General features: G+C 40.7%; 1 protein-coding gene and 1 long non-coding RNA gene across 5 annotated transcripts; one reads left to right on the top strand and one right to left on the bottom strand.

Moving 5' to 3' along the window:
- Window positions 1-17052: 17052 nt before the first annotated feature.
- Window positions 17053-108698, bottom strand: ATF1 (activating transcription factor 1). 4 transcript variants are annotated; one of them, XM_082741318.1, is made up of 7 exons: window positions 108382-108698; window positions 100617-100715; window positions 48285-48385; window positions 31237-31367; window positions 27636-27818; window positions 27391-27550; window positions 17053-18576 (listed from the first exon to the last, which is right to left on the bottom strand). In XM_082741318.1, exons 2-7 carry the CDS (start codon window positions 100707-100709, stop codon window positions 18432-18434), a joined length of 813 nt encoding a protein of 270 aa, XP_082597444.1. In that variant the 5' UTR covers window positions 100710-100715; window positions 108382-108698; the 3' UTR covers window positions 17053-18431. The 4 variants fall into 4 exon arrangements, with proteins under 4 accessions (XP_082597444.1, XP_082597445.1, XP_082597446.1 ...); XM_082741319.1 differs by lacking the exon at window positions 108382-108698 and adding an exon at window positions 108009-108262; XM_082741320.1 differs by lacking the exon at window positions 100617-100715 and having other exon boundaries at window positions 108382-108671.
- Window positions 105285-109475, top strand: LOC309869745. The gene is made up of 2 exons (XR_014314344.1): window positions 105285-107343; window positions 107460-109475. It is a non-coding gene; the product is annotated as an uncharacterized lncRNA (long non-coding RNA).
- Window positions 109476-114717: the final 5242 nt, after the last annotated feature.

Below are 114717 nucleotides of genomic sequence, written 5' to 3'. Positions count from 1 at the left end.
TTCTTCCTTAGGGGTAAGGGCATTTATTGCTCAGTGTAATGGAAGAGAAATTTTTCAGTGTGCAGCCGAGGCCGGGGAAGAGGGAGGAAAGAAGCAGGCAGTGCAACAATGTGGCAGAAAACCAGGCCTGAGCTAAAAGAGACATCTATGAGAGTTCCACGGGGTTAGGTTGACATTAGCAACAGTGATATCTAATGTCTGGGGTTTTGTTTTGGTTTTTTAAGATTTTATTTATTTGACAGAGATCACAAGTAGGCAGAGAGTCAGGGAGGAAGCAGGTTCCCTGCTGAGCAGAGAGCCCGATGTGGGGCTCCATCCCAGGACCCTGAGATCATGACCTGGGCTGAAGGCAGAGGCTTAACCCACAGAGCCACCCAGGTGCCCCTAATGTTTGGTTTTAAATAGTGTTATTGTTGCTATCTTGAGCTGTGCTGAAGGTTGCTTGTGTTAACGCCACACCTTCAGTAACAAGGGAACAGTGTGGGCTGTAGTAGTCTAGGTGGTTGGTCACATGATGGGGAATTAAAGTAGGGGTCAGGAACAGGACAGCTGCCTTGCTCATATTATCTCCCTAAGGTCGTCCTGGTTGGCAGCACTAAATCAAAGGTGGCTATTAGTTGGGGCTTACAGGTGGTAACACATGGGAGAGGGAACAGATCAGGACAGGGCTGCATGGGAATCAGTGGTTGAGGGGTAGGTGATATTGAAGGAAACAAGGTGCAGCTTGGACTGACCCATGAAAGATTTCCTGTTCCCCAGATATTTCAGTGGAAGGTGATACTTGAAAGGGAAGAAACACAGTTGAGGTGTGTTTCTCTGCGGGGGGGATGTGATCAGATCGAGTATGGATGTGAAAAGTCAAATGACAAGTCTTGCTGTGACAGATAACAGAGACTTAACCAATTTCTTTGACATATTCTGATCAAAGACAGGTGCATGTAGCCAAATCATGAAAAGACATTGGAAAATCAGTGGACCAGGAACTGCAGAGGTCCTGTGCCTGGATTTCCTCTGCATTTTCTAGATCTTCACTCTTCTCTCCTGTACTGTCACCTCCCTTCTTTGTGGGGTCACCCCTATCAGCAGACAAATGTCTGGAGGGGCAGACAGCCTTCCAGATTACCTCCAATTAGCACTCTTCTGGTATTCACACCCTCATTAAACTGCCGTTCCCCACTGCCATTAGTGTTAGCTGGACTTAGTGACATGTTTCTAGCAAATGGAAAATGGCAGAAGTGATGGGCTATCGCTTCCAAGATTAGGTTACAAAAAGACTGTGACTTATTCTTGATGGTCTCCCTACCTCTCTCAGTCGGAGGGAAGCTGGCTGCCTTGTTCTGATTTGCTCTGTGGAGCAGCCTGTAGCAGTAGCCAGTGAGGGTTCTTCTTACTGCCCAAGAAGAACCCAATCACTTAGCACACTGCATGAGTGGGATGGGAAGCAGGTTCCCCCTGGGTCAAACCTTCAGATGAAACCACAGTTGTGGCTAACACCATAATTTCAACCTCATGAGAGACCTTAAGCCAGAGGCACCCCACTAAAGATTCTCTCTCCCACAGAAACTGTAAGCTAAGTTCCTAACTCATTTTATGAGGCTAGCATTACCCTAAGCCAAAACCAGACAAAGATATTATAAGAAAACTATAGACCAATGTTTTTCATGAACAAATGCAGACATTCTCAATATATTAGCAAATAAAATCCAACAGTGTATAAAAAGAATTGTACACCATGACCAAGTGCCATTTATCCCAGGTATGCAAGGCTGGTTCAACATTTTATTTTTGAGAGAAAAAGAGGGAAGGAGGGAAGATGGGGGAGGGGCAGAAGGAGGAGAGAGATTCTTTGTTTTTTTCTCTTTTTAATTTGTCAGAGAGAGTGAGTACAGGCAGAGAGAGAAGCAAGCTCCCTGCTGAGCAGGAAGCCCGATACAGGATACAGGACTCAATTGCAACACCCTGGGATCATGACCGGAGCCGGAGGCACACATTTAACCAACTGAGCCACCCAGGCGCCCAAGGAAGAGAGAATCTTCAGCAGACTCCATGCTGGGGTTTGGGACCTGGAATTGGCTGAGGGTGTGGGGGGCCGGTGTCAGGGCTGACTGGGTCTGGAGTTGTACTCCACTTGGGGCACATCTGAGTTAGTCCTAGAAATCTTTTTAATACACATATTTTATTATGCAGACTTTAAATATTAACAACAATGTGCATATCCAATACCCACCACCTCATTCACTACTTTGGTTTTACTGAATGTTTAAACCATGTCAAAGAATACAGTACAGTGTGTGCACAGTTTGTTTATTTTTGGTGGACAGCAAAGCGAGGTCTAGTGAGCGACAGCAAAGTGATAGTACAAAGCTCCCAAGGAGGGAAGAAACACTAGGGGGTTGCCCCAGCGCATCTGCAGTTTAAAGAATGACAATAGAATAATACTCACTTAAAAAAAACATTGATGGGGCACCTGGGTGGCTCAGTGGGTTAAAGCCTCTGCCTTCAGCTCAGGTCATGATCCCAGGGTCCTGGGATCCAGCCCCGCATCGGGCTCTCTGCTCAGTGGGGAGCCTGCTTTTTCCTCTCTCTCTCTGCCTGCCTCTCTGCCTACTTGTGATCTGTCACATAAATAAATGAAAATCTTTAAAAAAAAAAAAAAAGAAAGAAAGAAAAAAGGAAAAAACATTGATGTTACTCTTGAAATCCCCTGTATACCCCTCCCTGATTCTCTCCCTTTCTCTTTCCTTCAGAAGTAACCAGTATTCTAAATTTTGTATTCATTATTCCACTGATTCTTTTTTTTTAAGATTTTTTCTTTATTTATCTGACAGAGATCACAAGTAGGCAGAGAGGCAGGCAGAGAGAGAGGAGGAAGCAGGCTACCTGCAGAGCAGAAAGCCTGATGTGGGGCTCGATCCCAGGACCCTGGGATCATGACCTAAGCCGAAGGCAGAGGCCTAACCCACTGAGCCACCCAGGTGCCCCTCCACTGATTCTTTTTATAACCCTGAGAGTATAGTATGGTAGCCACTAGCCACAGGTGAATTAAGTTTATTTATTTACATATATTTATTTGAGAGAGAGAGAGAGGGCGTGCAAGCAGGGCAACAGCAGGCAGAGGGGGAAGCAGGCTCCCCACTGAGCAGGGAGCCTAATGCGGGGCCCAGTCCCAGAAACCTGAGGCCATGACCCAAGCCAAAGGCAGATGCTCAGCCAACTGAGCCACCGAGGTGCCCCGACAATTTAGTTTAAATATAAATAAAATAAATATTCAGTTCCTCAGTCATGTTAGCCATATCTCAAGTGCTTCATAGCCACATATGTCTGGTGGTTACCATACTGGACAACAAAGTTATAGAATATTTGTATCATTTCAGAGAGTCCCATTGGATAGCTCTGCTCTGTGCAATATATTGTCTAATTTTGCATGTTTCTGAACTTTATAGAAGTCGAATCATATGGTGAGCTTTCTCTTGCAGCTAGCTCTGTTTCATTCAGTATTAGGTTCTTGATGTTCATCCATGTGGTTATTTATAGCTGTAATTAATTTACTTTACCATGTACATACTGAGAATAGGACACAATGTATTTATCTATTTTGGAATCTATTGGTGATGGACATTTGAGTTATTTGCAGATTTTTGCTATTATATCTAATACTGTGGTACCTGTGAGCATGGGTTTCTCTGGAAGGTATACCAAGTTGAGGTTGCTGGGTCACAGAGAAATACCATAACCTTCTCTAAATAATATCAAACTATTTTCCAAAATGTTATAAAACCTACTCTCCAACTAGCAATGTATAAATGTTCCCATTGTTCAGATTATCACCAACTCTAACTTTTTACAAATCTTGTGGGTATGAATTGAGAATTCATGGTTTCAATTTGCACTTTTCCTGATTTTGAATGAGTTTGAGTATTGGAATATTTTTTCATATACTTATGGGACATTCATTGATTATTGCACAGTAAGTGTCTGTTCAGGTCTTTTATTTCTTTATCTTTGTCTTAACTGATTTCATTAACCAGTAGCCCCTGATCTTTCTACTGTCTCCATGGTTTGCCTTTTCCAGAATGTGATGTGATTGGACTCATACAGTAGGTACCCTTTTCAGATGGGCTTCTCTCACTTAGAAATATGCATTTAACGTTCCTTCATGTCTTTTCATGACTTGATAGCTCATTCCTTTTCAGTGCTGAATAATATTTCATCATCCGGATGCACCATGGTTTACCCATTCACCTTCTAAAGGACATCTTGTTTGCTTCCAGGCAATTTGGTAATTCATGATTTAGCAATTATCCACGCTTTTAAAAAAAATAGGCTCCACACCCAGTGCAGAGCCCAATGCAGGGCTCAGTCTCACAGCTCTGAGATCATGACCTGAGCTAAGATCAAGAGTTGGATGCTTAACCCACTGAGCCATCCAAGTGCCCACGTAATTTGGCAATTATGAATAAAGCTACTGTAAACATCCATATGCAGGTTTTTGTGTGAACATAAGTTTTTAGGTCCTTTGGATATATACTAAGGAGTGCAATTGCTGGATCATATGGTAAGAGTTTGGTTAATTTTGTAAGAAACTGCCAAACTGTCTTCCACAGTGGTTGGACTGAATTGTATTCCCACCCACAGTGAATGGTATTGCTCCCCATCCTTGTTAGCATTTGGTGTTATCAGTATTCTGGATTTGGACCTGTCTTTTTCTTTTCCTTTTTCTTTTTCCTTTCCTTTTTTTTTTTTTTTTTTTTTTTTAAGAGGGAGCAGGGGAAGAGAATCTTAAGCAGGCTCCGTGCTCAGCACAGACCCTGATGCAGGGCTCGATCTCATGACTCTGAGATCCTGACCCAAGCTGAAATCAAGAGTCAGATGCTTAACCAACTGAGCCTTCCAGGCAACCCAGGATTTGGGCCATTCTAATAGGTGTCCAGTAGTATCTTGTTTTAACTTGCATTTCTCTGATGACATAGTATATGAAACATCTTTTCGTATGTTTATCTGCCATCTGTAGATCTGCTTTGATCAGATTAAAGTCCATTAAATTCTTTGGCTTTAAAAAAAATTTTTTTTATTATTTTTTTACTATCAAGTTTTAAGCGTTCTTTGTATTTGGGTAACATTCCTTTATCAGATACGTCTCTTGCAAATACAGCTGACCCCAAAACACTGTGGGGGTTATGAGTGCTAATCCCCGCACCCAGTAAAAAGTCTGCATATAAATTTTGACTCCCCCCCAAATTTACTAACAGACTGCTATTGACCAGAAGCCTTACTGTTAACATAAACAATTGATTAATACATATTTTGTATGTTATATATTTTATATGCTATATTCTTACAGTAAAGTGAGCTATAAAAAAGAAAAATGTTATTAAGAAAATCATGAAGAGGGGCACTTGGGTGGTTCAGTGGGTTCAAGCCTTGGGCTCAGGTCATGATCTCAGGGTCCTGGGATGGAGCCCCACATCAGGCTCCCTGCTCAGTGGACAGCCTGCTTCTACCTCTCTGCCCCGGCCCCCCTCCCCACTCCTGCACTCTTCCTCCCTCATAAATAAAAACTAAAAAAAAAATTGTGAAAAGAAGGCGATACACTTTAAGAAAAAAAGCAAACTTATAAAAGAGTAAGAAAACGAACATTATTAATTTTAAATATGCTTGTGTAAGGATCGGCCCTCCATCTCCACGCAAGGTTTGCACGTGCTGAGCCCCAGGTTGGATGTTGAGACGACGACGACGACGACGACGACGGTGACAGGGAAGCGCCTGCGAGTCCTTGCCCTATGGTTTTTTGCCCATGAAGACCGCACACGACTGACGAGCTTATTACCTGTATTTACCTCTCGCTGCGTGCAAGTGGGTCATCCTAACGCTCTTCATCCTCGTGTCTTCGTGTGGCGCAGGCTCAGGAGCCCGGGGCGGCCTCGGGTGACGGCAGCGAACAGGCGGACGAGGGGGCAGGGCAGGCGAGAGGCAGGCGAGAGGCAGGCGCGCCGCTGGTGACATTTGCCGGAAATACCTGGCAGTTTCTGCCTGGTTTGCTTTTGCATCTCTCTGAAAAGGTTTCCACGCGCTGCCGATCCTTCTCCCGCCGTCTGCTTCTAGTTTCGGGCCGGTCTCTTGGAAGGGCCCCCCGGCGTAACCGGTAGCGCAAGCAGAGTGACTCAGGGGAGCCCTTCTGTCAGGTTCTCAGGCTTCCGGTTGCTTCCCCGCGCGCGGCCGCTGCTCTGGCTTCTCACTGACGGCCGGGGCCGAAGCACTCGCCTCCGTCAAGTCCTCTGCTGTTAATTCCTCCGGCGTGGTGTCTGTTAGCCCCTGAACTACTCCAAAATTCGTCTCCTGATACCCTTCCCCACCTACCTTTCTTGCCAGATCCATAGGCTCCATGATTTGATCGGCTCTGTCGTCCGTAAATCCAGGGTCCGACATCTGGACACAGTTCTCCCCAGCAGGAATCGGTTGTTTCGGGCTTCGTGGCTTTCATGACTTTGTCTGTGACAATGATGGCCTCTTCCAAGGCGTGATCCTTCTAGATCTTTCATCATGTTCTGTCAGGGTTCTCTTCCATAGTGCTGACCATCCTTTCCCTCGAGTACCACAGTAATGACACTTCAAGTTTCTTCTCCCCTGATCCACAGGCTGAAACAGAGACATTGTGTTTTAGGGGCAAGTAGACCACTTGGGCATTGAACTCATGGGGTTCTGGGTGGTCAGCGGCATTGTCTGTTATCGAAAGAGCTTTAAAAGGCAGTCTCTCACTGGCACAGTACTCCCTGACTTTAGGGACACAATCAAGAAAATCCAGTTCTTGTCCACGCCTTTTTGTTGTACAACCAAGATGGCAGCGGTGTGCTTTTCCCTTTAAGCCTGGGGTTTATTGCTTTATAGATAAGGGTGGTCCAGATCGCAGATCTGACTACATTTGCATGAGAATGTAAAGCTAGCCTCTTCTTCCTGCCTTGAATCCTGGTGCTTGCTTCTCTTCCTTACCAATAAATACCCTTTGTGACATTTCCCCCCCAAGAATAGGGCACTTTAAGCTGCATAAAAAACCTGTTCAGACAGCTATCCTTTCTCCTCAGTAATTTAAGATTTTATTTTATTTGACAGAGAGAGAGAAATCACAAGTAGGCTAAGAAGCAGGCAGGGGGAAGGGGGGTTGGGGAGTGTTAAGCAGGCTCCCTGCCAAGCAGAGAGCCAGATGCTGGGTTTGATCCCAGGACCCTGGGATCATGACCTGAGCCAAAGGCAGAGGCTTTAACCCACTGAGCCGCCCAGGCGCCCCTGGGTGTGCCTTTCTTACAGCAGTCCTGCAACAAGATGGAAAGGTATCTCACAAAAAGTGCAAGGTTTTCTGTGCCTGCCACTGTAGCACAGCGATGTCTTCATGAAATTCAGTGCTCCTTACACTGGTTCATTTATATTGAAAAGGGGCATCACAGCCACAGACCTCAACGTCTGCTACCTACCAAGCAATTAAACGTTTTCTTGTCATGTCATGACTTTTCTCTGCTTCTTGGGAGCACTGCCAGCGTCACTCGTGGCATTTGTACAGATCCCATGGTGTCCTGCAAATGGCTTAGAGTATTGCCCTAAATACGGCGAAAAAGACCAAGAACCAGGAGAGATCACTTTTACTCTGATACGCAGTTTACAGAAAAGATGAGCTGCTCATGGGGTGATGGTGATCAGCATCACGTGCTGGCTTAGGTTGATCCTTGCCACATTCGCGCTCACTGCAATAGCAACAGGAGGTGGCTACGAAATTAACAGTAGTGCCAGATATAAGGGATATATAGATATACAGCTGTTAACCTGCAGTCAGGATTTAATGTTGCATCTTTGTTTACATTTCTTGGCTGAATGGCACAAGGACAGCCTGTGTGTACATTGTGCCCTATTTGCAGTATGTACATGGTAAAGTAAATTAATTACAGCTATAAACACGTGGATGAACATCAAGAACCTAATACTGAATGAAACAGAGCTAGCTACAAGAGAAAGCTTACCGTATGATTCGACTTCTATAAAGTTCAGAAACATGCAAAATTAGACAATATATTGCACAGAGCAGAGCTATCCAATGGGACTCTCTGAAATGATACAAATATTCTATAACTTTGTTGTCCAGCATGGTAACCACCAGACATATGTGGCTATGAAGCACTTGAGATATGGCTAACATGACTGAGGAACTGAATATTTATTTTATTTATATTTAAACTAAATTGTCGGGGCACCTCGGTGGCTCAGTTGGCTGAGCATCTGCCTTTGGCTTGGGTCATGGCCTCAGGTTTCTGGGACTGGGCCCCGCATTAGGCTCCCTGCTCAGTGGGGAGCCTGCTTCCCCCTCTGCCTGCTGTTCCCCCTGCTTGCACTCTCTCTCTCTCTCTCTCTCTCTCAAATAAATATATGTAAATAAATAAACTTAATTGTCACCTGTGGCTAGTGGCTACCATACAATACTCTCAGGGTTATAAAAAGAATCAGTGGGGCGCCTGGGTGGCTCAGTGGGTTAAGCCACTGCCTTCGGCTTGGGTCATGATCTCATGGTCCTGGGATCGAGTCCCGCATTGGGCTCTCTGCTCAGCAGGGGCCTGCTTCCCTTCCTCTCTGCCTACTTGTGATCTCTGTCAAATAAATAAATAAAATTCTAAAAAAAAAAAAAAGAATCAGTGGAATAATGAATACAAAATTTAGAATCCTGGTTACTTCTGAAGGAAAGAGAAAGGGAGAGAATCAGGGAGGGGTATACAGGGGATTTCAAGAGTAACATCAATGTTTTTTCCTTTTTTTTTTTTTTTAAGATTTTTATTTATTTATGTGACAGATCACAAGTAGGCAGAGAGGCAGGCAGAGAGAGAGGGGAGGAAGCAGGTTCCCTGTGGAGCAGAGAGCCCAATTCGGGGCTTGATCCCAGGACCCTGGGATCATGACCTGAGCCGAAGGCAGAGGCTTTAACCCACTGAGCCACCCAGGCATCCCTGAGCCACTTTTTCTTAAGTGAGTATTATTCTATTGTCATTCTTTAAACTGCACATACAGTGGGGCAACCCCCTAGTGTTTCTTCCCTCCTTGGGAGCTTTGTACTATCACTTTGCGGTCGCTCACTAGACCTCGCTTTGCTGTCCACCAAAAATAAACTGTGCACACACTGTACTGTATTCTTTGACACGGTTCAAACATTCAGTAAAACCAAAGTAGTGAATGAGGTGGTGGGTATTGGATATGCACATTGTTGTTAATATTTAAAGTCTGCATAATAAAATGTGTATTAAAAAGATTTCTAGGACTAATTCAGATGTGCCCCAAGTGGAGTACAACTCCAGACCCAGTCAGCCCTGACACCGGCCCCCCACACCCCCAGCCAATCCCAGGTCCCAAACCCCAGCATGGAGTCTGCTGAAGATTCTCTCTTCCTTGGGCGCCTGGGTGGCTCAGTTGGTTAAATGTGTGCCTCCGGCTCAGGTCATGATCCCAGGGTGTTGCAATTGAGTCCTGTATCCTGTATCGGGCTTCCTGCTCAGCAGGGAGCTTGCTTCTCTCTCTGCCTGTACTCACTCTCTCTGACAAATTAAAAAGAGAAAAAAACAAAGAATCTCTCTCCTCCTTCTGCCCCTCCCCCATCTTCCCTCCTTCCCTCTTTTTCTCTCAAAAATAAAATGTTGAACCAGCCTTGCATACCTGGGATAAATGGCACTTGGTCATGGTGTACAATTCTTTTTATACACTGTTGGATTTTATTTGCTAATATATTGAGAATGTCTGCATTTGTCCATGAAAAACATTGGTCCATAGTTTTCTTATAATATCTTTGTCTGGTTTTGGTTTTAGGGTAATGTGAGTTAGGAAATATTTCTTCTGTTTATATTTTCGGAAAGAGTTTGTGGAGAATTGGTGTAATTTAATTAGTGTAACTATCATTCCTTAAGTGTTTGGTAGAATTTACCAGTGAATCCATTTGGATCTAGTGCTCTTTACTTTGGAAGGTTATTCATTATTGATTTCAATTTCTTTAATAAGTATAGATCTATTCAGATTGTCTATTTCTGTTCATGTGAGTTTAGATTGTGTCTTATTTTATCTGGTTGTCCCATCTGTTGGCAGAGTTGTTCAGACAACTCTTTATTCTTTTAGTGTCTGTAGGATCAGTAATGATGTTCCTTCTTCCAATTTTAATATCAATTTTTGTCTACTTTTTTTCTTAACCTATTTAGAGGCTTATCAATTGTATTGATCTTTTCAGGGAACTAGCTTTCTGTTTTGTTGCTTTTTCTCCATTGATTTCCTGTTTTCAATTTCATAGATTTCTGTTCTAATTTTATTATTTTTCTCTTATGCTCACTTCTAACTGAATCTAATAATGTTTCCCTGTGTTTCGGGGTTTTTTTGGTGACTTGTTTAGGGTGTACTTCTTGTGATCCACTTAAGAAATCCTTCCCTAAGTTGAGGTCTTAAAGGTAGTCATTACATTACCTTCTAAAGGTTTTTATAATAGGTTTTGTCTCTCATATTTAAATCTTCCATTCACCCAGAATTGCTTTTTGTGTATGGTATTTGGTAGGAATCCAATTTCCATTTTTCCTATGTGAACAACCAGTACTTCCAGCACCATTATTAGTTTCTAAACTTTTGATATGGAAAAATAACATAAAGATAGAAGAATAAACTCCATGACAATTATCATTTCATGGCCAATCTTGATACATTTATATCCCTATCTATTTTCCCCCACCACCAAAATTATTTTGAAGTGAATTACAAAAGTTAAGTAGTTTTAAAATAAGGTATTTTAAAACATAATTGCAGGGCCTCCTGGATGGCCCAGGGGGTTAAGCCTCTGCCTTCAGCTCAGGTCATGATCTCAGGGTCCTGGGATTGAGCCCCAGATAGGGCTATCTGTTCAGTGGGGAGCCTGCTTCCTTCTCTCCTGCTCTTCCTTCTCTCTCTGCCTCTCTGTCTACTTGTTCTCTCTCTCTGTCAAATAAATAAATAAATAATCTTTAAAAAAACATAATTGCAACACCATTATCATACTTAAAATAATTATAATTCTTTAATAGCAACTCATTAAATAAATACAGCACTACCCAGATACCCACAAAAGACATTACAAGAACACAATAGTGCAGACCAATATCTCTCATGAACAGAACACAAAAATCTTCAATAAACATTAGTGGATCAAGTCTAGAATTAATAAAAAAGATTATACATCATGACCAAGTGGTAGTTCTCCTGAGAATGCAAGACTGGTTCAATATTAGCAAATCAGTTAATAAAACCTATCATGTACACAAACTAATAAAAGCTACATGATGATATCAGTGGGTGTAGAAAAAGCATTTGATAAAATTCAACATCTGTCCTTGATAAAAAAAAAAATACATACATATATCATGCACTAGGAACAGAATGAAACTCCCATAACCTGAGAAGTGGCTTCTATAGACAGAACAAAACAAAAATCCTACAGCTAATATCATACTTAATGTTAAAACTGAGTGGTTTTCCTCCTTAAGACTGACAGAAATTAAGAATGAAGTAAGTCCATTCTTATCAATCTTATTTAACATTGTGCTACAAATCTTAGAAAGTAAAATAAAGCAGGATAAATTAAAAGCATACAGGTTTTTTTTTTTAAATATTATTTATTTATTTATTTATTTGACAGACAGAGATCACAAGTAGATGGAGAGGCAGGCAGAGAGAGAGGGAAGCAGGCCCCTTGCTGAGCAGAGAGCCCGATGCGGGACTCGATCCCAGGACCCTGAGATCATGACCCGAGCCAAAGGCAGCAGCTTAACCCACTGAGCCACCCAGGCGCCCCCAGGTTTTAAAGATAAAATTTTGTCTATTCACAGATGGCATTATGGACATTAAACTCCCCTGCCCCACTCCCAGGGCTATAAATAGCTGTAAGAAAAAAAGTAATAATTAGGTATAAATTTGAGAAAATATATGCATGGTCCCTACGCCAGAAAGAAAAAGAACAAGAGAAAAAAATCTGAGGAAAAATATTTATAAAAAGATCTGGGACGCCTGGGTGGCTCATTTGGTTAAGCGGCTGCCTTTGGCTCAGGTCATGATCCCAGTGTCCTGGGATCGAGTCCCACATCGGGCTCCTTGCTCGGCAGGGAGCCTGCTTCTCCCTCTGCCTCTCCAGGCCTCTCTGCCTGTGCTTGCTCGCTCTCTCTCTTCCTCTATCCCTGACAAATAAATAAATAAAATCTTAAAAAATAAATTTTTTTAAAGATCTGAATAAAGGAGATATGTTGTGTTTATGGATTAGGAGCCTAAGTATTGTTAAGATGTCAGTGTTTCTCCAGTTGATCTATAAGTAGGTTTAATGCAACCCAATAAAAATCTAGCAGGCATACACACACACACATACACACACACACACACACACACAGAGGCAGGTTGTAGTATTTATTTATTTTAAAGGTTTTATTTATTTGACAGGCAGAGATCACAAGTAGGCAGAGAGGCAGGGAGAGAGAGAGGAGGAAGCAGGCTCCCCGCCAAGCAGAGAGCCCAACTCAGGGCTCGATCCCAGGGCCGTGGGACCATGACCCAAGCCGAAGGCAGAGGCTTTAACCCACTGAGCCACCCAGGCACCCCAAGTTGTAGTATTTATATAGAAAGGCAAGGGAACTAGAACAGCTGAAACAATTTTAATGGGGAAAAAAACCCCAAAAACAAAATACAAGACTTAATAAGAATTCATACTACTTGATTTCAAGACTCACTATAAAGCTACAGTAATCAAGACTGTGGTTTTGGGTGAGAGGATAGACACATCTAGATCAATGGAACATGGTAATATGAAGTCCTTTGAAGAATTTGTTGAGACTTACTGCCCAATATCTGGTTATTTTTATAAACACTCTTACGTGTTTGAAAAGAATGACTTCTGGCTTGTACTCTACGTTGAATTTCACTGATTTTAAGATATATATTTTCATGTTTAAACATCTCTGATATCAGTATGCATCTGGCCATCAATGGCCTGTCACACTTCTATGAGCGGTGGTTTTCACTTCTTCCTGGTACTTAAGAGGCGCGCCTGTGACTGTCGGTTAAGTCTCCAACTCTTGATCTCAGCTCGGGTCTTGATCTCCGGGTCTTTCTTACTTGTACTTAAAATAATAGTATGCCTGACAATCAATGCTGATTTACAGCTGATGAAGTTCAGTATATTAGGTCAAGTTTTTTACTTGTTCAAATCAATGTCTTTACTGATTGTTTTCCTGGTTTTTGCATTGATCATGAGAGATGTTATAAACCTACTAAGATTGTTCCTTTTTCTTTCTCATTGTATTTCTGCATTTTGCTTCACATCCTGACCCTGTATTATTATGAGCATTTAAGTTTAGATGTTTTATCTTCCAGATGAATTGAATCTTATTTTAGAGTGATGGTCTTGTCCCCAAGTAATGTTTTCTTTAAAGTCTATTTTGTTGGGGTGCCTGGGTGGTGCAGTTGGTTAAGCTTCCTACTCTTGGTTTTGGCTCAAGTCATGATCTCAGGGTTGGGAGATGGAGCCCTGTGTTGGGCTCCAGGCGCTCAGCCTGGAGTATAAGATTCTCTCTCCCTCTCCTTCTGTCTCTCCCACTTGGCTCACTCTCTCTCAAATATTTTTAAAAAGTCTATTTTGCTCAATATAAACATAGCTATACCAGTGCTTTCCTTTGTCTAGTATTTGGTATAAATTTTTCTGTTTTTCCTTTTAACCCTTCTGTATTGTTAACTCATAGAAATTGCATTTGATTACTTATGAAGATAATGAGTAGTGGGCCAAGAAGTAATGTGGTCTTCTCATTTTCCTTTTTGAAATTCATTGCTCTAAGTCCATTTTTGTTTAGTTATTTTGTAAACTTAACCTAGGTGTTATCTGCAGAATGCTTCAGGAATTAAGAAACATTTAGAGGGGAAGGAAGCATTTTTTTCCAGCTGTGATATTAAATATCTAATTATTGTCGGTAGAAAATGAAAAGCTTTGATGTTCATTTATTTTCCCCAAAACAAAGTACTGTGGCCATAGATAAAATCCCAAGTCTTATACGGTCTTCTTGACCTTTTATTTAGAGAATGGCACATTATTAAGATACCATTTATGGACTTATGAAAAAGATAATTATCAAATCTGTTATTTATGGATTCATGTAGTTAATATAAAAACACGAATTTGGGGGCATCTGGCTGGCTCAGTGGGTAGACAATGTGACTCTTATCTTGGGGTTTTAAGTCCCAACCCCATGCTGGGTATAGAGATTACTTAAGAAAAAAATATTTTAAAAAAAGGGCTGGACCCACACTAAACTCAAAGTAGTGGTCTCCTTTAGGAAGAGAAATTGGACTAGGGATTGGAAAGTGGTCAGAAATAAAGATAACAGAATGTTAACATTTGTTATTCTGAATGATGGGTATATAAGGATTTGATATGTTAAACTTGTGAAAGTTTGTAAAACTTTCCTGATTTTAAAATGAAGGCTGCCATCTAGTGGACACATTTAAATAGAACTTTAAAAATCTTTGCTAATGGGTCAATACAATGAACAAAGCTTTTCAGACACTTCAACACAGATCAGAATGTACATAATGAAGGTTAAGACCACAGACTTTTGGAGTTGATCACACCTAGCTCTGAAGCCTAGTTTTGTTATTTACTGTGTGATTTGGGCGAAGTATCAAACTTCTCTATGCCTTCGGGAATTAAAACCCCAGACCTTTTTTCCTTTAAACATTATGGTGCAGCCCTATGACCCAGATAAGCACTGCTCTGGACTGTGGGGATATGGGAAAGCACAAGAGAGCCTCCCCCGTAGGGTCTAGTAAGGAGGAGAGACTACTATTTTACTTTTTAAATGGAATTAGTGCCCTTTACTTTATCTTTCAAGTTAAGCCCCTACCAAAAAATAAATTTCAAGCTCTAAACCCAACATGGGGCTTGAACTCACAACCCTGAGATCAAGAGCTGCATACTCTACTGACTGAGCCAGCCAGGCACCTCAAAACTACTAGGATTGAATAGTTAGATACTAGCTTTAAGTCCCAGATCCCTGGTTACTAAAGACTCAATCTCTAATGCCTAATGTTTGCTATAAAGAAACTTACACTAGGGGATAGAATTAACAGAATGTGTCTCTTTAAAAAAAAGAAAAAAAAGTTTAACTGGCCTAAACCTCCTCCAAATAACTGTCCTTGGAAAGATTCTTGCCAAACTTCCTAGCACAGGCTTCTGAACTCTACAACCTGAATACAAGCATTCCTTTACTTTGTTTTACAGTAAAAACAAGCAGTATTTATTAAAAATAAAAACCTACTTTGTATAACAAAGTAATATAACTAATTAGATTTTCATATACTTTGACATTATTCTCTGTTTTACTCTAATCTGTGACTTTCCTTTAAATCAAGCCTAGTCCAATTACATTGATTTTATATCATTTTTACAGCATCTTTTCTGAAATTTGAACTGCCATTACAACTATATAATTATAAGCCATAAATACTTATTTTTCTGTCATTCCTATGTCCGTGTGTTTTCATTGGAGAAAAACACATTTAACCAATAACTTCAATAACTGAATGAACAGGTATACAGCTGACTCTTGAGCAACACAGGTTTGAATTGTGCAGGTCCATTTAAACATGATTTTTTTTTTCAATACAGTACTAGAAATGTATTTTCCTTGTGATTTTAATATTTTCTTTTCTCTAGCTTTCTTTTGAGAACAGTTTATAATACATGGAACATACAAAATATGTGTTAATTGACTGTTACGGGTAAAGCTTCTGGTCAACAGCAGGTTCGTAGGAGTTTTGGGGGAGTTAAAAGTTGTGCGTGGATTTCTGACTGCATGGGAGTCCATGCCCCTGACCCCTGTGTTGTTCAAGGGTTAACTGTAGTAAGATTTCCAAAGCTCTAATACATGCCACTCAAGCTCTGCACAATAAAATTAAAAGCGACAACTTATATATACAAGCTTTGTTCATGGGCAGTAATTATTTCCATCAACATATAAATAAACTGATAATAAATTTATGTAGAACAGTAAATTGAACTAAGGAAATAATATGTCTATTGAACTTCTGGAGCCTAATTTAGGTTTAGACTATAATCACTTTCAAAATTTCATAAACCCCTCATTGGATTCAAGTTAGAAAAACATCTTGAGAGATAATTTGGTACGTATTTATGGAATCATTGGTATGCTTGCTCATGCCCATTACACACTGCTAGCCTAGGTAACTTGATTTAGTGAGAGCAAGGCCCTACACCTGAAGTCTGCAGACAGTGTTAAGTTTATAAATATTTATGATGTCCAGCTGTTAAGGCATTAAGAACTAAATAATCCCTGGGACAGCCAAGCATTACATCTACCCTATATTATCTTTTAAAATTCTCTTGATATAACACATTGAGCCTGGACCTCCTCTTGGCTTTATACCAAATAGTGATATAAGTAATCCCACGGGTGATCAAACTTTTTTTTACAAACTGCTGCCAAATCAACAGAGTCCCAATTTCTTAAAATACTGTTAATAAAATTTTTCATTTAAGATTGCACAAATTTGGGGGCGCCTGGGTGGCTCAGTTGGTTGAGCGGCTGCCTTTGGCTCGGGTCATGATCCCAGCATCCTGGGATGGAGTCCCACCATCAGGCTACTTGCTCGGCGGGGAGCCTGCTTCTCCTTCTGCTTCTGCCTGCCACTCTGCCTGTGCTCGCCCTCTCTCTCTCTCTGACAAATAAATCTTAAAAAAAAAAAATTGCACAAATTTGTCAATTAAGGTTTCTACATAATAGGCTCGTTAACCATGTCCTAATAAACACTTGCAGAACAAAAAATTTAGTCACTGTTAGAATTGGTTCTGACTGAATCAAATATATAAAGATATCCTCTCTTAAAACAAGTTGTATGGACCAGAATTTTAAATTTATTCTCATTTTAAAACTAAAAAGGTACTATAGTTAGTGTAATTAACAGAATGGCTATCAGGAAGCTTGTTGTTTACATATCAAGCAATGTATTTTACATTCAGCAAACTTAATTTTATCAAATATCCTTTAATTTCACAGACAACAATATGATACATATTGTGTAAGAAGCGCACAATAGTTTTGCATTACAATTTCAAAGTGTATACAAACTGGAATAACAGAGGTTAAACACTGGTGTACTGATGGACATTCTTGAGCTTTGGATAAAACTGCATACAAAACTTGCAATTCAAATATTAGCCAATCTGGAAACTTTTCATTATATAAAAATGATACTTTGAGATGCAAAATATTTTTTTTTTACTAAACAAACTATATAAACATTTAAAATAATCATTAAAAACTCAACTTTAGAATTTATAAAGATTAGCTATAAAAATATATTGGCAGTCACTTTTCTTAGAAATGTACCATTCACTACATTACAAAATAGACTCTAACATAAAATTGCCTTAATAATTATACTATTTTAGAATCTGATAAACCTTACATTAAATTGGTTATAAAATCCTCTTGGAAAACTTTGGTATGCATCTTCAGAAGGTTTTTTAAAAATACTCTAATATCATCTTAAGGGCCTGTAAACATTCCATTCTATTAAAGCACAACAGAATAAGTAATGTATATTCAACTGCATACTGAATACAGAATCAAAAAACAATTTATTATATATTTGTAGAAAATCTCCATTCCCAGAGTAACCAAAAAAAACCAAGCTATTTAAAAGTATCAAACTTTTAAACAGAAGTTCACTTTCCAATCTGATAAAAAAAAAAAAGTTACAAAATCACCACATTCCATTCATGTACCTTAGATGCCTTTTAGGACAAAGCCTCAAAAATAGTTCACCCAAGCAACTCTCAAAACCCCTCTCAAGTCCAAAAAACAAACTTTAAAAAACCCATTTAAAAGATTGGACAATAGAACAAGTATACATAATCAGAAAACATAATTTATATATTTAGTTATCTATTAGCTTTTCTATTTGTAATTTAGAATTTATTGGCAGAAATAAAACAGATACACGCACACACAATTGAAAAGAAATTTAAGAAACAATAAGAAAGGCAAACCTACAGGGTAAACTGATTTATTTTAAAAAACCAGTTTACCAGATTTCATCTTATCTGCCATTTCTGGATTCTTGGTATTTAGAAGATTCAAACTGGTGAAGTTCATTTCCTGCTTATTGAGTAGGTTTGAGTAGGTTTAATTTTTAGTTTCCAGTTGTGCCAGTAACTTCCTTGAGGTCATTTTCCATTTTATCTTCCGTCACCACATCTCTTGCATAAGATATTTATCTTTGAGTTGCAAAAGCCTAAATAAAAAGCTTCATTTTTGACCTTTTAATTTATAAACTCCACTAAAAAGAAAAGAAATCCATCTAATTTTTAGGCAAGTCTGCAAAAATATTTTCTTTCTTAATCAAACACTTTTATGGGAATAAAGATCCTTCAAAGTTTTTAACTCTTCTATTAGAGTTTTGTTTTGATTTTCCAAGACCGCGACTCGATTTTCCAGGCATTTCACATATTCTTTCTTCTTTCTGCGACATTCTCGAGCAGCTTCTCTAAATATAAGCATTAAAAACCAATGTTAGAAAAGAAGTTCACATTCTTTAACTGGTAAATGCACCTCGGTAGTCCTCCCTGGTCATCTACAGACACCGAAATACACTGATCTTAGGTGCAGAATTCATTCCGTTTGGCCAAGGCATGTACCTGTATAACCCACACACTTATCAAGACAGAACATCTATGTTGTCCCAGAAAACTCCCACAGGCCCATTTCTGGTCAGTCCTCTCCCCAAACAACTACTGTTTTGAATTTTATCACCCCAGATGAAGCTTTTCCTATTCTACAGCCTCCTACAGAATATAGTCTTGTTGTCTGGTCCTTTTTTTTTTTTTTTTTTTTAAAAGATTTTTTTTTTAAGATTTTATTTATTTATTTGACAGAGAGAGATTACAAGTAGGCAGAGAGGCAGGCAGAGAGAGAGAGGAGAAAGCAGGCTCCCCGCTGAGCAGAGAGCCCGATGCGGGACTCGATCCCAGGACCCTGGGATCATGACCTGAGCCGAAGGCAGCGGCTTAACCCACTGAGCCACCCAGGCGCCCCACCTTTTTTTTTTTTTAAATAAAGATTTTATTTATTTGTCGGAGCGAGCACTCACAAGGAGGGGAGCTGCAGGCAGGCAGAGAAGCAGGCTCCCCACTGAGCAGGGAGCCCGATGCGGGGCTCAATTCCCAGGACCCTGGAATCATGACCTGAGGGGAAGGCAGACGCTTAACCAGCTGAGCCACCCAGGTGTCCCTGGTGTCCTTCACTCATATTTTTGAGGCTCATCGATATTGCTGCACAGTGGTTTTTACCTTACTGTTGCTGGTGTATTCCACTGTGCGACCATCACCACAGTTTATCGATTATTTGGGCTATTTCTAGTTTTTTTTTTTTTTTTTAATTTTATTTATTTATTTGACAGAGAGAGATCACAAGTAGGTAGAGAAGCAGGTAGAGAGAGAGGAGGAAGCAGGCTCCCTGCTGAGCAGAGAGCCCGGTGTGGGGCTCGATCCCAGGACCCTGGGATCATGACCTGAGCCGAAGGCAGAGGCTTTAACCCACTGAGCCACCCAGGCGCCCCAGGGCTATTTCTAGTTTTAAGCTGCTATGCTTATGTCTGTCTCTTTGTGAATAGATGTCCCATTTTTCCTGGATAAATACCAAGGAGCAAAATTTATGGGTCCTCCAGTTAGCTTTTACACAGTTTCTTTAATTTTTATTTGGTTTTTTTTTTTTTTTAAGATTTTATTTATTTATTTGACAGAGAGAAATCACAAGCAGATGGAGAGGCAGGCAGAGAGAGAGTGAGAGGGAAGCAGGCTCCCCACTGAGCAGAGAGCCGGACGCGGGACTCGATCCCAGGACCCTGAGATCATGACCTGAGCAGAAGGCAGCGGCTTAACCCACTGAGCCACCCAGGCGCCCCTTTATTTGGGTTTTAATTACAAACAGTGCTTTACACTCAGCTTTGTACATGTCCTCTTAGAATATTTTTTAAAAAAATATTTTATTTATTTGAGACAGAGAGCACGTGCAGGGGAATGGGGAAGAAGCAGACTCCCTGCTCAGCAGGGAGCCTGACACGGGGCTCCATCCCAGGACTCTGGAATCATGACCTGAGCTGAAGGTAGACGCTTAACTGACTGAGCCACCAGGCCCCCCTAGAATATTACATACATGTAGTATTAAAAAAGTATTTTGACTATTTTCTATACTATATAATGCAGGTATTATTTGAAACTTGCTTTTTTACACATACAGTTTTAATGATACTTCTATGTTGGTAGAGATCTCTACCATGTCAGTATTTCATTGTTAATTCATTTTCATTTCCCTAATTAGTACTAGTGAGACTGAACATTTTTTGGATTACTTATGTAACCTGCGTATTCATACCCTTTTTTCCATTCATACTTTGTTTTACGATGAGAAATTACAAACAACCTAACACTCTCTCTGTGCATTATACATATTAATCCTTTATCTTTTTTAGAAAGGATTTATGGGGCGCCTGGGTGGCTCAGTGGTTAGAGCCTCCGCCTTCGGCTTGGGTCCTCCCGGGGTCCTGGGATCGAGCCCCACATCGGGTTCTCTGCTTAGTGGGGAGCCTGCTCTCTCTGCTGACTTGTGATCTTTGTCATGTAAATAAAATCTTTAAAATAATAATAATAAATAGATAGATAGATAAATAAATAAATGGGATTTATTTGTTTGAGAGAGTGAGACCATGCCTGCCCATGTGCCTGCACATGTGGGGAGGGGGCAGAGGGAGAGAGGGTCTTAAGCAGACTCAGAACTGAGTGCAGAGCTCAACCTCAGGCTTGATCTCGCACCTTGTGATCAGGTCCCAGGCTGAAACCAAGAGTCAGACGCTTAACCAACTGCCCAGGCACCCCCCCTGTTATCTGTTCTTCTAATCTGCCCCTTGATTTCTCCCATTTTTAAGTCTTAAACCATAAATGTTTCTTTTTTAGTCTTTTTCTTGGCTTAGATTAAAATTCCATACATTGTATCTTCTTCTCTTAATTTTGAAGATTCTATAGCTTAATTTTTTCACAATGAAATCTTTAATCCATCTGGAATGACTTTTGTATGTGATAGAAGACAGGAGTCCAGTTTACTTTTCTTTCAGATGTGGAGCTTTGTCAGCTAACATTTATTAAACTATCCTTTAGAAGTGTTGTACTTGGGACACCTGGGTGGCTCAGTTGGTTAAGCAGCTGCCTTCGGCTCAGGTCATGATCCCAGCGTCCTGGGATCGAGTCCCACATAGGGCTCCTTGCTCAGCAGGGAGCCTGCTTCTCCCTCTGCCTCTGCCTGCCATTCTGTCTGCCTGTGCTCGCTCTCTCCCCCACTCTCTCTCTGATAAATAAATAAAATCTTAAAAAAAAAAAAAAAAAAAAAAAAAGAAGTGTTGTACTTAACTAACACAAAAAGCTCTACCCTGTTTGCTAATATTACTGTCTGTCCCTTTGTTTATGTAAATTTGTGGTTTGTGGGGGTTTTTTGGTTTTGTTTTGTTTTTTTTCCACCCAGGTGCCCCACTTAAACCAAGTTTTGATTATGGTGGCTTTAGAAAGTATGTTTCAATGCCTAACAGGACAAGTAACCTCTTTCTTTTCTCTTTTTTTTAAAGATTTTATTTCACAGATAGAGATCACAAGTAGGCAAAGGCGTGGGCAGAGAGAGAGGGGAAAGCAGGCTCTCTGCCGAGCAGAGAGCCCAATGTGGGGCTCGATCCCAGGACCCTGGGACCATGACCTGAGCCGAAGGCAGAGGCTTTAACCCACTGAGACACCCAGGCGCCCCAATGTTCTTGACCATTCTTTTTTTTTTCCCCAAAGATTTTATTTATTTGACACAGAGTACAGGAGTGGCAGGCAGAAGGAGAAGCAGGCTCCTCACTGAGCAGAAAGCCCAATGTGGGGCTTGATCCTAGGACCCTGGGATCATGACCTGAGCTGAAGGCAGATGCTTAACTGACTGAGCCACCCAGGCACCCCCGTTCTTGACCTTTCTTGCATACTTTTTTCTTCATGTAAACTTTCATCTTATTTTGTCCAATTCCATGGAGATCTACAGATTCTAATTTGAATCACAATAAAATTATATGTGAATTTTGGAAGAACTGATATTTTATATTAATAGTCCTCATCGAAGAACACTGATATTTTCTCTATGTTCCAACGGTTTTAGCTCTAAATACATTTTAAAAAATGTGGATCCTATGCCTTTCCTATTGAATTTACTAAGTATTTTATGATTTGTCACTAATGTGAATATTACTTCCCATTATATTTTAAGATGTTAATTCACAAAAAAACTTAGTAATTTCCTTATAATCCCTGTGGTTTTACAATTTATTATGGATTGGTATACATACAAAAGACTGTATGTGTTGTAAGTTATAGAGCATAATGACAAAATGATTATGTAAACCCAACACCAAACTTAACCAAGAGAAAATATGATCTATACTGTTGAACCCGCTGTGCTTATTTTCTAAACTTATTTTAGGAAACTTAATTTAGAAAACTGCTTATTTTCTAAAACTACAACTTGTTTTCTCTCAACTTTATCTTTCTAATATTTATTCATGTTAAAGTGATCGTTCACTCAGTCAATACAAATGAACACTATCCCACTGTATAAACATAACCACAGTTTAGGCAGCCCTTCTGTTACTGATGAGTATTTTGGTGGTTTCCTGATTTTTGCTGTGTGAACTTTTTTTTTTTTTTAAGATTTTATTTATTTATTTGTCAGGGATAGAGGGGGAGCGAGTGAGCGAGCACAGGCAGACAGAGAGGCAGGCAGAGACAGAGGGAAAAACAGGCTCCCTGCCGAGCAAGGAGCCCGATGTGGGACTCGATCCCAGGACACTGGGATCATGACCTGAGCCGAAGGCAGCTGCTTAACCAACCAAGCCACCCAGGCGTCCCCTGTGAACATTCTTATGCACACTTCCCACAACAGTTTCTCACAGTCACATGTGCAGAGTAAAACAGCTAAATCACAGAGCATATCCAGGTCAACCACACAAGGTAAAGCCAATTAATTTCAAAGTGGCCATACTAATTCTCACTCCATAAGCAGTCTCCGAGTTCCACTGTTCCAATACCTTGCCAATTTCTGGTTAGACTTTAAGATTTTTGTCAGTTGGGTGGGGATAAATGATATTTAAGTACATAGTACTAATTTGCGCTTCTTTGCTGATAAGGGCAAGCAATCTTTCATATGATTAACCACTGTGTTTTCTGAGAAAGGCCTATTCATCTTCTACTGGGTTGTACTTACTAATTTAGAAGATATTTTTATTTTTTCAAAGAAAATCTTTTTGGGGGTTAGATCTGCTACATGTATCCTCTATAACGTTGAAGCTTATATTTTCACCCCATCTTCTAATGAACAGATATTATCAATGAAGATTCACTTATCTTTTATGTTAATGATGTTTGGGTATGGGAGGGGGTCTGAGGTGTTTTAGGCATCTTTCCCTATTCCTGAAACCATTAAAATTATATATTCTCACTGAAAATTTTCAAAATGTCACCTTTCATATTTGCATTGTTAATCCATTTGCAGTGATTTTTGTGTATGGTGTGAGAAAGAAATCCAGTATTTTTTCATGTATCAATAATTATCCTAGTACCACTTACTGAGGAGTCCCTCCTTCCCCTGATAATCTGTCCTGTCATATCAGGGCTTCGTGTGTCCATGTACCTATTTTTGAGCTATTTCTTTGGTCATTTTGTTTTTCTCAATGCCAGTATCACATTGTTTCAATTACCACAGCTTTAAATAAAACTTGGTATCTCCTCACCTTATTCTTGCCTGGAAATATTTTGGCTGTTCTTGGCCCTCTACTGTTCTACAAATTTTAGTATCTCTTGTGAAGTTCTTCAAACAACTTGTCTGGGTTTTGAGTGCAACTGCATTGCATCTATGGATCAACTGGGGGAAAAACAGTCATCTTCATAATACTGAGTTTCCACATCTATGGACACAGTCTTTACTTCTACATTTATTTAAATCTTCCTTAATGTGTTTCAGAAACACTATACAGTGTTTTTCATAAACATCCTGGACATCTTCTGTTAGATTTATTCTCGGGAATTTTATTTGTTGGTAACATAAATAATATAATATAATATTTTATTTTATAATATAATTTTATTTTATTTTATAATATAATTATTTAGTAATTATTTATCAAGCCATTGCTGATGTAAAGAAATATGGTTTTTGAAAATGGGCTTTACATCTAGCAATCTTACACATTCATTACTTCTAATAATTTTTTTTCTAAGTCCATTTTAAAAAATAGGCAATTAGGGTGGCTCAGTGGGTTAAGCCTCTGCCTTCGGCTCAGGTCATGATCCCAGGGTCCTGGGATTGAGCCCCACATCGGGCTCTCTGCTCTGCAGGGAGCCTGCTTCCTCCTCTCTCTCTGCTTGCCTCTCTGCCTACTTGTGATCTCTGTCAGATTAAAAAAAAAAAAAAAAAATCTTAAAAAAAAAATAGGCAATTATATAAAAAAGAGGTTTCATTTCTTTCATTTAAATCTTTGTAGCTCCCCCCACCAATCCTTTTACGGTTTTACTAAACTGTCAAAGATTTCCAAGACAATGCTGAAGAGAATCATTTCTTCTTCTTCTTGTGGATGACTGTCCTCGATATTCTAAGCAGATGAATATGTATTTGCTACTAAATAAGTTTTATCTTTCCCAATTTTTATCATTTTTATAGCCTCTCAATTTTTGATGATTTTCAATGACATCCCTTTTTTCCGCTTCAAATATAATAGATAACTGAATACTTTATATAACTCATTCTTCTGTCTCTCTTTCTGCTGACTCTAGCTCCTGAAAGGTAGGTAGTGTGTGGTATCTAAGTCTTTGGACTCTGAAACTTGGAGCATGTGTTCATGAAATCCTACCTCTACCACTTATTAAGTAGTCTAACCTTGGGCAAATAAAGTAACCTAAGCCTCCGCTTCCTCATCTCAAAAAACACTGAAGTAATACACACACCTCAAGGATTTCTGTGAAAATTACATAAAGGTGTTGGCACATATAATGATGGAGGCCTAATTAATTCCTTGGGTAGTCTGTGGTTTTTCAACTTGTATTTGTTGGAACTCAATGTGCGGGAATTTGTTAAAGCCTGTGTTGAGAATGCCTTTTTCCAAAACGTTGGGGGCACTATGGACCCATCTTTAAATGACAGCTGACTCTTGAACAACACAGATTTCAACTATGTGAGGCTATTTATATGCAAATTTTTCCAATAAATATAGAACCCAAAATGTATTTTCCTTGTGTTTTAATAACACTTTTTCTCTAGCTTATTTTAAGAATACAGCATATAATACATACAACATATAAAATACGTGTTGACTATTTCAGTAAGGATTCTGGTCAACAGGAGGCTAAGCTTTGGGGGAGTCAAAAGTTATATATGAATTTTCAACTGTGAGGGGTCAGTGCCCCAATCCCTATGTTGTTCAAGGGTCAATTTTAGAACCCCTGTGTTTGGTAGAACACTTCTTGGGTGCTGACTTCATGAAGAAGAACCTCTGATCCAGTGTCCTAGCCTACACAGACCACAGGCTTTATCCCTGGTCCCCTCTGAGTACCAAAGCTGTAGCAATCACAAAGATTTGAATTTATCACAGAATTTACAGAGGCTACTTCAGTACTTATTAACCTCATGGTCTTGTGCTTCTGGTTCACTCCTAACCTCAACAGATATTTTACTTTCGTGTAGGCTCATTCAATCATTTAAAAGGGTGATTTTTATGTTTCACCAAGCTTTTAAAAATATTACATAACCTAGGTCATATTGTCAGAAAGAGAATTCTCATTCTAATAATTTTTTAAAAGTCTTTTGGGTTTCCTAGGTACACAATCATATCAACAAAAAAAACCCCACAATTTCTTCTAATATTTACATAACTTACTTCAGTTCCTTGTCTTAGGGCATTTGTTGGAACCTCCAAAAACAAAGTCCCTGCTATGTCAACAAGTTCATTTATGATGATGCCTTAGTTTTTAGTAAAGAAACTTTTATCCTGAAGTAATTAAATGTGTCTCTCCAGTCCTTTTATGATCATTTTTATTGCTTTAGAAAATCATCCTTTTATTCTAGCTGTCTTAACTGGTGAGGAGCTGAAAACAGAATCCTACTGTAATTTTTCTTTTCTTTTCTTTATTTTTTTTTAAGATTTATTTATTTGACAGAGATCACAAGTAGGCAGAGAGGCAGTCAGAGAGAGAGGGGGAAGCGGGCTCCCTGCTGAGCAGAGAGCCTGACGTGGGGCTTTGGGCTTTAACCCACTGAGCCACCCAGGCGCCCCCTTACTGTAATTTTTAAAAAACTGTTTTATTCCTGGGTATTTACCCTTTTTGGTTCCTAATATAGTTAGTTTACTGGTATTCTTTTTCTCCCCCCCACCTTGTACTCACTGCAGAAGGCTACCCATTATCCCCTTTTCTCAAAGAACTGGTGGTTTTTCACGGGTGATGTACATATAGCTCATAAAGCTATGTTTAAAATACATTTAAAATGAGCGGTGCCTGCAGGGCTCAGTCATTAAGAATCTGCCTTCAGCTCAGGTAACGATCCCAGAATCCTGGGATCGAGCCCCGCATCCCGCATGCACCCCAGTGTGTACCCCGTGTCTACCTCCCTGCTCAGCAGGGAGCCTGCTTCTCCCTCTCCTCCCTGCTCATGCTCTCTTGCTATCTCTCTCTCAAATAAATAAAAAACCTTAAAAATAAAATATGTTTAAAAAGAAAGTAAATATTTCTGGAGGTTAAATCACTTCTATATATTCATGGGTGAATTTCATTTTTTAGGAACATTTCTGTGTTCATCAGTTTTTGTAGGAATTCTTCCCTCTTCTTGCTGTCAATGGCAAGCAGTGAATTATTACTTTCATTTAAGTTCTGTCAGCCCAATAAGAACAAAGTTATTGTTTGAAAAGTTTGCTTAACAGTACTATTTAAAAAAACAATATATTAAATAAGGAGACAGCAATGGGACATACCAATCCACTGGAAATAAACTAGACATACTAGACATAAAACTCAGTTAAAAAAAAAAAAGCTGATACAAATCTCTCTTTTTTAAGTAAGCTCTATGTCCAACGTGGGGCTCAAACTCACAACCCCAAGATTAAGAGTCAGGTGATCCACCGACTGAGCCAGTCAGGCACCCCACACCTCTCTCATTTTTAATACACACTTGCATTTAACCCATGGTTATGTTTTGAGATTTACAGAAACATTACCTATTCTGGCAGTACAATTTTACCACCTACCTGTTTTTCATCAATCTTATTTCTCTTTTCAGCTGGGGGTCATCGGTCTTGGTTGTCTGAGACGTAAGAGTCACAGGAGACGTCATCACCACAGTCTGCGGCAGCGAAGTGGCTGAAGGCGTGGTACGGATCTGGTACGTCTGCATATCTCCCGTCGCAGCTGTGCGGTCAGAAGAATGAATGAATGCCTAGGTGTCTTTGAAAGAGTGTCGGGAAGTTCTCCACAGACACTTAAGCATACTTACTTTGTACAACTACCTGGTTGCTGGGCACAAGTATCTGCTGTCCATCAGAGGTCTGTGCATACTGGAGAATTGTTGTACCTTGCTGAGTACTGCCTGAATTTGTCATGGTTAATGTCTGAAGTCCCTGTACTCCATCTGTGCCTGGACTGGCCAGCTGTAAGGCTCCATTTGGGGCAATGGCAACTTTAACCAAAGAGAGAACATAGCTATTGTAAGGCTAGACAACACACTAATTTGCAAAGGATTGGTGAAAAAACACCCAAACACCACTACTTATTAAAACGGGTTTGCATGCAGTTCCACTTGCTACCTGTTGATTACTCTGAGTGAACTATATGTAAAGGAAATAAAATGGCATTTCTCCATAACATGTTATAGTTCAGATGCACTAATCTTAAATTTAGTCTCAAACTATACAATATAACTGATTAGTCAAAACACATCTTGGTCTCCATGAAGCCCTGCACACTAATTCCCACTGTGGTCACAGCAGTTGTGGCGCATTAGGAGAGGGTACCAATGGCTAACTTTCAAAGGAAAAATAAGTAGAAGGAAACATTAACATAGCTTGTGATTTTTATTCAAATAAGCTCAAAAATATTTTTGAATAGATTAAACTGTGCCTATGGAAAAATTTTAAATAGCATTAAAGTTACACAATGAAAACAAAAATCTTCATACTGTTTCTGAGCTCTGCTGTCCTGTGTAACCACTGTTTAAAAAGTACTGTTATTTACATAAGTGATATTTTAAAAATGTAATCTATTCAAGTCACTTCCTAGTGAACCAGGAGGGTGGTCATGAGAAAGCCCATATACAGACCACATTTCTATGTGCCCCCCAGGCATTTTTCAATAAATTTTACTTATGTTAATGCTTTCCTCTCAAACCTTAAATGAAATACCAAAAGGTTTGACCGAATAGAAAACATTTCAGCATTATACAATTCCACACAATAAATCCCCTTTAGAGGGTGCCTGGGTGGCTCAGCTGGTTAAGTGTCTGCTTTCAGCTCAGGTCATGATCCCAGGGTCTTGGGACAGAGTCCTGCATAGAGCTCTCTGCTCAGCGGGGAGCTTGCTTCTCCCCGGCCTGCTGCTCCCCTGCTTTGCTCGCTTTCTGACAAACAAATAAAATCTTTAAAAAAAAAAAATCCCTTTTAGAATTTAATGCCTCATCTCTGTACCCCTTTATCAGACTATTACTGGATTTTTTCTTTTACACTTTGGCTATCAGAAAGCCAAAGCACACTTGTCTGTATTTGTGCGTTTTAGGTGAAACTAATTTCTTTCAGGAGTTTTTAAGTATCCCTCACCCACAGGCACACAACCAATACTCCCATATACTTTAATTTATATGACTAGAAGTAATGGCAGTGTTTAGATACAGAGGTTTAAATTTATATTAGCAATTATTTGCAATCTCCACTTCTGTAACACACATTATAAATAAAAAATAAAACCCCAATTCTCTATTTATTCCACTGACCACCCCATACCCTCTTCCAGAGGTAACCATTATTTTTGGTATACATCCTTCCTAATCTTTTCCTAGGTTCACATAGACTGATGTATTAATACATACCAAAATATGTGTATCCATACACATACACGTATAGACCTACATCTTGTGATGTTAAGTATATGCAGACCTACATCTTGTGATGTTAAGTATATGCAATGATACAGAACTGTAACATTTTTTGTAACATATCTTCCTATTTTTTAAAAAGATTTATTTCAGAGACAGCACGCATGAGTGGGGGGAGGGGCAAAGGGACAGCGAGAAGCAGACTCCCCACAAGCACAAAGCCCAACGTGGCCCGATCCCAGGACCCCAAGACCATGACCTGAGTGGAAGGCAGATGCTTAACTGACTGAGCCCCCCCAAGGCGTCCCCTTCCTGTTTTTGTTTAACCTATGTATTTACCTGGTTGAGTTTACTCTAAATCTGCACTGATACAGTAGCCATCAATGACTTAAATTAACTAAAAAAACAAGATAAAAAAATTCAGTTCCTCAGTCTCACCAGCAACATTTCAAGTGCTCAGTAGTTACACTAGCTTAGCGGCTACTGTACTGGCCAGTGCAGATACAGAACACGTTCATCAAGGAAGTTCTATTGGATCATGCTGTCTTAAATACTAGTTGGTATTGTACTTATTTCAATCATATATACAATATTAGCCTAAGTTTCTATATAGTTTTCATAATTTCTAATTTTAATTGTTTTAGAATAAGTCATATTAACATTATAATTTTGCTAATATGCTGCTTTAAGAAAAATTTTTTTGAAAACCATAATGCATGTATACAGTTAAAAAAAAAAAGTTTTATTTAAAATTGAACTTCTGTTTGAAAGTAAACTTCTCAACCGCCTCTGATCTTGCTCCCAGGTATCCTTCCTTGCAACCACTGTTCTCAGTTTCTTATGTGTCCTTACTGCGGTCTTCTTTTAATATAATCTTTAAGTATTTATTCATAACAAACATCACTGAAAGCCTACTGTGCCCCAGGCGTTCTATGCCTGGTGTTCACAGTTGTGAACAAGACAAAATTCTTGCCCCTCAAGAATTTATCCTTAAGAATAGATCATAAATGAGCTAATAATTCTATATAATCTAGGATTAAAAGTCTAATATATACTTTTTTTTATTTTTATATTTTAAAAATGCTATAAAAATGCTAAGAAAGCTAACCAAAAAGTGTGTGTTAAAAAGAGTGGTCTCTGAGGAAGTGACACTTAAGTGGAGCAGGGGTGAGGATGCAAGTCCTGTGAGGCTCTGAGAGAAGAATGTGCCAGGCAGTGGGGAGGACAAGCCTGAACAGCCTGAGGCAGAAACAAGCTGCATGTGCTGGAGAAACAGCAAGAAAGTCTGTGGCGCCAGATGCCATCCAATGGCAGATGAGAGCGGAGCTGGGTAAGTAAGGCCAGGTCCTGGATATAACCTCCCCCTACAGAACTTATCCGAGGTGTGATGGAGGATCTGGAGCAAAAGTGTTGTGATCTAAGTGACATTTTAAATAAATGGCTTTGGCTGCAGTATGGGAAACAGTGAGAGCAAGAATGGAAGCAAATGACCACCACAGTACTGAGACCAGGGTATAAAGCAAAGGGGGTGGCAGTGACTGGAGAGGTGAGAGGGGGTCAGATGGGACACAGATTTTGAGGCAAGAGTCAACTAGACTTGAAGAACAGGAGTTAGGAATGGAAGGAGACATCATCCACAAATGAACAGAACAAAGAATTCGGTGGGCGTGACAAAATTATATCTTGACTGTGGCAGTGGTTAGACAACTCCATGAATTTGTCAAAAATCCAAAGTAAGCGTATCACTTATAAGCTATGTGACTGTAGGGACATTATCTAACCTCTCTAAGGCTCTATCAGTTTCCTCATAATTGAGTAACTGCCTATCTGACGAACTGTTGTAAGAAGCAAACGTGATCATGCAGAAAAAGTACTTCGCATTATTTTTGGCTCAAAATGCTATTCTTAAGTTATCCTCACTATTAAAGCATGACTGTCTTTCTATATACCACTTCTTTATCGAAGTTAGTTTTTGTGTGCCCATCATGTAAAAATTCATTCCTATACGTACTGTACTGTCCACTGCTAGTTTGATAGATGGGAGTTGGAACAGACATAGAAGTGACAGCAGAAACTCCAGGGTTTTCTCCGTCTCCTTTTCTGCCCCGTGTATCTTCAGAAGATAGATCTTTCAAAATTTTTCTGTGAAAAATAAAACTCTATTAATTGGTAATGAGGACAGCTTTACAAAAACAAATTGCTACAACCTTTTCAGTCTCAGGTTAGAAGTTTTCTCATCTACTAGACATCTGAACTGTTGTGTCAAGGAACCGTTTTAGTTTAGCACAGACTACTGTATGATGTGTACTGCAGGCTCGTTACGCCTTATCTATTGGCTACCTGAAAAGAGACACTGAATAAATACCCCTTACAGAGGTAGGAAAGGTCTCTTTCCCCTACAAAACAGAAGACTCCATTGTAAGGTATTACATTAACTAACAAGAATAGTATTCATTTTCTAAATAGTGACCTTCATTTAAAAAGACCAAATTAAAAAAAAAATTTTTCAACCTTCAACTCTATAGTGAGAAGCCCACAGTTCTAAGAAACAACAAGAAAATTTAAAATGCTACTATAAAAAAGCACACAGTATTAGTGATAAGTGAAATTATTTATGAATGATTTTTTAAAAAGTAATCTCTATATCCAATGTGGGGCTCGAATTCACAACCCCAAGATCACGAGTTGCGTGCTCCACTGACTAAGCCGGCCACATGCCCCAATAAAATTGTTCATATCAACAAGAAGTAAATATAATTCCACCGATATCCTCAGACTCGGTAAAATGAGACTTAAGCAGGAATACAAGGATGGAGAAGGATTCCTTTCTGAATCTGAAAGGAAAGATCTTCAAAACACAACTGGGAGTGCAGGGACAAATAAGAATTATTTGTTTCTAAGGGAAAAAAGAAAAAAGAGAAGAGAAAAAAATCTTTCCTTAAGAATTCTATGTTCATTGTAGAAAAATCAGAAAACTGAAATACTTGTATGGAAGCAACAAAAAATAGTCACAAAAGGGGAAAAAAGCCCTTAGCACTAAAAAGGATCTTCCATTTATGTATGCCAACTCTCCAGCCTATGCAGGAATTCCCTAACATTCCTAACAGCCTCTATTTCCAGGAATAAGGCACCCACAACTTCCAAACAGCAAACCATTCAATTACTTATCCCTTTCTTACTTAGATCCAAAGCTGATTCCACCCAGTAAATGAAGCTAAGAAACTAAGCTTAACCCTAACTATATATCCATGCCCTAACTCTGCAGTATTTGACAATTGCTACAGTTCTTTCTTTGAGGCCAAATAATTTTAGTTCCTTCAGCTCTTCTATAACATGCTGAAAATTGGTTCTCCAATGCGGTCTCCTTACCAATCTTCCCAATAAGAGCTAATACAACCAAAGAGTATATCAACAGATGTCCACACGGAGAATAAGAGAAGTGGCAGTCCTACAGGACTCCGTGTTAGGCATCTGTAAAATGAGCATGCTGGCTCCTAAACCTGCTTACGTATCAGAATCCTCTGGAGAGGTTTACTGAATCCACATTCCCATCTGGTGTCCCTAAGGGCTGAGGGGGTGGGTCAGGACAGAGCTCCAGAATCCCTTTCACAGATGCCCACATGGCATTCTGCAGCCAGCCTTACCAGAGACTGTGGAATACTGTGCCAGTTTCTTTTCACTTTTAAGTTATGAAACATTTTGAGCATAAAGAAAAGTACAGAAATTAAAACACCTATGTACCATATACCAAGAATCGACAGATGGTAATCTATCCTGCCACCTTGATGAACTCGTTAACTACCTCTACTACAGTGGATTCTTTAACATTTTCTTCTATATATGTAATCATGTCATCTCATCCTTTCCAATCTGGATGCCTTTTATTTCATTCTCTTGCCTAACTGCCTGAATACAATGTTAAACAGAAGTCACGAGAGCAGATGTCCACAGCATTGTTGGGTTTATGACCCTAGGAAGAAAACTTTCAGTCTTCCACGATAACATATGCCGTTGGTTACAGGCTTTTGCAGAGGGGCTTTATTAGGCTAAAGCGCTCCCTTCTATTTGTTTGATGAGCATTTTTATCATTAAAGGGTACTCAATTTGTCAAATTTTGGGGGGTGTCTATTGAGATGACCATATATTCTTCATTCTTATTCTATAAATATCTATAACACTAATTGATTTTCAGGTATTGAGCCAATCTTGCATTCCTGGCATAAAATCCTACTTGATAATCATGTATAATGCCTTTTACATATTGTTGGATTTGGTCTGCTTAGCTCGTATTTTGCTAGGGATCTCTGTGTTTATATTCATGAGGAATATGGGTTTATAATTTTATAAAATCTTTGAATTGGTTAAATTCATGTCTTAATATAAATATTGGTATCACCTGATCTACCTATTATTTGCTTTCTGTTTTTTAAAAAGTCTTCTGGGGATGCCTAGCACTCTCGACTTTCAGGGTTGTGAGTTCAAGCCCCACGTTGGGCACAGAGCTTACTTAAAAATAAGTCTTCTGTATTCTTCTGGGTTATCTGAAGATTTTTCAGAAGTCCATTTTAATTAATCATATTTGACTAAATCTCCTAATATTTAGTAATTGCTCTAAGCAGTTATAATATAGATACCTTGTCTACTTAGAAAAATCTTGTCAAGATTTTTTATTTATTTGCCAGAGGGTACGAGCACAAGCCGGGGGAGGGGTGGCAGGCAGAGGGAGAAGCATGCTCCCCTCGGAGCAAGGAGCCCAGTGAGGGGTTCATCCCAGGACCCTGGGATCATGACCTGAGCTGAAGGCAGATGCTTAACCACCTGAGCCACCCAGGCGCCCCCGTAGTTGTCTTGTATGTTACATCTGCATACACTGAAAGCCACAAGACAATGCCATCTTTTCTTGTCAACCAAACACAGTTTAAAGAATTCAATAGAAGGAGAACAGTTCATTATACTTGCCCAGGTCGTGCTGTTGCTGTTTCTTCATTCCTAACCTTCCAGATTTCTGTCTTCAGAGCTTTCTTAGCAGTTATGTTAGAGCAGGTCTGCTGTCAGTGATTGCTCTAGGTTTTCTTTCACTCAAGAATAATGACCTCACCTACCATTTCTGACAGATATTTTCACTAGATACAGAATTCTGGATCCATTTTTTTTCTTTCAACACTTTAGAAATGTATTTCACTTTCTTCTAGCCTCCTTGGTTTTGATGAGAAATCTCTAATGAATCACAATGTTCCCTTTTAAGTAATGTGTCATTTTTCTCTGGCTGCTCACGAAAGTGTGCTTCATCTTTACTTTTCAGCAGTTTGATCATGACCTGTCTGGGTAGGGGTTTCTTTGTGTTTATCTATGGCTTAGCATTTGTGGAGCCTTTTTAAAAAAAAGATTTATTTGAGAGAGAGAATGAATGAGCACCAGGGAAGTGAGGGAGAGGGAGTCTCAAGTAGACTTCATGCTAGGCCTAACACAGGGCTCAATCCCACGACCCTGAGATCATGAACCAAAACTGAGTCTTGACACTTAACCGACTGTGCCACCCAGGTATCCCTGCTAAGCTTTTTCAATCTGTGGGTTTCATCAAATATGGGAACGTTCTGGCTATTGTTTTCTTTAAAGATTTTTTTCTGCAACACACTCTTCCTTCTCCTATGACCCATAAATGTTAGAACTTTTGGTATTGCCTCACAAATTCCTGGGACTTAGTGAATTTCTGTAATCTTTATTGAAATTAGTGAGCTTGTCTAATCTCTTTTGTTTAGACTGGATTGTCTCCAAAGAACTATCTTTGAAACTGGCTACCTCCTTATCCTTAGTCTCCTATAGAATTCATCCAGTGAAGTTTTATTTGTTACTACATTTCTCGGCTCTAAAATTTCTATCTGGTTCTCTTTATATCTTGTACTTTTTTGTTAGGAGTTACTATCTTTCCATTCATTTCAGGAGAATTCACGCTTCTTAGAATGTTTTAATAATAGCTCCTTTGAAGTTCTTGTCACATAATTCCAATATCTATGGCATCTGCTGACAGTCTTCATAAGCAGTTGGGATTTTTCCACGTTCTCTTGTATGCCAAGTTATTGGGGACATTTTCAATATTATATGATATGGTTCCTGTTTAAACTCTCTGGAGAATATCTGATATTCTTGTTTCAGCAGGCTCAACCTAGTTGGATCAAACTAGTTGTGTCCAGGTCACAAATTCCGACAAGCATTCAGTGGACTGTGATTCCAACATTAGTTCAGTTTTCTAAGCCTTTTTTTGCAGTGTTATTCAGATCTGGTCCCTATGTGCACCATGAATTACTGGTCAGTCTGGGACATGAGCCATTATCTGTCCTATGTATAGTTCAGTTGCCCAAATGCTAGGGATGCCCATTTCACTTATCTGCTGAAAATTTATGAATGGGTGCTGAATTTTATCACTTTCCCTGCATTTACTGAGTTGACTCTCACCAATGGTAGTTTATTTCCTTGTATGTTTGATGATTTTTCACTGTGAATTCGTATCCGGTTGATCCTAATCTAGAGTAATCCAGAAAGCTTAATTTGGGGAAGCTTCCTTTCAGAGGCCTACTGCAGGGATCCCAGCATAAAACAGAAATCTCAGGGGTGCCTTGGTGGCTCAGTGGGTTGGGGCTTCTGCTTTCGGCTTGGGTCATGAACTCAGGGTCCTGGGATCGAGTCCTGCATCAGGCTCTCTGCTCGGTGGAGAGCCTGCTTCCTCCTCTCTCTCTGCCTGCCTCTCTGCTACTTGTAATCTTTGTCAAATAAATAAATAAAAATAAAATCTTAAAACAAAACAGAAATCTCAGATTCAGGGTTCCTTCCTGCAGGAGACCCAAAGTAATGGGTGTACCTTGGTTTTCATGCTTGCTTCTGCTTCCCACTCTGGTTTTGGCTCATGTACCTGTATTGTTAAAAAGAAAACCAGGGGCCCAAAATGGCATCACTTAGGCCGAGTCCCCAACCCAGGACTTAATACCTAATCTAACTGCAGTTTCAACTTCCCTCAGAAATGTGGTGTTAACTAGTTAGCCAGAAGTTTTCAAATCAGTGCCAGTGAGTACTACATACGCCAAATGAAGGAAGGGTAGTCTGCATCATAACCCATGCTCCAGGCCACCTGGGTGGCTCAGTCCATTAGGCCTCTGCCTTTGGCTTAAGTCATGATCCAAAGTCCTGGGATCAGACCCTGAAATGGGACCATGCTCACTGGGGAGCATGCCTCTCCCTTTTCCTCTACTGTGCTATCAAATAAATAAAATCTTAAGGGAAAAACAAACAAACAAAAACCCAGGTTCTTCCCACAAAGAGAAAGAGACCTTGCCTGGGACAGTCCATTTCATTTGCTAAAAATTTCTTGGAAGAAGAGTGCCCCACTCTTCTTCCCATAAAAGCCTTCCATTTTGTAAAGCTCCTCAAAGCTCCCCTCTACTTGCAATGAATTATTCATGAATTATTTATTGAAGTCCATCAGACCTTCAAATTTACGCGGCTGAATTCTGTTTAATAGATTTGGTGGTGTCAGGATCAAAAGCGAACTTCTGGCAGCATCTGGGGACAACAAAAAAAAAACAGGTGTGGAGCCCCACAAACCCTTCAGAGTTCACGGTCTTTCTCACTGTATCTGAGGACCCTTGGTAAGTCCCTTTCAGTTTTAGCTCTGTTCTTTTTGTATCCAGCTGCCAATCTGAATTTCTAGTAAAGTGTTAGCGGGTCAGGCTAGACCAATGAGGTTCTAAGGGAGTACCAGTCCTTAACCCCTGATTCAGCCCACACTTCCACCTTGGAATCCTTCCCTAGTTCCAGTCCATAGGCTGGCTTAGTTCACACTGGGAATTGCTGTTAGTACACAAAGAATTCTCTTGGCTGTGGCCATTCCACAGTGACTTGTTTTACGTAAATAAAGGTTAGCTAGTGGGGATTTCAGAAAATGGAAAGCCCCAAGAATTGGTGGGCACTGGTCAAAGCATTCAAGAGCTGTTAGAGCACTTGCCATCTAACTCAAAGACTCCCAGTGTTCGTATAAGCTGGTCAAAGAATAGGTTAGACTGACGGTAGTTCACCCACCGACCTCACAAAAACTTGCACGCAATGAGGTACACTGTAAAGCAACCTGTGAATCTCAACCCCACGCAAGTCCCTCTTAGGTATCAGTTTGGGGAAAAGGTCTAGTTAAAACAGATGGGGTCCTTTCTCTCTACAGAGCTGAGTGTGCTGCCTTACAGCACACCTGCTTATTTTACGTCTAAGCACTATAGTCCCAAAGTTACAGCTGCTACCTAGGAGGCTTAAATTTTTTTTTTTTTTTTCACTAAAACAACATGGAATTACTATGACAGTTATGAGGAAGGTTGAATTAAACAAGATCATCCATCCATTTAAGAACCTTTGCACTTGAAAGTTTAATTGGTAAGAAGCCGCCTCCGAAAGATTTCAAAATTCCAAAATAGTCTCATTTAATGAGATTCATGATTCAAGATTCATGGCAAAAAGGTATCTAAACCAAGACTGTAAGACTGATGTAAATCCTACTGTTCCCGTCTGTCCTTTGGTTACTCCTCTTAGTGAGCTTCTGTTTGAACTGCCTTTCCATTCTCCTGAAGAGATTGAGACCTTTGGAAATAAGACCACTTGGGGCTACTGGTGAGTCTCTTAGTCCTTGCGCTAAGGCTGAACTGAAAGCCATAGGTGAAGATTTTCTTAAAACTCAGGAGGACCCTCAAGAGTTTTTTTTAAATAAAGAGATTATCTCCTGAGACCAACTGAAAGAGGGGAAATAAAACTTAATCTTGTCCTTCTGTTTCCAAATCCAGACCCGGTGGAAAATGATCCTTTGTTTTTCTTGTTACCTCCTAAGAACATGGCTTAGCTTTCTGCCTGTCTGGGACATGAGACTGAGTGTTCTTTCTTTGGCTATCTTTGGGAGTGACTCTAGATCTTCCTAAGATAAGGTCTTTTACTCTCCCATTGTAGAGGCATTTGGGTCCATAAGGTTACCAGAAATATTTACTCTTTTCCAAGCTGACACCTGATGAGATATTTGAAAGGATTTAGTAACTCTATAATCAGAAATGTGGCCAAATTGGAAGCTGATATGGAAAAGCTTTTTTTTTTTTCCTTTAAATTTTATTTATTTTATTTATTTGTCAGAGAGAGAGAGAAAACACGGGTGAGTGAGTACAAGCTGGGGAGCCGCAGGCAGAGGGAGAAAGCAGGCTCCCTGGTAAGTAAGGACCTAATACAGAACTCAATCCCAGGACCCTGGGATTATCATCATGACCTGAGTCCAAGGCAGATGCTTAACCTACTGAGCCACCCAGGCATCCCTGAGTGGAATTTTTTTTTTTTTTTTTAAAGGCCTTATCCCCTAAGCTTACCCAGAGGGAAAGAAGACATTTCCCTAAATGGGATGGGGAGGTCAGTCCTTTGGTGTCCTTCAATCGCCAATCCAATTCTTTTGAGGAATTAGAAAGAGCTGTCCTTATTCTAAGAATGTAGTCTTTACAGGATCAGAGATGTCATTCCAAGAACAATTCAAAGACCAAAGTCCCAAACCTATTTATCTCAAAAGGCTTACAAACGTAAAAATTCTGGTGTGGGGAAACAGAAGTTCTTGTATTTTTCTCCTGTATCTTTAAAATGTAAGTATCTGGCGCACCTGGTGGCTCAGTGGCTTAAAGGCTCTGCTTTTGGCTCAGGTCATGATCCCAGGGTCTTGGGACTGAGCCCTGAATGGGGCTGCTCTCTGCTCAGCGGGGAGCCTGCTTCTCCCCTCCCCTCTCTCTGCCTACCTCTCTGCCAGCTTGTGATTTCTGTCTGTCAAATAAATAAAATCTTTAAAATGTAAATATCTGCTCTTGGTTGGCTCCTTTGGTAAAGCAATTCTTTTTTTTTTTTTTTTTAAGATTTTTTATTTATTTATTTGACAGACAGAGATCACAAGTAGGCAGAGAGGCAGGCAGAGAGAGAGAGAGGAGGAAGCAGGCTCCCCGCTGAGCAGAGAGCCGGATGCGGGGCTCAATCCCAGGACCCTGGGATCATGACCTGAGCTGAAGGCAGAGGCTTTAACCCACTGAGCCACCCAGATGCCCCCGGTAAAGCAATTCTTGATGCTGGGGTTATAAATTCAAGCCCCACACTGGGTATAGAGATTACTTAAAAACAAAACAAAATAAAAACATAAAAATGTTCAGTGCTAAATCTGGTCTTCTCTAGAAACTCGTATCTAGTCCACTCTTTAAAATACAAATTTAGGGGTGCCTGGGTGGCTCAACTGTCTTGATCCCAGGGTTCTGGGATCAAGTCCCACATCAGGCTCCTGCTCCACGGGAAGCCTGCTTCTCCCTCTTCCATTCCCCCTGCTTGTGTTCCCTCTCTCACTGTGTCTTTCTCTGTCAAATAAATAAAATCTTTAAAAATAAAATAAAATACAAATTTAATGGAGGTAATTCTTATTTGACAGAGAAAGTGAGAAAAGATACCGACAGGAAGCATGAGCAAGACGAGCGAACATGGGGTATGGGGTGGGTGTGGGGGAGAAGCAGGCTCCCTGCTGAACAGGGAACCCAATGCGGGGCTTGATTCCAGGACCTCGGGATCATGACCTGAACCAAAAGCAGATGCTTAATGGACTGAGCCACCCCGGCTCCCCTTAATGGAGGTAATTCTTATCAAGAAAAAAAAACAGAAGGGGGAAAGGCTGTGTGGACAGACAGGTCATTAGAATCATCCACATTAATTAGGAAACTTACTCTGTGTAGGTCCCTGATAGCTCTTATTGTGTCAAGAAAAAAATAATAGCTTAGGATAATGGCTGGCTTTGTCTAATGTTTAATGAAATTTTTGTAGATAATCTATACATAATTATAAAGACAAATTAAATAGATGTATGCAAGATAAAAATTTATAATTGAACTTTTCAGTAATATTAGGTCAATTTAAATAGTTTTCCCCATTTATTGGGGTGGAGTTAATCTTAAACTTTCAAAGTTTTACTGAATTAGACTAAATGAGTTAAACCTAAACTCAGTAAATATCTGAATCATTCCAAGTAAGACAAAATACAGCAACATTAATCAAGGTTTATCTACTTCTGGCTTATTACAGAGAGACTAAAAGATACTTGGATATGATAATGCTACACTGGAAAGATTTTAAAGATATGCTTTTGAAAATTCTGAAATGTATTAAATTATAAATTTAAAGAATGCTTATAAACAGTTCACAGTTAAGAATTAAGGCTTCTAAAGGTTAAGAATTCTAATTAATATGTGTAACTAAAACTAATAATAAGGAAAACATTTCCATATACCAGGAAGTAAGATATGCTTTCAGTGAAGGAGAAATACACTTTTTTTTTTGGTCCTAAATTGAGGCTGGTTGTCTAAAGAAGAAAAACACAGGACAAAATCATAATGAAGAAAAAAAAGTTCTAGAAGTTTTGTGGCAGAGGAATCTTTGAAAAGGAATGTGTGGTCCAGCTCGTTAAGATTAAAATACATTTATTTTTTTAAATGAGTTTTAATATCAAAAGTAACGGTGCAAAATTAGAATTTGGTTTTCTCTCTGGTCTGACATTGGTAAAATTGTGAAAATTTCTTTACCTTTTAAAGTTTCATAATGATCTATGTTTCTGTTTAGGCAAGTGCTTTAAAACCCATTTTTGAGGGGCACCTGGGGGACTCAGTCTGTTGAACGTCCAACTCTTGCTTTTGGCTCAGGTCACAGTCTTGGGTTGGTGGGATGGAGCTCTTGGGCTCTGCTCGGCGGGAACCTGCTAGAGACTCTCTCTCTCTCTGCCCCTCCCCCTGCGTGTTTGCTCTAACTAAAAAAATAAAAAATAAAAAACCTTTCAAAAATAGGGTTTTCCTTCTCTCTCAAATAAATAAAAAATCTTTTAAAGAAATAGGGTTTTCTTTTCCTTTTCGAATGTTTCTATATATATATATATTTAAGATTTTGTTTATTTGAGAGAGTGAGCTGAGACTGTGTGTGCATGGCAGTGGGGTAAGCAGGAAGAGCAGAGATAAAGGGAGAAACAGGCTTCCAGAGAGCCCTATGTGGGACTCAGTCCTGGGACTCCGGGATCATGACCTGAGCCCAAGGCAGACGCTTAACTGACTGAGCCACCCAGGTGCCCCAAAAGTTTTCATATTTTTGACAAACTTCCCAAAATTAAAGTTTTTTTTTTTAAAGATTTTATTTATTTATTTGACAGAGAGAGATTACAAGTAGGCAGAGAGAGAGGGGAGGAAGCAGGCTCCCTGCTGAGCAGAGAGCCCGATGCGGGACTCGATCCCAGCGCCCTGAGATCATGACCTGAGCCGAAGGCAGCGGCTTAACCCACTGAGCCACCCAGGCGCCCCCCAAAATTAAAGTTTTTAAAAAAGATTTTATTTTTAAGAATCTCTACATCCAACATGGGACTTGAATTTATGATCCGGAGATCAAGAATCACAAGCTCTACTGACTGAGCCAGCCAGGAATCCCCCAAATTAAGTTTGAAAAAAAGTCTTTTTGACCTGGAATATCAAAGAAAAATTTGTTAAACTAATTAGGTTTATTTGATATGTCAAGTACATGGCAAGCACTGTTAAATTAAGTAATTTTAAGCCGCCTTTCTACTGTAAGACTGGGGGCACATGTGGATAAAGTTTATTCTGCTTCTGCAAAAATGGCCCTTCAATGCCAGACTTCTGCTGTCATGATGTCCTTAAACATAGCCCACAGCCTACTCCTACATCAGAGAAATTAAGGCTATGAGAAACCCAAGATAGGCCACTGGTTCTTTCCCACTTTCTGGCAAATCTATTCTTTCGTTTTTACATTTCTTCACCCACCATGGTATCTTTAAGACTCAAATTATAAATAGACATTATGGTGTGGAGACTTCTCTAAGACTGCAGAAACAGTTTACCATCAATGTCTAACCTGGAGATTTTCCATAATCCTAGAAAAACTTTGTTTCCCGAGGCTTCAAGCCTCCTCCTTCCAATGACTCTGAACACCTGCCGCTGGACTTCATTGCCACATACTACGGGTCATCAATATACTCTTATTATTGTGTGTGTGTTTTCTGGAGACAGACTGAAGTTTGCCAGTGTGAGGGCATTAGTCTTGCAGCAGGGGAAAACAAACAAAACCTTTAGAAAACATGTTTCCCGCTTGGGCTATACATTCCTTCGAGGCACCTACTTCACCAGGCAAATCACTCAAGCCTTGATAAAGGCCTTACAAGCATCTTGAAGTTTATCACAGGCCCTGTCACCCTCAATCATCAGGCAAGGTTGAAAGAACTAATGAAATTCTCAAAGGCTCTAAGCTTGAGAAAACTGCTGGACTCCCTTGGCCTAAGGTGCTGCCATGGGCTCTGTTCAAACTCCCTCCAGAGACAGTCCCTGGGACACTGGGGTTATCGGCATACGACTTTCTGCTGATTCCTGGTTGTCTCGTGCTAGTATGACCAGTTCCTGTGAAGTCTTCAATGTCTTATACTAAAGCCAATCATCAACAGATTAAAGGAACTTTCCCTCACCTTATTGAAGGATCCTGTTGGTCACAGTCTGGAGCCTGGTGACCAGTATTTTGGAAAGATTATAAAATAAATAATCAAAACAAAACAGAAACACGCAGCTGTAAAGCCCTGCTGGAAAGTACCTTACCAAGTGCTCCTGACTACTGACACCGCTGCAAAACCAGAAAGCAGCTGTGGGGACACAACACCCAGGGGGTGCCTGCGTGGCTCAGTTGGTTAAGCCTCTGCCTTTGACTCAGGTCATGATCTCAGGGTTCTGGGATTGAGTCAGACATCTGGCTCCTGGCTCAACGGGGAGTCTGCTTCTTCCTCTACCTCCTCACCCTTGCTCGTGCTCACACTCTCTCTCAAATAAATAAAATCTTTAAAAAAAAAAACCCTTCATACTTTAATTGCATTATCTGTTGCTAAAGCAATAGCAAACCCTCTAGCCAAAGTTATCCTCGATAACAGAATAGCTCTTGATACATCTTTTAGCTGAGCAAGGTGTCATCTATGCTGTAGCCAGTACGACCTGCTGCTGGGCCTGGATTAACACTTTTGAAGAAGCTGAAAGTCAATTACAAAACACCACAGAACAAGACATTTGCCTTAAAAGGTGACTCCTTCCATAAAGTTCTTTCTTTGACTTATTTTTGATTGGTTTAGGTCTATGGGGACCATAGCTCTAAGATGCACTTCAAATATTGACAATTATTCTACTTAGAGTAATCACAACAATCTACTGTGTGCACTGTATTCTCTAAAAAGCTATTTATTTATTTATTTGACAGGGACAGTGAGACAGGGAGAAGCAGGCTTCCTGTGGAGCAGGGAGCCTGATGCAGAGCTCGATCCCAGGACTCCAGGATCATGACCTGAGCCCAAGGCAGATGCTTAACGACTGAGCCACCCAAGGTGCCTTTTCAAAAGCTCTGAAGGGATGTTCATAGCTGCTAACCACCAAACAAATGCTCTCACTTAAGACTGAAATGTAATGGGCACCTGGGTTCAGGTTCAGTTAACCATTTGCCTTTTTTTTTTTAAGATTTTATTTATTTATTTGAGAGAGTGAGTGAGAGACAGCATGAGAGGGGAGAAGGTCAGAGGGAGAAGCAGACTCCCCACGGAGCTGGGAGCCCAATGCAGGACTCCATCCCGGGACTCTAGGATCATGACCTGAGCCAAAGGCAGTCGCTTAACCAACTGAGCCACCCAGGTGCCCAATTGTTTGCCTTTGGCTCAGGTTTTGATCTCAGGACTCTGAGATCAAGCCCCACATCAGGCTCCCTGCTCAGCGGGGACCTTATTTCTCTTGCTCCTCCCAAATGAATAATTTTTTTTTTTTTTTTTTTTTTTAAATCAGAGAGGGGTGGGGAGAGAGCAAGCACAGGCAGACAGAATGGCAGGCAGAGGCAGAGGGAGAAGCAGGCTCCTGCTGAGCAAGGAGCCCGATGTGGGACTCGCTCAATCCCAGGATGCTGGGATCATGACCTGAGCCGAAGGCAGCTGCTTAACCAACTGAGCCACCCTGGCATCCCGCAAATGAATAAATTTTTAAAAAAAGAAAAAAAACTGAAACACAAAGCAATGTGAATCTGAAGCTGTGACCTGTGAATATCACAAAGATTAAGAAGAAGAAAAGGGGCGCCTGGGTGGCTCAGTGGTTTGGGCTGCTGCCTTCGGCTCGGGTCATGATCTCAGGGTCCTGGGATCGAGCCCCGCATTGGGCTCTCTGCTCCGCAGGAAGCCTGCTTCCTGCCCCGCACCCCCCCCACCGCTCTCTCTCTGCCTACTTGTGATCTCTGTCTGTCAAATAAATAAATAAAATCTTAAAAAAAAAAAAAGAAGAAGAAGAAGAAGAAAAAAAGAAGTCTGGATATCACACAAAGGGAAAACAAAAACTGTAAGAACGTTCCAGTGCTGAGAGCAGAACTAATGCCTTAAAATTTGATCACATCTCAGTTAAGCTGAGACTGATCAAAAGAAAGGAGCCGTTAAAAAGAAAACCAAAGGCCCAAAATGGCATCACTTGGCCAAGTGCCCAAACTTGGACTTAATACTTAATCTAACTGCAGTCTCAGCCTCCTCCCACAGAAATGTAGTCACGACTAGTCAGTCAGAAATTTTCAGATGAGGACCAGTGAGGTAATTTGTCATATGGGCCCTCTCCATCCCCCCAAGAAAGATTCTAGAATCTGCATGCTAAGAACCCCTAGCAGTTCCCCCTAAGGGAAAGAGACCTTGACTGGAACAATCCTTTCACTTCTAACTCTTGCCCCACCCTCCTTCCTATATAGAAAACTTCCATTTTGCTCCCCAGTCCCCTTTTGTAAGTAGGCTCCATGCCCAGCGTGGGGACAATGCGGGGGGTAGGGGGACAGCCCTGAAATCAAGAGCTAAGCTGAAATCAAGAATTATATGCTTAGGGGTGCCTGGGTGGCTCAGTGGGTTAAAGCCTCTGCCTTCAGCTCAGGTCATGATCTCAGGGTCCTGGGATCGAGCCCCGCATCGTGCTTCCTCCACTCTCTCTCTCTGCCTGCTTCTCTGCCTGCTTGTGATCTCTGTCAAATAAATAAATACATACATACATACATACATACATACATACATACATAAATACATAAATAGAATTAAAAAAAAAAAAAAAGAATTGTATGCTTAACTGATTGAGCTGTCCAGGCATCCTGAAGCCTTCCATTTTGTATAGCTCCTCAAAGCTCCCTTATACTTGCTAAATGGGATGCTGCCCAATTCATGAATTATTTAATAAAGCCAATTAAACTAAATTTTATATTATGAATACGATTTTTATGTTTACTGCGGGCAGTGATATTTTTATTATTTCCTATAAATGCAAAATGTATTACCAAGCATTTTATCCAGGAGTTGTTTTGTGCTGGGAAAGCGCCCTCGTTTGGAGACTGCACCCAATAATCTAAGGTTAAGTCTAATCAATACCATATAAGTAAGCACATGTTTCTGCCTGGTAAAAGTCCTTGCATTAAAAAATAATAATAATGGGCGCCTGGGTGGCTCAGTGGTTTAGGCTGCTGCCTTCGGCTCGGGTCGTGATCTCAGGGTCCTGGGATCAAGTCCCGCATCGGGCTCTCTGCTCAGCAGGGAGCCTGCTTCTCTCTCTCTCTCTGCCTGCCTCTCCATCTACTTGTGATTTCTCTCTGTCAAATGAATGAATAAAATCTTTAAAAAAAAAAAAATAATAATAATAAAATAAAATAAATTAAAATTATTATTTATTTATTTATTTGAGAGCGCGAACACAAGGAATGGGAGGAACAGAGGGAGAGAGACTCCCAAGCAGACTCAGCACTGAGCAGGGGTCAACCTCATGACCCTGGTATCACGACCGGAGCCGAAAACCAAAAGTCACATGCTTAACAGACTGTACCACCAAGGTGCCCCTGTATTTTGTTTTTAAGCTACCAAAATTGATTATTCTTATCGTTCTAAAAAATCAACGGTTCTTATAAAAGTCAAAAGTCAGTGCATCTGTTAGCTCACCATTTTCCCTTGTATTCACATTCCTTCCATTTGGATGGAATTTTCTTCTTCCTGAGGTTATACCCTTTAGTAATTTCTTACATTTGTTTGAAATGATTTTTATTTCACCATTATTTAAGAGTGATTTTTCAGTTGGGTATAAAGTTCCAGACTGAGAGTTACTTTCTCTTGTCATTTAAATATTTTCTAGGGGCACCTCGGTGGCTCTCAGTTACGCATCTGCCTTAGCTCAGGTCATGATCCCAGGGCCTTCGAATCAAGCCCCATGCTGGGCTCCTTGCTCAGGGGGCATCTGTTTTTCCCTCTATCCCTCCCCTTGCCTGTGCATGCACACGTGTACTCTCTCTCAAATAAGTGGAAAATCTTAAAAAAATAAAGATTTCCTAAGCCCACTGTCTTCTAATACTACCATTCAAAACCTGTTGTCAGTCTAATGGTCATTCTTTTCTAGGTAATCTTTTTTTTTCCAAAAGCTTTTAAGATCTTGTTATCTTTGGTGTTCTCCAGTTTTACTTAATAAGTTACATCTAGGTTTGTTTATCTTGTTTGGGACCTTGCTTTTTTGAAGCTGACAGATTCATGTTTTAGAAACTTCAGTCATTAGAGAAAAGCCGCTGGCAATGGTCTTCAACACTCTAGGTCACTTACTTGGAGGATAACTCCCAGGTCCCTAATTCTCTTAATTATGCATAATCTGTTGTATAACACTTAGAATTCCTCAATAGTTTTTAGCAATTGTGCTTTACTCTCTGAAGTTCTTTGGTAGTTTCATTCTATTTATGTATCTCCTGCTACTTGCTAAAAATGGATTTGTTTCAACTTTTTATAATTTCAGGTTATAAGCTCATTTTAAGTAGGGTTTCTTTTTCAACACCCCCCCCCCAAATTCAGAGACAAAATTTGTTTATTCAACAGATTCCAAATTCCTTAACATGGTAATAAGGTTCCAAGAAATTTGGCTCTTGTTTACCTTTTCTTGCTAAACCTCCTCTTCCTTAAGTTCCCAATTTCCAAAACAGGCCAATCTCTTTCATATCATACTGTGATTACACTGTCCCCTCAGCCGAAGCCCTTCTCCTGCTACAAAACTCTTCCCCATCCCTAAATTTTTCAGATTCCTGGTGATCCAAACGACATCTTTTATGAAATCTTTCTTATTTATTCCACCAGGCAGGAATGACTATACCCTAAAACAGTGTTCTTTTATATCTAAAATCTTAACTGCATTTGTTTATATGCTTTCAAAGACAGCATTTCATCTCATCTTTTTCTGTCTCCCTTTCTTCCTACCTTCTAGCTGTTTTCATTCAACAAGTAGTCACTGAGCATCTACTCTTACATGGTCACTCTACAATGCAAAAAATTATTTAAGAGCATGGCCCATGTATTTTTCTTTAGTTTATTTCTTTTTAATAATCTCTTTATCCAACATGGGGTTTGAACTCATGACCCCCAAGATCAAGAGTCGCATGCTGTTCTGACTGAGCCAGCAATGGCACCTCTGGCCCATGTATTATTAGCTGGTATTCCAACAGGAGGAGCTAAATACTCTAACAGGGGTCAGTAAAAGAAACGCTACCGAAGAAAGGCCTAACTTGGTCTAAGGAATTGGAAAGAAGGTACTCAGAAGACTTCCAGGAAAAAATAAGGATTAAAGTATTTGCAGGAGTTACAAAGAATGCAGAAAAATGTATTTCAGCAATGGGACAAAGGCCCAGAGTTAGGAAGCTAAGAAAGGGAATAGAAGCTAGTTTGGTTCCTTAAGTCTACAGTCCTCCTTTCACACAACTCTTAAAGTTAACTATCTAAAAGTAAATACCGCAATCTAGTACTCTGCCAGAAGATAAGACTAAATTCCTCTTCAGGACAGGCCCTTCATAATCTGGCTCAAATCTCTCTCTCAACATTTCCCACATGACACAGACACATGCTCCCTCTTTATATACTTCGCTTTGCACAGCACTACTCCAACTTGCTGGTGTGGTATCACATGTGCAGGCTCTGAAACATGGAGTACTCACCTGTAAGACGGGCGCCGTGCTAGGATCCCGTGAGCTTTCTGTGAGGAGCCTATACTGTCTGATGAGTCCTGAGACTCCTCACTCTCTGATAAAGATGATACCTGAAAAACAGAACTGGTTTTACGGTGATGAACAATGCAGGTGGAAAAAATTTAATTTTTACTCTCAGAAAATATGATCGGTCTCCTGCCAAACTAATTCATTTGTCATTAAATCTAAGGTCTGAAAGAAAAAGCAACATTTATTTCAGAGACCCAAACTAGTTAAAGTAACATACAGTACAGCATGCTCAGAACTAAGAAGAAAATCTATCCCTAAAATAAAGCAATGCTATTTTACTAGAGTTATAAAGACCAGTCTCTGATCTCCACCTCTTCTAAACTGATACACATTACTCCGTTTTTTAAAAAATCAATAATCTGATTTGGATTCTGGACATGCCAACTTTGAAGTGCTATTAGAAATCCAACAATTTTCAAATTATTAATTAATAACATTGCAGATACTGCCAAATATACAAGCCTTTGAGTCAGGGAGAGGTCTTAGGCTAGACATATAAACTTGGGAGAGCTCTTTAGAAATCGTTAAAGCCATAAGATTGGATGAGCTCAATATACAGATAAGAGAACCAAGGACAAAACCCAGGAACACATTAATAGTGGGGAGGAAGGGGAGGAACCTGCAAGTAAGACCAAGAATAAGCCACCACTGAGACAGAAGAATACCAGATAAGCGACATGCCCTAGAGAGCTAGCAAAACCAGCCTATTAAAAAGAATGATCAACTATGTCAAGTGATGCTAACAGGTAAAGTGAAACATGGACTGAGAACAGCTCATTAGGGTTAGCAAGATGGCGGTCACTGGCAAGGGTGGATATAAACATGCAATTTAGAAATCTGTACTAATTATTAGGCATTATTTCACTTGATAATGAAATGAGTTAATACATGTAGAGGACTTAGTGCCTGGCATGTAGCAAGCACATATTAAATGGTAACTATTAATAATAAGCCCTTTAAAAATGTGTCAGCACAACAGCCACATGCAAATTTGTTACAACACTCTTACTATTAACAAGTTATTTTCAACTTCTAAAATATACTGAAAGTCCCCAACATTAATTCAAAGTTGCACTGTGACACCTGACTTCATCTTTATTTTAAAAAATAAAATAACCCAAACAGGCTTCTAGAAAGGACACTAACAAATCAGTGTTCTACATTACTATCTATAGAAAGCCTTCCCCTAAAGGAATCAGACTTACATCTTAAATTTCCAGGGAAATTTGTTTTATATTATATAATCTCTTTCAAAAACAAGTTCTAGGGGCACCTGGGTGGTTCAGTGGGTTGGGCCGCTGCCTTCGACTCAGGTCATGATCTCAGGGTCCTGGGATCTAGTCCCGCATCGGGCTCTCTGCTCAGCAGGGAGCCTACGTCTGTCTGTCTGTCTCTCTCTCTCTGCCTCTCCGTCTACTTGTGATCTCTCTCTGTCAAATAAATAAAATCTTTTAAATAAATAAATAACAAGTTCTAGTGTGCAACTGTTTATATCTTATTTGTATCTTATATTAAATCTGTATCTTTTGGTACAAAAGCATGAACTGGTCATGACCTGTAATAATTAACCAATAGTAACGGATATTATATTATAGTATTTCCTCAAGCATCATGGATATACCAATCTAATCTAAACCTTTAACTCTTCTCACTGTCCCTAAATTTACTCCAAAGTCTCCTACTGAACTCCAGAAAATAATTTTTGGAACTAAGAGATTACTTATATAACTAAGATCAAGTATTTCTTTTTAATGAGAGCACTGGCAAGCAAGAGTAAAATCTTCATATGAAATTCAAAAATCCATGCAGTAGCCACCTTTTATACAGGAAAACTACATTCAAGACACAGCTGTAGAGCAGACCACAGAGCCAGGTACTTTATAAATAGTCAGCAGGAAAAAATGAGGGATGACCAAACGCATCAGAGACCCAGGGAGACAGAAGATAAAATGGGGAGAAAGAGTAGAAAGAACAAAGAACCCGGGATCGCTTTCCTTTCTACTGCTCTCAACTGGTAATATGAAGGCAGAGAGACCTAATTAAGAACTTGCCTCTACTAGAGAGAACTCTCCTATCTGACCTCCATAAAACATAAGGGACGCATTTTTCTTACTTTGCTGACACTAACACCATCGCCCTTGCTTCAGAATTCTCCTTTTCATGAAAGATACCACTGGGACAAAAAGGTGTTTTCCCTTAAGGAGGTCTCATTTCTGAGCAGTAACTTCTCCCCAAACTGTCTTACTTTTTCACTGCGCAGTCTATACATGAAAATAGAAATTCGCAAACTTTTCTATTTGCCTCATTTGTCCTACCATCTAATTTCTAAGACAACTTTATTATCCTGGTTTATAATATTGCAATACAGCAACTTCACTGTGTCCAGAGACTCAGGGTATAAAAGTCTCCTCTCTCAACCACTAAGTCTTTGAATTTTTGTACCGTTTGTGTGTGTGGTGGGTGAATTACAGAAGACTGAGCTGTCTGGATGACCCCCTGAACCTGTACTTGCTCTCCAGGAAGAGGTATAACTGTCACTGGCACAGATCCTCTTAATGCCATCTAAGAACAAATAAAAATTCAGTTAACAAATACGTATTATACCTATGCACGTAAGATAGCTGAGTTTTTAAACACTGGAAAACACATTTCAGAGCTTACTATTTAACCACATCTATTAATTAAACATTAGGTATCTTCTAGGGGCCAGACGCTATACTAGGGGGTGGACATTACAAACAAATTACAACAAACTAAGAGCTATAATAGGAGAGAAAAAAACAGAAAATACTGTACTACAGGAGCAAAGAAAGGGCACTACTTCATCTGCGTCTCGAAGGATAAACAATTCCCTGAAGGTGCATAATGCGGTTGGGGGTTGGAAGATTTTAGGCAGAGAAATGATTGTGCAAAAATGTGGAGGCTCTTTAAAACATGTTAATCTGAAGCGATCTGGCTGAAAACCAATCCAGAAATCGAGTCAAAAAAGTAAGAGAAATACCTACTTTGAGCCATGTTTTTAAAGAAAAATATTTAGGGGCGCCTGGGTGGCTCAGTGGGTTAAGCTGCTGCCTTCGGCTCAGGTCATGATCTCGGAGTCCTGGGATCGAGTCCCGCATCGGGCTCTCTGCTCAGCGGAGAGCCTGCTTCCCTCTCTCTCTCTGCCTGCCTCTCCATCTACTTGTGATTTCTCTCTGTCAAATAAATAAATAAAATCTTTTTAAAAAAAAAAAAAGAAAAGGGGCGCCTGGGTGGCTCAGTGGGTTAAGCCGCTGCCTTCGGCTCAGGTCATGATCTCAGGGTCCTGGGATCGAGTCCCGCGTCGGGCTCTCTGCTCAGCAGGGAGCCTGCTTCCTCCTCTCTCTCTCTCTGCCTGCCTCTCTGCCTACTTGTGATTTCTGTCAAATAAATAAATAAAATCTTTAAAAAAAAAAAAAAAAAAGAAAAATATTTAAAAATAACTAATCCAATTATGAGATTGTAATTTATTTTTATGGAAATCTGATGGGGTTTCACAGATATACCATAATAAAATGCTAAACCAAGAAAAGCCTACCCATCATTCTTCAAGGTTCAGCTCAAGTTCTTCCTCTTCCAAGAAGCTTTTTCATATTTTACACTTAACAGTGACCTCTCACTTTCCTGTGGATTACACTGGTTCATACTATTCATCTTGGAGTTAAATAACAAAATAAAATCCAAGGCAGCTTTCTCAGGTCCTGTAAGTCCACTTCCTGACAGCTCCCCAAACAATGCCTTATTCCCTTCACTGAAGGTTCTTTTCCCCCTCCCAAGAAGGGATTAAATTCTAGCCTCATCATTCCCCAAAATGTCCAGGTCATGAAATTTTGTATATAAAATGTTATCCAGGTACTGAGAACTGCAAACTCTCAGGACAAACAACTCCATCAACTTCTCCCATCACAAAGCTTTTATCAGCTTAAGGCCATGCCCCTAGGATCACCCTTACCCCCTTAAAATGCCTGCCTGAGAAGGCTGAATGTTCCCCTCAAAACTTACTGTTTGTTCTCCCGTAAACCTGACTATAGGTCCCTGACTTCACTTTGCTTAGAGCATTTACTTTAGAAAACCTGCAGTTATAAATCTCTTCTCTGATCCTTGAGATATAGATCTTCTACAACCCAGAAATCTCTTTTCTCAAGAACTGGGGAGCCATCCCTTTGAAATGTAATCAGGAAGAATAGGGCCCTTGTCTCCCAGTCTCTGTGGGACAGTAGAAGTCTTAACTTTGATAAACATCAATTAGCAAACACAGATGGCCCAATCACATTGACCAACCAAACATCTTCAGTACTTTTCCTTTAGTACATCCCAGCATTTAAAAGGTTCTTGGGGTGCCTGGATGGCTCAGTCCTTAAGCATCTGCCTTTGGCTCAGGTCATGATCCCAGTGTCCTGGGATCCAGCATCGGGCTCCCTACTTGGCAGGAAGCCTGTCCTCTCCCAATCCCCCTGCTTGTATTCCCTCTTTTGCTGTCTCTCCATCAAATAAAAAAATAAAATCTTTGAAAAATAAATAAAAAAAATTCTTACCTTTTGTTTCAGTACATCTGAACTCAATTTCTGCTGCAGTCTCTCTAAATGAAATCTGTCTTGCTACCTCTAACATATGTCTGGCTCTCTTTCTCTTTGACAGCACCCCAGTAAGGGGATACAAAAATTAAAGAGTTGAAATAGAATTCACAAATCTTAAGAGTCAAGCTCTAGAGTTACCATTATACTCAGAAAAAAATAAATGAATGCCCCTCACCTTTTATTTTTTTATTTTTTTAAAGATTTTATTTATTTACTTGAGAGAGAGACAGTGAGAGAGAGCATGAACGAGGAGAAGGTCAGAGAGAGAAGCAGACTCCCCATGGAGCTGGGAGTCCGATGCGGGACTCGATCTCGGGACTCCAGGATCATGACCTGAGCCGAAGGCAGTCGTCCAACCAACTGAGCCACCCAGGCGTCCCAGCGGAAGATCACCTTTTAGACCCAAATTGAAACCAGTCACTCAACGAACAGGGAGAGCTTGTGGGAAGATTAATCTACATTTCTACAAAGATAAAAGCAATCATTCATCCAGGATTTCTGGCAATCTTTGTGATTTTTGTGTGGACTGTGGGTCTGGCAGGTCGGAAAAAGGCACCAGGTTTTGTTGTAGCTATTAGGAATCCCTCCCCCTTATTTTCACTGTTCTAACCCCACAAAATGCTCATTATTCAGGGTCCCAAGGCCTGGCATTTTCCCACCCCCTACTCTCAAACTTCATAATTTAAATCTGGGATCACTCTGAAAGCTGCCCCCACAATTTTAACATAAGGCTGAAACACACATGACTACCTCCACACACTACGTTTCAGGACTAACCACTTTCCGCAATGGTAGAAGTGTTCTATATTGCAGGATCCAATATGGCTGTCACTGGCCGGCCACATGTGAATACTAAGCATTTGAAATGTGGGCAGTGTGACTGAGGGACTGATTTTCAATTTTACTTAATTTTAAATAATTTAAATTAAAATGGAAATATCTACCTGTGCCTAGTGGTTATTGCAGTGAACAGCGCCCTTCAGTACACTATGGCTGCAACCTCAAACTTCCCTTAGGAGAGAGGTTAGAGGAAGCAGAAAGAAAAGGACTTTTCTGGAGTTGCTCTGGTTAAACTGGGAGCTGTTGGACGAACACCCCTTGATTTCCTCTCACTCCCTGGGGTAGATGAGCCCTAAGTTCTTCTTATATATAGGCAACTAGACAAAAATTAGTATGCTCCTTAGCCACCTGATTCCATTCAGGAATCCTTGGACTATAAACACTTGGGTGAGGGAGGGCAGACAGCTAGTAAAATGTCATGGCAAAGACTCCTGTTTCGTCAAAGTTTGAATCCAAAGTCTTTTTTTTTTTTTTTGGAAGGGTAGGGGAGGCAGAAGGGGAAAGAGAATCTTAAGCAGGCTCCATGCCCAGTGCAGAGCCTGACACAGGGCTCTATCTCATACCCTGAGATCATGACCTGAGCTGAAATCAAGAGCTGGGACACTTAACCAAATGACAAATCTAGGTGCCCAAATTCAGTCTTTTAACTCCATAAAGGCACACAGGCTTCGGAGACAGATAAGCTTGGGCTGATTTTCAGCTAAAGGCACTCACTAACTCTGTGATGCTAAGAAAATTCCTTAACCTCTCAGGACCTCAGCTTCCTCCTTTGTAAACAGAACTAATACTATCGTTTTCACAGTTACAGAGAAGATTAAATAATAAGGTAAAAACAACAGATGGGGGTAAAGGTAAAGAGAAAGAGCCTACATATATGTCTCTTACTTGGATCCTGGCTCAACAAACGGCTGAAAAGTGTATGTGTGTGCACTGTGAGAAAGATGGCAGAGTAGAAGGACCCTGAGCTCATCTCATCCGTCAGACACACGAAGCTAACAGCTTCATCTGTGCAACCAACTCTGAACACGACCTGAAGACTGGCAGAACAGACCATCCTGGAGAGGAGGCCACCTTGAAAGGGGTAGGAGGAGCAGAGACGTGGGTGAAAACCAACACCCCGGGGGAGAGTGACAAATGGCAGAGACACTGAGAAGCACAGACAGCAAGAGGATTGGAACCTACTCGAGACACCCCATGCACAGGGGACCCACACTGAGAAGACAAGTCTCCATAACATCTGGCTTTGAAAACCAGTGGGGCTTAACTTCAGGAGCTCCAAAGTGACTCCTACCCTGGGGAGAGGGGAAGATAACCACATAAATCAGTATGCACACTTCCAGCACCAAACCTTGTAGCCGGCCATGCAGGGAGAAACAGACAAATCACAGACCAAAACCTCTCAGGTGGCAGAGGACAAACAAAACCTTTGGTGGGCCTGAAGCTGGGGAGACAGACTAAGTGCAGACAGCTAGCATGACTGCGGACCCCGTCTATCTGGAGAGGCTTCAGACAGACTCCTCAACAATACATGGACAGAACTCTGTCCAGCAAGCCCACAGCAGGAAAACGGAGTCACTGCAGTCAACCGGGGTTGAAAGCAAACAGACGTCAACCACAATAGCTCTAAAAGAAAATTTGTAACAAAACAGGCCTCTCTTAGGGAAAAATGAAAACAAAACAACCCTCAAACAATCTAACCTTACACCTGAAAGCTTGAAAAAGAACAGAGCCCAAAGCTAAAAGCTACAAGGAAATAATAAAGACTAGATCAGAAATAAATGAAATAGAGACTTAAAAAAACAAAGCAAAACAGAAAAGATCAATGAAACCAGGAACTGATTCTTTGAAAAGATAAAACAAAACTGATAAATGTTTAGCGGGACTCATCAGGACAAAAAAGAGACAGGACTCAAAATCAGAAATGAATGAAGAGAAATAACCAACACCACAAAAATACAAAGGATTTTAAGAGAATATTATGAATATGTATATGCCAACAAATCAGACAACCTGGAAAGCGGATAAATTCCTAGAAACATATAATCTTCCAAAATAATCAGAAACAAATAGTAAATTTGAACAGACTGATTACTACTACTGATATTCAGTCAGTAGTTAAAAAGAAAAACCTCCCAACAAACAAAAGTCATGGACCAACTTCACAGGTCAGTTCTACCAAACATTTAAAGAAGAGCTAGGCACCTGGGTGGCTCAGTTGTTAAGCGCCTGCCTTCGTCTCAGATCATGATCCCAGGGTCCTAGGATTCAGCCCTGCATCAGGCTCCCGGAAGCCTGCTTCTCCCTCTTGTATTCCCTGCTTGTATTCCCTCTCTCAGTGTCTCTATCCGTGTCAAATAAATAAATAAAATCTTTTAAAAATTTTTTTAAATAAAGAAGAGTTAACATCTATTTTTCTCAATTCCAAATTCACTATACGAGGCCGGCATTATCCTGATACCAAAACCAGACAACCAAACAAAGACACTACCAAAAAAGACAACTACAGGTCGTATCTCTAATGAGCACAGATGGAAAAATCAAGATATGAGCAAGATATGAGCAAACTGAATTAAGCAATATATTAAAAAAAAGTCATTTACCATAAGCAAGTAGGATTTATTCCAGGGATGCCAGGGTATTCAATATTTGTAATTCAGTCAGCATGATACATCACTTTAACATGAGAAAGGATAAAAGCCGTATTACCATCTCAGCAAATGCCACTGTATTTGACAAAATACAATATCCATTCATGGCAGAAACTCTCAACGAAGGGGATTTACAGGGCACACACCTCAACACAATAAAAGGCACATATGAAAAGCCTACAGCTAACATCACACTCAATAATGAAAAAGTGAGCCTTTTCTCTAAGATTGGGAGCAAGACAAAGATGACCACTCTTGCTACTTTTATTCAGCATAGTACTGGAAGTTCTAGTCACAGTAATCAGACAAGAAAAAGCGATAAAAGGCATCCAAATTCATAAGAAAGAAGTAAAAATGGCACAATTTGCAGATGACATACCATATTTGGCTAAAAAAAACCACCAAAAAACTAGGAGAACTGATAAATTCAGTAAAGCTGTAGGATATAAATTAATATACAGAAATCTGTTGCACTGCTATACACTGATGATAAAGTAGCAGAAAGACAAGAAATCAATCCTATTTACAACTGCATTAGTAATAAGCACTGGGGTACATGTTAGTAGAGCATTCAATTCCTGATCTTGTGGTTGTGGGTTCAAGCCCCACACTGGTTGTAGAGATTACTTAAATGCCCCCTTCCCGCAAAATAACAACTCTGTACCCATTAAGCAGTAACTTCCTATTCCCCTCTCTCTGGCTCTTTGGTAACCCCTTGGCAATCACCATTTTAAAAAAAGGGGGATCCTGGTGGGCACAGTCAGTTAAGCATCTGCCTTCAGCTCAGGTCATGACCCCAAGGTCCTGGGATCCAGCCCCACATCGGGCTCCTTGCTCGGCATGGAGTCTGCTTCTCCCTTCTACCTGCTCTGCCTGTTCTGCCTGCAGCTCTCCGTGCTTCTGCTTTCTCTCTGACAAATAAATAAAATCTTAAAAAAAAAACCTCTGAAACACCTAGGAATAAGCTTAAACAAGGAGATGAAAGACCCATAATCTGAAAACTATGAAACACTGATGGAAGAAATTCAAACGACACAAACAAATGGAAAAATAGGCCATGTTTATGGATTGGGAAGAATCAATACTGTTAAAATTTTCATACTACCTGAAGTAATCTACAGATTCAGTGCACTCTCTAACAAAATACCAACAGCATTTACCACTCTACTAGAATAAATAATCCTAAAATTTGTATGGAAACACAAGAGACCCCAAATATCCGAATACTCTTTCTTTAAGAAAGAGTAACAAAGTTGAAGTTATCCCAGATTTGAAAAGATACTACAAACCTACAGTATTCAAAAACAGTATGATACTGGCATAAAAACAGACACATAGATCAATACAAAAGAACAGCCCAGAAACAAACCTATGCTTAGATGGTCAATTAACCTACTACCAAGTAAGAATATACAATGGTGAAAAGACACTTTCTTCAACAAATAGTGCTGGGAAAACAGGACGACTACATGCAAAAAAATGAAATTGGACCGCTTTCTTACAGTACACATAAAAATAAACTCACAGTGGGGCACCTGGGTGGTTAAGCCTCTGCCTTCAGCTCAGGTCATGATCTCAAGGTCCTGGGATCAAGCCCCGCATCGGGCTGTCTGCTCGATGGCGAGCCTGCTCCCCCCCACCCTGCCTGCCTCTCTGCCTACTTGTGATCTCTGTCAAATTTAAAATAAATAAATAAATAAATAAAATTAACTCACAGTGAATTAAATACCTCAATTTGAGACCTGAAGCCATAAAACTCCTAGGGGCACCTGGGGGGCTCAGGTCATGATCCTGGAGTCCTGGGATTAAGTCCCATATCAGGCTCCCTGCTCAGCGGGGAGTCTGCTTCTCCCTCTGACCTCTCCCCTCTCATGTTCTCTCTCTCTCTCAAATAAATAAATAAAAATAAATCTTAAAAATAATTAACTTTAATAAAAGAAAAAACCTAGGTAATAATTTTCTTGACATCAGCCTTAGCAACATTTTTCTAGGTATGTCTCCTCAGCTGGGTGCAGTGGTGCCCGCCTGAAGTCCCAGCCACTCGGGAGGCTGAGGGAGGAGGATTGCTTGAGCCCAGGAGTTCTGTAGTGCGCTATGCCGACTGGATATCCGCACTAAGTTTGGCATCAGTATGGTGACCACCCAGGAGCAGGGGACCACCAGGTTGCCCAAGGAGGGGTGAACCGGCCCAGGTCAGAAACAGAGCAGATCAAAACTTCCATGCTGATCAGATGTGTCTCCTCAGACAAGGGAAACAAAAGCAAAAATAAACTGTTGGGACCATACAAAAATAAAAAGCTTTTGCACAGCAAAGGAATCATCAAGAAAACAAAAAGGCAACCTGCTGAATAGAAGATATTTGCAAATATATATTTGATAAGTGTTAATATCCAAAATCTACAAAGAACTTATATAATTCAAAACCACGAATAATTCAAGTAAAAAAATGAGCAGAGGACCTGAATAAACATTTTCCAAAGACATACAAGTAGCCAACAGATATATTAAAAGATGCTCAGAAATCACTAATAATCAGAGAAACAAACACAAACCATAATGAGATACCATTTTACACCTGGCAGGTGGCTACAATCAAAAAGACAAGAAGTAACAAACACTTGTGAGGATTTGAATAAAAATGAACCCTCACGCTCTGCTGGTACAGCCACTGTGGGAAACAGCATGGAAGTTCCCAAAAGATTAAAAAGTAGAACTATTTTATGATCCAGTAATACCCAAAGAAAACAAAGACACTAATTCAAAAAGCTATATGCACCTCTATGTTTACTGCAGCCTTATTTATGACAGCTAAGGTATGGAAGCAACTCAAGTGTCCACAGGCAGATGAATGTTAAGAGTTCTGCATCGGGCTCCCTGCTCAGTGGAGAGCCTGCTTCTCCCTCTCCCTGCTGCTCTGGCTACTTGTTATCTCTCTCAAAAATAAATAAAATCTTTAAAATACATAAATATTGTATTTTTAATTTAAAAACCAAACAATAATAATTTTTGAAAACCTACTAAAAAACTCTTTACCATGATCTACAAAGCCCTGCACAGGCTGGCTCTTTCCTGCTTCATCTCTTTTTTTTTTTTTTTTTTTTTTAAGATTTTATTTATTTATTTGACAGAGAGAGATCACAAGTAGACAGAGAGGCAGGCAAAGAGAGAGAGAGGGAAGCAGGATCAACACTGAGCAGAGAGCCCGACTCGGGACTCGATCCCAGGACCCCAAGATCATGACCCGAGCCGGAGGCAGCTTAACCCACTGAGCCACCCAGGCACCCTCTCCTGCTTCATCTTAAACCATGTTCTCCTAGTTCTGCCCACAGTGGAACCTGACAGTTCCTTTCACTTCTGCTCCTTCTCAAGATATTCCCCCACATGCCTAGAAAGGTCTTTCCTTCCTTCCTGCAAAGTTAACACCTATTCATCCTTCAAATCTCAAATAAAGCATCATTTCCTTAGAGCTGTCTATTCCCCACACGCTCAAATCACTATTTTATTTAAAGATTTTATTTATTTATTTGACAGACAGAGACCACAAGTAGGCTGAGAGGCGGGCAGAGAGAGAGAGGAAGGGAAACAGGCTCCCCACTGAGCAGAGAGCCTGATGCGGGGCTTGATTCCAGGACCCTGGGATCATGACCTGAGCCGAAGGCAGAGGCTTTAACCCACTGAGCCACCCAGGTGCCCCTCAAATCACTATTATATAGGCTCTCATTAATCCTCTGTACTTCTCAGGGTTACACCTGTACATCTGGCTGAATATTTGGTCCATGTGTTCTTTCTTCCACTGGACAGCAAGTGCTGTGAAGAAAAGGAACTTTCTTCTTTTTCGCTCCACAATGTATTCTCAAGCTAGGGTCTGAACCCCCAACTGGCACATCTGACACTAAACGAATGAAGTTTTGCGAACTGATGAAATATTTTCTGATTCTGGACATTACAACTTCGTGAACTTATTACTACACTTTCTTCTGGCTGTATCTTTGACTTTTCTAACTTGAATTCTATCTACATCTCCTCACTTCAGGGCACTTGGAACAGTATTTTTATTTCCAACCAAGCAATATAAAGGGTGGGGAACACAAAATGATGCTAACTTTCCCATCTTTCTCAGGTCAACATGGCCAGGGAGAAATGTTTTGTGCCCTAAAATATAGCAGGACCATTTTCATTGTTGACAATCCATTTTGTCCCAACCAATGTCCTAACTTTCAAAATAAGCAATCTGGTATCTTTGAATTCAACACATTAAAATAAAAATGTCCATCCATGCACCACTTAGAGAGCTCCAGAATACCCCAGTGGTGGTATGTATACTGTATTTATTTTTATTTTTTAAATTTATCTATTTGACAGACAGAGATCACAAGTAGGCAGAGAGCCAGGCAGAGAGAGAGGGGGGAAGCAGGCTCCCCGCTGAGCAGAGACCCGGATGGATGCCGGGCTCAATCCTAAGACCCTGAGATCATGACCTGAGCCGAAGGCAGTGGCTTTAACCCACTGAGCCACCCAGGTGCCCCTCTATACTGTATTTTGAGAAGCACTGCACTAGAGAATTGGAGTATGGGTGGAGGTGGTTAGATAAGCAAACCTAGGCAACACTGTTGGGAATATAAGGGCTAAGAGTTTGGATTAAACAGATAAGGACCCAGTGAGTGTCACCTCCACGTCAGGTGCTGTGCTACACCTTCGAAATAAAAGTCAGTAACAAAGCAACCAATGAAAATTTTAAATACGTTGTTTCAGTACACATATGCCTCAACATATGGCATTTATTTGTTTTTAAAAGTCGGCCTGGGATAGCTGCATGGCTCAGTTGATTGAGTGACTGCCTTCAGCTCATGAATTCAGAGAACTCCATGATCCTGGAGTTCTCGGATGGAGCCCAGCAACAGGTTCCCTGCTCAGCAGGGGGTCTGCTGCTCCCTCTGCCCTTCCCCCTCTCATGCTCTCTTTCTCTCTCATTCTCTCTGTTAAATAAATAAGTAAAATATTAAAAAACAAAAAAAGCCTTAAAAAAAAGAAAAGTATGCCTGAAAAAGAAAAATTTCACACACACACCTACCTCCTCCCATCCTCAAAAAGTATGACAGAGTGTACGGGGTATGTGTGGAAAGAGAGATATGCGTGACAAAGAAGAGTAAAATCATCTAGTTTTCTGTCATCTAGGAAAAAAATGCTGGGAAGACTGGAACAAGTCGAAGGCAGGACAAAAAGGATATATTCTTCTATCCTTCTGGTTGAAACCCAATTCTCTTTTGGTCTCTTGTGTTTCTACATGTCTTCCAAACAGAGGCAACTTTTGTTCTAGACTATCTCTTCAATGATGTCTGTATGGTGCACAGCTTTCAAAGACAAGTACGTATTTTCCTTCAGGACAAAGGGCAGAGATGTTTGCTGTCCAGAGTAATAAAGGTAATGTCTTCTCCAGGGCAAAGTTTGCACAGCCATGCTAGCAGCTTTCCTTAAAAGCTTGGGGTTTGGGGCGCCTGGGTGGCTCAGTGGGTTAAGGCCTCTGCCTTCGGCTCGCGTCATGATCCCAGGGTCCTGGGAGCAGGCCCCGCATTGGGCTCTTCACTCAGCCAGAGGTCTGCTTCCCTTCCTCTCTCTCTGCCTGCCTCTCTGCCTGCTTGTGATCTCTGTCAAATAAATAAATAAAATCTTAAAAAAAAAAAAAAGCTTGGGGTTTCAGGGCATGTGCGCCTGGGTGGCTCAGTAGATTAAGCCTCTGCCTTCAACTCAGGTCATGATCTCAGGGTCCTGGGATCGAGCCCCACATCGGGCTCTCTGCTCAGCAGGGAGCCTGCTTCCCGCTCTCTCTGCCTGCCTCTCTGCCTATCTGTGATCTATCAAATAAATTAAAAAAATATTTTTAAAAAAAAAAGTCTGGGGTTTCTGGACAGAGAGAGGCAAGATGGCAGAGTAGTGGACTAAAATAACATCAGGTTGCAGGAGTTCAGCTAGATAGTTATCAAACCATTCCCAACACCTACAAACTCAACAAGAGATCAAAGACAAGAGGAGCAGCAATTCTAGAAACATAAAATCGACCACTTTCTGAAAGAGCTCTACTGACAGCGTTCAGTGAACAAAAACTCCTGAGAGCAAACTCCAGCAGATTTCTTAGCCTGGCCCCTGGCAAGGGAGGTGCAATTCTGCTTGGGGAGACATTTGAGAATCACTGCAACAGGCCCCTCCTGCAGAAGATCAGCAAACACATCCAGCCAAGACCAAGCTCACTGCTCAATAAGAACAGCAGAACTCCAGAGATAGGGGAAAACAATGCATGGAATTCATGGCTTTCGCCCCATGATCCTTTAGTCTTGCAAAGTTAAATTTTTTTAATTTTACTTTTTTCTTATTCTAATTTTTTAAAACTTTTCCTCTTTCCTCTTTTAACGTTAACTGTTTATCTTAACAATACCTTTCTAAAAAAAAATCTTTTTAAACCTTCATTATTATAGTCATATTATACACTTCATTGTATCTTAACTTTATTTTTTGTATACATATAGAGATTTTTCTTCTAAAAAATTTTGGGATACAATTTCTTCTAACAGATCAAAATATACCCTAAATCTAGCATAGGGCTTTGCTCTAGTCTCTAGCCTGAGCACATTCTCCCCCACACCTTTTTTTTTCTTTTTCTTCTTATTCCAACCAACTTATCCTATCAATTCCTTTTTTAGAACTTTCTATTTTCATCTTAACAGTGATATTCCATCCCTTCATCGTGTTTATCCTTACTTTTGTATATATATGTTTTCCTTTCTTTAAAATTTTGGGAGGTAGTTTCTTCTAAAAGACCAAAATACACCCAAAATCAAGTGCGTGGCTCTGTTCTATTCACCAGAGAGAGAGAGAGCGCGCATGATCACAAGTAGGCAGAGAGGCAGGCAGAGAGAGAAGAGGACGCAGGCTCCCTGCTGGGCAGAAAGCCCGATGTGGGGCTCGATCCCAGGACCCTGGGATCATGACCTAAGCCGAAGGCAGAGGCTTAACCCACTGAGCCACCCAGGCGCCCCTTAAAATTTCTTTTTACCCACTCCTTCTCCCCCAAGTTTGGGGTCTCTTTTGATTTGGTTAGCGGCATATATTTTTCTGGGGTCTTTGCCACCCTATTAGTATTTTATTTTCTCATTCATATATTCTTACCTGGATAAAATGACAAGGCAGAAAAACTCACCACAAAAAGAAAAACAAGAGGCAGTACTAACAGCTAGGGACCTAATCAGTAAAGACATTGACGACTCCCAAGGTGCTGGCTGGGCTTGAAAAAGGCATGGAAGATATCAGTGAAACCCCATCTGAAGAAATAAAAATCCCTTTCTGGAGAAGTAAAAGAAAATCTAACCAAGCTGATATTAAAAAAGGAATTAATGAGGTACAATCAAGAATGGAGGCTCTTACTGCTAGGATAAATGAGGCAGAAGAGAGAATTAGTGATATAGAAGACCAAATGAAGGGGAATAAAGCAGCTGAGCAAAAGAGAGACAAATAACTACTGGACCACATGGCGAGAATTTGAGAGATAAGCGATACCATAAGACGAAACAATATTAGAATAATTGGGATTCCAGAAGAAGAAGAAAGAGAGGGGCAGAAGGTATATTGAAGCAAATTATAATAGAGAATTTCCCCAATATGGCAAAGGGAACAAGCATCAAAATCCAGGAGGCACAGAGAACACCCCTTCAAAATCAATAAAAATAGGTCCACACCCCGTCATCTAACAGTAGAACTTACTAGTCTAAGTGGCAAAGAGAAAATGCTGAAAGCAGCTCAGGACAAGAAGTCTGTAACATACAAAAGTAGAAGTATTAGATTGGCAGCAGATTTATCCACAGAGACCTGGCAGGCCAGAAAGAACTGGCGTGATATATTCAGAGCACTAAATAAGAAAAAAATATGCAGCCACAAATATTATATCCAGCTAGGCTATCATTGGAAATGGAAGGAGAGATAAAAAGTTTCCAGCACGGGGCACCTGCGTGGCTCAGTGGGTTAAAACCTCTGCCTTTGGCTCGGGTCATGATCTCAAGGTCCTGGGATCGAGCCCCGCATTGGGCTCTCTGCTCAGCGGGGAGCCTGCTTCCCTCTCTCTCTGCCTGCCTCTGCCTACTTGTGATATCTCTCTCTCTCTCTCTCTCTCTGTGTCAAATAAATAAATAAATAAATAAAATTTAAAAATAAAAAAGAAGTTTCCAGCACAAACAAAAATTAAAAGAATTTGCAAACACCAAATCAGCCCTACAGGAAATATTGAAAGGGGTCCTCTAAGCAAAGAGAGAGCCTAAAAGTAATAGACCAGAAAGGAACAGAGACAATATACAGTAACAGTTACCTAATAGGCAATACAATGGCACTAAATTCATATCTTTCAATAGTTACCCTGAATGTAAATAGACTAAATGACCCAATCAAAAGACACAGGGTATCAGAATGGATAAAAAATCAAAACCCATCAATATGCTATCTGCAAGAAACTAATTTTAGACCCAAAGACACCGCCAGATTTAAAGTGAGAGTGGAAAACAATTTACTATGCTAATGGACATCAAAAGAAAGCTGGGATGGCAATCCTCACATCAGATAAATTGGATTTTAAGCCAAAGACTATAATAAAAGATGAGGAAGGACACTATATCATACTTAAAGGGTCTGTCCAACAAGAAGATCTAATAATTTTAAATATCTAGGTCCCTAACATGGGAGCAGCCAACTATATAAACCAATTAATAACAAAATCAAAGAAACACATCTACGATAATACAATAATAGTAGGGGACTTTAACACCCCCCTCACTGAAATGGACAGATCATCAAAGTGAAAGATCAACAAGGAAATAAAGACCTTAAGTGACACACTGGACCAGACTGACATCACAGATATATTCAGAACATTGCATCCCAAAGCAACAGAATACACATTCTTCTCTAGTGCACATGGAACATTCTCTAGAACAGATCCCATCCTGGGTCACAAATCAGGTCTCAACCAGTACCAAAAGTTTGGGATCATTCCCTGCATATTTTCAGACCACAATGCTCTGGAACTATAACTCATTCACAAGAGGAAAAGTTGGAAAGAACTCAAATACATGGAGGCTGAAGAGCATTCTACTAAAGAATGAATGGGTCAGACAGGAAATTAAAGAATTGAAAAAATTCATGAAAATACAACTATTCAAAATCTGTGGGACATGAGATAGTACAGAGCAATACAAGCCTTTCTCAAGAAACAAGAAAGGTCTCAAGTATACAACCTAACCCTACACCTAAAGGAGCTAGAGAAAGAACAGCAAAGAAAGTCTAAACCCAGCAGGAAAAGAGAAATCATAAAGATGAGAGCAGAAACCAATGAACGAGAAACCAAAAGAACAGTAGAACAAATCAACGAAACTAGGAGCTTTTTCTTTGAAAGAATTAATAAGGTTGATTAACCCTTGGCCAGACTTATCAAAAAGCAAGAAGAAAGGACCCAAATAAATAAAATCATGAATTATAGATAAATCACTACCAACACCAAAGAACTTATGAGCAACAATACGCCAGCAAATTCGACAACCTGGAAGAAATGGATGCATTCCTAGAGACGTATAAACTTCCAAAACTGAACCAGGAAGAAATAGGAAACCTGAACAGACTCAGAACCAGCAAGGAGTTTGAAGCAGTCATCAAAAATTTCCCAACAGGGTGCCTGGGTGGTTCAGTGGGTTGGGCCTCTGCCTTCAGCTCGGGTCATGATCCCAGAGTCCTGAGATCGAGTCCTGCATTGGGCTCTCTTCTTGGCAGGGAGCCTGCTTCCCCCTCTCTGCCTGCCTCTCTGCCTACTTGTGATCTGTCAAATAAATAAATGAAATCTTAAAAAAAAAAAAAAAAGAAAAGAAAATCTCCCAACAAACAGGAGCCCAGGGACAGATGGCTTGCCAGGGGAATTCTACCAAACATTTCAAGAAGAATTAATATCTATTCTCCTGAAACTGTTCCAAAAAATAGAAATAGAAGGGAAACTGCCAAACTGACTTTATGAGGCCAGCATTACCTTAATCCCAAAACCAGACAAAGATCCCCATCAAAAAAGAGAATTACAGACCAATACCTTTGATGAACACAGATGGGAAAATTCTCACCAAAATACTAGCCATTAGGATCCAACAGTACATTAAAAGGATGACTCACCATGACCAAGTGGGATTTATTCCTGGGCTGCAAGGTTGGTTCAATATCCGCAAATCAATCACTGTGATACAATACATTAATAAAAGAAAAAGAACCATATGATACTCTCAATAGATGCTAAAAAAGCATTTGACAAGTTCTTGATCAAAACTCTTCAAAGTGTAGGGATACAGGGCACATACCTCAATATCATCAAAGCCATCTATGAAAAACCCACAGCAAGTATCATTCTCAATGGGGAAAAACTGAGAGCTTTTCTGCTAAGATCAGGAACACATCAGGGATGTCCGCTATCACTACTGCTATTCAACATAGTACGAGAAGTCCTAGCCTCAGCAATCAGACAACAAAAAGAAATTAAAGGCAACAGAATCGGCAAAGAAGAAGTCAAACTACCACTCTTTGCAGATTATATGATATTTTATGTGGAAAACCTAAAAGATTCCACTCCAGAACTGCTAGAACTTATACAGGAATTCAGTAAAATGTCAGGATATAAAATCAACGCACAGAAATCAGTTGCATTTCTATACACCAACAACAAGACAGAAGAAAGCGAAATTAAGGAGTCAATCCCATTTACAACTGCACCCCAAACCATAAGATACCTAAGAATAAACCTAACCAAAGAGGCAAAGAATTTGTACTCAGAAAACCACAAAGTACTCAAAGAAACTGAGGAAGACAAAAAGAAATAGAAAAACGTTCTATGTTCATGGATCGGAAGAAGAAATATTGTGAAAATGTCTATGGTACCTAAAGTAATCCATGCATTTAATGCAATCCCTATCAAAATACCATCAATTTTTTTTTTTTTTTAAGAAATGGAACAAATAATGCTAAAATTTATATGGAACCAGAAAAGACCCCGAATAGCCAGAGGAAGGTTGAAAAAGAAAGCCAAAGTTGGTAGTATCACAATTCCAGACTTCAAGCTCTATTGCAAAGCTGTAATCCTCAAGACAGTATGGTACTGGCACAAAAACAGAAACACAGATCAATGGAACAGAATAGAGAGCCCAGAAATAGACCCTCAATTCTATGGCCAACTAATCTTCGACAAAGCAGGAAAGAATGTCCAATGAAAAAAGACAGTCTCTTCAACAAATGGTGTTGGGAAAACTGGACAGTTACATGGAGAAAAATGAAATTGAACCATTTCCTTACACCACACACAAAAATAGACTAAAAATGGATGAAAGACCTCAATGTGAGACAGGAATCCATCAAAATCCTTGAGGAGAACACAGGCAGCAACCTCTTTGACCTCAGCCACAGCAACTTCTTCCTAGAAATATCACCAAAAGCAAGGGAAGCAAGGGCAAAAATGAACTACTGAGACTTCATCAAGATCAAAAGCTTTTGCACAGCAAAGGAAATAGTCAACAAAACCAAAAGACAGCTGACAGAATAGGCAAAGATATTTGCAAATGACATCAGATACAGGGCTAGTATCTAAAATCTATAAAGAACTTATCAAACTCAACACCCAAAGGACAAATAATCCAATCAAGAAATGGGTAGAGGACATGAAGAGACACTTCTGCAAAGAAGACATCCAGATGGCCAACAGACACATGAAAAAATGCTCAACATCACTCGGCATCAGGGAAATACAAATCAAAACCACAATGAGATACCACCTCACACCAGTCAGAATGGCTAAAATTAACAAGTCAGGAAACGACATGTTGGAGAGGATGCAGAAAAAGGGGAACCCTTCTACACTGTTGGTGGGAATGCAAGCTGGTGCAGTGACTCTTGGAAAACAGCATGGAGGTTCCTCAAAAAATGGAAAATAGAGCTACCCTACGACCCAGCAATCGTATTACTATTTATCCTAAAGATACAAAGGTAGTGATCCAAAGGGGCACATGCACCTGAATGTTTATAGCAGCAATATCCACAATAGCCATATGGAAAGAACCTAGATGTCCATCAACAGATGAACGTATAAAGAAGATGCAAGACACACACACACACACACACACACACACACACACAGGGATACTATCCTGCCATCAAAGGAAATGAAATCTTGCCATTTGCAACGACATTAATGGAACTAGAGGATATTATGCTGAGCGAAGTAAGTCAATCAGAGAAAGACAATTATCATATGATCTCCCTGATATGAGGAATTTGAGAGGCAAAGTGGAGGTTTTGAGGGGTAGGGAAGGAAAAAATGAAACAAGATGGGATTGGAAGGAAGACAAACCATAAGACACTCTTAATTAAAACAAACTGAGGGTTTGATTAATCACTCTTAAAACAAACTGAGGTTTGCTGGGGTGAGTGGGGGTATGGAGAGGGTGGTTGTGTTATGGACGTTGGGGAGGGTATGTGATATGGTGAGTGCTGTGAAGTGTGTAAGCCTGACGATTCACAGACCTGTACCCCTGGGGCAAATAATACATTGTATGTTAATAAAAATAATAACAAAATTTTTTTAAAGATTAAAAAAAAGTTTGGGGTTTCTTAAGCTTGGAGTTCCCCTCAGCAATGATGCAAACTCTACAGTACTCTCTGCAATTTGGAGGGCAAGGGAGACTGAGCAAACATGAAATTCACACTATTTGCTATACCATGAGTTATAAAACCCCTTTTCTCTGAACCAGGATTCTCATGTCTTCTGTCAACAACCATGAAACGGAGGCACTCTACCTTATTAGCTTGCACTCATATTTCTTGACACTTCTCTGTCCTTCACTTATATTAAGACTCTAGATTCCAAACGACCAGGGTAAAATTTGAGCTAGTGCAAGATCGAAGAGTAAACAGAAGTGCTTATCAAGATAGATCTGAACTGCTCTCAAAGGATAGGGGGATATGAAAGACCAGGGTTTTTTTTCTAGGTAAAGATAGGAGACCCTCTTCCCCCTATTAAGCTGGGACTTCCAAAGGGCCTTACTGCCTTCAGACTAAGGTAACAGAAGGAAAGTTGCATGGATATGGGGAAGGAAGGGCTGAAGTCTGAAACCCTTAAAATGGTTCCCCAGAGACCTGATAACTCTAAGTTCTTTCCAGAGAAAGGCACTCTCATCCTGGGCCACAAAGAATTCCCATAAACAATTTTTCAATCATTACACAGCAAAGAATAAAAAATAACTAATCACACAAAGTACCATGAGCAAGAAGCAAAAACAAAAGATAGCAGAATCAGACATATTATAAAAGAATTATGCTTACCGTGTTTTAAAGAAGATTATGCTTCAAGATAAGCTTGAAAATATCTTCAGGAAAGACAAAACTACAGTAGACTGAAAAACGAACCAGATACAACACATTAGACAGAGCTAGAAGAAAAATCAGTGTACTGGATGACAGGAAAGAGACTGTATGAACTGAAACAGACAGACAGATGCAAAACATAAAATGCTAAGACATGAAGGATAGAGTGAGAAAAACAAAGAGAGTTGTTCAGAGGCAAAATGTGAAGAGATAATGGCTGAAATGTTCTATAACTAATGATAGACACTAATCCATAGATACAAGAAACTTACTAACTGCCATGTGGAATAAATAAAAAGAATTCTAATAAAAACACAACATAATGGAAGCTGCAGAACACCTGAAGATAAGGACTTTATAAAAGCCACTGAAGGAAAAAAACCAGACTGATTATATCTAAAATAGCAGTAGTCAGAGGACTTCTCAAGGGCAACAGTGAAAGAACCCAGCACAATGTGGAGGGAAAAAAATAAAAAGTAGAATTCTATGCCCAATTAAAATCCTTTTCAAAAAGAGCTAGGTATTTTTAACAAAGAAAAACAGGCACCACTATCTGCTGAGTTACATCAAATGAAATTTTAAAGCAGTAGTTCTCAAATAGGAAAAATTTTCACCCTCACTGACATCTGAATTGTCAGAATGTGGGGTGCTGCTGTCATCTAGTGGGCAGAGGCCAGGAATGTTGCTAGCCATCTTACAATGCATAGTCCTTTACAACTAAACTACCCAGCCCCAAGTACCTACAGTGCTAAAGTTTTTCTAAAGCATATTCTTAAGATTTAAAAAAAAAAGTAATCTCAAATGAAATTTTAGACATGTATGAAAGAATGAAGAGCAAAGAAAGAAATATGTGGGAAAAAATCAAATAATTTGACTGTATGAAATAACTATGTCTTATGGGGTTAAAAAAGAAAAACATAAAATTAAATCTGAACAACGACAGTAAATTAGAAAGAGAATAAATGAAAATAAGTGTTCTAAGATTACTAGATTATCTGAGAGTAAAGGTATAACTTTATATCTTGCTAAGGAAATGTTCTGTAATTGGGCTAATCACTACATCAGTGGGAATCAAGTCTACGTGCAGTCCAAACTGATGTAAGTAATGATGAGACAGAATGAGAAGAAATGATTCAAAAGAACAAGAAGTTAAAGAAAAAGAAAAATGGAATATGTGGGTCAAAAAGCACAAAGAAAGATGGTAGGTCTAAACTTCTATGTGTCAGTAATTACATTAAATGTACATGGACCAAAGTTCTGTTAAAAATCTAGGAGACTACAGGGGCACTGGGGCGGCTCCGTCAGTTAATCATCTGCCTTTGGCTCAAGTCATGATCCCAAGAACCTGGGATAGAGAGCGTCCTGAGTGGGGCTCCCTGCTGAGGTTCTCCCTCTCCCCCCAATCCACTCATGCTCTCTCACTATCTCTCTCTCAAATAAATAAAATCTTAAAAAAAAAAAAAATCCAGGAGACTACAACGGCATTACTATCTGTAGTAACATGAATGTACCTTTAGGGCATTATTCTAAGTGAAATTAAGTCAGAGAAAGACAAATAACCTATGATCTCACTTATATGTGGAATCTAAAACAACAAAAAAAACCTAAACTCACAAAGAGAACAGACTGGTGGTTATCAGAGGTAGGGGGTGGGAATAAGTGAAATGGTGAATGTGGTCAAAAGGTACAAACTTCCAGTTATAAAATAAATTAAGTCAGGGGATACAATGTACAGCATAATGACTACAGTTAATAATACTGTATTACATATTTGAAAGTTTCAGAGAGTAAATCTTAAAAGTCCTCATCACAAGAAAAAAAATGTAACTATTATGGTGATGCAATGAATTTTTTTTTTAACATTTGATTTATTTATTTGACAGAGAGAGAGAGATCACAAGCAGGCAGAGAGGCAGTCAGAAAGAGCGGGGAAGCAGGCTCCTCGCCAGAGAAGAGAGCCCTGCTCGATCCCAGAACCCTGAGATCATGACCTGAGCCGAAGGCAGAGGCCCAACCCACTGAGCCACCCAGGTGCCCCTATGGTGATGAATGTTAACAAGACTTATTGTGATGATCATCTGGCAGTGTATACAAATACTGAATCACTATGTTGTACACTTGTAACTAATATAATGTTATATCTCAAAAACAAAAAACAAAACACCAAACCCAAACACACCAAAACCACAATGAGATACACATATCCACTAAATGGTATAACTTAAAGAAATAAGAAACAGTACCAATTTGGGCACTTAAGTGGATCAACAATTCTCATACACTTTTTTTTTTTTTTTTAAGATTTATTTGAGAGCGAGAGCAGGCACATGCAGGGGTGGGGTGGGGAAGCACAGAGCCCGATAGCAGGGCTCCATTCTTGAACTTGAGATCATGACCTCAGCCAAAATCAAAGAATCAGAAGCTTAATGGACTAAGCCACCCTCGCACTCTAGTTCTCATGCACTTCTGATGGTGTTAAAAACTGGCACAAGATTTTAAAACTGTTGGCAGTATCTTCTGTAATTAAACATTTGCATACCCTATGACCAAACAATTATGTGTAGCACAGACATATACAAGAACGTGCAATAAGCACAATTCAGGGCAGCTGGGTGGCTCAGGCATTAAGCATCTGTCTTGAGCTCAGGTCATGATCCCAGAGTCCTCGGGTAGAGCCCTGGAAAGGGCTCCCTGCTCAGCGGGAACCCTGCTTCTTCCTCTCTCACTCCCCCTGCTTGTGTTCCTCTCTTGCTGTGTCTCTCTTTGTCAAATAAATAAATAAAATCTTTTTTAAAAAGCACAATTCACAATATCTAATAACTGGGGGAGGGAGGGAAATGGGTAGTCCAGGAGACTAGATTTTTTTTTTTTTATATGTAGCTTCAGGTGCTAACAAGAGATACATTTAAAATATAAGGACACAGAAAATTTGAAAGTGAAAGCACAGGAAAAAAAGATGCCATTAAGATACTACCAAATTAAAGCCAAGTAGTATCAGATTAGACTTTAAAAAAGTATTTCTGGAAATAAAGATACAAAAAAAGGACAATTCTCCTGGAATATTCAATAATTTAAAAACCTACTAATCAAGTGCCTTCTTAGTGCAGTAGGCAGCACATCATCGGTCTCATAATTTGAAAGTCCTAAAAACCTATAGTCCTAGAATAACATGGCCTTGTATGATATACTCAATCGCACAGCAAAAACTAAAGAACCCACTAGAAGAAATCAGTCCACAATTATACTGGAAGATTAATACATTTCTCTCAGCCTTTGAACAAGCAGACAAAAAGTGATAAAGATACAGAAGATTTTAGAAGATTTATTTGTTAGAGAGCAGTAGAGAGAGCAAGTTAGCAAAAGCAAGGGGAGTGTCAGGCAGAGCAAGAAGCAGGCTCTCCACTGAACAGGGAGCCCAATTCACGACTCGATCCCAGGACCCTGGGATCATGATCTGAACTGAAGGTGGATGCTCAACGACTGAGCCACCCAGGCATCCCAAGATACATAAATTGTTTTTTATTTAATTTTTTATTTTTTATAAACATATATTTTTATCCCCAGGGGTACAGGTCTGTGAATCACCAGGTTTACACACTTCATAGCACTCACCAAATCACATACCCTCCCCAATGTCCTTAACCCCACCCCCCTTCTCGCAACCCCCCTCCCCCCAGCAACCCTCAGTTTGTTTTGTGAGATTAAGAGTCACTTATGGTTTGTCTCCCGCCCAATTCTATCTTGTTTCATTGATTCTTCTCCTACCCACTTAAGCCCCCATGTTGCATCACCACTTCCTCATATCAGGGAGATCATATGATAATTGTCTTTCTCTGCTTGACTTATTTCGCTAAGCATGATATGCTCTAGTTCCATCCATGTTGTCGCAAATGGCAAGATTTCATTTCTTTTGATGACTGCATAGTATTCCATTGTGTATACATACCACATCTTCTTGATCCATTCATCTGTTGATGGACATCTAGGTTCTTTCCATAGTTTGGCTATTGTGGACATTGCTGCTATAAACATTCCGGTGCACGTGCCCCTTTGGATCACTACATTTGTATCTTTAGGGTAAATACCCAGTAGTGCAATTGCTGGGTCATAGGGCAGTTCTATTTTCAACATTTTGAGAAACCTCCATGCTGTTTTTCAGAGTGGTTGCACCAGCATCTGTCATTTCCTGACTTGTTGATTTTAGCCATTCTGACTGGTGTGAGGTGGTATCTCATTGTGGTTTTGAATTGTATTTCCCTGATGCCGAGTGATATGGAGCACTTTTTCATGTGTCTGTTGGCCATCTGGATGTCTTCTTTGCAGAAATGTCTGTTCATGTCTTCTGCCCATTTCTTGATTGGATTATTTGTTCTTTGGGTGTTGAGTTTGCTAAGTTCTTTATAGATTTTGGACACTAGTCCTTTATCTGATATGTTGTTTACAAATATCTTCTCCCATTCTGTCAGTTGTCTTTTGATTTTGTTAACTGTTTCCTTTGCTGTGCAAAAGCTTTTGATCTTGTAAATTAGTTCTTAGTTTATTAATTTTGGAATCAAAATTACACATATTCTACTACTTCAAAGGAAGAGGCATTAAGGAACCACAAAATTGGGGCACCTGGGTGGCTCAGTCAGTTAAGTGTCTTGACTCTTGATTTCAGCTCAGGTCATGGGACAGAGCTCCGTGTCAGGCTCTGTCCGTACCAGATTCTTCACCTCCACCCCCACTTATGTACTCTCAAAACAAATACAATCTTTAAAAAAGAGAACCACAAAATTACTTCTCAGATAAAATACTCAAACTTATATCATTATTTAGAAAAATGCACTGAATATGAAAAATCCGAGATATAAACTCAGTATTTTTTTAATGAACACACCAAGGGTGGGAGTCTTAACCTTAGGAACAGAAACTTTCTGATTACAGTGCCTCTGAACTGTTGTAGGTGATACAATGTGGTAAACTTTCTTCTAAGGCCCAACTGTTCATAGTTCTATTATCACAAAGCCTCTTTTATCAATAGAATGCTACCATGTATACTCATATTTCCTTTGAAGAAATTCACATATAATCAAGATCTCCTGGGTTTCCAACATCCACACATTTTCAGTAAACTCACCAACTCTACCTTTCCACATTATAATACTACTACCACACTTCAGTTGTGGATGAGAATATTCATTCTGTATTTGGGGAAATATTCACCTCTTACCACAGATTTTTAAGATGAGATCTCTCATGTCAAATTCTTCCATATACATTAAACTTAAATTATGAACCTGTCTACTCTCTTAGTTCAAACATATTACTTTACATAATTTGGGGCAGTTATCTAATATATTTATAGGCCAGCTCCAGAATATTGTAACACTACAGACACAACTACTACTATAAGATGATGTATCTAAATTATCCAAAAATGTCTAGAATGGGAAAAATTTCATTACAGCATGATATCTGCAAATTGTATCTACTCTCACATCCCTCCAAAGAAATCAAATATTCTTTATAAATATATTTTCTCATACTTTCCCAAGCTAAGAGTCATCCATTCAATAAATAACTCATTTCATCCTATCTGCAAAATAAACAGATAGATGATGAGAACAACTGAGCTGTTTATAACTCTTAATCTGCTTTCAAAATGAAAGACCTTTTCAAGCATCCATGGAATATTCAAAATACCATAACCCAGATAAAAAAATTTAACAAATTTTAAAGAATTGTATTGGGTGAGACTGGTGGTGGGTATTATGGAAGGCACGTATTGCATGGAGCACTAGAGTAGTACATAAACAATGAATTCTAGTACACTGAAAAGAAATTTAAAAAATAAAAAATTAATTAAAAAAAAAAAGAATTGTAATCACTCAGAATATGTTTTCTGACCATAATGGACTCAAACTAGAAATCATTACAGAATTACAACAGAACATCATTAAACATATGGACACTAAACAACACACTCCTCACTAAGCAACTGTCAAAGAGGAAGTCTAAAAAGAAATTTAAAATATACACAGAAGTGAATAAAAATGGAACTGCAACATACTAAAATTAATATAGCATTAAATGTTTTCAATAACAAAGACAAAAGATCTCAAATCCTTAATGTAAATTCTGGGAGCACCTGGCTGCTTCAGTCAGAAGAGCATGCAACTCTTGATCTCGGGACTGAGAATTCAGGCCCCAAGCGGGGCACAGAAATTCCTAGACAACAACAACAGAACACAAAACAAACAAACAAAAAATATGTTCCTTAGTCAAGAAACCAGAAAAAAAAAGTAGAAAAAGATGAACAAAATAAGCTCAAATTGAGTGAACGGAAGAGAATAATAAAGATTAACAGAAATCAATAAACTGAAAACAGGAAAAAAGAGAAAATCAATAAAACAAAAAGCTAGTTTTCTGGATGGGGGTGATGGTCAATTAAATCTATAAACCCTGGAAAGACTGACAAAAATTTTTAAAAAAAAGAGAGAGAGAAGACACAAATCACCAATACAAGTAAGGAAACAGGGGTATCATTATAGACCTGTGAAAATTAATTAAAGGAAACCTTACTAAACTGGAGTGGGAGGCCAGATTTTGGGGAGGGGGGTGTATTACCCACTCAATGTCAATTACAGGAAGCATTACCAATTATAGGCTCCAACAGGGAAACACACTACACTGCATTTCCTAGAAGAAACTATCCCTGCATTTCAGCTAAGGAGAAACTATCATTACCCTGAACTCATGCTTTTCTCCAATGAACTTTCTTTCAAAACAACCCTTTCCAATTTCCTCCTCCTGCTCCATAAAACAATGTTCTTCTCCTGTGTTTGTGAGATGTGTCTATGGTTTTGCCACAACTCTGCATGTCTCAAATTACAATTTTCTGTTATTCCCAAATAAACCCACGTTTGCTGATAAAGTAAATATTTTTTTAAAAAGATTTATTACTTGAGAGAGAAAGAGAGCGCGCGCACATGCAAGCTAGCAGAGAGAGAGGGAGAAGGAATCACAAGCAGACTCCCTGCCTGGCAGAGCACGAGCCCAACACTGGGGTCAATCCCATGACCCTGAGATCATGACCTGAGCTGAAATCAAGAGTCAGATGCCTAAACAAATGAGCCACTCAGCCACCCCTAAGGTTAATTTTTAATAATTTTTAATATCATTTGGTGAAGAGAAGTGAGGTCAAGGGAAGATCCCCAATAACCATTTGGTAAGCAAACAGGCACCCAGTAGCCACAGAGATAATTGAGTTCAGTACTTTCTTACATACACTAGAGTTTGAAGGTTAAGTTTCCCCCTATATTCAAATTCTGCTTTGTGTGTTTGGTCTCTCTAGGGTTTCTTAAAGATCTACATTAAGGCTTTGTCTTTTCTGAGAATACTCCTTTGGCCTTCAGTCCATCTCCTTTTTAGAACCAGAGTTTTCCCACTAAACTGTACTAAATTTCAGTCTGATTCCTTTGGAACTGGGCTGTTCCTATTGGAATGTACTGGCCTTTGGTCTGATTCCTTTTGGAACCAGGCTGTTCCTCTTTAAACAGTTCTGTTTAGGAATTGGTTTTTTCCTCTAGAAAACAAAGAAAACCCTAAAAAATGGGATCTCTATCATCAAATTGCTTTGCGGCACCCCCCCTTACTGGGACCCCGGCCTGATTTTATATTTATTTTAATTTTTTATTAAATTTTTTTTAAGTTTTATAGATTTATAGGTAATCTGTAAACCCAACATGGGGCTGATACAACTCTGAGATCAAGAGTTATATGCTCTTCCAGGGCGCCTGGGTGGCTCCGTGGGTTAAAGCCTCTGCCTTCGGAACCGGTCACAATCCCAGGGTCCTGGAATCGAGCCCCACATCGGGCTCTCTGCTCAGCGGGGAGCCTACTTCTTCCCCTCTCTCTCTCTACCTGCCTCTCTGCCTACTTGTGATCTTGATCTGTCAAATAAATAAATAAAATCTTAAAAAAAAAAAAGTTATATGCTCTTCCAACTGAGCCAGCCGGCTGCCCCCATTTTATATCTCAGTATTATAGTCCTTCCTCGTGCACATTTCTAATAAACAGACCAATTTAATCAAAAGTAACTCAGGGGGTGCCTGGGTAGCTCAGCTGGTTAAGCGGCTACCTCTGACTCCAGTCATGATCCCGGAGTCCTGGGATCGAGTCCTGCATCAGGCTCCTGGCTCCATGGGGAGTCTGCTTCTCCCACTCTGAACTCCCCTCTCATGCTCTCTCACTCACTCAAATAAATAAATAAAACCTTTAAAAAAAAAAAAAGTAACTTAGAACCTCAAATGACCATCAGAGGGAACTTCCAATCCTTCCAAACATACTTTCCTCAAAACTGAATTGAATAGTTAAGGCTCTAAAATTGTGGAAACTGAATGGGATGTTTTGATTCAGATTTTGAAGCTTCCAAATGTTTCAGGAATCTAAAATTGCCTCTCCACGGGGTGCCTGGGTGGCTCAGCCCTTAGGAGGCTGCCTTCAGCTCAGGTCATGGTCCCGGGGCCCTGGGATCAAGCCCCACATTGGGCTCCCTGCTCAACAGGCAACCTGCTTCTCCCTCTCACTCTCCCCTGCTTGTCTTCCCTCTCTTGCTGCATCTCTGTCAAATAGATAAATAAAACCTATAAAAAAATTTAAAAATAAGTAAAAAATAAAATTGCCTCGCCACAAAATAGAATGTCTAGACTGAGGCAAACCTTTAAAAAAAGACAAGAAGGCTTGTGAGGCCGCTGTTCCCCCCTCCCTTGTCTTCTATGCCTCAGGGCTGCAGCAGCCAGAGCTGAGGCCGCACTTCCACCACCATCCACAATCCTGACCTCTTCTCTGTGCCCCCTTCTCCCCCATGCTAATTCTTTCACCAAACTTCCTTTTTGCCCTGAACCTCTCTCCCCACTCCCTTCCCCTGAGCCTATCAGAATCTGTCCCTTTAAAGTTATCTTTTGAGGATCCAAATGAACCCCCAATTTCTTAGGTTCTCTGGACAAAGGCCAAATTGAGAGTCACAGTTAAAGAGTTTTGCTAAAGCGATGAAGGACCACCCCTACAATAGCTTTGCTAGAGAATTTAATAAAGCTATTCAAATTCAGTTTCTCAGATTTTTTAAAAAAGATTTTATTTATTCATTTGACAACAGAGATCACAAGTAGGCAGAGAGGCAGGCAGAGAGAGAAGAGAAAGCAGGCTCCGTGCTGAGCAGAGAGCCCGATGCAAGGCTCAAACCCAGGACCCTGAGATCACGACTGAGCCAAAGGCAGCGGCAAAGGCAGAGGCTTTAACCCACTGAGTCACCCAGGCGCCCAGTTTTTCAGATTTTTATCAATTAGTCCACATGCTTGTTGGTAAGGACCAGGCTAAAACTGCATGAAGCCAGCCTGATGGGAATATCCTGAAGGGGATTTAGAGAAACAAACTCCCAACTTTTGGCAGGATGCTAGAACACTTACTGTACATCTCCACTGAGCCACGGCAGTAGACTTTTCTAAGCCTGTTGACTAGAACAAGATTCAGACTTGCACACAAAAGCCTGATGAACCTGTTTTTTGGTTTGGTTTTTTTTTAAGATTTTATTTATTTATTTGACAGGCAGAGATTACAAGTTGGCAGAGAGGCGGCAGAGAGAGAGAGAGAGAGAGAGGAAACAGGCTCCCTGCTGAGCAGAGAGCAAGATGCGGGGCTCAATCCCAGGACCCTGGGATCATGACCCGAACCAAAGGCAGAGGCTTTAACCCACTGAGCCACCCAGGCGCCCCATATTTTTGACCACTGCAATCAACTCCAAATTGTCTTAAAAAACTTCTAGTCTTCCTTTAGATGTTCAATCTGCCTAGGTAGCATTTAACCATGTTTATTAATGGGCTGAACCAGTTCTCCTGGGATGGGAAACTATGCCTACTCCAGATTTAGTCTAAATTTAGCAAACCAGCTTGCTAGTACCCCACAGGAGTCACCTAAAATAAAGACTGCTAAAATTCTCAACTTTTAACTCTGGCAAATGAAGGATGTTCATCAAAGCCCCCAGTTTCTGCTATTATCGCAAAGGATCATGACACTGGAAAAAAGACTATTACCAACTTAAGTGCTCCAGGAGCTTCAGCCATTGAGTCAGCCTAACGAATGCCCTCCTAACTCCCAATGAAGGAGCTCCAAGAAACTACTGAGTCTCTTCCTAATCTTCCCTCTTAACTGGCTTGGAGCAACCACTCTCCATACTGGGAATGAATCTCTTTCTGTCCTTACTGACATGGAAGCTACACTCTTGGTGCTCAAGCCCACTGCTGTAAAGCAGCCTCTGTCTCAGAGTACTAAAACAGTTCAAATAGTGGCGTCTCTAATGAACCTCAACATGTTCCTGTCTTTGAACCTATTCCCCCTTGTTTAGGGCTTTTGAGAGATACACATCCTTTTCTCTCTTAGTTCCTCTACCCTTTTCATTTGTCAAGTTGAGATTTCTTAGAAAAATATCATGTGCAATTTCTCCCAAAAGGGGAAAGTAATTCTAGAATTTGACAGCAGTAATCAAGATAGCTAACCAGGGGATTAGATTACCCCTGACATCTTTTATTTGCTCTGTCTCTGACGGTACTACAACTGTCTGGGAACACTGTCATTTGTTCCTATTGGATCAACTACTTTCCTCTTTATGAGCACAATCTTCAATTTTTATTGGCAGCATCCACAGTACACCTCCCATCAATATTCAGATCCCTCAAAACCTCTCCCCAGAATGAATCAATACCCTATAAATAAAAAAAACCTTTCAAGGCATCAAGCTCATATAGAAGATTACAAAGCTCAGGGCCTCAATATCCCCTGAATGTACTAGTTGATACCTTGGTTTTGCCCGTGAGAAAATCCAATGGCTAAAGATCAAGGCTTGTCCAGGACCTGTGGGCAATCGATATCATCATTATTCCTTGGGACCCTGTTGTTCCTAATTCCCATATGTTACTGACATTCTTTCCCACTGAAATTGTTCACTATGTTCTGTTGCCTTTGATTATAGTAGGAAAAGTGGTGGTTCATTGTAGATGTCTAGGTACTTCAGGGGCACCTCACTGAGAGTTTTGTCTTGGATATTCTTGAAAGTTTATATTTTTATAATTTTTTTTTTTTACATTGGATGTTTCTTTGCCATTGCTTACTGTTTGAAATTGTTTTATGGCTTTTTTGTAAATATTGAAATGTAGCAATAATGTCTTTTGAATATTCCCAAGCCCACAAGTCCTTGAAAATATTTTTTATATATACAGTAACTTTATGTGTAAATATGTAAGCGGTGCAAGTTTAAAGGATGTTGGTGTTCCATGTGTTTTTTTTTTTTCCTGTTATGTTGTCCAATTGTTGACAGTTCTGAAGAGTTCTAATAAAAATGTACATATATAGATCAGTTCATCACGTAGATCAATAGATCTACGTGATGAACTGATCTATGTGGTGAATTTTCTGGTAGTCCAATTGATAAGGGTAGCTGTTTTTCTTTCACTTGGGAAAAACAGGCATACATTGGGACAGTAATGCCCCAGGGTTACATACACAGTCCTCTGACTTTTCACAATCCCTGAAAGCTGATTTGGATGATATGAAGCTTTCTGTAGGCCCTGCTTGGTCACAATAAGGAGATGATTAGCTTCTCTGCTGTCTTCTCCAATCTCTTCACAGGAGACAGCATCACTAGTCAAAACTTCCAGCTGTAAGGGGATATAAAGTCTCCAAAATAACCAAAAGCAAAAACAAGAAAACCCGGGGATGCCTGGGTGGCTCAGTGGGTTAAGCCTCTGCCTTCGGCTCAGGTCATGAGCCCAGGGTCCTGGGATCGAGCCCCACTTTGGGTTCTCTGCTCAGCAGGGAGCCTGCTTCCCTTCCTCTCTCTCTGCCTACCTCTCTGCCTACTTGTGATCTCTGTCAAATAAATAAATAAAATCTTTTAAAAAATTAAAAAAAAAAAAAACAACTCTGCAGTTTGCTCCAATTCAGGTTCGATACATAGGGCACCTGATCTTGAAACAAGGTGCACATTTGGATCCAGGAAGGCTTCATGGCACTCTAAACTTTCCAAAACCTAAAACTACACCAATTATAAGTTTTTCTTGGACTGGCTGTCTACCATTGAAAGTGGATTCCAAACTTATTTTTTATGGCTCAATCTCTATATGCTTTACCAAAAAAATGACCAACCTGATGCTACTATTTAAAAGGTCAGGAGGAAGGCACCTGGGTGGCTCAGTCAGTTGGGCCTCTGCCTTTGGCTCGGGTCATGATCTCGGGGTCCTGGGATCAAGTCCCGCATCCGGCTCTCTGCTCAGCAGGAAGCCTGCTTCCCCTTCTCTCTCTGCCTACTTGTGATCTCTCTCTCTCTCTGTCAAATAAATAAATAAAATCTTAAAAAAAAAAAAAAAAGGTCAGGAGGATATAGATTTTGAGACTTTTATAGATTTTTAAAGAAGATTTACTTATTTATTTGAAAGAGAGAGAGCATGCATGCAAAAGAGCATGCAGGGGTGAGAGGGGGCAGAAGGAAAGGAAGAGAATCCTAAGCAGTTCTGCACTAAGCGTGGATGCCAACATGGGGCTCTATCTCATGACCTGGAGATCACAACCCAAGACAAAACCAAGAGTCAGATGTTCAACTGACCGTGCCACTCAGGTACCCAGCTTTTGAGACTTTAAAGAAAAGCCTAATAAAGCCCTCGGCCCTCAGACATCCTAATTATCAACTTCCTTTCTCCTCTTTTTATGTGAGAGGGAAGGGAATGTCTTAGAGTAGTCATCCAAAACATGGGAACCATCACTGACCCATGGGTAATATGACCAACAACTGGAGCCTGGGGCTCTGAGCCCCTCTGCCTCAGAGCCATTCCTGCCACTTTCCTTTTAGTTAAAGCCACTGAAGAAATAATCCCAGGGCAATTTAACCTTCTGTGCCCCATGCAGTAATTCCTGAATTCTACTCATGCTCAGCACTTCTCAGTCTTCTCACCTCCTAGGACATCCTGCTGCCAACAGCTCCTCACAGAACTCTTCCTTGCTGCAATAACCTTAACCCTGCTAGTCCTCTCCCCTCCTTCACTGACGAAACCCCTCATGACTGCTTAATGCTGATAGACCATCTTCTGACTCCGTGTGACAATTTACACAAAACTCCTCTAGCCACTGCAGATTTTTAACGATTTACTGATGGTTCTATTTAAAGGATGAAAATGCAAGGTGACTGGGTGGCTCTGTTGGTTAAGTATCTGCCTTCAACTCCAGTCATGATCTTAGGGTCCTGGGATTGAACCCTGCATCAGGCTTCCTGCTCAGGGGATAGTCTGCTTCTCCCTCTGCCCCTTCCCCCTATTAGTGCTCTCTCTCTCTCTCAAATAAACAAAATCTTTAGGGGAAAAAAAGGATGAAAATGCTGAACATCATGCTAGGTATGCTATTACAACTTCCTTTGAAGTCACTGAGGCAGCACCTTTATCTCTGGCTATTCAACAAGCTGAATTTTATGCCCTCCCTCTGGTTTGTACAATGGCCAAGGGTATAAATGCAAACACTTATACCCATTGTCAGTATGCCTTTGGGACGTTATGGGAACTAAGGTTTCCTTACCTGTAAAGGGAATAAAATTAAAAATGGCTCCTATGTCCAAAATTTACTAGATGCCATACTTTTATTGTTTCTCTGGCTATTAACTGCTCTGGCTTTATTGCTGCTCTGGCTATTGAACCTCTGAGAGGGAGGTTCCTGGGCATTCCAGACTTGACTTCCTGGGTCAGAGTAAACCTTGCTGATATAGTTATCAAAAACACTGCTCTCAAGGAAACCAATAGCCAAACCTCTGTCATGGTCCAAAGGGATGTTCTCCCCAATTATCATTTGAGAAAACTAAAAAGAGATACCCAGGAATTAGTCCCAGAGAGGGAAAAACAATACTAGAAATCTAGTAATTGTTGTTTCAATAAAAAGAGAATGCTGGTTTGGACCAAATGATAATTCAGTCCTACCCAAAATTCCAATGTTCCCACTTTCTACTTTGTGTGCATTAAACTATTCATCTACAAAATGATAAGATATCATTCATGAACCAGTATCAGTAGAGAAATACTAATAAGGCTACAAAAAGTGCCTATCCTCATGTTCTGCCAGGCCAAAGAACAACTGAGAGGAACTGGTTTGCATAAAAGAATTTCATATGCTTCCCTGTCTCATGGATATGTGAGTATGATTTAGTTATGGTTTGCATACTTTCTCAGTGGACTGAAGCTCTTCCTCATAGAGGAGCCAGTATTTCTGATGGAAAAGATTATCCCTACTTGGAGAACTTTTCTCTGAACTTCAGTGATTGGGAAACCCATTTTTCTAGTCAAGGGCTTCAACAAGTCTGTGCTGTTCGGCCATTTTTATACCCCTTTCATTGTACATACCACCTTCAATCCTCAGGGTCAGTCAAACACATATATGGCACTATTAACTGGCAAAATTTGTAGAAAACCTCCAAATACCCTGGCTAACAGTACTGTTAGTCCTTCCAAATTTCAGATTCACCCCCTTTGGAATTCACAGATTCTCATTTCTTGAGATAGTCACAGGACATTAATACACTTGGCCCCTGACTCCTCTGAACCACAGTTGATAAAAAAGATATACTCCAATGTCTAAAGGCCTAATGGTTTCTATTAAAAATAACCATGCATTGGGATGCCTAAGTGGCTCAGTCGGTTAAATGTCTGCCTTCGGCTCAGGCCATGATCCCAGTGTCCTGGGATCAAATCCCACATCGTGATCTTCGCTGCAAATGGCCTTAGAGTTACTGCTAACCACTATGTGCCACCAAACTCTAAGAAACAGATTCTTGGACTCGTGTGACACATGTGAGGAAAGCACCAAGCCCTGACTGGTCCTGCACGCCACCTGGAGACCTGAAAGTTAAGATTTCCGGAAACTGAAGCAGGCGACATCTGACAAGACAGATTTCCCAAGAGGTTTGGACGAGGCCTGTGTACCTTTTTCTCACTACTGCTTCTTCTCATTTGTGGAAAGACAATGAATGCCCTTGTCTGCATTTCCCAAACCCTTGTTTGAAGGGAGGGAAACCTCTTGTTTTGATATGGCCTTTCAGAAACAGCCTCACTGTGATCCCATGACAAATTAATTTTTCACTAGCTTCTTCTAAAAGGTTCGGAATTCACAAAAGTCTTTCTTTCATCTGAACTACTAAGTGACTCTGGATTCTTATCCAAATTCATGGTTCTCTGAATTTGCAACCTTACCAACTGCATGCAACACGTTGGGTTCCAAACAGTTCTTTCAAGATAACAATGCTGTGTTAAAATGTCTTTGATAGGGTACCTGGGTGATTCAGTCCTAAAGCATCTGCCTTCAGCTCAGGTCGTGGTTGCAGGGTCCTGGGATGGAGCCCCACTCGGGTTCCCTGCCTAGCAGGGAACCTGCTTCTCCCTCTCCCACTCCCCCTGCTTTTGTTCTCTCTCTCGCTGTGTCTGTCTCTGTCAAAAAAAAAAAAAAAAAAACTTTAAAAAATAAAAATAAAATAAAATGTCTTTGAGGTTTTGCTGTTCTGTAAAAAGTTTTTCAGTTTTGGCTTCATGTTTATACCCGCACTGTATCTTCTAAAATGCACTGTTAATTCCTTCTGTGTGCTCTTGCTATATTCACTATTATACTTTCATAGCAGCTTGAAGTGGAGACTTCCAAGAAGTATCAACGACTTCAGGTTTACTTCCACAGGGGTAACTTTTCTCCCTTATGCTGGAAAAAGTGTCAATAAATGTTTTTAGTTGGCTACTTTCAGATCTAGGATTCCAGTTTAAAACCACTACACAATTTGGAATCGTCATGTTACTTTCTTCTGTATTTGCTGCCTATCGAGCTTTTGTAAAAATGATGTTCCCAATAAGGATATGATCTTCGGAGCTTACGATCTTCGTAAATAAGGACTATAAGGTGGGCAGTGCCTGAGAGTTCTCTCGCCTAACCTTCCTAGTTACTCAAATGTGACCTTAACTGGTTTCTAATTCGATGCACTTTGCGTCTGATACCGGCCATGACAACCAGGAAAACATCTTTCCTGGCACTGAGGGTCAAAAGGTCACTGAATTAAGAAAACCTGACTTTTTTTTTTTTTTTTGAAAACCTGACTTTTGATCAGCTATGCTTTCAGGGAAGATCTTGATCAAAGGGGGTAAATATGAAAATTAACAAAGGGAAACCTCATTAAAGTGGAGCTGGGAAGCCAGAAGGGGGAGCCCTTCCACTCAGCGGCAATTACTCCAAAAGAATGTTTAACAGGAAGGAATTCGATTACAGGCCCCCAAAGGCAATATGCACACTACACCTCCTACAAGAAACTGACTAGCAGGGCAATTCAGTCAATGAGAAACAATTATCACCCTGAACTGGTGCTTTTCTTCAAAGGACTTTCTTTCAAAATAACCACTCTGTGTGGTGGGGGAGGATGGGGGGGAGACACCTGAGTAGCTCAGTCAGTTAAGCATCTGCCTTCAGCTCAGGTCATGGTCCTGAGATAGGGCCCCACATTGGGCTCTGGGCTCCCTGGGAGCCTGGTTCTCCCTCTCCTCCCAGACTGTGCTCTCTCTCACTATCTCTGTCACACTCTCTTTCTCTCAAATAAATAAAATCTTAAAAAAAAAATAAACAACCACTGCCAACTCTCTCCTCTTCCTTCTCCATAAAATAATGTTCCTCTCCTTTGTTTATGGGACCTGTCTATGGTTTTGCTAGAGCCTGCATGTCCTGGATTGCAATTTTCTGTTATTCCTGAATAAACTTATTTTTGCTGGTAAATTAACTGACAGATTTTTAAGGTCAACAGACCCTATAGCCATTAAGCAGGAAAGGGTAATACTACGAACAACTCTACATTCATAAATTTGACAATTCAGAAGTAATGCATCAATTTCTTGAAAACCACAAACTACCAAAATTCAGTCATGATAAAATAGCCCGAATAGTCCTGTAAAGAAATTCCAGGCTCTAGTTTCACTGGAGAGTTTTATCAAACATTTAAAGGACAATTAATGCCAATTTTATACAATCTCTTCCAGAAGAGAGAATAAGAAGGAATATTTCCCGACTTGTTTTATGAGGCCCAAGACATTACAAAAAAAAAGAAAACCACAGACTCATGAATTTAGTTGCAAAATCCTCAACAAAGTATTAGCAAACAGAATCTAGCAACATATAAAAATAATATACCATCATGACCCAAATGCTATTTATTTCAGGTATGCAAGGTATTTCAGGTATTGATATTTAAAAATCAATCAATGTAAAAAAAAAAAAAAATAAGTAAATAAAATAAAATAAAAATCAATCAATGTAATCCACCACATGAACAGGCCAAACAAGAAAAAAGTCATCACTGCACACCAGCTGATGCAGAAGAATCTCATTTCAAAAAATTTAATCTCATTTCATGGGGAAAAAAAACACATTTAAAAAACTAGGAATAAAAAAAGGGGGGGGCACCTGGGTGGTTCAGTGGATTAAGCCACTGCCTTCAGCTCAAGTCATGATCGCCCCAGCCTCGGGCTTTCTGCTCAGCAGGGAGCCTGCTTCCTCCTCTCTCTCTGCCTGCCTCTCCGTCTGCTTGTGATCTTTCTCTGTCAAATAAATAAATAAAATCTTTTTCTTTTTCTTTTTTTTTTTTTAAGATTTTATTTATTTATTTGACAGAGAGAAATCACAAGTAGATGGAGAGGCAGGCAGAGAGAGAGAGAGGGAAGCAGGCCCCCTGCTGAGCAGAGAGCCCGATGCAGGACTCGATCCCAGGACCCTGAGATCATGACCTGAGCCGAAGGCAGCGGCTTAACCCACTGAGCCACCCAGGCGCCCCAATAAATAAAATCTTTAAAAAAAAAAAAAACCTACAGCTAACATCAATCAGACTTAGTGATGAGAGAATGTACGTTTTCCCTTTAAGACTGGGTACGAAGAAAACATATCCATTCTCACACTTTATTCAGCATAGTTCTCAGAGTTCTAGAGAGTGCAACAGGGCAAAAAAAAAAAATAATAATACATACTGTTAATAACTGGAATAAATCAGAATAACTGGAATAAAATTGGAAAAAAAAAGTTTTAAAACCATCTCTATCTTTAGATGACATTACTCTCTACATAGAACATCACAAGAAATATTAAAAACAAAAACAATCATCACTCCTAAAACTAATGTTCCAAGATGTAAGATCAATAAACAAGAATCAATTACATTTCTATATCCTAGCAGTAAAACCAAAATCAACACAGTATCACTTACAACAGCTCCAAAGAAAATAAGCATTATTTACAAAGTGTCCCTAAGAAAATGAAATGCTTAGGTATAAGTCTAACAAAACACATACAGGATCTGTATGCTGAAAAAGACAAAATGCTACGGAAAGAAATCAAAGGAAATTAAACAATTGGAGAGATTCAAGGGCTGAAAGATTCAACCAGATATTAGTTCTTCCCTAACTGATCTGTAGGTTTGTAGACACGGACAAGCTTACTGCAAAAATTTATATGGAAAGGGAAAGGCCCTAAAGCAACTTTGAAAAAGAAGAATAAAATGGGAGGAATCTTTCTTCTGGATGTTAAGGGTTACTATCCATAGTTATCAAGACAGCACAGTACTGACAGAGCGACACCACATAGATCAATTGAACATAATAGAGAAGGAGGAGGAGATAAATATGCTCAAATAATTTCTGATAAAGGCACAAAAGGAATGCAGTGGTGCTGTAGCAATTGTACATCCAGAGGCAAAATAAAACAAAACAAAAACAACCCAAAACTTTCAAATCTATACAAAAGTTAACTTAAAATGAATCATGAACTTACATGTAAAACATAAATCTCTAAAATTTCTAGGAAGAAACAAAAAATCTTTGAAATTTAGGACTAGCAAAGAATTCTTAGACACCAAAAGCACAATCCATAAAAGGAAAACTTGATAAATTGGACCTAGTCAAAATTTAAAACCTTTGGCTCTGTTAAAGACCCTGTTAAGCAAATGAAAACGAAAAATCATTCTTCCACTCCCCCAAGCCATCCATGCTGGAAACATCCAAATAAACTTACCCAAATTTCTAAGTTACTCTATAGGAGAATCTTTCTCTATCAGCAAGTGAAACCAAGATGACCTAGAATATCCAAATGTTAAATAGAGTATCTCCAGGTAAGAAAGGATTATCAAAGGCACTGATGCACCCACATTCTTAGCTTCTCCCTAGATGAACCTTGAGTTAAGTCCTCATGTCAAAAATATGAACAGCAGGGCACCTGGGTGGCTCTCCTCTGCCTTCCGCTCGGGTCATGATCCCAGGTCCTGGGATGGAGCCCTGAGTTGGGCTCTCTGCTCAGCAGGGAGCCTGCTTCCTCTTTCTTTCTGCCTGCCTCCCTGCCTACTTGTGATCTCTATCTGTCAAATAAATAAATAAAATCTTTAAAAAAATAAAAGTACGAATGGCTTGGGGTTACCTGACTGGCTCAGTCCTTAGAGCACGTGACCCCTGATCTTGGGTTTGTCAGTTCAAGCCCCACAGGGGTGCAGAGATTACTTAAAAATAAAATCTTTAGTGCTCGCTTCAGCAGCAAATACACTAAAAAAAAATAAAATCTTTAAAAAAAAAAAAAACGCATGATGATCAAGCTGGTTTTTGGTTTTGTTTTTAAGATTTTATTTATTTATTTGACAGAGAGAGACAGCAAGAGCAGGAACACAAGCAGGGCGAGTGAGAGAGGGAGAAGCATTCCCACCTAGCAGGGAGCCCGATGCACAGGTCTATCCCAGGATCCTGGATCATGACCGGAGCCAAAGGTAGATGCTTAAGGACTGAGCCACCCAGGCGCCCAGATCAAGCTGTTTTTTAAGTGTTTTGGAGCCAAGCCTCTGTGTAATTTCTTCCACTATTCTCATTTATCCTCATACTCTCCCTGAAGGCAACAAAGGACTGGGGACTACAGCTGTTGGTGTTGTGGTGGGCACTATGATCCAACTCAAAAATCCCATTTCACTAGTAAAAGACTTATTCCCCAGCTGCTGGAGTATAGCAGCTGGCAGTGTCCAGTTGTCAGCCCTCTTTGGAATAGACTTGGCTGATGAGTCACCTCATTTAAGGTCATATACACCCCCTTCCCAGGTCACTCAAGATCCAATGACAGGTGCATGCTGGGATATGAAGGCCTGGCTGGCCCCTTCCCCCCATTTTGAAGAGCCATCTCATTTTCAAAGCTCTCTATGGGGTCAGCTGAGGCCCTCCCTGAGACTGAATGGCAGTTCCACTTCTCCCTCTACCCAATCCTGCTTCCTTCTTTTCTTTACTTTTCACAGGTAGTAATCCCAAAAGGACTCCCTAATAAACCTCCCGCATGCTAACCTCCATCTCACAGTCCACTTCCCAGGAAACCCCAACTGTGACAGAGGTCAAACTGCTGGAATTCAAATCACTGTCTCCAGGCTTACTAGTTGTGTGGCAGTTACAAAAGCACAGTAGGAGACACAAGGTTTGAAGGCATTAAAACACGTAAAATGCTCAGAAATGCACCTAGCACACAGTGGACACTCAACTGTTACTATCATCTTCGTTTTCCCTATTCACACTTGATACACCTATTCTCACCTGGTAATTTAATACAAATTTCTCTACAATATGAGAATTACTGAAAGTTATGAGCTGGAAAAGACCTTAGAGATCACCAAGTCTGACACACAATTTCCAGATGATGAACATCAATCTTCTTAAATAAGTGACTTAGTCAAAGTTCTAGAGTCACTAAGTGACAAAATCCAGGTTCCAACCCAGTCTTCTGACGGCTTCCATCATTCTTTTCATTAAGCAAGACTACTTGCCTCTCAATCTACATATAATTTGTCATTAAATGAAATTCAACAGTACTAAGTCCCTCCCTTTCACCTTCCTGCCATAACTGAACCTCAGCTCTCTTCTCAAGAAAACTGTCTCTCCTACAGCTCTTTCCTGCACTCATACAATGAGCCCACAAATAAGGTGCATGTTTCCTTTGCTTTTCATCAGTACTTCCAGACCACTGTCCTTTCAAAGTCCTCCCCTAAAAGCTCCCAACTTCAAGGCTCATAGCAGCAGACTGTCCTTACAGCAGTCATGTCCCCTCATTTCTTTAAGACATTAGCAGCCAAACCAACCAGTCCTGATATGATTTGCGGTGATTCCCATATGCAACATTCAGTAACCTTCCATACCCAGGCCTTTGTCTTTTATTCTTCTCCAAAGCCCTGTGTTCCACCCTCCTCAGCTACCTGCTCCTGCTGTCATACCCTATAAGGTTTCTAAACAGGCACCTGGGGCAGGATGATTCCTCCATGTGTAGGAATATCCTGCTCAGTGCAAAACATTTAGCACCTTTGGTCCCCCCACCCACTGAATATCAATGGCACCCTCCCCACCCCCAAACACACATTTCCAGACATCTCAGTGGGGAAGCAGTACACTCCAGTTGAGAACTACTTACTTAATTAAATCTTATCACTGTCAATAAATGCACCCCTCCATAATATCAAATTCAAGCATCCCTCTGACTCATCCAACTCATTACCTCTACTATTTGGACTCTCAACAATTCTTGGACTCCACAGGAACCCATAATCCATGAAGCCCACTATGTTTTTTCCCTGCTCTTGATCCCATCAAGTCCCCACTTCCTTCCCTATTCAGCTTAAATTTTGTGACCCAGCATCATAATCACCCTATCACACACATCACCAATGTTGTCTTTTCTTGCTTCATTATAGACCCTTAACTAAACATCGGCCCTGTTAGTTCCCCTACTCTATGCCTGTAACCTGAATACAAACCTTGGGTCCTATACACACACACAGACATATACACACATGTACACACACAGGCACATATACACACACTTGGACACGTGCTCACACACACTTATTCTTAAACATACATTCATCCACACACACACTGGAGAAAAACACATAACTTAACAGTCTCACTTTAACGACACCTGGGTGGCTCAGATGGTTGAGCGTCTGTCTTCAGCTCAAGTCCATCTCCAGGTCCTGGGATCCAGCCCCATGTCAGGCTCCCAGTTCAGTGGGGAGTCCGCCTCTCCCTCTCCCTCTGCCTCTCCACCTGTTTGCCTGTGCTTCCTTCCTCTGCCCCTCTTTCTCTCAAATGAACAAATAAATCCTTAAAACAAAAACAGAAACAGTCTCACTTTAAACTCATGATCAAACCTCAAGTAGACTGTTCATGAATCCCATCAATCCTATTACAGATCCTGAAGTCCACTTCCATTCTCCTACTGTCCCGGCTGACTATTTCATACTTTCTCCTCCTTCCTTATCTTCTTAAAGCATTTTATTTCACTGAAAAACAAAGAAATTATCAAAAGAGGGGTGCTTGGGTGGCTCAGCTGGGTAAGCATCTGCCTTGATCCCCAGTCATGATCTCAAGGTCCTGGTATCAAGCCCCACACTGGGCTCCCTGCTAGGCAGGAAGCCTGCCACTCCCTTGCTTGTTCGTGTTCTCTCTCTCTCAATCTCTGTCAAATAAACAAATGAATAAATAAATCATGTTTTTTAAAAAGTTATCAAAAGAAAATTTTCAGAGTCTATCATCCCCAATCTACCCACCTAACCTGTATTTACTTTCTTACTGTGAATAATGTACCTCTGGTCATACAAAATAAATTTTTCCACTTAAAGACTAAATCTTGTTCCTGGCCCTCCTCAAAGATGTAATCCCAGGACTGACCTCTCCCCTTCCTGTATCATCAGTTTTCCCCCTCTATTTAATCAATCCCACTGGTATACCAACAGACTGTTAATTCCTCCTATCTTAAAAATAATAAAGTAAAGCTTTGGAGTTTTGACCTACAACCCTCTCCAGCAACTTCATTTCTTAGCCCCCTTTGTAACAAAATACCTTAAATGAGTTGTCTTTTCATTCTGTTCAATGAATGTCTACTCTTCTCCCCCCACCCATCTCTTTTTCCATGCTCTCTTGGATCTAATTATTTAGATTTTTTATCCCCACTCCCATGGAAATAGTTTTTGTCAAGGCTGTCAATAAACTTTATGTTGCTAAATAGTCAATTCTTGCTATTTGTGGTTATTATATTCTATAAAGTTGCATGTACATGGAATTAGCAAATACTGAATCATTGCTCTGGGGAGGGGGGAATATGCAGGTAGGCTCCTGCAGGCTTCTGGGCACATTATTTTCATCAACTGGTCAATATATAACCTTGTTTTAAGTGTTTCTGTTTAAAGACACCTTTTTTAGTATATATATTGCTAATTCACTAATACTGAACTCACAGGGGCGCCTGGGTGGCTTGGGGGGTTAAAGCCTCTGCCTTTGGCTCAGGTTATGATCCCGGGGTTCTGGAATCAAGCCCCATATCAGGCTCTCTGCTCAGCAGGGAGCCTGCTTCCTCCTCTCTCTCTGCCTGCCTCTATGAACTGAACTCACAGACAGCATCACTATAACCCATATTTCAATAAAACTTACCTAACACATGTATTCTTTCCTCCTGGCACTCAGTACTACACCTCGGAGGCCATTTTAAACAACAAAATCACTAACAAAAATGCAAAAAATATGCCACTAATCAGACCACCAAAAGAACTATTTAAAGCATGAGAGATGGGCGCCTGGGTGGCTCAGTGGTTAAGCCGCTGCCTTTGGCTCAGGTCATGATCTCAGGGTCCTGGGATCGAGTCCCGCATAGGGCTCTCTGCTCAGCAGGGAGCCTGCTTCCTCCTCTCTCTCTCTCTGCCTGCCTCTCTGCCTACTTGTGATTTCTCTGTCAAATAAATAAATAAAATCTTTAAAAAAATAAAAAATAAAGCATGAGAGATAAAATAGGACGACAAAGCCCTGGTGCCTTGGTTCACGGTCAGCTGGAAGCTGTGCATCAAGTGACTCCAATCTGTCACCACTCTGGGCAAGGACCACAGAAGTACTGAGCTGATTCTGGGCTTACATATAAATTTTATCAAGTAGGCAAATCTGCAAAAACAGAATCCTTCAATAATGAAGACCAACTGTGGTAGCAGCTAATTTTTATTCCTTATTTGACCTGCCAGCAGCATTATACAGTTGACCATCACGTTATTCTTCATTTCCAAGATTCTTTCTCTAGAGTCTCCTCTTAACTTCACTGACTATCCCTTGTCAATCTTCCCAAAATCCAACAAATGCTGGAGAGCCCTAGTCAAATCCACAGACTCAGCTAAGTATGTAAGACCCCCAAAAACTCATGTAGTTCCAGGACTTTAATTATACTTGTGTTAAATAGTTACTGTAAATAGTTACTGTCCCCCACAGCTCTGAGATGCTCTGTTCTGTTTTCCCCCTACTTGTTTTCTCTTTGTTTTCAATTTGGATATTTTCTGTTGATCTTCAAATTCACTGAATTCTCTCCTTGGCTATGTTCAGTCTACTAATAAGCCCCAAAACATACTTCTATTTCAAATTTTTCATTTCTAGCATATTCATTTGACTTTCATATACTTTCCATTCCTCTGGTGAAATTTACCATCATACATGTCCACCTTTTCCGCTAGAACCTTTAATATATTATTCATTATTATTTTATTTTTTAAAAAGATTTCTTTACTTGACAGAGAAAAAGAAAGGAGCGCATGCTCACAAGTGGGGGGGGGGGAGGGCAGAGGAAGAGGGACAGAAAGAAACAGACCCCCAGGAGTGTGAACCCAACAAGGAGCACGCCCGCCCGACCGGGTGGGCTCAATCGGTTAAGTATCTGTCTTCACCTCAGGTCATGAGGGATTGAGCCCCACATCCGGCTCTTTGTTCCGTGGGGAGCCTGCTTCTCCCTCTCCTTCAGCTACCGCTCCCCCTGCTTGTGTGTTGTCAAGCAAATAAATAAAATCTTTAAAAAAATAAATTCAGAGGTGCCTGGGTGGCTCAGTTGGTTAACCCGCTGCCTTTAGCTCAGGTGATGATCCCGGAGTCCTAGGATCAAGTCCCACACCTGGCTTCCTGCTCAGCAGGGAGCCTGCTTCTACCTCTCCCTCTACTGCCACTCCTCCTGCTCGTTCTCTCTCTGTGTCAAATAAATAAATACAATCCTTAAAAATTAATTAATTGTCTGATAATTCTCACAACTGTGAGATCCTCAGTCTATCGGTTATTGTGATTTTTGATTTTTGAACAGTAGGCTATTTTTATCTTGGATTATGGATATCGTATATAACACAGGAGACTGAGGAAACAGTATAAAAATGCAAGCTATTAGTGGGAGCTGAGGGGAGAGGCTGAGTCAATCTCTTTAGGAATTAGGCTGGGTCTGGGTTCTATTGTTATGATTAACTTAAGTGTACTACCTACTTCAAATTCCTCTAGGGCAACCTTCTGCTTAGGGTGGAAGCTGGTTTGCCTGAGGGTTTTTCTCAGGGTTCTTACTCCACCCTCCACTTCTGGTTTTCCCTGTCTCCCCTCCCAGGCTAGTCCCCAGGGGCGGAATGCGGTTGTTTTGCTTGAGTCTGAGTCTCAGGCAAGCCATTATCCCTGGATCTCCAGGCACAGGGCTTTCTCCCAGCAGTAGGAAAACAAAGGGTCTGAACCCAGAAGTTTCCTCACCTTCCCTCAGGTTGTACGTGTTTTTGTCTTTTCACTCCTCCCAGCCACAATGGAAAATGGAATTTATTCCCTTCCCCCAGTGGCTTAAAGCCTTCCTTACCGGAGGGACTGTACCACCTAGTGGGCCTTACCCCATCTCCCTTGCTTTCCCCAATCTTCCTCACAACAAACTGCTAGGACACCTTGAAGAAAAAGCCTAGAGGTGGGTGTTCCCTACGCTGTGTCCGCAGCTCTCAAGGATTCTACAGTCTCCTGCTAGCCCACACTTAGACTTCAGCAATCCATTAAAAACTTGGCCAAATTCTTCTCTATCCTTGTACCACAGTGCTGCCTTCTTCCTGTGCTGTTACAGATGAGCCAGATCCCACCTCTGATGAATCAAGAGAATTTATAACTTTGTATATTACAGCTCATTCTTATTTCAAGATGGGAACAATACTCTTTGCAGCTTTCTATATCCCAAGTGGAAGTCAGAAATCACTTTGTGAGTTTACCACCTATAAAGCCACAATTCCTACATTTACATTTCTAGTCTGGACTTCTCTGGACTCCAGATCATCTATCTCCAGCTGCCTACTGGACAAACCTATTTTTATGGTTTGGCAGACAAACTTTAAGGTGGCCCCCGTGACCCCCACCTCCTGGTATTCATGCCCTTGGGTAATCCTTTCCATTGAGTGTGGGAAGGACCTGCAACTTTCTTCTAATCAGTAAGGCAAAGATGATGGGATGGCATTCCCATGATTAGATTTTTTTTTTTAAGATTTTATTTATTTATTTGACAAGAGAGAGATCACAAGTAGGCAGACAGGCAGGCAGAGAGAGAGAGAAGGAAGCGGGCTCCCTGCTGAGCAGAGAGCCTGATGCGGGACTCGATCCCAGGACCCTGAGATCATGACCTGAGCAGCTTAACCCACTGAGCCACCCAGGCGCCCCCCATGATTACATTTTATAGCAAAGGAACGGCATATCATTTCCTTGATTAGGTCATATGGTATTATACAACACTCTGTCTTGCTAGCCAATTCACTCTCATCCTCTTGCCAGACATAATGGAGCAGACTGCCATGCTGTGAACTGCTTATGAAGAGGGCCACATGGCAGCAAACTGCAGATGACCTGTAAGATCTGAGGGTAGCCTCCAGCCAACAAAAAACTCAAGCTCTCAGTCTCACAGCTGCAACAAAATGAAGTCTGCCAATAACCTGAGTTAAGTTGGAAGTGGATTCTTCTCCAGTTCAACCCACAGGTGAGAACCCAGCCCCAGCCAATACCTTGACTGCAACTTGAAGCACCAAAGCAGAGAACCTAGCAAAGAAGTTTCTGCCCTCACAGAAACTGTGTTAACATGTGTTGTGAGCAATTAAGTTTGCGGTAATTTTAGTACAGAAAAGTAATACAGATAGCATCACAAACTTTTTTTTTCTTTTTAAAGATTTTTATTGGGGCACCTGGGTGGCTCAGTGGTTTGGGCTGCTGCCTTTGGCTCGGGTCATGATCTCAGGGTCCTGGGATCGAGCCCCGCATCGGGCTCCCTGCTCCGCAGGAAGCCTGCTTCCCTCTCTCTCTCTCTCTGCCTGCCTCTCTGCCTACTTGTGATCTCCGTCTTTCAAATAAATAAATAAAATCTTTAAAAAAAAAAAAGATTTTTATTTATTTGTTAGAGAGAGAGAGAGATACAGAGCGCAAGCACAGGCAGACAGAGTGGCAGGCTGGAGGCAGAGGGAGAAGCAGGCTCCCTGCCAAGCAAGGAGCCCTTTGTGGGACTCGATCCCAGGACGCTGGGATCATGACCTGAGCCGAAGGCAGCCGCTTAACCAACTGAGCCACCCAGGCGTCCCAGCATCACAAACTTAATATGCCTAAAAGCCGAATTCCTGACTGCCAAAATTACCCCACAAAACTAAAGAAAAATATGCTCGTGTGTCCATCTTATTAAGTGGCAACTCCATTCCTACAGTTATTCAAGCCAAAAACTAGGGTCTATCTTAACCACTTTTTTTCTCTAAAACCCACATCTAATCTGAAAGTAAACACTGTTGGCTTTAAAACCAAATTATATCCAGAATCTAAATTTTATCCACTAGCACCTTGGTCCAAGCCACTATCACCTCTCAAGCACATTATTCTAAAGGCTTCCTAACTGATCTCCCTGCATCTACTCTACAAAGCAGCCAAAATGATCCTATTAAAACATCAGGTAGGGGCGCCTGGCTGGCTCAGTGGGTTAAGGCCTCCGCCTTCGGCTCAGGTCATGATCCCAGGGTCCTGGGATCGAGCCCCACATCGGGCTCCCTGCTCTGTGGGGAGCCTGTTTCCTCCTCTCTCTCTGGCTTGCCTCTCTGCCTACTTGTGATCTCCCTCGGTCAAATAAATAAATAAATAAAATCTTAAAAAAAAAAAATCAGGTAAGTTTTTACTCAAAACACTCCAAAGGATTCCCATCTAACCCAGCTTAAAAGTCAAAAGCCTTACAGTGGCCTACAAGGCCTACCTTACCCGGCACTCTCCCTCCCACCCCAAACCTCTCCGCCTCATCCTGTATCATTCTCCCCTCATTCACCTGTCTCCCACGACACCAGTCTCTGTGCTGTTCCTTAACTATGCCAAGTATCTACCAGTCTCAGCGTTTTACAATTGTTAGTTCGTGTAAATGAAGAGTTCTTTCCACTAATGGGACTTCTCTGACCACTTTATATACAAAGACAAGTCCACCTGTCCCCACCAATCCCCATCCCTCCCGCCCTGCTTTGTTAGTCCCCAGAGTACACACTATGAACTGATACCTGTTTTATTGCCTGTCTCCCCAAAATTAGAAGGAAAGTCTGTAAGAGCTGAGGCTTCTGTTTATTCCCATGTCCTCCGCTTATACTGAATGACTAAATAAATATCACTGCTGTAGATACGGTTTCCTTACAGTATTTAGCGTCTAATGAAGTAATCGTGCCACAAGAATTTGGACATGAAGTCAGTGAAATTATTTTTCAAAATCACTACAAAATTACTTACCACTTAGAAATGTACTCATTCTACATCTCACTGTAAATATGCTTCTAAGAAAACTTGGAGAACATTCACATCTAACCAAAATAACTGAAGTATACAAGCCAAGTGAATTTGAACATTTCTGTGAAGGGCTTTATTAATACAAAGATAGCTGAAAGTCTCTATAATTGTTTTTCCAGCATCATCTGGAGACGATACCATTATTCTACACAGATATAGCCAAACAATAAAGAAGGATGCATGAAGTTTGAAGGATTAACCCTTTTGGACCTCGCTTCTCAAATTTTCTGGTCTCAAGACTCTTTACACTCTTAAAAATTGAGGACCCCAAAGAATTCTTACATATGTGGGCTTTTAATCTACTAACACATTTAAAATTAAAACAGAAATCTTAAAAATATTTAACAGTTCATTTTGAAGTAATATAAATCTATTACGAATCTAATTTTCATTTATGTAATTAAACTTCCCTCTCCCAAATTAGTATAAGAGAATGACATTTTACATTTCTGCAAATTAATGTTTGAGTTAATAGAATATGGCTGAATTCTCTTACCTTCTTTTACATTAAATATTTTGCCATATGTTGTTCTGGCTGAGGTATATAAATGAAGCCTGGCCTCACATATATATGAAATTGGAAAAGGGAGGACTGTTTTTTTTTTTTTTTTTTAAGATTTTATTTATTTATTTATCAGAGAGAGAGAGAGCAAGCACAGGCAGACAGAGTGCAAGGCAGAGTCAGAGGGAGAAGCAGGCTCCCTGTGGAGCAAGGAGCCTGATGTGGGACTCGATCCCAGGACGCTGGGATCATGACCTGAGCCCAAGGCAGCTGCTTAACCAACTGAGCCACCCAGGCGTCCCGGGAGGACTGTTTTTAATAGTATTTTCAGATAATTGTGGATATTCTTCTTTGATACAACTTTAAAACTTAAACAGATTGTAGTTTCTTAAAGGTTGTTTGCAATATACAATCTTAATGTTATGTTGTTTTTTTTTTTTGAAGATTTTTATTTACTTGAGAGAAGAGAGAGGGAAAGAAAACACATACAAGCAAGCACAAGAAGGGGTGGGGAGTGGCAGAGAAGAGGGAGAGGGAGAACAGACTACCTGCTGAGCAGAGTCCAACACGGGACTTGATCCCAGGGCCACCTGATAATGACTTGAGCTGAAGGCAGACACCCAGCCAACTGAGCCACCAGGCACCCCGTAGCGTTATATATTCTATTAACATCAACATCCATTGGTCTGAGGTGCCTGGGTGGCTCAGTCAGTTAAGCCTCTGCCTTGGGCTCAAGTCATGATGCCAGGGTCTTAGGACTGAGCTCCATCCACATCAGGCTCCCTGCTCAGTGGAGGTCTACTTCTCCCTGTCCCTCTGCCCCTCCTCCATGCTTCTGCTCTCTCTCTCAAGTAAATAAAGAGATCTTTAAAAAAATAAAATAAAATCCATTGTTTACCTTGCACTCTGAATGAATCTTATACCCAAGCATGATTTTGTAACACAACTTTGTAACTAAAAAGTCTGTCAAGTACTGGGAAACAGTCAAGCTCACAATGGTGAATACAAGTCTTCCAAAATTCTCATTTTTGCTTGAAAGTTCAAGTCTTATCACAGGCAACAAACACCTGTCCATTGTTTTCCTTGAAGTGGGTGACGTGCATGGATCAGACCATTTGAAATTTTAAAATATCAGTTCTGCAATATGCATGCCTATATCAATTTAAATTCTCTAATGTATAGGCCTATTTTCCAGTTCAGCAAAAAGATTTCCTATGTACCCACAATAAATGTACTAAACTGAAGATGGTTTGCCTCTTGAAACTGTCAGTCTGTTTCAAGTTAGCACAAAGAGATAAATAATTTTTCATTTTTCTTATGCAAAAACAAAATCCATCTGGAAAAAATCAAAATAATCATGCACCACAAAAAATGAAATCTACTTCAAGTTTTGTAAAGTATATACCTATTTAAAACAACACTAAAGGTACTTTGTATAGAGGAAAATAAAACTGAAATAACCTTGCCAGGATGTTTAAATCAAATCTACCTTCCTTTCTTACACTTCAACACTTATGGCTCTTTTTCCTTGGTTCTTTTTCATAAAACATTCCTATTTAGCTCAGTATTTTGGCTGGATCCTGCCTTACCTGTTGAGCAATATGAGAAATATGAGTTCCCTGAACCGCTGAACCAGGCTGCGGCGCTGCCTCTGCAGTGTTACTCTTGTGGGAATCTTCCATAATCAACTATAAGCGGGAAAAAAGTCAGTTAGAAGATGCTTTTCAAGAAATCCTAAGACATTTCTATCCTTAACATGTGTACGTTTTCAGAGGAGCAAGATGAAGTTTCTCTATGCTATGAGCTAGCTCATTTTATCCAGACTCATTGTCTTCTCATGTTCTGTTCTGTGCAGAGATCTAATTACAAGATCTCAAGAAATGGCAAATAAAAAGCACTACAGAATATGTATAATATGCTGCACAGTTGTATAAAAATTGGCAACCTGGTTGCTTCTGTATAAGAGAACTGGCAGTTATGGAACAGAGATAGAAAAGACTATTCCTTGCATATTCCTTTACATTTTAAAATTTTTGATCCACATGAACCTGTTAAAATTTAGTAAGTGGCAAATACATACATAAATATTGTGACTAAATTTTCAAGTGTTATCCCACTCACGAAGTATGGTAGTCTTCCTGTCCATGGACACAAGAATTCTTCTTCATCTAGGGAACAGTTTCTAATTGCACAGATAGTGCTACATAGAATTCATTAAACAGATGCTGAATTAAATAAATAAGCACAGCCACACCTAAAGAGATTCTAAAGATCTAGATGATCTATAGAAAGAAGCAAGTGCAGGATATGCAGGCTAGGTAAAAATGAGAATAAATGGCTTATGAGAGATGGAATACGCCAAGAGGGAAGACAACCACTTAGACTGCTAAAAGATTTGGGCAGAATTTAAGGTTTTTTAATGATTACAAAGAAGAAAGAAGAGTTGACCAGCAAACATGAAAAGATGTTCATATCACTAACCATTAGGGAAATATAAATCACAACTACAATGAGATATCATCCCAACATCCCAACATCCCATCATTAGGATGGGTATTATTTTTTTTTAAGATTTTATTTATTTATTTGACAGAAAGAGATCACAAGTAGGCAGAGAGGCAGGCGGGGGGGGGGGGGGGTAGGGAGGAGGCTGCCTGCTGAGCAGAGCACCTGATGTGGGACTCCATCCCAGGACCTGAGACCATGACCTGAGCCGAAGGCAGAGGTTTAACCTTCTGAGCCACCCAGGCGCCCCTAGGATGGTTAATGTTTTTTTAAAAATTAAAAATAAAATAAGTGCTGGTGAGGATATGGAGAAACTGGGACATTTGTGCACTGCTGTTGGGGATGCAAAAAAGGTGTAGCCACTATGGGAAACACTATGGTAGTTACTAAAAAATTTAAAGATAGAATCACTGTGTGATTCAGAAATCCCTCATCTAGGTATATACCCAAAGGAATTGAAAGCAAAGTCTTTAAGATATATTTGTACACCCATGTGCACAGCAACATTATTTACAATAGTCAAAAGATACAATCAACCCAGTTATGCATAGAGATGAATGAATAAACACTATGGTATATTCAAAGTCTACATTAATATTCCATCCAGGGAACATACGTAATTCTTTTTTTCTTTTTAACCAAACAAGATAATACTGTGATTAATATCTTTGGTACATAAAACTCTTCCAGTTTTTATTAAATTTATTAAATTTAGGGGCGCCTGGGTGGCTCAGTGGTTGAGCTGCTGCCTTCGGCTCAGGTCATGATCTCAGGGTCCTGGGATCGAGTCCCGCATCGGGCTCTCTGCTCAGCAGGGAGCCTGCTTCCTCCTCTCTCTCTCTCTGCCTGCCTCTCTGCCTACTTGTGATTTCTCTCTGTCAAATAAATAAATAAAATCTTTAAAAAAAAAATAAATAAATAAAAATAAAAATAAATTTATTAAATTTATTAAATAAATTTATTAAATTAAAATTATCTCCACAGAACATTTCCCAAAAGGATTATTACTTGGATCAAGGAGTATGATTATCTAAGGTTTTCTGGGGAAACCTGGGTGGCTCAGTCATTAAATGTCTGACTTCGGCTCAGGTCACAACCCCTGAGTCCTGGGATCAAGCCCCACATCGGGCTCCCTGCTCCTCCCTCTCTCCCACTCCCTTTCTCCCTGTGTCTCTCTCTGTCAAATAAATAAATTAAATAAATAAAATCTTTTAAACAAACAAATAATAAAAATAAAATTTTCTGAAGGAGTTACAGTCCATCGGAAGTACATGAGAAAGCAATGATAAGTGAAAAATGACATACTGTTTTACATTTCTTTAATTCTCTATTAGTTGTGTGAACTATATGTTCGGATTACTTATTCATCCATTTATCACCAAATCTTAGTGTTTTTCTTATTCGCCTCTTTCTTTTTTTTTTAAAGATTTTATTTATTTATTTGACAGAGAGAGATCACAAGTAGGCAGAGAGGCAGGCAGAGAGAGAGAAGGAAGCAGGCTCCCTGCTGAGCAGAGAGCCCGATGCGGGACTCAATCCCAGGACCCTGAGATCATGACCTGAGCCGAAGGCAGCAGCTTAACCCACTGAGCCACCCAGGCGCCCGCGCCTCTTTCTTTTTTTAAAGTATTTTTAAAGGTTTTATTTAGGGGCGCCTGGGTGGCTCAGTCATTAAATACCTGCCTTTGGTTCAGGTCATGGTCCAGAGTCCTGGGATTGAGCCCTACATCAGGCTCCTGCTCAGCAGGGAGCCTGTTTCTCCTCCTGCTTGTGTTCCCTCTCTGACTGTCTGTGTCAAATAAATAAATAAAATCTTAACAACAAAAAAAGGTTTATTTATTAATTTAAAGAAAGTGACAGAGGGGAAGAGGGTGTGCTTGAGCCGGTGGAGGGGCAGAGAGAGAAGGGGTGAGAATCTTTGAGTACAGAACCCAAAGTGGGGCTTGACATGGGTCTCAGGACCCTGAGAGCATGACCTGAGCTAAAATTAAGAGCCAGATGCTCAACAGACAGCCACCCAGGCATCCCAGTCTGTATCTTTTAAAATTTTATTTGCCAGAAAGCGAGCACATGTGCACACACAAGTGGGGTAACAGGAGAGTGAGAAGCAGGCTCCCCACTGAGCAAGGAGCAGATGTGAGACTCAATCCCAGGACCCTCAAATCATGACCTGAGCAGCAGGCAGACACTTAACCAACTGAGCCACCCAGGCATCCCTAATATTTCTTTCTTTCTTTCTTTCTTTTAAAGATTTTATTTATTTATTTGACAGACAGAGGTCACAAGTAGGCAGAGAGGCAGGCAGAGAGAGAGGGGGAAGCAGGCTCCCTGCTGAGCAGAGAGCCCAATATGGGGCTCGATCTCAAGAGCCTGAGATCATGACCTGAGCTGAAGGCAGAGACTCAACCCTCTGGGCCACTCAGGTGCCCCCCTAATATTTCTTAATACAAATTTCATTTCTATCATGTGGATACAAATACCTTAACAATGACTTAACTATGATTATTTTTAAACTTTTAATTTTGCCAAATTCATCTAATGCTTCCTATGTTGTTTCTTCAACTGCTCTGAATCTCATACATAGTCCCTTCTTTAGGAAGAGCCGTGATTTTTCATCTCCACTAATACAAGTATAATATCACAGACTAAACACAGAAATAGCACCAAACCTGCAATTATGTATTTTCCCCATACTATCTGTATTGAAAATGCCTTAAAAAAAAAAAAAGAAAAGATTTTGGGGCACCTGGGTGGCTCAGTGGGTTAAAACCTCTGCCTTCGGCTCAGGTCATGATCCCAGGGTCCTGGGATGGAGCCCTTTGTTGGGCTCTCTGCTCAGCAGGGAGCCTGCCGCCCCCCCCCCTTACTTGTGATCTCTGTCTGTGAAATAAATAAATAAAATCTTAAAAAAAAAAAAAAAAGATTTTAAGCAATCTCTATACCCAATGTGGGGCTCAAATTTACAACTCCAAAATCCAGAGTCACACGCTCTACTGAGACAGCCAGGCAGCTAAAAATGCCTTTTTTTTTTAACACTCCCCATTTCAGAAGACATAAGTTAGAATGTAGAAAAGAAAAAAATATATATAGTGCTAAAGCACTGAAAGAAACTATAAAAGACTTTTCAAAACCTTATTAAATTACTGGAAATGATACTTTTCTGTTTCACTGTGACTCACTGATTTCTGCTCCGTAACAGTATTACGAAGAAATCCTAAATCTAATGGAAACTAACACAATCAACACAACAATACACATTTCCTAGTAAAAGCCACTACAGTCAGCAAGTAAGATTTTTGGCTAATTATTACAACCACATTTCCTACAGAAAATAAGCCCATTTTCTATAACTTTTTAAAGAGAAATCAACTAGGGGCACCTGGGTGGCTCAGTGGGCTGGGCCTCTGCCTTCAGCTCAGGTCGTGATCCCAGGGTCCTGGGATCGAGCCCCACATCCCCACATCGGGCTCTCTCTGCTCAGCAGGGAGCCTGCTTCCTCCTCTCTCCGCCTGCTTCTCTGCCTACTTGTGATTTCTCTGTCAAATAAATAAATAAAATCTTAAAAAAATTAAAAAAAAAATAAAGAGAAATCAACTAATCAGCTTTTTTTCCCAAAATGAAGACAGCTTTATAGTTGTATCTCACTGTAAACTATACTATATGTTTTTTATGTTGGCGTACAATCTTCATTTGCTCACTCTTTTCACCTATTACTCTTAAAACTGAGGTTAAGATGAATGATCTGTTAAAAACTGGCTCAACACAAAATATGCTGTCAGTATACAAAAGCATTCTCAATGAAAATAATATAGCTCCCTGCAGCAGATGGAAGCTTAACACTAGACACCAGTAAGTAGGCCAGAATCACAGGGGTTAGTGAAACACAGCTTCAAAAGTGCCATCAACGAGATGGAATTTGGGAGACGGATAAAATGCAACAGGCTGTGATCTTGCTGACATATAAAGAATGTAAGTAAAAGACATGGTGCTTCTAAGAAAACTTGCAAAGAAAGGAATATTATATCCTAGGCACTAAATGAAGAGCTTTTTTGTATCATTTCCTAGATTCCCTATTTGAGAGATTTATAAGTGAGGCTCAAGGAAATTGCCATTTTCTATGAATCTCACAGTAAGATGTGAATACAAGACCTGAAGGCAGAACTATTTTAACTCAAAATCCATGTTTTTTTCTTCCCCCCCATGCTGCCCCTCTTCCTCTAATATTGCCAACTTGTTCATCTGGCAAACTGCTACTCTTCAAGTTTCATCCTAAACATTAAGTTTGCAACTGCTCCAGGTCCTTTCTTCCTTCCTACTTTGTGTCCTCTACGTATTTTTAATAAGGTCACTTAACACTTGGAACTGTGTTTATTAGCATGTCTGGTTCCCCCAGTCTTTTTTGTGGGTGGGGTGTTGTTTCCCCCAGTTTTAAGGTACCTAAGGACAGTGCCTATAGCAGCCCAATAGAGACACTCATCTATGCTGTAAATAAACATCAACAAATACAGTTAGTATTCTCATTTGACGAATGAAGGTCTTAGTTTCCTCACCTACAGAGAATACAGAACTATGATAAGCTTGAGGGCAAGGAATCTCTTGCTTGACACTTTCATACTGAACTCATGATCTTCCCTCAAAATTGTTCGTTTGCCATGCTGAATTTCTTCCAGAACTTCCCATGTGCCTACCTTGCTTTCTCTCACCTTTAGGCTTTCACATATGCCATTCCCTCTGCCAGAAACACTACTCCCCTCCTCTTCGTGTGGCCTATTCCTATGAGTTATTTATTCTTCCAGGCAATCTTTCATGAATCCCTCAGATTAGTGGAGAAGCTCTGGCTGTATCCCCAAAGCACATGTTACCCCCTCTTCACCCAGTATTGTAATGGCCAGTTTTCTGTCTTGCCACCAGAATGCAAGCTTTAGGGAGCCAAAGACCATATCCAGTTCCCAACAGAGCACTAATACCTTGCACATTCATTAATGCTGACTAGATCAATGTGTTTAGTAAGGTTTGTCTAGCTACAGAAAGAAGTAATGGTTAAAGAAATATATTTAGACAATTACTTCAATTCGGCTTTGGAATCAAGACGCCACAAGCACACAAAAATCCTACTTTAGAGAGATAAATTCATTATAATTAAGTAGGATATGTGAGGAAAAAGCATTTTTGGGCGGGACTACCACCTACTGGTGATATAGTAGTACTGTACAGATTTATCACAGACCAAACATAACCTTAAAGGATAACAGAATTAACACATTCAGTGATAGGACAAATGTACTGATTCTATTTGGGACACCGAGGTACATGCATATTACAAAATCTACCGGAAAAACAGCATTTTAATAAAACTGCTTAGATATGCTGGTAACAAAATTCTCAAAATGCATTTTGCAAACAAACACAGCAACACAAACTCTCATCACAAACCATGCCAGTTTGACAAAGATGCTTGCCAAATCTATGCTGAAAAAGCCTCCGAAGGGCACTCTCAATGAGTATCACAAGTATCCCCACTTCTCAAAAATTCGTGTTGCATCACTGCAGTTTGACAAAAAACACCTGAGTTCACTAACAGAAAGAAATCTCAAGGGGATTTTCACTTTCAGGAAACAAGTGAAGATAGCATTCAGGGTTTGTTTGTTTCACACCCAGCCATTACAGAGGCAGCCTGGACCACAACAGCAAGAGGGGCCTGCCAAGCTCCTTCCCGTAGAACTATACTCAGCATCTCAGCATCAAGTCTCCATAGCTTTGAACTGCGTCGGTGGACATCAGAGCATCAGGGACTTTATCTCGATTTATTTGGTTAGTTAGGATGGGTCCGTATGAAAAGCCCGAGAGATTATTTGGGGGGGGGGGGGGTCTGAGAACACAGAAAAAAATTTCCCTATAAATTAATGGTAATATCTTCTTCGCTTTAGGTCATTTCTCTTAAGGTTTCACAAGAATGCCCTTTCCGATGGCTGAGGAAACCAGTACTAGCCCACAGCTCCTCAAAAGCTAATAAAACCACAATTATTCAACACCTACAAAGATTTTTAAAGCAGATTAAAGGGCACGCTCCAACGTACACCTGATACAGGAAACCTGCATGCTGGGAACGACCATGCTTAGTTTCTCGATGTAGGAGAAAATCAGTTTCCTCGCCTTGATCCATGGTCCAGAGATAAACACAGGAGCGTCTATCTTCCCACACGCTCCTTCTCCTTCACCAGCTACACCTTTCCATTACTGTTTCGTGCGTCTGTGGCTTTACTGTCTACCTCCCCACTGGACTGTGAGCTCCCTGCGGGTAAGGACTGTTCTGCCCTCCACCGACAGCCGGCCAGGGCCTCGCACGCCCAGGCGCCCGGTGTGCTCTGCGGGATCCCTGGCGGACATAACCGGTCTCGGGCAGCTGGGCGGAAAACGCGCGGAGGCCAAGGCCACGCCGCCCTCCCCGCCCCGCCCTCTCCGCCCAATTCCGAGACCTTCGACTGAGGGCGCTCGCCGACGGCCGCACAGGGGCCGCTTCAGAGGCGAAAGCCACCCCCGGCGGGAGGTCTCCGGTTTTATTTTGGTTGGTGGAGGCGCAGTTGGGAGGCCGGGGAGACCGACGACTGCGGGAGAACAGCCGGGCCAGGCACGAGAACCGGAAGGGCGCCCGGCGGAGGGACAGCGGGCAGCCCCTCCCCCTTCCGCCGCGCGCCCTCCGCGCCCCTCCCCCACCGCTGCCGCCGCGCGCGACCCCCACCCGGCGCGAGACTTGACTCGGCGTCCCGGACGGCGCCGAGTCCCCACTCCCTCCCTCTGCCCGGGAACACGGGGACATAGGAGCACGTCCCACCCCCGCCCCCTGCTTACCTGTGGCTGCAGCTCGCCGCTCTCCGGGGCGGGAACTTCCACTCCCCCCCGTCCCAGGTGGATCCGAATTCTCTGCCCACTTCCACCACCCCCTCACACGGCGGGGGACGTCCCTCTGTCTCAGGGGTCAGGCGGAGCGGGGAGAATTAATGTCACTTAATAGCCAGCTGTCCTAAGCTACCGTTTCCTCGGCAGTCAGGGCCGCCACTGGCGGCATGATCTACACCAGGCCGGGGGCGGGGGAGGAGAGGGGGGCAAAACTGAGTAAGTGAGCGTGGGGGGTGAGGTTAAGGCGGTCCGTCCGTGCGGGCCGCCGTCCTACGTCACCACGTTGCTCACGTGATGTGCCGCCATCTTGTGCCGGGTCTCCTCGGATGGAAAAGTATTACTTCGGAGGGGAAGGTTACCTGTAGTCGTTTTTCTCTTCTGGAACTCTGTCCGCTCTCCTCCCACACTTCTGTTTTGGGAGGCCCCACCTGGCTTGGTGGTGTCAGGAGGCCTCTCGGTGTGAGGCTCTTTTCATGAGTTAGTGGCGTCGCTCTCAGCTCAGCTCCTACTTTCTCCGGGTTGGGTGATGAGACCCAGAACCGTCGATCCTGGCCTTGACTCACGCCTCACCTGTCCGGACCTGGTCGAGAGAAGGGACTGACGCATCTGCTCTTGGTTTCCCCAGCCTATTTTTAACCGCATAAAACTGCGTGGAGTTGCATCCGTTCTCCCCCGCCAAAGGATTTCCTCCAAAGACTGCTATCAGTACAGACAGGGTGTTTTGAGCGCCACTACGGGTGTCCCGCTGAAACAGATTTACCTCAGCTGTTACAGTGGAGCGTTGTCAAAATGTTACACGCCGTCATTATAATACATTGCAAAAACTTTTTTAAAAAATTAACATTTTGTGGGGCGCCTGGGTGGCTCAGTGGGTTAAGCCGCTGCCTTCGGCTCAGGTCATGATCTCAGGGTCCTGGGATCGAGTCCCGCATCGGGCTCTCTGCTCAGCAGGGAGCCTGCTTCCTTCTCTCTTTCTCTCTGCCTGCCTCTCTGCCTACTTGTGATTTCTCTGTCAAATAAATAAATAAAATCTTTAAAAAAAAAAATTAACATTTTGTTTATTTATTTGACAGAGATCACAAGTAGGCAGAGAGAGAGGATGAAGCAGCCTCCCTGCCGAGCAGAGAGCCCGATGCGGATCTCAATCCCAGGACCCTGAGATCATGACCTGAGCTGAAGGCTCAGGTATTTTTTAAGGGCGCCTGGGTGGCTCAGTGGGTTAAGCCTCTGCCTTCAGCTCAAGTCATGATCTCAGGGTCCTGGGATTGAGACCCGCATCGGGCTCTCCCTGCTTCATCCTCTCTCTCTGCCTGCCTCTCTGCCTACTGGTGATCTCTGTCTGCCAAATAAAATCTTTTTTAAAAAAATACTTTTAAATGTGTATCTATCTCTTTGGAAAAGGGATTATGCATTACTTGAATTTTTTTTCTGTATCCATTTCCTTGCGAAATGGCTTTATAGTGACGATAACAAATGATAAATGATAAACTTTTTAGTGTGTTCTTAATAAACTCCAGGCTTTTTCTGGCGTTTTATTAGTTTGAGATCTTCAATGTAGGCATCTTGATTTAGCGGATAGGGCCCTTCCTGGTTTTGACCTGTAAGGCTTGGGCACCTGGGTGGCTCAGTTGTTTGAGCGTCTGCCTTGGGCTCAGTTCATTATCCTAAGGGTTTTCAGATTAAGTCCTGCTGTTGGGCTCCGTTCTGAACGGGGAGCCTGCTTCTTCCTCTCTTTCCCCTGCTCTCTTGCTGTCTCTGTCACTACCTCTGTCTCTCTGTCTCATAAGTAAATAAAATCTTAACGTTTAAGGCCAGATAATGTGATTTAAAGCTCAAGGGTTGCTCTGACAGACACTCCAAAGAGCTCACTAACGTTTAGCTAATGCCATTCATTCAGCAAATATTGTTGACTATTGAAACAGATACTTTTATTTTCAATTTTTGATTAGGCAAATGACCCAAACCTCTTTAAGCTTGTCTTCTTGTTATCAAAATTGGGAAGAGTATAATACTCAAGCCGTGGTCCAGAATTATTTAAAGAATCAAAATGTCATATACCATAGGGAAAGCACAGGGTCCTACGAAGTTTCTCAGACATCAGCCTTTCCTAATGAACAAAACCCAGTATCAGTCATTCTGGAATCCAGAATATTATCCAGTCTGGAAGGCTGACTGTAAGTTTACTGTTCTTTTGTGTTTGGTTGTTTCTTCCTTGGAATTCAGAATGCTTAACAAATACTGATCAGTAAAAGAGGGGTGGGGGACTGCAAAATGTTATCATCAAAAGAAACTAGATTTTAGTGATGCCTGGGTGGCTCAGTTGTTAAGCATCTCCCTTCCGCTGAGGTCATGATGGGGATCAGCCCCGCATTGGACTCTGCTCAGCGGGAAGCCTGCTTCTCCCTCTCCCAATCCCCCTGCTTCTGTTCCCTCTCTTACTGTCTCTCTTGGTCAAATAAATAAAATCTTTAAAAATAAATAAATTTTACTGAAACCTTCAAATTGTATAGACTGTTTTCTCTTCAGTTTCTCTTCCACCTTTGAAGCAATTCTGCCATACTTGTTTCTCATGGAAGTGTCACCTGCTGTACTTACCACCCTTCTGAACCTTGAGGAATAACTGAGGAAGAAAGAAAGAAATCTTGGTTATGACACACACAGTTCTTTCTGAAGAAGTGTATAAACTAGATGGACAGGTCTTTGACTTTAGAAGTGAGGAGATAAAGTGAAATAAAATAACCTAACTTTTAAAAGCCAAAGGTAATTGTTTAAAATAAACTGGTCAAGCCAGTGGTGTACCTCTTTGACTCTTCTGGTGTACTGTTTTCTAGTTAAGAGGGAAAGACATTATGAGAAGATGGGTTTAATAACATTACCTATTCTTGGGGCGCCTGGGTGGCTCAGTGGGTTAAGCCGCTGCCTTCGGCTCAGGTCATGATCTCAGGGTCCTGGGATGGAGTCCCGCATTGGGCTCTCTGCTCAGCAGGGAGCCTGCTTCCTCCTCTCTCTCTCTCTCTGCCTGCCTCTCTGCCTACTTGTAATCTCTGTCAAATAAAATAAATAAAATCTTAAAAAAATAATAACATTACCTATTCTTGGGGCACCTGGGTGGCTCAGTTGGTTGGGCATCTGCCTTTGGCTCAGGTCATGGACCCAGGGTCCCGGGATCGAGCGCCGCATCGGGATCCCTGCTCAGCAGGAACCCTGCTTCTCCCTCTCCTTCTGCCTCCTTGGCCTCTCTCTCCTTCTGTCAAATGAATAAATCTTTAAATAAATAATATAATAATAATACCTATCCCATAAAGTCTTGTAGATTGAATAAGCTTAACACACGTAAATTTAGAGACACACTCCTGGCAAACAGTAAACACTAGATGTTGGACATTAATAAATACTGCAGTGTGACCACTGGAAGCTTAGCTAAAAAGGGTTAAGTGTGAGGACCCTCACAGTTTAACAAAAGGACTGAGCTGGAATGGAGGACTTGAGAGCCATGAAGGAAGGAAGAAAGGAAGAAATTATTTAAAGCTAATACGTGTAGACTTTATGGTCTAAACAATAGGCTTAATTGTTTGTTTCTTTTTGTTTTTTTTTTTTTTTTTTTTTTTTCAATATTCAAGGCTAAACACACAGGAAAACCCAACCAAAGGTATTTACTAAATGCCTGCACAGGTTGTATGAACTACAGCCATACTATTTCAGATAACTCAGCTCTGAAATTGCTTGGGGCTCCATGTTAACTATGCTTGAATTGAACATATAGAACTAGTCTGTGGGCCCTGAGAGTAGTGGACAACTATCTTTCTCTAGGTGAATGGACCTAAAGCTCAGGAGGTTTGTGATGAGCCTCGTCCATCTGTGAACAGTGCAGATGAGCTGAGGGAGCAAACAAGTGGCTTTCTAGGCCCTAGTTTTAGACCCTGAGATGCAGCTGCCTGCCACAGCTCATAGGTTCCACAAGCCATCCTCTGTCCTTGAAATGAATAGGACTTTTTAAATTTAAGCTAGCTTACTTTGGTTTGCTGTTATTTCTAGAGTCCTACCTACTACACCTGGATACAGGAGAAATAATTTCCTTTTGACTACCTCCCCTTCTCTGTATCCCATCACCTTAGTCCAAGCGGTCATTACTTCTTGCCTTGTATATTGTGGTAGCCTCCTAGTTGGTCCCATTAATAAAACCCTAAAATGAGTAAGTATTGGTTACAGTTGTGTGGTTGGATTGTATAAGCAAACAAATTATTTACCTTCAAGATTATTATTAGAGTTGTAGCAAGACAGCTTGGAACTAATATTCAGCTTACTGGAAGGAACCTTCTTTATGATGGTCAGAGCAGCCTGCAGGTGTCCTGTACCTTTGTAACCCCCAAGTTAGGGACACTGAGTGGTGCTCTGAGGGCAGGAGAGTCAAATCCTTACACCAAAAACATAAATCTGTTCACATGAGAACAAATCACTGGTCCTTCTAGGATGTGAAGAAGCCCAGTGTTGTCCCCTATCAAGTGGCCACTTCGTCTCCTGCAGAAATAGTGTCATTTGGGAGTTCAGTATTGGTTTGTGTCAATGTTTAATGGAAGATTCAGGGATAGCTGTAGCTAAATATGCCTTGGTAAATGGAAGTCCATGCTTCTGAGCCCTGACATAGTTTCCATCTTTGCTACAGTGGCTACTCCATACATTGTGTCAATTCTGAGATCCTTGGGGGCTGGCTGACATCAACCAGTCAAGTCGTTTTGTTTATATGGATGTTCAATGTCTCTCCCGTAGTGGATGCTATATAGTGGGCATTGACATGTGAAGCAAAGATCTTCATACTTTGTTCTCCCTCCTCTGTATCTATCCATATACTTCTACTCCAGACCTTGTTGTATCCAGTCTTCCAGTCTTTTTCAAGACACTGATCAACTGGTTGGGCCATTTGCCACTGCCCACGAGTCCATTTATATACCCACTTTGAGCTACTTCTTGCACAGAATGGGTGATCATTTAAATATTTGCCTGTTGGGGGCACCTGGGTGGCTCAGTTGGTTGGCCATCTGCCTTCAGCTCAGATCATGACCCTGGAGTCCCAGGGTTAAGTCCTGCATTGGGTTCCCAACTCCATGCTCCTTCTGACCATCTCCTCTCTCATGCTCTCTGTCACTCTCTCTCTTGAATAAAAAGAAATAAAATATTTTTTAAAAATCTGCCTGTTGGGAAGATTTCCCTTGAAACAGAATGGCCATAATTCACTCATGGACCCAAACCATAACTTACCCATATACTAAACGTGGGCTTTTTCCAACTGCTTCAGTAGGACTCTTCTCCCATGCTCCATTACAGCCATAGGTATGAGCTGAGTGAAGAACACTGGTGCAACAGTAGTAGGTAACATGGGTTTCTGGTGGCCCTGCTCACGCAGATTGTGTCCTCTGATGCTGCTTAGGTTTGATCCCAGGTGTAACATTTCCATCTTATGATGGATTGGTGCTGGGTCCATCTGACTTTATGATTTGGTGTGTCTGACACCAGCCAGCCAGTGATGGAAAATTTCAGATGCATGGTCACTTGGTGTCCCCTGGTCAAGTTTTCCATCTCCCTTGTGGCCCAGTGGCACACGAGAAGCTGCTTTTCAAAAGCCATATAATTTCGTGCTACAACTCCCATGTATCTTTTTTTTTTTTTTTAAGATTTATTTATTTATTTGACAGAGAGATCACAAGTAGACAGAGAGGCAGGCAGAGAGATAGAGAGAAGCAGGCTCCCTGCTGAGCAGAGAGCCCGACATGGGACTCTATCCCAGGACCCCGAGATCATGACCCGAGCCGAAGGCAGCGGCTTAACCCACTGAGCCACCCAGGCGCCCTCTTTTTTTTTTTTTTTTAAAGATTTTATTTATTTATCAGAGAGGGGGGGGAGAGAGCGAGCACAGGCAGACAGAATGGCAGGCAGAGGCAGAGGGAGAAGAAGGCTCCCTACTGAGCAAGGAGCCCGATGTGGGACTCGATCCCAGGACGCTGGGATCATTACCTGAGCCGAAGGCAGCTGCTTAACCAACTGAGCCACCCAGGCATCCCAATTCCCATGTATCTTGTTCCAGAATTTTAATAGTTTGCATTGTGATTCTTCCACTGGATCTTGCCATAAACTTCACACTTTTCTTTTTTCCACAACTATCACCTCCACCACCATGGGTCTGCCATATCCTATGTCTCCAAGCCTTACTTAAAGCTGTCATCTGGTATACTGTGCTGAGCAGTATTACCAGGGGTGGAACATGTTGTCTTTACCACTTAAGAGGCCTATTAA

This window comes from Mustela nivalis (genome assembly GCF_964662115.1).
Source record: "Mustela nivalis genome assembly, chromosome: 7".
NCBI classification, from domain to species: Eukaryota; Metazoa; Chordata; class Mammalia; order Carnivora; family Mustelidae; genus Mustela; species Mustela nivalis.
The sequence above is the reverse complement of the archived record's forward strand: the minus strand, read 5'-3'. Positions and strand labels throughout refer to the sequence as shown.

Excerpts from the sequence above, each read along its gene's own strand:
- ATF1 (XM_082741318.1), bottom strand. The coding sequence starts at position 100,709 with ATGGAAGATTCCCACAAGAGTAACACTGCAGAGGCAGCGCCGCAGCCT. Across the intron at positions 27,551-27,635 it reads CAACCAGGTAGTTGTACAAA|CTGCGACGGGAGATATGCAG; the intron begins GTAAGTATGCTT and ends CTGACCGCACAG. Across the intron at positions 18,577-27,390 it reads ATAAGATTGATGAAAAACAG|AGAAGCTGCTCGAGAATGTC; the intron begins GTAGGTGGTAAA and ends GCTTATATTTAG.